This window comes from Lethenteron reissneri, chromosome 31 (assembly GCF_015708825.2).
Source record: "Lethenteron reissneri isolate LAM-NWPU_2019-01 chromosome 31, ASM1570882v1, whole genome shotgun sequence".
NCBI lineage: Eukaryota > Metazoa > Chordata > Hyperoartia > Petromyzontiformes > Petromyzontidae > Lethenteron > Lethenteron reissneri.
The window spans coordinates 10280568-10424746 of record NC_083809.1 but is presented as its reverse complement, the minus strand read 5'-3'; the positions used below and the strand labels follow the sequence as shown (position 1 = coordinate 10424746).

At 48.5% G+C, this 144179-nt stretch overlaps 1 protein-coding gene across 2 annotated transcripts; it reads left to right on the top strand.

Moving 5' to 3' along the window:
* Window positions 1-59831: 59831 nt before the first annotated feature.
* Window positions 59832-143908, top strand: LOC133349778 (histone deacetylase 4-like). 2 transcript variants are annotated; one of them, XM_061563507.1, is made up of 26 exons: window positions 59832-60059; window positions 74843-74997; window positions 105954-106183; window positions 106410-106539; window positions 106885-106939; window positions 108209-108321; window positions 108716-108850; window positions 111130-111245; window positions 112959-113069; window positions 114497-114695; window positions 119001-119239; window positions 120069-120323; window positions 121506-121650; window positions 123730-123863; window positions 125419-125539; window positions 126170-126216; window positions 128900-129007; window positions 129501-129556; window positions 130389-130476; window positions 131311-131430; window positions 131575-131672; window positions 132389-132507; window positions 134108-134241; window positions 135253-135337; window positions 135915-136068; window positions 136633-143908. In XM_061563507.1, the coding sequence occupies exons 2-26, from the start codon at window positions 74976-74978 to the stop codon at window positions 136664-136666; spliced, it is 3048 nt and encodes a 1015-aa protein (XP_061419491.1). In that variant the 5' UTR covers window positions 59832-60059; window positions 74843-74975; the 3' UTR covers window positions 136667-143908. The 2 variants fall into 2 exon arrangements, with proteins under 2 accessions (XP_061419491.1, XP_061419492.1); XM_061563508.1 differs by lacking the exons at window positions 59832-60059; window positions 74843-74997 and adding an exon at window positions 92056-92287.
* Window positions 143909-144179: the final 271 nt, after the last annotated feature.

The window sequence follows — 144179 nt, the reverse complement described above, 5'->3', positions numbered from 1 at the left end:
TGGGCTCCGCGATGTGTTGATTTGTCGGCGCGATGTCCGACGTTCCGTCCTTCGTTCCACTTGTTGAGAGCTTCTTCAAACTGGTGCACGTTTCTTAATTTACTTTCAGTAGTTTACAATAAAAAAAACATGTATGAACAATTATTTAATTATATGCACCCGTGATTCCTAATCAGAGACAAAGCAAACCCCCCCCCCCTCCCCCCAAGCATAGAAGTTAAACTCCACCTATGGGGAACTTCCCCTGGTAGCTGAATGATTCAGTTCCCGAAGAAGCGACAGCGCTAAACCGTCGGACATTCTGATGAGCAAAGTTTGACACCCGAGGAGGCTTTCGCGACCAACATTACGATTCGCTGTTGATTCTTTTTTTATTTGGGGGGGGTTAGGGGTCAGAGGTCAGATCGCGTGAGCAAAACGTGTGCCTGTAAACCCTCCTCCACCCGACACAGCCGACTCGTGAAGTTGTCACGCGACTCTCAGATGCCAATCTGCCGCTGCTTCAGAGAACTCTCAGCGTTGGACAATTTCAGACGCGGCCGTGTCGCTCGTGGTCGCAACCGGCATCGTCGGGCCCCTGCCAGAATCGTGACAATTGTGTTCATGAATTAACCGTGTGGGGCTGAGGAGGCGGTGGAGGCAGGGGGGTTACGACACGCGTGTCATTACTTACGTGACCCGCCGTGCCGCTGATCAATGTGTGCCGCACGACCCCGGACTCAGAACTCCGGCGAGGTGAGAAACCCGGCGCAGGAGCGTGGTTCAACGCGCTTCAGCCCCCCGTAGCGAGGCCTTGCCGCACGGTTGGCGCTTTCATGGCCCTGGGTCGGCAAGGGCCCTCGTCGAGTCGGGCCCCGGTGAGGGCGAGGGTGACCGCACCGCCACGGGAGGAGGACACGTGGTCCCAGAGAGAAAGAACGTCCGCCGCGGAGATGGAGTGACGAAAGGCCCTTGGCGGATTTTTGTTTGTTACATCACAGGACGCCGAAGCGGGCTGCGACTGCTCGCAGAAAGCCTTCGTCCATCCAGTAGTAGATTGATCCTGCCGACGACGATGATGATGATGATACACATCACGACATACCAATTGAAATGAAGCCCTGTTGCCAGTGGCGTAAAATCCCTTACCTGATACCACTCCCACTTTTAAAGCCGTATTGCTCTCAAGAATGTATGTTGAACTTCTTTCGCACCGCACCGTTCTAAACGACGGTGCGCGCGTGTCACGCAAACGTCCATTTCGCTTCGCCTCGCTAAAGTCCAAAGACAGCAGCAGCAGCAGAGAACCGGTAGCGCAGAGAGGGCGCGGAACGGCGAGAGGAGGAAGGGGGCTCTGTGGCAGGCAATGCGGCGAGCCTCGCCAGCGCGCACGACGCAGACGCAGCAAGCGGGGGGGGGGGGGGGAGTGCGGGAGGCAGAGCGCAGCGCTGGCCAGAGGCTGCACGCACGCGGCACCCCTCGCCGGGCTCGCGGGCGACAATCGAGACAAATCGGTTCGCCGCTCGTTATTGCGCGCCGCCTCGAGATGGCAAGCACGCGCCATGCAACGTTGCCATTATTCAGCTTGAGAATTAATCACGTTCACCGCGGGGGGTTGTTTACGTTAATTATATAAACAAGACAAATGATGCGCGCGCTCTTCGGTGGCGATGGGCACCGCTGCGAGTGGTAAGTGGCACCGCTGCTAGTGGTCAGTGGTCAGTGGCGTTGCTGCTAGTGGCGAGCGGCGAGTGGCACCGCCGTTAGTGGTCAGTGGCACCGCTGCGAGTGGCGAGCGACGAGTGGCACCGCTGCTAATAGTCAGTGGCACCGCTGCTAGTGGCGAGTGGTAAGTGGCACCGCTGCTAGTGGTCAGTGGCACCGCTGCGAGTGGCGAGCGACGAGTGGCACCGCTGCTAATGGTCAGTGGCACCGCTGCTAGTGGCGAGTGGCGAGTGGCACCGCTGCTAGTGGTAAGTGGCACCGCTGCGAGTGGCGAGTGGCGAGTGGCACCGCTGCTAGTGGTCAGTGGCACCGCTGCGAGTGGCGAGCGACGAGTGGCACCGCTGCTAATGGTCAGTGGCACCGCTGCTAGTGGCGAGTGGTAAGTGGCACCGCTGCTAGTGGTCAGTGGCACCGCTGCGAGTGGCGAGTGGTAAGTGGCACCGCTGCTAGTGGTAAGTGGCACCGCTGCGAGTGGCGAGTGGCACCGCTGCAAGTGGTCAGTGGCACCGCTGCGAGTGGCGAGTGGCACCGCTGCAAGTGGTCAGTGGCATCGCTGCGAGTGGCGAGTGGCGAGTGGCACCGCTGCAAGTGGTCAGTGGCACCGCTGCTAGTGGCGAGTGGCGAGTGGCACCGCTGCAAGTGGTCAGTGGCACCGCTGCGAGTGGCGAGTGGCGAGTGGCACCGCTGCAAGTGGTCAGTGGCACCGCTGCGAGTGGCGAGTGGCGAGTGGCACCGCTGCAAGTGGTCAGTGGCATCGCTGCGAGTGGCGAGTGGCACTGCCGCTAACGTGCCCGCGTGCCGGGCGGCAGCTGCGGCGCGGGCTCAGCAGCGTCGCGCGGTCGCCGAGTTGATCAGATCACGTTCCAATCTTCTTTGAGTGATTGTCATCATAATAATAATAATATAAACAATAATAATAAGTGTCGTACGTGTTAGGAAATCCGGCGAAAGGCTCTCGCGGAGGGGGGTCCTGCTGTGTTTGCTTGCGAGGAGGAAATTGGGGACGCCTGTCAAAGGGTGAGGACCGGAGTTTCCATTTCAAGTTAAATATGTGAGGAGGGGGAGGCAACGCGACTTCATTTTGTGAATGAAATTAACGACGGCCGTTTCGCCGAGATGACACGAACACGGCCAACAGGTGAGAAGGCGACCGTCTCCTACCCGAAGATCGCCACCTCCTGATGTTTTACATTCCTCCTCCTTCTCAAGGACGCCGATGTATCACCATTGACTGCATCGGAACATCGACAGCCCGATGCTGCACCACATCTCCTTCATAAATGGGAAATCAAAGACAAGCCAGAGTCGTGCAATTTTGGGCAGGCAACCCAAACTATCGACTGGAGAGTAAAACCTCAACAGAACGGAGGAGAAAAAACAAAACAACATGAACTCCATTGGAACCTCCTTTGCCAGTAGCAAAATATGTGCGCCTTTTGGCGTCATCTGGTCCAACACCATGTGAGACTAGGCTCTAATGAAAGCTGTCTCGGGTGTGGACAAATCAATTTCAAGGACAGTGCACACAATATCAAAGTTGCGTATTTTTTTGCATTCCGACCACAGGTATTGTGGTCGGAATGCAACATGACTCCTTGTAAAAAGGCGTCAGTTTTGTTGCCAGATAAAAGGGTAAAAAACTATTATCACGACATGAACTCTCTGAAATCCTCTCATCGTGGCCAGAAGACCTCGACATTGGCATCTTGATCCTGAACACGTTACTGCTTTCATACGCAGGGGAAGAACGTTGCAATTTACTTGACGATTCTCATGCACAGCGGACTTGACGAGAAAAAAATGCGTGCACTGTCAAATCATGGCCAACATTCCAGCTCCAAACCTACAACGCCTCGCATAAGCCCGAGTGGCTTTGGTGGTGCTGGCCAGCCACCCCTCGTGCGGTCCATGCCGGCCTTCATAGGTGCTCGCTAACAGCACTTGCCATTCTAGATTTGAAGCTTTCGTGACTGCAAGGATTCATACTCTTAGGTTTTTTCGGTAAAATCACGTAGGTAAAAATAAATAATAAAAGTAAAAATAATAGAAATAAATTTTCTTAATTATATTAGCACTTGCCATAACCGTCTATTACAGGCTACACGGTGGATCTTTGTCTTTTCTTGTGATGGGGCGGTGGTGTAGCAGTTCGCGCGCTGCGCTACCAAACGGAGACCGAAGTTCGATTCCCGCTCACGGCTAGCGCCAGTCACGATTATTTGCACCGGTCCTGGGCCCTTCCCCTAGGTCGACTCAGCCTCGAACGAATACCCGGTGCGGTGTGTGAAAGCATCGCCACTGCGGGAGACAAAGGCGATCGGGCGCGGTGCTGACCACCCACACCCCTCCCGTGTGCCGTGCCGGCCCTCGCACGCACCGCTAGCCCCCCCCCCCCCCCCCCCCAAACATTGTGTTTGTGTGCCAGTGCAGCTGGCGCGGTTCTGGAGAGCCCGAGTGGCTTTTTGCGAGGCATCGCAAGTACCCGCCGGGCTCAACCCCGCTTAGCTTTCCTCTCGGGCGATTCGGTCGGAAGGGCGACGTGGCCGTGGGGTGTTTTTTGCTCTCGTGAGAAAGTAAAAAACCACGGCGGAAATGCGTCTCGCGTCTCCAAATAACCACCGCAGGTCGGCCCACGGCACCGCGGGCCTACCGCTGTAGCGGCCGGTCGGTCCATCACGTGGGTCCTCGTGGTCGTTATGTCCGCCGTCAGAAAAGGCGTTGCGTCAGCCGCACTTGTGCGCGTACGCCGGTGCAATGCCTCGGATGGGATGACACCCACGCGTTGCTTTGCGTGTCATTTAAATGCTAATGGTCGCACGGGACAATGGGGACAGAGACGGCTTTGGTGTGGCGCGCTGCGGATCGAGTCACGTTCGCCGAGACGGCGACGACGTCACGGGTCAGCGAGTTGTTGATGGGCGGCTCTTCCGGCATCTATTCAGAGCCCAGGCTCGCCGTGTAGGCGCGGTGCCGACAGGGAACGCAGCAGCGTTCGTGGATGTGTCTTGAGACAGATGTAATCGCTCCCTGTTTCACGGGGCGATAGAGCCCCCGCGCGCGCCGCTTTCGTATACCACGTGAGCCTCGTTGTGTTTTCCATCGTTCTGTTTGTGACCGGTGACAATTACAGAGCGCCGCCTTCGTTTGATTCACTGCGCAAGAACACACAATACAGAACGCTCGCGTGCATTGTGGGATCGTGTGAATTATTAATACGATAATAATTACGAATACGATCGAGTGTTTTGGACACAGTTAATGGAAATTCCGGGGAATTGTCGCCTTGCTCCGCCTGTTATTTTCAACCGCAGTATGTGTGACGTCCGATACAGATGTCTGACCGAGCCAGAATCTGCCGATAGCTCTCGGCCGGGATGCCCATCGCACGAAGCGTGACCACTGCGGTCCACGCTCATCCGAAAGGGAGAGAAAGAACCACGTGGGATTAGCCGACGGCGCGCTCCAACGGGGAGCGAATGTTGCAGCGCCTACGAGAGATGTATCACTCCTCTAATATGCGCTCCGCGGGTCTCATCGAATCTCGGAAGCCAGGGAGAGTTAAGCCTGCGGTGGTGCTCGGTGCGAGAGACGAGGTGGTTATGCGTGGAGCTGCGACGTGGTTAGGCGACGGGAGAACAGCACTGAATTCAGTAAACATACAGACTGGAACTATTTGGGTCCGTGAGCGGATTGAATTTATTTATGCGGAGCTTTTGATAGGACTCAGTCGTATGGGTTCGGCTTTCTATTGGCACCGCAGTTTTGTCCCACATGCCAAACAGCAATTCATGACATTGGCCACACCTTTCAACGCAGGACCCTGCTGAAAACGAGTAAAATGAGTCTATTACGATAAAATGTTGTCTTGAGTGCAGATTTCGTGGGTAAATGAATGGCGTTATTATCATTGCAAAACGATTGCGACCAGAGGGGTATGATGCCTGGGTCGAGTGAGACAAAGCAGCAGAGGTGCGTATGGAGGAGGATCTCACGCAGGGCAGATTTGGAGCAAGCTGCTCCAGCAGCCAGATTAATGCACCCAGTGTCAGCACCTACAGGCAACCTCAGGTCATGTCCAGGTCGCATCAGACGGCCAGCAGAGGCAACGTTCTCACTCACACACACACAGGTCATTCACGTTCTAGCAACGTTCACATACAGGTCACTCACGTTCAGACAATGTACACACAACGTTCACACAACGTTCACACAACGTTGACACACAGGTCAATCGGCTCATGTGGCGCTAATCACAAACACTGAAAAATCTCCCTGTAACTGCGAACCGGGCGGTGATATGCTGCCATCCATCTGCAAATTTAAAGTCATAAAAAAAAAAAAACAACAGCAAAAAAAACAATGCATCACAGCCGAGGCAGCCAACAGCATCAGACAAAATGAATGTTAGTTTAACACGTAGCTTTCGCGACCAATATTATTATTAATAAAGGTTGTTTGGGTTAGATCGCGTAAGTATATTATTACAATACCCCCCCTCCTCCGCCTCTGATCTCTGCACCTGATTGGGTTCAGTGATGACTGCTGCTCTATTTAAGACGGGAAGCAGGTGGATGGCTTCACTGTTCTGGCAAATCGCCCGATGATGCTGGCTGATGTAATTACCAGCGAAACGTCGTAAGACTCAAATTGTCAATGTTGTGGATTTACTCTCCAACACACCGGTGGGCTGAAGTAGTAACTAATTGGCGTTTTGTTTACGTGACAAATCCCTTACTAATTGGCTGCGTCGGGTGGTGGAGGGGTACGACACAATCATACTTACGCGATCTAAACCAACATTTTTTTAATGAAAATTAATGTTCTCATCCGAGCGGCGACGCGGGATGAGTGTGCGGCCCGTGCCGCTTCTCCTCGACGGCACGTGGAGACTCGCGACTCCCCTCCCTCTCCAGCGAGACGATCACAGCGCGCTTCGATGACCTGGCCCATCGCCTGGAGCCGGAGAGCGCGAGTGCGGTCAGCCGTCGTCGCTTTCGAACGTGCGGGAGTTTGCGGGCCGCGTGGTCCCCCGGGGGTAACGAGGCTGCAACGATATTTAGACGGGGGGGGGGGGGGGAGCAATTCTATCCCCTCGCACCAGGGCCAAAGCCCTTAGCAAGCAAGGCCACCGAGCGAGCGTTGCTCCCGTGCCGTTCGTCTCCAGTGGCACGCTCCCCACCACCCCCCACCCACCCAGTGCCGGATTCTCTTATTAACAAACGTAGCTACGAATGCTACGGGCCCCGCACTTTCAAGGGCCCCGCGCTAATTTATTTCAAGCTATCAATTCCGGTTCAGTGATTCTGCACTTGCTCTATTACTGTAGTGCTATACTGCCTTCAACTTTTGTGAACGACTGGGTGTTTAAGGTTAGCGATTTGTCGTATTATCTGGCTGTATAGCAAATGAAAACATACAATTACTTTACTGTGCAAGTTAAACATTTACGTCTTTTAATATTTACGTGTTTTATTTATTCAAATATGCCACAGGCCCCGTACTAGCTATAATCCGGCACTGCTCCCCACTCGACTTTCCCACCAGGCGATGCCCACCGCGATCTACCCCGACAAACCGGAGCCGCGCGGAGCGAGATGCCTCACTTTGCCGAACTTCTCACGAACGGCTCCATGCAGTGGAGAGTCGAGTTGGGGGGGGGGGCGGGGGGGGGGCACTGGTAGTCACTGGCTGTGACCTAAGCATCCAGAATGCACCCAATCTCAAAGGACATTTAAAAAGTTAAGCAGGTCTGAGCCTGGATAGTGATTGGATGGTTGACCGCGTGCATAAACTCCATATGGCTTGCGGGCCTGCATTGCGGGAAGCAGAGGGGCAGTCCAGAAAATAGAATTACTGTAGTGTCTTTCCATGATTTCACGTCCATACACCGCACCATTGCCAGCGGGCACTGGCCACTGTGGGCAAGTAGGTACAGTCAAACAACCCTGACAATCCCCGCAGCTCTAGGGAGAGGCCCCCAATCCAGCGGTGGGTCGACCCAACGGGCTGTACATCGCGACGCGTCGGGCCAGGGTGCGGGGGATGGGGCGTGGTGGGCGCCCCGCGGCGGACGCCGTCTCGTCACCGGGGTTCCCGGCAGGGCCCCGGGGCTCCCAAGCGCGGGGCGCCGTCACTCACAATCGTCGGATGTCCGACTGCGGCGCGGGTCGCCCGCCCGCCCGAGCTTCAGTTTCCTGTGGCGTGGACGCGCCGCTTCCAAAACAAGCGGTGTGGAGGGGCGAACGTTCGCGAGGATAAACAGCCCTGACACGCGTTCTGTCGACGCGCGGTGTTTCTAGCCTCCCCCCACCACCACCATCCTCCCCCCGCTTTCTCACAGATCGGCAAACCTGACTCGCCGTACCCGCAGAGGGCCCCCGAATCCTGCAGGCGGATCACTGCCCCCCCCCCCCCCCGTGTCACGGATCCACCAGAGCCCCACATTGAACTGGCTTACAGACATGCGCCACGGTAGCCGGCCCCGTTAAAGACACAAACACACGAGCAGCAGCCACTTCTTGATGAAGTGGGTACCTGAATAAAGCGCGCACACACACACATACTGAGTGGATATCACTCAAACATTGCTGAGCCCACTCGCTATACCGTCTACCACCACCTCCTGGCCACTTCAATCTGCGTCATCCACAAGTCCTTACCCCCTCAAAGTGTTGGCTGCCAAGGCGTGCACTACAGCCGGATTATACAGCCGCCGCTTAGATTCGATTTGAACCGCAGCGCTTGATTTGCACCCAGTGACATCTCCGTGGCACGGGCTCCCTCTCACAACAACAAAAAACAACAACAATGGCACAGGAGAGCATGGTGCAGACTGCGCCCTGTGTATACAGCGATGTTGGCCAGTGCACACTCACGTCCAACGTGACCTGAGTCAATGCGTGGTGTGCACACGGCCACAGAGCACCAGTGCCCTCTCGTCATTATTGGCACAAAACGCACGATGAAATCGTTTATTTATATGAATAAGTAAGAAGGGTGCAGGTGCAGCCCTGCAATTGCTTGTTCATGCCATGGCTGGCAGAAGGGCCTCCACTAGACGGAGCTCCAAAACCCCATACAGAGGGTGTTTTAGCCTACTCCTCCTTCCATTAATCTAGGCTGCATTATGGGGACCTCATTTGCCAGTAAAAATATGATAATTGGTTCTTTACCCTTCTATCTGGCAACAAAACTGACACCTTTTTACAAGGAGTCATGTTTGCATAGACCGCAATACCTGCAGTCATAAATACAAACAAAAGACATAATTCTGATAATGTGCACGGTCTATGCAAACATGACTCCTTGTAAAAAGGTGTCAGTTTTGTTGCCAGATAGAAGGGTAAAAAACCAATTATCACTAGGCTGCATTCTCAAAGAATGTGACACAAGAGGCAAGTCATGTTGCAAGCAGGCGACATGTATTTTATTCAGGGTATTTAGACTCGGTTGATCACGAAAAAATGTGGTTGCCAAGCTGAAGTTTTAATCTGAAGTTCAGAATTCAAGATGGCGAACGCAATTGCTGGCAAATCTATGGAAAAAAATGATGGTTTAGATCAGCTAGGCTTGACATTTTTAAACCGTTTCAATTATCTTTTGAGGTCTAGAAATTCAATGGAATGTCTTTTGAAAGTGTAGGAATGTCTGAAATTTCACTTAACAAAACATCGGGAAGGAAACGATAAAAAGTCGATCACTGAGCTATACTGCTATTTTCGCAAGCGACCTGGCCACAAATGATAGCTGAACAAAGTGGCTTATCACGTGGAAATTTAGAGGAGCCAAATATTCTGAACGCGTGTTGAGGGACAACCTGGAGAAAAATCCACGCAACCACGGGGAGACCATGCAAACTCCAAATATATAACAGGCGACCTCCTGCATGCCGGGCGAGGGAGATAAAATCTCGCCACCGCGGCGCCACGCCAGGAGATCGAACTGCCGTGGCAGGAGATCGAACCGACTACCTCTGGATTGCAAGTGCACTGAGCGCCAAGCCATTGCACGGTGGGAGCATTTTAATTTTCAAAAAAGACGTTTATTTAGAGATTTTGAACTTACAACCCCCCATCACTTTAGAGAAGAGACTGATTATGCGCGACTGGACGCAGCATTTAAATGTTGTGGACGAGCTGCTCACAATTTAGAGCGATTACAATCACATTTGATGGCAAATTGATCCCGAGCACCAAAGGAACAAAGTTGACGCTTGGGAAGCAAGCCGGCAGCGAGACCTTCAACCCCAGACACACATTTGCAAAGCGAGTTCATCGTGAGCCCCAATCGACCCAGTGCTCCGTCCCTGAGATGTAATAATCAATGCGATAACGCTATGATGTTACCGCGTTTAATAGAGCGGGTTAACGCGACCAATATTCGCAGCCCACGTTGGTTTTAATATCACAATGGTCGTGGAAGTGCCCCAACAACCCCCAGGCACACCATCATGGCGTGGCTTCGCGAACGAAGATCTAGGAAGGACATCCACGTCTTCTGCAGGCACGCTGATGGCTGAAGAGGCCTATGTGGGACAAGCAGGTCCTGCCACAACAGCTGCAAGTATAGGTCTGATCTGGGATGGGTGCTGAGGGGTCATGGTTCTTCCTCCTTCTCCTTTTGCCCTCCATGGCACACACACAACCGGCATCCACCCCTCCCCAAACCACCCCTCCACCGTCCGCCAATTCCACCACCTAGTACAAAGAAACCTCCTTTAAGGCATGAATGTTACATTTTAGGAAGCAGTCTACAGCGACGTTACCCTTTTTCCATTTTGATTGAGGGGGCACGGGCAGGGAGGGGGCTGGCGCTGTAAGTGGATTCTATTATCTTCAAAAAACTGTTAGCCGCAGAATTACCCCGTGAATAAAGATGAACAATGATGTGAAATTTTCCTCGTTAGATGAATATTCCACACGACTCGCAAAAAAACGTGGATGACAGGGTTGAATTCATTGCTTACGGATGATTGCTTACACTCGACTGCTATCCATTGGAACACTGTAGACAGAGTAGATTTATCTTCATATGATACCCCTATAAGATGAACTCTTATCCATAAAAGCTGCATGCAGGATTCATTCAGTACATAACTCCTATCCGAGAAAAAGTGCGAAGCGGTAGAATGATGATTCGCGGATAACAAACGCTGACATGGATCGAAGCGAGGTCACGCTCAAAATGTCAACATTTGCATTTTAGGAAAAGTTCATCAATTCGCACAGATACAACCTTTGTCCGTAAAGGTTGTATCTGTGCGAATTCACAGTTGCTGGAATGAAAGACGGCTCTATATAAGAACGGGAGACACAGCAGAGCCTCACCATTCTGGCGAATTGCCCGATGATGCTGGATGCAATTACCAGCGAAACGTCGTACTCAAATTGTAAATGTTGTGGCTTCAACACACCGGTGGGCTAAAGCAGTGAACTATTTGTCTTTGTCAACGTGACACATTTTTTACTGATTGGCCGTGTCGGGTGGTGGAGGGTTACGACAGATTTATAAATAACGCGATCTAAACCCAAAAACGTTGATTATGAATAACATTGGTCGCGAAAGCCTACGAGTTAAACTGAAAGACGGCAGCCTTCACGTGGCCCACTCTGTTAGAAGTGAGAAATCGCGACCAATGACATCATCGACCCTTGCGACCGAATGTGGATAAGCGATCTCCCCCAGCGTCTCCAGAGCAAACAAACTCGTGAGTTGCAATCGCAGCTCCACAGGTGTCAAAGGCACAGTTGGACGTGAACGCTGCGTCTGCGTTGGGTGTGCGTTCCCTCTCATGCGTCCTCTCCCGAACGCTCCTTCACGCGCTCTCCAGCGCGCCACCCCTCACACCCTCGTGCGCTCCATCACGCGCTCTCTCATGCGCGCTCTTCACCGCTCCAACGCAGCCGGCGTGAATCTTCCAAAGACGGAACTCCACTGCGCCCACCGTCCATCAGAACTCGGCCTCCAATCGCAAGTGCTCACGTGCCCGTGTTTTATCGTCTCCATTCAATACCCACTCTATTGGATTTTAACAACCTATTACAAAGCCCATTATTATTTTAATGGTGCCACTGAAAACTTGGTTTATTTATAAACTCCTCCAATTCAAACTCATTGCTGTTAGTGGCCGGCAGGGTGCCACAGCGGAGGCACTGGACACTCGAGCCTCGTCGCAAGTAGGACCTGGGTTTCATTCCCGATTCGGGTGCCTTTCTGCGGAGGAGTGTCTATGTTCACCCCCTGTCTCGCGTGCCTTTCCTCCGGGTTCCCTGGATTTCTCCCATAGCAGAAAAAACAACAACTATGTAAATGCTAGTAATTGGTTTTTACCCTTTTATCTGGTACAAAAATTGACACCTTTATACAAGGGATCATGTTTGCAATAACCACAACACAAGCAGTCGAAATGCAAACAAAAATAAACAACTCTGATAATGATGATATGCACTGTCCTACATTATCATTATCAGAGTTGTTTCTTTTTGTTTGCATTTTGACTGCTTGTGTTGTCGTTATTACAAACAGGATCCCTTGTATAAATGTGTCAGAGTTTGTACCAGATAAAAGGATAAATACCTATTACTATATTTTGCTACTGGTAAAGGAGGTCTCATAGTGTAGTATGTAAATGATATTGGCGAAATATCCCAATGCTGAAAATATACCAGCAAATGACTCAATCTAGATAATAAAAACTTGGTAGGACCCTCCTGAATGTGAGTATTGAGATTCAGTGTGGCTTTCCTGGACAAACAAGTTTAGAGACATATTTTAGAAATATTGCCTGTTGGGATCCCAAAACAAAATTGCATGCTTCTTTTTCTGATTGTTGTTCTTTGATTCTGCCGTTACAAATGTGCCTCAGCGTATGACCAAATCGCCATGAATGCACCCGGTCTCATGAGGTCCAAGCAGCTCAGCCAAGGCTCGGCATCCAGAACAACAAGAAGACACTTTGTTTTCGCATTCAGTAAAACACTCAATATTTCAAGAGCCGCAATGCAATGTGATGAATGCCAGACGGTGGTCATTAATACATTACGTCACGAAGCAGTGCTTAAAGAGCCGCATGCTGCTACGGAGCCGCAGGTTGCCAACGCCTGCCCGTGGTAACCTGGACTTCCATGGTAAAATGGCCTTTCATGGTAAACTGGATTTCCATGGTAAACTGGACTCCCATGGTAAAATGGCCTTTCATGGCAAACTGGATTTCCATGGTAAACTGGACTTCCATGGTAAACTGGATTTCCATGGTAAACTGAACTTCCATGGTTAACTGGATTTCCATGGTAAACTGGACTTCCATGGTAAAATGGCCTTTCATGGTAAACTGGATTTCCATGGTAAACTAGACTTCCATGGTAAACTGGATTTCCATGGTAAACTGGACTTCCATGGTAAAATGGCCTTTCATGGTAAACTGGATTTCCATGGTAAACTAGACTTCCATGGTTAACTGGATTTCCATGGTAAACTGGACTTCCATGGTAAAATGACCTTTCATGGTAAACTGGATTCCCATGGTAAACTGGACTCCCATGGTAAACTGGATTTCCATGGTAAACTGGACTTCCATGGTAAATTGGATTTCATGGTAAACTGGATTTCCATGGTAAACTGGACTTCCATGGTAAACTGGATTTCCATGATAAACTAGACTCCCATGGTAAAATGGCCTTCAATGCTAAACTGTATTTCCATGGTAAACTGGATTTCCATGCTAAACTGGATTTCCATGGTAAACTGGACTCCCTTTGTAAACTGGACTCCCATGGTCAGCGGTGGGCAACCAAAAATAACAAGAAAACCCCTCAATATTTCAAGAGCCACAATGCAGTCCTTAAAGAGCCGCATGGCTTCCGACCCCTGAGCTAAGCAGAAGTCGAGTCTGGCCAGGACTTGGACAAGAGGCGGGGGGGGGCTGCCAATCAACGCCACGCGTTGTAGGCTGGGACTGCGAGGATGGCCAAGAGATCGCAGAAGTGTCACCCTCTCATACGAGTGTAATAAAGGACTCGATCACTGTGTCTGTCTTCGTTGTCCTTTATTCGGGTTCTTTACGCTTGTCCCACACGGCTCTCTCTCAGAGACTCTCCGCTTGGCAAGCTCGATGCTGCCGTCGCTCCCATAGCCTCTCACTCCACTCCGATGCAGCTCCGCAGCTGATATCCTCGTGCAGGCCTCCGGCTGCCCTCACTGCAGCCGCACCGCTGCTCCCCGTTCCTCCGTGCTCGGTCACCGCTGGCCGACGGTGCCGAGTCTCTCTGTGTGTGTGGCGATCTCGCCACCTCCCAACCTCCGCCCTGCTTGGCCTCACTCTATCCCTGTCTCCAACTCTCTCCCTTCTCTTCCGGTTTCTCCCCCTTAAGACTTGATCCCTCTCTCCCACGTGACCTAACTCCTCCCCCCGTGACGTCATATCCGCGAGGCCGTTTACGCCCGCATTACACCAGCATCACAGCTTCCTCCCTCACGAGGACCAAAACGAATCCGTGGAATTGGCCCAACATTCCAACGCTTAGATCCTCATTACGATCAATCTTGAGCCTCGGTGAGGCTTGTGCGGATACACAATGGACACCAATCATTATTGTACCTTGAAAAAAACCCACAACAGCTGCTCTTCCACGGATATTTGTTTTAAATATATCCTTTAAAATAATTGCGCAAACACTCTGTTGGTCTGAGAGCGTCAATCCATTATTGACCTTCCTGGCTTGAAGGATATGTCAAAAATAAAAATAAAAATGGGCTCAAGACGGCTTCCTGATGCACCTGGCACCAAGGCAATAAGCGTGCCGTCCTTCCCACGAACGCATCTTGATTCGATGTCAGCAGAAGGGGTCAGGTTGGAGGTTTTTGTTATGGGGGTTGTGTGGGCGTGGTGGTGTTGGGGAAGGGTTGTAGTGGCTTTTTGCACAAGCGTCAGCCAGATCGACGCGGAAACAGCGCGGCTACGGGAGATAAAGCACTGAGAGCGCTCTCCGGATTCAAACGGTCAATTGTGCCGATCACGGAGCACGCGAGAGCTTCCCATGAGGTGTGGGGGGAGTGGTGGAAAGTGCGGGGGGTGGGCGAGGAGGGGGAGGGGGGACGACCCGTGGAACCCGCGTGCGGTGCTACGATGGGGAATGATCCCACGGCTTTCCCAAAATCCCCGCTGCACCCGCGCCTGCAGCTGCTGCAGACGCGGGCCGGAAGGCAGCCGCGGCCTCGTGTGAGTCGCGGGCAATTGATTTCCAATTCCAACTCGACGCGTAGGGATGCAACTGCGTCCGGCAGCAAGCCCCGCTCGGCTCGTGCCGGGGATGCGCGTAGGCGTGGAGCAGTGGCATCGCCGGGCGCGGAGTCATTGCCGGCTCCGCACGTCTGCGCAGGGGATTTCGCGCGTTGCCATACGGCGAGTTTGGTTGCAGTTGCGACGAGACACTTCCCCGTGTCTCGTTGCATAACGCCGTGCAAGGCGGAGGACGTGTGCATTCAAATGCAATTGTGGGGGAGATGAGGGTGGTTTATTTATGTTTTACGCGAAGGTAGACACGGGGGTGTGCAATGTAAGAAAAAGAGACATTATATTTCCTGTACTCGGCCCTGGAACTATCTTCTCCTGGAATTATCTTCTCCCAGCCATCGGTGCTGTAGATCTCCTGCATATGACCGACTGACCATCTCTCTCTCTCTGTTTAGAAAAAATATGCTCCTCGTTGTGTACAATGGGGTCACATTGAGACGCGCTATCCAAATACAGCACGTGACGTACGGTGATGGACACGGCGAGTCGCAGCAGAAGAAGAAGAAGAGAGGTCTCGAGTCTGGAATTGAACAGAAGGGCGGAAACGGTGCGGGGAGATGGGGGAGTTCTCAACAGTTGGGGCAGTAGCGGCGAAGGAGCCAATCTCCCAAGAGGGGCGCAGCAAGAAGAACCTGGGCTCTACTCCTGACTCGGGTGCATTTCTGCGTGGGGTTCGTATGATCCTCCACTGCTCTGCCTCGTTTCCTGCAAGTTCTCCATTGTCCTCCCATAGCCAAACACGACGTGACTGGTATTGGCCAAACATCCCCAATGGCGAAGAATGTCCTGCAAATTATTCAATTGAGAGCGTGCATAGTAGCATCGCTCTCCTACTGTGAAATTAATGGCGAAACCCTCCTTAAAAAGAGTCTTAAGATTCAGCGAAACTGTCCTGGGTACACAAGCGTAATCATAATTATGAAACATCATATTTATAATATTTTACTCACGTGCTGGAGGGGGGGGGGGGCGGAGGGTGGGGGGGGGTCATCCAACATCACGTGTGTTTTTTAAATTGACGTACGGATATGTGCATGGACGCTGTTAGTTGGCCTCAAATGTCCTCGGCTATTTTCGGTGTTCAGGGCGCGCGGGCTGCGGCCCAAAATAAACGCTCGTGCGCGTGTGGGGGAATTAATGGCAGGGGTGGACTTTGGGAATAAATCAATTGGCATGCAAATTAGGCACAAGGGCATATTGAATTATGTATAATGGATCGCATAATGTCATTACTCGCTCGGCTAATGAGCCCGGGTGACCAGATAGAGTATTGGTGCAGATGCCCACTTTGGCTTTGACATGGACCATAGCTGCTTAGCGATGTAGAGGACAGTAGTTTCTCTTTTATTCTGATTGTTAACGTCCAAAACATCGGGCCTCCCGCGCTACATCAGCCCCTCGGTGGATGACGTGACGCACTCCAGATACCTAGTATCACACCAAAGTCCTGCCCAAAACGAGGATTGCCGTGGTGTTCATCTACGCCCTGAGCTAGTGGTCGTAATTCCACATTCCTATGACAGGGGCGAATCTTTCTAAAGGACAACTGCTGACTTTCCCACACATTTGTATCTCGTTTCATCGACCCGGGAGGGATGATGAGCCGAGTCAACCCCCACCGCCATCCGAGCCAGGACTTGAACTCGCAACGTTCAGATCTGTGAGCTGCTCGCAACGGCCGACGAACTCACACCTCGTGCCGATCGAAGGCCTTCCTTTGTTATCTGCTCGTGGAACCATAACTCAGGGCGCCACGCGATCTTGTTAAGTTGTATTCGCAATCAAATCCAGAGCAACAATTTAAAATCAACCGAGCATTTTTCCACTCCCCTGGGGCTTTCATTACGAGTCGCGTTGAGGCGAGCGCGCAATGCACCCCATCCGTCTGTGCCACCCGAAGCTCTGCCTCTATAAATCACCTTCGCCAAGGCAGCAGCGGCGGCATCGGCAGCCCCCTGCACAGGCGGAGGTGGAGCCGGCATCGCGGAGTTGTGCCGTAGGGAGGGACGAGCCCCTGCGAGATTCATTGCCGGAGGCACCGGGGGGGGGGGGGGGGGGTCGCAGGCCATTCGTCAAACGCGCGTGTGTGTGTGTGAGAGCCCCCCACGTACAGCTCAACTCGGGGTGAAAGGAACAGGCTGAGCGAGGAGAGTGGTGGACGGCTGTGGAGACACCGGTGAGAGTTTGGGCACTGGCGCTGGGTGACACGATCGCCCTTGATGATCGTTCTACAAATATAAAATATAAACAACACGACCTGGACTCACTCAGTGTTGCTGGTGGCGTGTGAGAGCGATGGCGCAGCGGTTAGCGCGCTGCGGTGTCATACCAGGCGACCCCGAGTTCGATTCCCGCTCACGGCCAACACCAGCGACGATTATCTGAACCGGTCGTGGGCCTCCCCTAGGTCTACTCAGCCTCAAATGAGTACCTTGTGCGATGTGTGAACATCGCCACTGGAGGAGACAAAGGCGGCCGGGCGCGGTGCTGGCCCACCCACATACTCGTGTGCCGTGCCGGCCTTTATAGGTGCTGCTCGCTAACAGCACTTGCACCAAATAGTCGGTTACAGGCTACACGGGGGTCGTTGTCATTGTGTATGTGTGTGTGAGAGAGAGGAGATCATTATTCAGGCAAGTGAGGACGATTTGGTTGAGCGTGACTTTGTGTTAAAATACGCCAGGGGAGGTTGTGTGTGATTGTGGCCGCGTGGGTAATATGGGTTACTCCTTACAAGATTTCATACGTCTAGCCGAAGAGGCATTGTGTTGTAATATTTCGTCCAATTTTAAGGCACTTTTCTTCTGTTTCACCGCCACATTTGTGCTCGGTCCCTCTGGCAAGCTTTGATGACATTTGATGTCTCCTCCTTCTCCTCCACCATTGTTTTGCTTTAAATAATTGCTGCCGCGCAGCATCCAGAGATGCTTATACTAAAATATTAAAATCCTGTATGTATCCAAATGAGTTCTATCATTGTACAAACGCACAGCATAGGTGAGAACGCCAACGAGTAATTTCCATTCCGATTTAAAGCTTTCGTGACTGCAGGGATTCATCTTCTTGGTTCTTTCGGTAAAGTCACGTAGAATGGAAATAATAAAATAATAAAATAAAACATAATAAAATTATTCTCACGACGTTTCGGCCACAACGCAAGTAGCCGTCCTCAGGTGGAGAACAGGTCTGTCGAGGAGACAGAGTCTGAAAGACAAGCCCCAGGCTTGGAGCGACTATTTAAGCTGGGATGGAGGGGGGAAGAGCGCCTTGACAAAAAAAATTGCATATCAAGAGGAATTTAGCATATTTATGGGAAATGCAGATATGCGATTAGTACTACTTGTGAAATGCGTAGGAGGTTTGGCGAGGGGAGTAATTTCCATCCTGAGCCCGTGCAGTTCCTTCACCCCCTCCCCCTCCTCGCGCGTTAGATTACAGGGCGCTGTGTAAACAACATCCACGGATTGTCAATAACGCTCTAGAAAATGATCTAATTTGCGTGTTCTAATTCACCATAGATTTTTTTTCTACCTTTCTTCTCGAGTAACATTGTTTTTTATCAGGATCACATCACGGGGGATTTTATGACAATGGAACACCGAGTGCCCGGTCTCCCTCGATACGCGCAACATTTTCTGCTCAGAATCTAATTATCGTATCGCAGTGCAGCGAGAGGTGATTAATGGAATTTAAACGTTCCGTGCATATGCTACGCACGCGGGTAAATCACATCGTGCGCCATGTGCTGCAAGTAGCAACTGTTCGATTGTCCGCGCACGGGATATCGTATCTTGGCGAGAATCCATAATTAACGCTTCGATTCCGCTCCACACTCGAGCAGCCGTTCGAACTTCCAACGGCCGAGCTCAACCCACACGCCACAGGGGGTAACCCGCACAAGGCACCACCTGGGTGCGCACAGGGCACCACGTGGGTACGCACAGGGCACCACGTGGGTGCGCGTCATAACGCGACAAGAGACCAGGGCCCCACCGCGACGATGCACTGCCCCGTTCCGAACGGGGATTTTTCTTTTCCTTGCGGTACATTGCAAAAAAAGATCAACGTCTGTCCAAATGTTTGTCATGAACAAAAAAAACACGCATCGTCAAAAAAAACACCGACACTCTGTGCTTACGCCGGACGCCACTCACAGCCATGGTTCCTTGACCGTTTCTGTTGGGGATGAGATACGTCTGGGGTTTTGAAGGTTCGTTTTGCCATCGTGTGCGATTAAATTCACGCAAACCCAAAGCCCCCACGCTTCGAGGGGGGGGGGGGGGTGGCGCTGGCTCAAGGTGGAGACGGCTCGCGGCCACGCTTCCCTTTTACTTGAGCCGGCTGGCTCCAAACGTGGTCCCAGCCGCGCTCCAGATTCCAATGAGCAGAGCCTGAGCCAGACCACGGCTGAACCTCTCAAGGGTATTTGAAAGCGTGATTCGAACCGTGATGAACCACATGGCAGTCGAGTGCTCATGTTATGAATCGTAAAAAATAAATATCCCTTTATAGAGGAGCTGCATTCTTCGGTGATCGTTTCTGTGGTTTAATGCCGAGTAGCAAACGGACCCCTCTTAAAGACCCCTTAGCTCTGTCTGCCGAGGTGTGATGCACACCTTCACGTCTGTCAATTGCTGGCCCAGGTAAGATTTTGTAAAAGACTCTCAATGTGTCAAATGTTACGCACAAAATGGAATGCAAATGCTCGGTAAGTCCCCGTTTGTGGTGGGTACAACCCAAGGGTAAGTGGGCGGAACTAGGGATGGAATGTGCAAGTAAATGTAATCGCAGAGATAGAGGGTTGGGGTGAGTGTCGGCTAATCCGAGGAGGGGGGAGGGGGGAGCTGTCGCAACGGGTGAAATTTACAGAGGGAAAAAGTTGATAGAGAGAACAGAAAAAAGATAGCAAACTTAGAAATGGAATGCAACTCAGAGAGTCGGCCAATACAACAGTTAACACTATACCTGGTTGATCAACATCCTTCCAAAGATTGCTACATTTTGCATCCATCTGCTCGGTTGAAGTCGTGTCTGAGTTGTGTGAATATCCTCCCCGTAGAGGTGGTTCAATCTTGATTTTAAGCTTTCGTGACCGCTGGAATTTATACTCTTTGGTTCTTTCGGTAAAGTCACATAGATTAGAAAAAATAACTAATAAATCACGACGTTTCGATAGCAACACAAGCCATCGTCTTCTACTATAATCACCCGAAAATGTCTGTCCGTCCCGCGCGTGACGTCACTCCACATTAAGGCCCACCCCCCCCCCCTCATTAATATTCATGAGTGGGTGTATTTTTACACTAACGCAGAGAAAGGTCAAGCTTCAAATATAGTATGACGTTTCTTTACAGAAAGTGACGGTAAAAAATAAATATATGCAGCACAATGCTACATCCGTGCGTGACGTCACTGCAAAAGAGCCCCCCCCCCCCCCTTCATTAATATTCATGCCCGCAGGTAAATTTACACTCGCGCACTCCACATGCTGCACCCCTCCCCTCATTAATAATCATGAACGGGTGACGTCACTCCACATGCCGCACCCCTCCACAATAACCATGAGGGGGTGACGTCACTCCACATGCCGCACCCCTCCCCAATAACTATTAGCGGGTGACGTCACTCCACATGGTGTAACCCCCCTCCCCCTTATTAAAAGCATGAGCTGAACAATTTTTCTATTGAATATTTCAGATTTACTGCAATATACACTCGTCCTTGACGGGCAAAAAAGCTGGTATTGTTATATTTTCATACTGGCAAGGTAGGTCCCATGATGTAGCTGCTCACCCCGATCTCTCAATGTTCTGATAGTGCATTTTGTTTGTGCTTTTCGCCTTTTAGCGTCATCTGGTCTGACACTTTTTGAGATTGGGCTTTAAAAAAGCTGTCTCTAGTGTGGACCAATCAGGTTCAAAGACAATGCATATACTACCAGAGCATGCGTCTTTTTGTCTGAATGTTCACCACAAGTGTATGTGTTTAATGCAGACACGATTACTTGCAAAAAGGTTTCAGTTTGGTGTTTTAACATCTGAACACAACTGTTTTATTGCCAGAAAAGGGTAAAACGTATTCTCATATTTTTGTTTATACTGGCAAGGGAGGTCCGATGAAGCAGTAAGGTAGTCAGTGACAACACAAGTTTCGTGGCCAACCGTAACATTGCGCCAGGGATGTCTCAAAGCGGAGCCTCCCCCAGCAGTTCATTGCCTCGATGCGCGTGGCTGCGTCGCTTCGTGACGGCGGATTCGCGGTGCCGCACGGCCAAAGGTCGCAAACGGGGTTTGATTCCTTACCCGTACCCGGCAGCACCAGGGTCGCAAATGGGTACCCGTCAGGGGCGGTTTCTTCATTAGGGCGATTGGGCGACGCACCACCAATGTCATTCAACCACAGTCACGCTAGCCGTCACTGTCAGCCTCTGGATATAGTCCAATCAGCGTCATGTCACGTTCTGTGGAGTACCGCCTCTTTTGGGGCGCTTTCACTCCGGCTGAGAATCGCCCCGAGTGGCCCCATAGACTTACATTGAAAGATGTTTTTTTTCGAACGGGGGCGCTCCAATGCATTCTCTATGGCTTCCGGGAGGGCAAGCCCTAACGTGCTTACGTCATCATACGTGCTAACGTCATCATACGTTAGCACGTTTCATCCAACAATATAATTTATCGCTACCTAGTGGAATCTTTAATAAAATAAACTTGAGTGTTTTTTTTAATAGTGAGTATATAAACAAACAAGATGTATTGTAAGAGTCACTTTATTTTTCATTAATATTAAAGAAGTGAAGTTGCCTTTACATGCTTAAGCTGTTAATTTATCCATTACATGGGTGGACCTTATCCTTAGCAATCATCCAGACATTTGCCCCCCCTGAGAGATTTTGCAGGAGCCGCCACTGGTACCCGTACCCGTACCGAGTAGGGTACGGGTATCGGGTACCCGGTTGCGACCTCTGCGCACGGCCCTGCACGCGGCCCCGTCAATGCAGCACTGTCGGAGGCAGCGGCACGGGTTCGGAGGATCACCGCACGAATGGCAACACGTTGCGAGACCCCCCCCCCCACAACTTCCCGTGGGCGACGAGGTGCAATGCCCTGGCTTGACCAGCAGGATGCGGCACGCCAACGTGAGGACTCGTGATCGAGGTTAAAAAAATTTTGGGGGGGGGGTGAGATCGCGTCAATATGAATGTGTCGTTAAATCCGGCACCGTCCGACACAGCCAATTAGTAAAGGTTTCAAAACATGCCAGGCGACAGCCTGATGATGATGATGCGAGTTGTCATTACTGGCTGCACGTCATTGTCAATGTTGTGGGTTTACTCTCCAACACACCCGTGTGCTGAACTAATAACGAATTGGCGTGTTTGTTCACGTGACAAACCTTGCTAATTTGGCTGTGTCGGGTGGTGGCGGGTTTAACGACACATTTATATTGACGCGATCTAACCCATAAACCTCTGGACTGATGTCATCGTGTCCCTTCTGCACGGGGATAGAGAGCGTTGCCGCCACCGCATGTGTAGCTTTTGTTCCGGGAACGCCGGTGTCCCCCCACGTATATTAATAAGACTAATTAATTTGGCTGAAAACATCTTAAAACACAGAGAACTGCAGAACGATTATCGGTGCCGGCTCCGCCAACACGGCAGGCAGTCTTCATAGCTTGTCTGGAGATCCACGGCGATTGCGAGATGTAATTTGCACTAACGATTTTATGCAAAATTAATCATTAGAATGTCAAAAAAAATAGATTAGAATGTGGGGCAAATCCATTCGTTCTCTCAATGGGCCTCTCAAGCGCTGCGACAGAGCGCTGTGAATTAAGGGATGCTGACACGCGTTGCCATGGCAAAAGCTGAAGAAGAATAAGAAAAAAAGGCAGCGATCATCTGGGTCAATGTATTCCGGTTGTATTTTTAGTTTCTCTGCAACGGGAGGCTGGGAACGTGCACGCTTCGCGGTGCCCGGCCAGGCGCACCACTCGGCAGCAACGAGTGCCTCTGCTGCAAGCAACTAACGCGCACCGTGAACGCAGCGCACAGACACACCTCGTGAGCGCGTGGCCCACGCAGTTGAGACGGCGTGGAGGCACTCAGCTTAGGCACTGCGAATGTGGAATTCAGCCACCTGTAAGCCAGGTTTGCAAGTAGAATGTTGTGTTCTCGGGCCAGCTTTAACAATGGACTCAACTGCACACTAAAAAAGTGTACTCAATTCAGCTCACTTCTATTACTAAGAATTACATGCATTTGTTTCATTGGTACCAGATAAAATAACAATTGGCGATGCACCATCATTGCACCGCGCAGCACTACAAACTCCAGGGTTGCGTAGAGGACTGCACGGTGCACAATACAGCGCAGCGTTTGTGCCGGCAAGGGGCAGCATTGCACGAGCGCAGGCTTGCTGCTCTTCCACCCCACAAGCCGACGAATCCAGCCGGGCAGCCCCAATCTGCCCAGCGCTGACCGCCGCGTGCGCTGCAGAACGGGCAGAGCGAGAGTCTCCAAGCGCGCTCCTCTCGCCGATTGCTCTTGCAAGTAGGGGCCGTTCAGGCGCAACGGGCATCTTCAGGACTCTATTGATAACGTTACGACCGCTACTATTTGATTTGATTTGACCAGGTTATTTTGTAGGGCCCAACTGAGTAATGTGGCTCTTTTTCGGAAGCGAGCTGGCCACGAATGATGGCTCAACCTCAACGCAGTGGCTTCTTGCGTGGACATTTCTAACAGCCAAATAACTCGGAACGCATGTTTCTAAATGTGGAGGGGAAAATAAAAGGACCCGGAGACAAGTCCACGCGACCACGGAGAGAACGTGCAAACTCCAAATATACAGGCGGCAAGGTCGGGATCGAACCCACGACCAGGCGAGGGAGTTAACATCTCACCACAGTCGATCTCCCACAATGGGCTGATTGTCAGAACATGGGATCGAACCCACGACCTCCTGTATACCAGGCGAGGGAGTTAACATCTCACCACAGTCGATCTCCCACAATGGGCTGATTGTCAGAACATGGGATCGAACCCACGACCTCCTGTATACCAGGCGAGGGAGTTAACATCTCACCACAGTCGATCTCCCACAACGGGCTGATTGTCAGAACATGGGATCGAACCCACGACCTCCTGTATACCAGGCGAGGGAGTTAACATCTCACCACAGTCGATCTACCACAACGGGATGATTGTCAGAACATGGGATCGAACCCACGACCTCCTGTATACCAGGCGAGAGAGTTAACATCTCACCACAGTCGATCTCCCACAACGGGCTGATTGTCAGAACATGGGATCGAACCCATGTCCTCCTGTATACCAGGCGAGAGAGTTAACATCTCACCACAGTCGATCTCCCACAACGGACTGATTGTCAGAACATGGGATCGAACCCACGACCTCCTGTATACCAGGCGAGAGAGTTAACATCTCACCACAGTCGATCTCCCACAACGGGCTGATTGTCAGAACATGGGATCGAACCCATGTCCTCCTGTATACCAGGCGAGAGAGTTAACATCTCACCACAGTCGATCTCCCACAACGGGCTGATTGTTAGAACATTTTCAAACCTGCCCCAGTGCTCGTACCCCTCCATAAGAGCCGTGTGTGTGTGTGCGTGCGTGCTCGCTATTCACAGCACTTGCCCCTAAAGCATATTAAGGCTACACGGGGAACATTTGTCTTTGTATAACCGCAAACCCCGTGGCTAGGGTTCCCAGGCAGACCGTACGTCCCCAGTGAATCTCGAGGATTGCCCGATTGGCCGGTTTTGTTGTCATAGCAAAGTTAAGCGGCTAATGTAAGAGGGAGGAAAACACGTGCGTGCAATTTTGTATTGTTGTTTGTCCGTTGATTATGTTACATTGTACACTCGTCCGTTTACGAAAACATTCTTCACGTCTCAGATCTCGCATGGGGCACACGCATGCCTCTCTCACTTGCGAAAATATATAAGTAATGTAAGTAAAACACACGACACAATGTATAATTTAAATCTGCAAATTAAGAATGTGACCGATTACAAAAGAGCACAGAGGAGAAATCCGGGTATTAATGAAACTGTAATGCTGTGCAGATTATTCAATGTTTCCATTTTATAGAAATAATCGTGATGTGTGTGTGGGTGGGGGGAGCCCCATTGTTAATGCATGCGCTCGGCAAAATGGCAAACACATAAATATCAACACACGTCTCCGTGTAAGAAATGATGTTTCAACGACTCGTCGAAACAACACAAATGTGAAAACGTATTTACTCGAGAGCGCCTACATCGGCATTCCAATCGAACGTTTCGCTATCGAGAGCGATGCGTCTCAATTCCGTCGACAGCCGGAGGGTCACGTGGAGGATGACGGTGCCGGGTGACTTCGCGTTCGCGTGCATCGATGGGACTGAGCGAAGATGGGAAGCGCCTTCCAAGTGGCAGGCGAACACGAGCAGCAGGGCAACGGGGACTCGAACGCAACCACCGCCGACTGATGTCGAGTCATAGCCACTGCCTAGACTCCAGTCATTGCCTCGTCTACAGCGACTGCCTCGTCTACAGTCATAGCCACTGCCTAGACTCCAGTCATTGCCTCGTCTACAGTCATAGTCACTGCCTCGTCTACAGTCATAGCCTCTGCCTAGACTCCAGTCATTGCCTCGTCTACAGCCACTGCCTCGTCTACAGTCATAGCCACTGCCTCGTCTACAGTCATAGCCACTGCCTCGTCTACAGTCATAGCCACTGCCTAGTCTACAGTCATAGCCACTGCCTAGACTCCAGTCATTGCCTCGTCTACGGCCACTGCCTCGTCTACAGTCATAGCCACTGCCTCGTCTACAGTCATAGCCAGTGCCTAGACTCCAGTCATTGCCTCGTCTACAGTCATAGTCACTGCCTAATCTCCAGCCATAACCACCGCATGCCGTGCTTTCAGTAATTGCATAAAGATGCAGCGATTCATATGGATGACCAAAGTTCACGGTGAATGGTCAATCGGCCGATAGATGAAAGCCTCTCTGAGCCACGTCAGTCACTCATGGGGAGTTGTTTGGCCATACTTCACCGCACGAAGAGAGCAATACCTCGCTGATCCCGTCAAGGAGCATAAACCATCATCACGCGAACTCCGGTGGTCATCCTCGCAGCAGCAGCAGCGGCGGCTTTTGGCTAAGCCACCAAACAAAGACGGCGGTCACCGCTGCATCGCTCGCTTTCAAATGCGCTTCTGCGGCAGTCCGGAACTTTTTTCCTTCCGATATTAGGAAGCCACAAGAGCAATACCCTTTTTAAATCTAGATTGAAAACTAATTTCTTTAGAACTTATTTTTGTGTTTAGTTTGTTGTCCTTCCCCTGCACCTCCGATTATCACGGTTGGCTATGTACGGTGCGAAAGAAATTCAACAGACATGCATACTACTGATCTAGGCTGGTGGCCAGGAATAAAACTCGGGCCACGTGGCGCATAGCGCAGTGCACAAGTCACTGCACCACCATTGCATCCAAAGCTCATGATGCATGTAATGATAATAGGCTTTATATGTACTGTGTAGCACTTATTGCAAAACAAAAAAGCACTTAACATCCGGAGTTGCATTTAAACCAGGGAAGTAATATTACAGATACAACTCTTTATTGGAAAATACACATCAATTATTAACAAACAAAAATATTAAGCACAGAAATTAAAATCATATGTTAAGGAAGATGTTATGAAAACATTTTATTTAGACAACTGAATGGCATGTTGAGGAATCAATGTTTTTTGTTTCTAGATCACACGTGCCATATCTGACGGGTTCAAGCGGCACCACCAACTCACAACTAGGAATTGGTCGATTCGCAACCGTTTCCTCGAACTGCCCAGAGTCTGGGGATAGCGTGACGGTAATCGGTGTCACACCTCGCGCTCTCAGTCACGGAGACCGTTGCAAGCAAACGAGACCCCGCGGCAAAAGCCCCCATCGGGTTACGCGAGGACAATTTACCCAAAGGGCAGCCGCGGCCCTACTTGGGCAACTCTGCGCGACCCACGTGCGCCACCACGCAATTTACTTTGATTGAGGGTTTGCAATAACGGGAGACCCTCATCGTTACCGAGGACCGCTCGCCGCTCGCCGCTCGCTCGGGTAATCCGAGAGATTTCTCTCGCCCGATAACAAACGCAATTCACTCTCCCCGCATGGAGAATCGCAGGCGGGGGTTGCCTGGAACACCCTTTCTTGCAAGAGCGGTGCGATGCCAAAGACTGAAAACGGTGGTTCTTGCCGAGACTTAAAACAGCGGTTCTCAATCGGGGCAACGCAGTATCCCTAGGGGGTACCACGTGGCAATGTCCCAGCGGTGGGAGGAGGGGGGGGGGTACGTGCGGTGATATATGAACGTGCGAAATTATATCATTACGTGAGAGTCGTTGGTGAATAATCACGTGTGAATCTGCCAATATAAAATTACTACGTAAAAAATTTCATCTCTATGCTAAGCTAGAGCGATGTAAAATACCTTTCTAACCTCGTTGATCGAAAACAACGCGGGTTTCCAAGAGTAACCGGCGAGCAAATGACGGCATGCACGGTAGAGCGTCCCGTTGAATTGTTTTTATTACCGGCTGGCTAGGACACATCGCAAAATGGACAATTGGTTACAATATTGATGATCGTTCATTCGTACATGTATTTCTCGGAACCATGTTTGGGTCAGGCAAGGGGGCACTCGGTTGAAGCAATATTCAGCAAGGGGTAGTACAGTAGCAACAAGACGTTTGAGAACCAACGGACTTCAAGTGGCCCCACGTGTGTGAAGCAATCTTCACCAGGGCAACGATGTGCAAGAGGTGGCACCACTACAACGATTGTTTTTTTTCGTCTTGGAGGAACGCGATTGTTCGTTACTTAACGTTTCCAAAACATTCTAAATGGATTCTTGTAAGCCCAATTCGATGGCTATCAATAATCCAGACTTTCACAGAATCGACGAATGGATTGAAACACTGAGAAACAGCACAACTCATTATATAAGCAGACAAAGAATCCTTCACATATCAATTCTCTCCAGAAATAGAAAGTATTTTTACGCAACAAATTGACCCCACGGCCTACATTCTGGGTGTGCAGAATTTCAGCAGCATTGGTTCAGTACATATAGACACTCTCTGGACCCGTTGCGACATGCAGTGTCTCATCGGCAGACTTGCCTGAACACGATACAACATAATCTTGTCGCTCAATTATCCAATTCATCGCATTGCCTTTGTGTACGCACACTGTGGCGTCGCCTGGAAAAAAGAAAAAAAACAACAACAGCAGCATATGCAGCTGCAGCCCATGGCGGTCAGTCCAAGAGGCAGCCACCTCGTCCATGCCCACACACGGAACGCGCCCTCGGCCACGTCTTCAAAGTCACGTCGCCGCCCACATTCAGACCCGATTCAAGGAACGGTCTAAAAATAACAAGCACACCGATCCGTGCAGAGGCTGCCCTCTGCTGGACCACCATGGGCCACATCGCCGCGTAGCGCCGCTGTCGCAAATGCAAACATGGATGCCGCGGTGGCGAGATGTTAACTACCTCGCCTGGTATGAAAGAGATCGTGGGTTCTATCCCGACGCCTGTATATTTTGAGTTTGCGTCTCTCTCTCTCTCTTTTGTGGTCGCGTGGATTAATCTCCGTGTCCGTCGGCTTTTCTCACCAGATTTAGAAACACGCGCTTCGAGTATTTGGCTGCTATACATTCCCACATGATAAGCCACTTCGTTGAGCTATCGTTTGTGGCCAGGTCACTTCTGAAAAAGAGCTAAGTAGCTCAGTGGGCCTAACCTGGTAAAATAAAAAATAGTTAGTTTAACGCGTAGGCTTTCGCGAGCAATATTATTCATAAAGGTTTTTCGTTAGATCGCGTCAGTATAAATGTATCGTAACTCTCCACCACCCGACACAGCCAATTCGTAAGGGAATTTGTCACGTAAACAAAACGCCAATTAGTTACTACTTCAGCCCACCGGTGTGTTGGAGAGTAAATCCACAACATTAACAATTTGAGTATAGTACGACGTGTCGCTGGTAATTATATAAATACATCCAGCATCATCGGTCAATTTGCCAGAATAGCGAAGCCATCCACCTGCTTCCCGTCTTAAATAGTTGCAGCAATATGTGGAGGTCTTCTCGCCCCGACGGGAGGGCTCCAGGAAAGAGTTTCGTGGAGTGTTGCTCTTCCCCCTCCGTTGAAGGAACGCGGACTGCAGACCGTGTGTGGGACCGCACATCTCAGCACGACGTTGTTGAGCGATTACGCTGGTGGTTGTTGGAAAGTAGAGTTGAAATTGTAAGAGTTCTACCAGTCAGCAATTTGCATTGTGCACACATAGCAGCCGGCGCACGTGTATTTACGCCGTCAGATTCAGCGCAGCAAGTCGGTTACTTGCAAACAATTGCGAGGGTTGTGGGCAGTGGCGTGCAAATACAAATCACAATCATCAGCTCCACCACCACCACCACAGTCCTCATCAACACAGCCCAAACAAGAGAAACAATAGAATAGGCCGATGATGAGTCAGGCCCCACTGCTCTTAATGACCGAGTGAGGATGCGTCACTATTTTATAGAGCAGCGGTCGCCAACCTTTTTGGCACCAGGGACCGGTTTCGTGGAAGACAATTTTTCCACGGACCGGGGGGGGAGGGGGGGCCATCATTGGGTCTTTCCCCCTTTTCAAAAAAGCACTCCAGCGACGTTTGTTTTTGACTCAATTTGGCTAGGGGTTAGCAGCTTGTGGGCTTACCAACACTGTGACTGAGACAAGTGCGCGGTGTGGGAAAGACGCGTGGACGGAAGTGGTCAATGAAATAACGGGGGCGGGCCACGCGCGGACTCACCGCTCTCACCTCCTGCTGTGCGGCCCGGTTCCTAACAGAGTATATATATAAAATGCAAGGCCGTAATTATAATATATATTGGGGGGGACACATCCCCCCAATAATCAAATATGTTCAAATTTGTTCAAAATGCCCCCCCCCCCAATATATTGCTATAAAAATATAAAAAAAATTGCGATGCTATGTAAATTAAAACAACAATTTGCTAAACCTTGGCCACAATATCTGGACTTGTCTTCATATAACAATGCATACATTTATGTCAATATGATTGCGGTTATGGTTGTAATGTATCAATCCCTAATCTCTGCCGTTACATACAATGAAACAAGAAATGGTAAAAAAGTTAAAACAGAGCAATGTAATACAATACACACTATTATCCACGACCACCCGTCCCTGCCAACGAGCAACATGTAGCCACTGCCCAGTCACAACGCCTCCCCAGCAACCAGCGCAGCTTCGCCAGAAGCCCAGGCCAGGGAGATCTGTGGGGCTTATATAATTGAATAATGTTTTAAATATCTTGATTTGAAGCTTTTGCCCCCTACAGGAATCCATACTCTTTGGTTCTTTCGGTAAAAGTCACGCAGGTATAAAAGAAAAATAAAGCACGACGTTTCGGGCGCAACACAAGCGTCCATCAAAAGCATGCTTTTATTTTATTTTATACATACGTGACTTTTCATCTGCTTGGTTCTCTCGGTAAAGTCACGTAGAAGGGAAATAATAAAATAATAAAAATAAAACATAATAAAATAATTCTCACGACGTTTCGGCCACAACGCAAGCAGCCGTCCTCAGGTGAAGAACAGGTCTGTCGGAAAGACAGCGCCTGAATGAACACCACCAGGCTTGGCAGCGTATATTTAATGGATGGTGACTTTACCGAAAGAACCAAGGAGTCATGTTTTAATACTGAGTGACTTGCTTACATTTTTCTCTATTTTGCACTCCAATAGTTGGTTTGTGTATGATGTTGTTGTTGTAACTTGCTGGACATTTGTGAAAAAGAGCTTCATAGCTCATCGGATTCCTCCAGCGGTCTCAAATAAAGATTCTGATTGTGATCTCCGGCTGAGTGGACACTTGGTGCACCTTCGACAAGTCTTCCACGCGGTGGTGAGGGCGGCTGGTCGGACGGAGGAATGAAGAGGCTTTGCAGGAGTTTCAGAATCAAAATATTTGACTGGTGTTGGCCACGTATTACAATTGTAGCGGCTAAAAGTCATGCCACCTTCCAGTGGTGCCGACAATTGATATATCTGGCGCTGGGCTCATGGACGAAGCTGTGTCCGTCGCGTTCACATCGTTGCCAGTGTGTGATGGCGTGTTCTAAGATGTTTAGCAGCCAGAGGGAGCTCATTCACTTGTATAGATCCGCCCGAGTCGTTCGAAACCTAAATCCTACGTCGCTAACACTGACAGTTCTCGTCTCTAATAACCTCTAACACTCACCGACATGATTTTATTGATTTGTCTAGGGAAACGTTGCTGCGTCTCAAAACATTTTCAGGAGAGGCCTGCATTGGGATGTGTGGCCAGTTCGGCTGAGTGGTTTGTCTTGTGGGAGGAAATAGGCAGTACCGAGAGAAAACCCATCCAAATGACGGGGATAACAAAGATAAAGATACCCTGTACAGCCTTTACAGCCTGTTAGGGCAAGTGTTGTTAGCGAGCACCTATGAAGACCGGCACAGCACATCATGGGATGGGTGGCCAGCACCACGCCCCAGCCGCCTTCGTCTCCCAAGTGGCGATTTTTACTCTTTTGACACTGAGTCGACCAAGGAGAGGCCCAAGACCAGTTCAGATAATCGTTACTTTTGGCCGTGAAAGGGTATCGAACTCGTGACTTGTGTGGACTTGTGCTGCCATGTATGTGGACTTGTACTCCCACGTGTGAAGACTTGTACTGCCACGTGTGTGGACTTGTACTGCCACGTGTGAATACTTGTACTGCCACGTGTGTGTTGACTTGTACTGCCACGTGTGTGTTGACTTGTACTGCCACGTGTGTGGACTTGTACTGCCACGTGTGTGGACTTGTACTGCCACGTGTGTTTACTTGCACTGCCACGTGTGTGGACTTGTACTACCACGTGTGAAGACTTGTACTGCCACGTGTGTGTTGACTTGTACTCCCACGTGTGAAGACTTGTACTGCCACGTGTGTGGACTTGTACTGCCACGTGTGTTGACTTGTACTGCCACGTGTGTGGACTTGTACTGCCATGTGTGTTGACTTGTACTGCCACGTGTGCGGACTTGTACTCCCACGTGTGTTGATTTGTACTGCCACGTGTGTTGACTTGTACTGCCACGTGTGTGTTGACTTGTACTGCCACGTGTGTTGACTTGTACTGCCACGTGCGTGAACTTGTACTGCCACGTGTGCGGACTTGTACTCCCACGTGTGTTGATTTGTACTGCCACGTGTGTTGACTTGTACTGCCACGTGTGTGTTGACTTGTACTGCCACGTGTGTTGACTTGTACTGCCACGTGCGTGAACTTGTACTGCCACGTGTGCGGACTTGTACTCCCACGTGTGTTGATTTGTACTGCCACGTGTGTTGACTTGTACTGCCACGTGTGCGAACTTGTACTGCCACGTGTGTGGACTTGTACTGCCACGTGTGTTGACTTGTACACCCACGTGTGTTGACTTGTACTGCCACGTGTGTGGACTTGTACACCCACGTGTGTGGACTTGTACTGCCACGTGTGTTGATTTGTACAACCACGTGTGTTGACTTGTACTCCCACGTGTGTTGACTTGTACTGCCACGTGTGTGGAATTGTACTGCCACGTGTGTTGACTTTTACTGCCACGTGTGTGAACTTGTACTGCCACGTGCGTGGAGCTTCAGACTCACCGACTAATTCATGTACGTGTGTGAAAATCACATTTTTCTTCGAGATTTAATGCGACTCGCCTTGTTTGCCGGAGAACAAGTCCGTCTGGAAATCGTCTATTTTTAGCGTTCAGCAGCCCCCCCAAAAAAATACAAGTGTAACAAAAAGCCTGTGAGTCATAAACATTCGTGAATACGTTCTGAGAAGACACTTGTTGTATACCCAGCACTACCGTGAAGCTTTACTAGCACATTCCCACTTCGCCTTTAGAATCACGAGATGCTACTTTTAGAGTCAGTAGGTACTACTATACAGTCACTAGATTATACTGACCGTATTGAATGTAGGGTGTGTCGGTATATGTGCCTACGAAATAAAAATTGGGTGGTGAGGGGGGGGTAAAAAGATCAACCATTTACCCCCCGCCCCCTCCCCACTTTCTATAACTTTTTGATTCAGGACTTCTGAATGGCTCTTATCATTTGGTTGACGGACAAATGGACAAACAAACGGAACGCCAGGCTATCACAATAGCTTAGTATTTGTGTATGTATATGTTGTGTTCTTTAAGAGAAGACAAGTTTCGAAATATATATTTTCCCCCGGGGATAAAGCCGGTTACTTCCTGCTAGTTTACTATAATCTAACGTCACAATTTTTACGAAAAAATCTAATTCTCGATGTCGGGGGTGGGGGGTTGGGGATCCCCATGCTGCGCAGGTCGTGTGCGAGTTTATTTGACCATACTTCACCACGCTGGTCAGTGCGGGTTGGTGAAGGAGAGAACCAATATTGTTGGAGCACAGTAGAGTACAACTATGGGGTTCAGCTGCACAGCCTCCTGTTGACAACGCAGCATCTGCAATGGATATTCGTTGAACTTTGCTTGAATTGAGAAAACGACTCAGAGGCGCGAAGAGGAGGAATCTCAGACGAGCGGGGAGGCGGCAGCAGCAGTCACGTGATGAGCCAGGCCATATTTCCCCACAAAGCTCTGCGGTTCTCTACATATGAAGGTGTGATTGTCCAGCTCAACGAGCGTTTACGCGTGGGCTGGTAACTTCAGCACCCGGATGGGATGGGGCACAGCACTCGATCCCGTACAGATGGACGAGATGGCGTTTACATGTTTGCTATTCCGCCTCCTGGCACGCCGGGGTATTGCCACCTCCCTTACGCCGACGGGAAGAGAGTTTAACAACATGTTTTTGTGATCCATCAGCCCTCGCCTTGTACACAGAGCTGGATCGGCGGCGTGCGTCATCGCCGCCCGGCAAACATTGCTGTTTATCACTTGCATAGTATCACTGGTTAAACCACAACGGTTGTTGCGGCAAGCGTTGCAATTTGATATGATCGGTGAGTAAAATTGTGTATGAACAACAATCACTTTAACTTTTTTGAAAATTAAACAACGGAAGTAGTTTTATATTTTTGTTTTCGTGTTTCAAAATGCACGATTTTCCCACGAATGCCCGCATCCAACCTGAAGAGTTCTGAAGAGGCGAGCTTAATCTTTTACGATGCATCGCACTGCATGCTGCTTGACTCCGAAAGGCAAACATGATGTTTGTTAAAACGTCGCAGCCTGATTGCATCAACCTTTAACCTCCAGCCGGTGAAACGTCCTCCGTCGCTGAGATAATATAATTGGGCGCGCGTGGGCCTCATTACTCTGAAAAAAATTCAAAATGCCACTTTTTCCTTCACCTGTTATTGGTATTCCTCCTTTTGAACAGCGGCAAAAGCACACACACACACACAAACCTGTGATCCGCTGTCGTCAAGTGCTCGCCTCTGTAGAATTATTTTTTTCAAATGTTACATATATATGTATGTCTTGTTTATTTTAAATGTCAGGTTTTTTTTTAATGAAGGAAGGCATTCGTTTGTTTTTGTAGGTCAGGTTTGTCAGAGGTTTATATTTAGAACGTAGCCAAAGCAAATGGTTGCACCGTCTGTCATCGCGCACGATCGATGCGAGCGGATTGTCATCGCTACCCTGCAATTTGTGTTTCTGCTGCGCGCGAGTGAATCGAGTGTCAATGGCTCCGTGCTCGACAAAGTTCAGGCCTGCCGTCAGAAACTCCGCGTTGATGCGTTCATCTCCAATAGGAAGCTCTGTCAGTCAGGAACGTTGCACTCTTCATTTTTTTGCCGAGTTGCAAGAAGAATAAGAGATGGACATAAAATTGTAACCACGGAGTGCACAAAAGACGAAATCAAAGGGTTCGAACACCACTGCCGATCAGAAGCAAGTGAAGAAGGGAGGGATGGGAACACACAATACATGGGGGAGGCCTTTGCCCAGCAGTAGGAAGATACTGCCTGACAACAACATCAAAAACAACAACACGAACTAAACGACAACAACAACACAAGGATGACGTCAGGCCTGGAGTCAGAAGCATCAAACGCTATGCCCACGGCTGTTCCGACAGCGGTGACACTTCAGGGGCAAGGAGCAGCCGGGCGAAAGGGGAAACTCCCTCCACCGAGAAACAACACACTGCGATTGCACCTGAAACTGATTAATAAACAGCCGATGTGCCGTAATTACGCAAAGCCGCTGAGGCTCAAAGGTATTTTTTCAGGACCGTGCTGCATTTACGATATGAGGACCGCCGCTGGAGCAATGCACTTCTAAATCGAGATTGAAAACGCGTTTCTTTACAACTGTTGTTCGTCTTCAGTTTGTTGTCCTTCCCCGCACCTCCGATACAGCGCGGTTGGCTGCGTACGGTGCTAAAGAAGTTCAACACATTAGGATTACTACTATGAGACATCTCCTTAAAATGCTTACCCCGAGCTCTCAATACTCTGATAGTGCGCTGTTTTTTTGAGTTGTACGCCTTTTGGCGTCATCTGGTCCAACACCAATGGAGACTAGGCTCTAAGAAAAGCTGTCTCGGGTGTGGACCAATCAACTTCAAGGACAGTGCATATCATTATCAGAGTTGTTAATTTTTGTTTGCATTTTGACTGCTTGTGTTGTGGTTATTGCAAACATGATGCCTTGTATAAAGGTGTCAGTTTTGTACCAGTTGAAAGGGTAAAAACCTATGACTACACATTAGGATGTTTGGCCAGTTCCATGCGGAAGGCTGCACTTCATAGAAGAACGAAGCTACCCTGTACAAAAAAAAATTCAACGAAACGGAGCAACAGACGAGAGGACACGGAGACTGCCGTGAGCATGCGGGGTAGGATCGCTGCTCGTCGTCAATGACTGGTTTTCCTGCTTCTTCTCCTTCTTCTCTGTGGCTGCTGCTGCTGCTGCTCGGCTGATTCGGAGCGAACAGGTAAACAGGAGGATGTGCAATAGAACGGGACGTGCACCGCCAGGGAAAATAAGGCGGCATTTATAGGTAAAGATAAATGCTATTGTACGTGTGTATGTTGAACTTCTTTCGCGAAGTACGTAGCCAACAGTGCTAATGCGGAGGTATTGAGAGGAAGCCGGCCAGACGTACGCAGATAATGGTCTTGAGCCTGAACTGGGGATAACAGGGATGTGGGAAGGTCAGGGAACAGTCGTCTACAGAGCAACTCCGTTCCACTGCTGGCTTGGTGGGTGTTCCGCTGTCGCCACCCAGGGGAAGTGTGCGCTGGCGCTGGCGCCGGCTTATTATTGTGGCCTCCGGAGTTCAAAGCGTTCCTCTCGCTTTAAAGCCAGCATGGCCACTTTGTGAATAGCAGTCCATCTATTCGGGGGGGGGGGGGGGGCACACTTCAGCAGCCGCACGTAAAGGTTACGACGACGGAGTTTTTTCTTAATCCATTATTAACTAAGGCAGAAAATAGCGGGCATGTTGCACGCGAGCGCAAACCTGTCCCCCCCCCCATTCGAGAAGCGTGTCTGCCCTGTACGTTAACCCGACATAAAATACACACTCGGAGCAAAGCCACGGTGGGTTTTGTTTATATATATATTTTCAAAAACGAACGACTATTTGCGAGAGACGTTTCGCTTGATGGAGCGTTGCTTTGTACTTCGCATTAGACGGCGGTTGAGGTCCGTTTGCGTTCGTCGAATTCCCAAAGACAACAACGACATCATCATCATCATCGCCGCCGCGCGAAACGCCATGCAGAGCCCCCACATCGTCCAGGTCAAGAGCGCCTTTCAGTCCATTGTCCGTCACCCGGTTGACGAGGCCGTCTCCTACACCGCCTGACAGTTCATAACAATAGGCCACGAGTGCGACTGTGGTCACCAATCTCAAACCGTGAAGCACGCAGACACACCACTGCCCGCTTCGGTCGTTCGCTGGCAGCGTTCCACATTCACGAGGTGTGTGTGTAGGTGTACGTGTGCGCGTCTCAACATTGGTAACGAATATCTGAACCGGTCCTGTTCCTCCCCCTAGGTCTAGAACCGCGAATCCTGCAAGATTGTTACGTGCGATCAGATGTGTATGTATATGAGTGGTGAATATCTGAACCGGTCCTGGGCCTCTCTTAGGTCGACTCAGCCTCAAATGAGTACCTGGTGCGGTGTGTGTCACCACTAGGGAGACAAATGCGGCCGGGCGTGGTGCTGGCCACCCACGAACTCGTGTGCCGTGCCGGCCCTCACAGGTGCTCGCTAACAGCACTTGCCCCAACAGTATGTTAAGGCTATCCAGGGGATCTTTGTCTTTGTAGCTCTCCGTAAGTCTATTCACCAGGCTCCCCTGAAAGCCCTCCACTGGCTCACTCACCGACCTCGACACGAACATACACGCGCTGTGATCAACTCCCCGCCGCACGAAATAACAAGGAAATTTGTTATAGATTTTTAGTTTGAACGTAAAACTTCGCTAAACTTCAGGGATTGTATCGACCGCGACAGTGCTGTTTAGTCATTACAGACACGGTTCGCGAGCCCGCGTGCTCCCGGCGAGTGAATGCAATTTACCGATCTCCAGTCGAGACTGGGCAGCCATGCAAACAATGTGCTTCTAAAAATAAAGAGAGGCCAAGCGTGAGAAAAGGCCTGTTTGTGCACGTGGAATGCAAAATAAACGCCACTGCAGCCCCCAGTCTGTCTGTCTGCCCGCTGTGGCACCAATGTCCGAGGAGCAGAATGATGCCCTTTGATTGGGTTCTGGGATCGTGCGAGTGCTCCCAGTATCTTGAGACGCGGGTTCGCACATTTTTTACGAAACGCCACGACCAAGACGCAAGGATCTCTCCTCTCGGTGGAGTTATAGAGATTAAACTAGTGCATGGCCTGTAGCGTACGTTATAAAGGGGCCGTATATGAAAAAAAAACATTAATATAAAAAAAATGTTTTTTACTTGTATAGTAAAGTAATTGTATTTTTCCATTTGCTATACAGCCAGATAATACGACAAATCGCTAACATTAAACACGCAGTCGTTCATAAAAGTTGAAGGCGGTATAGTACTATAGTAATAGAGCAAGTACAGAATCACTGAACCGGAATTAATAGCTTGAAAGCATTTAGCGCGGGGTCCTTGACAGTGCGGGACCCGTAGCATTTGCTACTTTTTCTACTAGGATAATCCGGCACAGGGTATGAGTACAAAATACAGAGATACCCCGTATAGCCTGAACAGACTGTTGGGGCAAGTGCTGTTAGCAAGCAGCACCTATCTAGGCCGGCACGGTGCACAATGGGGGTGGGTGTCCAGCACCACGCCCGACCGTTTTTGTCTCCCCAGTGGCGATGTTTACACACCGCACCAGGTACTCATTTTAGGCTGAGTCGATGTAGAGGAGGCCCAGGACCCCGGTTCAAATAATCGTCACTGGTGTTGGTGGCCGTGAGCGGGAATCGAACTCGGGTGGTCGGGTTCATAGCGCAGTGCTCTAACCAGAGGTGGGACAAAGTCATTGTTATGCAAGTCCAAGTCGAGTCTGAAGTCATCAAATTCATGACTCGAGTCTGACTCGAGTCCAAGTCACATGACTCGAGTCCACACCTCAGAGGTGGGACAAAGTCATTGTTATGCAAGTCCAAGTCGAGTCTGAAGTCATCAAATTCATGACTCGAGTCTGACTCGAGTCCAAGTCACATGACTCGAGTCCACACCTCAGAGGTGGGACAAAGTCATTGTTATGCAAGTCCAAGTCGAGTCTGAAGTCATCAAATTCATGACTCGAGTCTGACTCGAGTCCAAGTCACATGACTCGAGTCCACACCTCAGAGGTGGGACAAAGTCATTGTTATGCAAGTCCAAGTCGAGTCTGAAGTCATCAAATTCATGACTCGAGTCTGACTCGAGTCCAAGTCACATGACTCGAGTCCACACCTCAGAGGTGGGACAAAGTCATTGTTATGCAAGTCCAAGTCGAGTCTGAAGTCATCAAATTCATGACTCGAGTCTGACTCGAGTCCAAGTCACATGACTCGAGTCCACACCTCAGAGGTGGGACAAAGTCATTGTTATGCAAGTCCAAGTCGAGTCTGAAGTCATCAAATTCATGACTCGAGTCTGACTCGAGTCCAAGTCACATGACTCGAGTCCACACCTCAGAGGTGGGACAAAGTCATTGTTATGCAAGTCCAAGTCGAGTCTGAAGTCATCAAATTCATGACTCGAGTCTGACTCGAGTCCAAGTCACATGACTCGAGTCCACACCTCAGAGGTGGGACAAAGTCATTGTTATGCAAGTCCAAGTCGAGTCTGAAGTCATCAAATTCATGACTCGAGTCTGACTCGAGTCCAAGTCACATGACTCGAGTCCACACCAGCTCAGAGGTGGGACAAAGTCATTGTTATGCAAGTCCAAGTCGAGTCTGAAGTCATCAAATTCATGACTCGAGTCTGACTCGAGTCCAAGTCACATGACTCGAGTCCACACCTCAGAGGTGGGACAAAGTCATTGTTATGCAAGTCCAAGTCGAGTCTGAAGTCATCAAATTCATGACTCGAGTCTGACTCGAGTCCAAGTCACATGACTCGAGTCCACACCTCAGAGGTGGGACAAAGTCATTGTTATGCAAGTCCAAGTCGAGTCTGAAGTCATCAAATTCATGACTCGAGTCTGACTCGAGTCCAAGTCACATGACTCGAGTCCACACCTCAGAGGTGGGACAAAGTCATTGTTATGCAAGTCCAAGTCGAGTCTGAAGTCATCAAATTCATGACTCGAGTCTGACTCGAGTCCAAGTCACATGACTCGAGTCCACACCTCAGAGGTGGGACAAAGTCATTGTTATGCAAGTCCAAGTCGAGTCTGAAGTCATCAAATTCATGACTCGAGTCTGACTCGAGTCCAAGTCACATGACTCGAGTCCACACCTCAGAGGTGGGACAAAGTCATTGTTATGCAAGTCCAAGTCGAGTCTGAAGTCATCAAATTCATGACTCGAGTCTGACTCGAGTCCAAGTCACATGACTCGAGTCCACACCAGCTCAGAGGTGGGACAAAGTCATTGTTATGCAAGTCCAAGTCGAGTCTGAAGTCATCAAATTCATGACTCGAGTCTGACTCGAGTCCAAGTCACATGACTCGAGTCCACACCTCAGAGGTGGGACAAAGTCATTGTTATGCAAGTCCAAGTCGAGTCTGAAGTCATCAAATTCATGACTCGAGTCTGACTCGAGTCCAAGTCACATGACTCGAGTCCACACCTCAGAGGTGGGACAAAGTCATTGTTATGCAAGTCCAAGTCGAGTCTGAAGTCATCAAATTCATGACTCGAGTCTGACTCGAGTCCAAGTCACATGACTCGAGTCCACACCTCAGAGGTGGGACAAAGTCATTGTTATGCAAGTCCAAGTCGAGTCTGAAGTCATCAAATTCATGACTCGAGTCTGACTCGAGTCCAAGTCACATGACTCGAGTCCACACCTCAGAGGTGGGACAAAGTCATTGTTATGCAAGTCCAAGTCGAGTCTGAAGTCATCAAATTCATGACTCGAGTCTGACTCGAGTCCAAGTCACATGACTCGAGTCCACACCTCAGAGGTGGGACAAAGTCATTGTTATGCAAGTCCAAGTCGAGTCTGAAGTCATCAAATTCATGACTCGAGTCTGACTCGAGTCCAAGTCACATGACTCGAGTCCACACCTCAGAGGTGGGACAAAGTCATTGTTATGCAAGTCCAAGTCGAGTCTGAAGTCATCAAATTCATGACTCGAGTCTGACTCGAGTCCAAGTCACATGACTCGAGTCCACACCTCAGAGGTGGGACAAAGTCATTGTTATGCAAGTCCAAGTCGAGTCTGAAGTCATCAAATTCATGACTCGAGTCTGACTCGAGTCCAAGTCACATGACTCGAGTCCACACCTCAGAGGTGGGACAAAGTCATTGTTATGCAAGTCCAAGTCGAGTCTGAAGTCATCAAATTCATGACTCGAGTCTGACTCGAGTCCAAGTCACATGACTCGAGTCCACACCTCAGAGGTGGGACAAAGTCATTGTTATGCAAGTCCAAGTCGAGTCTGAAGTCATCAAATTCATGACTCGAGTCTGACTCGAGTCCAAGTCACATGACTCGAGTCCACACCTCAGAGGTGGGACAAAGTCATTGTTATGCAAGTCCAAGTCGAGTCTGAAGTCATCAAATTCATGACTCGAGTCTGACTCGAGTCCAAGTCACATGACTCGAGTCCACACCTCAGAGGTGGGACAAAGTCATTGTTATGCAAGTCCAAGTCGAGTCTGAAGTCATCAAATTCATGACTCGAGTCTGACTCGAGTCCAAGTCACATGACTCGAGTCCACACCTCAGAGGTGGGACAAAGTCATTGTTATGCAAGTCCAAGTCGAGTCTGAAGTCATCAAATTCATGACTCGAGTCTGACTCGAGTCCAAGTCACATGACTCGAGTCCACACCTCAGAGGTGGGACAAAGTCATTGTTATGCAAGTCCAAGTCGAGTCTGAAGTCATCAAATTCATGACTCGAGTCTGACTCGAGTCCAAGTCACATGACTCGAGTCCACACCTCAGAGGTGGGACAAAGTCATTGTTATGCAAGTCCAAGTCGAGTCTGAAGTCATCAAATTCATGACTCGAGTCTGACTCGAGTCCAAGTCACATGACTCGAGTCCACACCTCAGAGGTGGGACAAAGTCATTGTTATGCAAGTCCAAGTCGAGTCTGAAGTCATCAAATTCATGACTCGAGTCTGACTCGAGTCCAAGTCACATGACTCGAGTCCACACCTCAGAGGTGGGACAAAGTCATTGTTATGCAAGTCCAAGTCGAGTCTGAAGTCATCAAATTCATGACTCGAGTCTGACTCGAGTCCAAGTCACATGACTCGAGTCCACACCTCAGAGGTGGGACAAAGTCATTGTTATGCAAGTCCAAGTCGAGTCTGAAGTCATCAAATTCATGACTCGAGTCTGACTCGAGTCCAAGTCACATGACTCGAGTCCACACCTCAGAGGTGGGACAAAGTCATTGTTATGCAAGTCCAAGTCGAGTCTGAAGTCATCAAATTCATGACTCGAGTCTGACTCGAGTCCAAGTCACATGACTCGAGTCCACACCTCAGAGGTGGGACAAAGTCATTGTTATGCAAGTCCAAGTCGAGTCTGAAGTCATCAAATTCATGACTCGAGTCTGACTCGAGTCCAAGTCACATGACTCGAGTCCACACCTCAGAGGTGGGACAAAGTCATTGTTATGCAAGTCCAAGTCGAGTCTGAAGTCATCAAATTCATGACTCGAGTCTGACTCGAGTCCAAGTCACATGACTCGAGTCCACACCTCAGAGGTGGGACAAAGTCATTGTTATGCAAGTCCAAGTCGAGTCTGAAGTCATCAAATTCATGACTCGAGTCTGACTCGAGTCCAAGTCACATGACTCGAGTCCACACCTCAGAGGTGGGACAAAGTCATTGTTATGCAAGTCCAAGTCGAGTCTGAAGTCATCAAATTCATGACTCGAGTCTGACTCGAGTCCAAGTCACATGACTCGAGTCCACACCTCAGAGGTGGGACAAAGTCATTGTTATGCAAGTCCAAGTCGAGTCTGAAGTCATCAAATTCATGACTCGAGTCTGACTCGAGTCCAAGTCACATGACTCGAGTCCACACCTCAGAGGTGGGACAAAGTCATTGTTATGCAAGTCCAAGTCGAGTCTGAAGTCATCAAATTCATGACTCGAGTCTGACTCGAGTCCAAGTCACATGACTCGAGTCCACACCTCAGAGGTGGGACAAAGTCATTGTTATGCAAGTCCAAGTCGAGTCTGAAGTCATCAAATTCATGACTCGAGTCTGACTCGAGTCCAAGTCACATGACTCGAGTCCACACCTCAGAGGTGGGACAAAGTCATTGTTATGCAAGTCCAAGTCGAGTCTGAAGTCATCAAATTCATGACTCGAGTCTGACTCGAGTCCAAGTCACATGACTCGAGTCCACACCTCAGAGGTGGGACAAAGTCATTGTTATGCAAGTCCAAGTCGAGTCTGAAGTCATCAAATTCATGACTCGAGTCTGACTCGAGTCCAAGTCACATGACTCGAGTCCACACCTCAGAGGTGGGACAAAGTCATTGTTATGCAAGTCCAAGTCGAGTCTGAAGTCATCAAATTCATGACTCGAGTCTGACTCGAGTCCAAGTCACATGACTCGAGTCCACACCTCAGAGGTGGGACAAAGTCATTGTTATGCAAGTCCAAGTCGAGTCTGAAGTCATCAAATTCATGACTCGAGTCTGACTCGAGTCCAAGTCACATGACTCGAGTCCACACCAGCTCAGAGGTGGGACAAAGTCATTGTTATGCAAGTCCAAGTCGAGTCTGAAGTCATCAAATTCATGACTCGAGTCTGACTCGAGTCCAAGTCACATGACTCGAGTCCACACCAGCTCAGAGGTGGGACAAAGTCATTGTTATGCAAGTCCAAGTCGAGTCTGAAGTCATCAAATTCATGACTCGAGTCTGACTCGAGTCCAAGTCACATGACTCGAGTCCACACCTCAGAGGTGGGACAAAGTCATTGTTATGCAAGTCCAAGTCGAGTCTGAAGTCATCAAATTCATGACTCGAGTCTGACTCGAGTCCAAGTCACATGACTCGAGTCCACACCTCAGAGGTGGGACAAAGTCATTGTTATGCAAGTCCAAGTCGAGTCTGAAGTCATCAAATTCATGACTCGAGTCTGACTCGAGTCCAAGTCACATGACTCGAGTCCACACCTCAGAGGTGGGACAAAGTCATTGTTATGCAAGTCCAAGTCGAGTCTGAAGTCATCAAATTCATGACTCGAGTCTGACTCGAGTCCAAGTCACATGACTCGAGTCCACACCTCAGAGGTGGGACAAAGTCATTGTTATGCAAGTCCAAGTCGAGTCTGAAGTCATCAAATTCATGACTCGAGTCTGACTCGAGTCCAAGTCACATGACTCGAGTCCACACCTCAGAGGTGGGACAAAGTCATTGTTATGCAAGTCCAAGTCGAGTCTGAAGTCATCAAATTCATGACTCGAGTCTGACTCGAGTCCAAGTCACATGACTCGAGTCCACACCTCAGAGGTGGGACAAAGTCATTGTTATGCAAGTCCAAGTCGAGTCTGAAGTCATCAAATTCATGACTCGAGTCTGACTCGAGTCCAAGTCACATGACTCGAGTCCACACCTCAGAGGTGGGACAAAGTCATTGTTATGCAAGTCCAAGTCGAGTCTGAAGTCATCAAATTCATGACTCGAGTCTGACTCGAGTCCAAGTCACATGACTCGAGTCCACACCTCAGAGGTGGGACAAAGTCATTGTTATGCAAGTCCAAGTCGAGTCTGAAGTCATCAAATTCATGACTCGAGTCTGACTCGAGTCCAAGTCACATGACTCGAGTCCACACCTCAGAGGTGGGACAAAGTCATTGTTATGCAAGTCCAAGTCGAGTCTGAAGTCATCAAATTCATGACTCGAGTCTGACTCGAGTCCAAGTCACATGACTCGAGTCCACACCTCTGATGGATAAACCACACTCTACGACACCACATGTTGTGACCTGTACATTTGGTGACCCGGATCACCCTTGCCATTGAGGCAATGATTGGTTTCTTGAGGTCTCAACTGGTTAAACATAATAACCTTGACTTGATTTACCGATCGACTAACTATGGTGAACCCATTTTATACATGCTGGGTGGACAGGCAGGAGAGGTATAAGGACCTTGCCTCCATTAACTGAAATTCCCAAAGGCAATGTTTGTACTTTTTTAAATATAATTTAATAGCGGTACGAGTATTCATATTTTTACAAACAAAAACATATAAAATAAACTACAGTATTGCATCAACAGTGTAGAGGCCAGTGGCTTAATTGTCGAGTGTGCAGGCGGTGCAACTGCGGGGGGGGGCGGAATTAAACTAAAACGATTAAACTAGTTTCATCCACGCACCAGCACCCGTGACAAACCATGCCACTGACAGAGGTTAATATACATACTGTATTTTGGAATGTGGACTGCATGCTTTTGTGTTGTTTAATCTGTGGACAATCGCATGTATGTACTTGAAATAGCTCATCGGCGATGTGCAGAACATCACCATGTTGACACCACACAGGGGGCATATGCGATAATTACTCAGCAAGGAAGTGATCGATAGAGTTGGGGGGGAGGGGAATCTGGACACAGGAGCGGGCCATCGCGTTTTGGTTTAGCAGGTTTTGGCCGCTCTGAGTAACCACTGGCCCCGTGCAATAGTCTAAAAGCAGAAGGCAATTGCGCAAATGACCGCGTTATCACAGCGACGGACGTCAGAGCCTTCGTTTGGTTCTGTCGTTCCATTCTTCCCGTTCGCTTCTCACATCCGCAATCCACCTAATGCGCGACGCGTGGCACGGCGAGCCGTGTGTGGCAACACGGGCCCCGCTCGGGTTTCACACGCTGTGTCTACATCGTCTACTCCTCCTCCTTCTAGCAAACTATCAGAATCGGAATATGTATTTACACTGGAGGAATCCGATGAGCTGTAAAGCTCTTTTTCACACATGTCCAGTAGGGGCGGGTAAGAACGTCACAACAGCAAACAATACAAAAATACGGCAGTGGTGCAAAGTACACGAGAGGTAAACAGATCACCCAAACACATACGAATCAAACTAAACCATCCCCATCCTACCAGTAAAAACCCACTGAGGTGTTCACTTATTTTTCAGAAGCGACCTGCCCACAAATGACAGCTCAATAAAGTGGTTCATCATTTAGGACATTTCTCGCCAGCGAAATAATCTAAATAATCGTCGTCACGATTGCCCCCCTCTATTAAATATAAAACATTCACGTGGTCTTGTTTTTTGTGAATATAAAATGTACGTATTTCGTTTTCGGCGTTGTATTTGCATAAACGCTGTAATTAAATGCTCTGATTAAGTGCTCGGATTACGCTGCATTAGTCCTTTATTTAATCAGGAAAATGCCCACTGACTTTCAAGACCTTTCATGAGAGTCCTGCTTTGTAGCTTGGCCATGCTTTATGGAGTAGTTTTGTTAGTGTGTGAATATACATTTTAAAAATATACTCGCACAACGGTGCCGTGGGGTTCAATGCAAATCTAAGAATTGTACAGCAGCGACAAAAAAAACAACCCCGATGGTTGAAATCCGTGGCCAATTGATGAGCTGCTTCACTCGGTGAGTTGCGGACACTGGAGTGTTCTGTGCGAGGGAGGAAAAACAACTTTTTTTAAAAATATATATAAAGATGAAGTCTACGTCGTGCTCCCAGCTGGGAGAGCGGAGAAGGCGTCATGGGGAGGAGGAGGAGGGGGCCGTGCACGTTGATCCATTGGCACAGGAAGACTGTCCGTCACGGGCGCGCACGCCGATGACTCCGCGAGACCTGCGTCACAGTACACACCGCAAACCACGTGTCACCCGCTTGTCATTCATTTATTTTACATCTGGCAGGCGGGCGGAGGGGGACCGTGCCGGGGCGTGTGGGGGTGGGGCCATTGAGCATAACGCCTGTGCGCTGCATAATGTCACTTTTTGTTTTGTTAAACCAACAACTACAACTGTGTGCATCACCGCAGCCACTGGTGTTGGCCACGTGCACTGTATGTGCCATGGGCAAATACAAGGGGAGGTCATCATTTTTTGAGAGAGATGGGATATGAACATTCGACGATGGCCTTATTTTAAGGATTGTGAACATCATCGTTGATGTACTATTCATGACATGAGGTTAATCCATTTTTTTGCGACTTCTAATACTATAACACGAAAAGCCCCATACAACATTGGGACGCAAATATCTCAGCGACCTCGGAAATAAAAATGGCTTTGCTGTGAGCGAAGTTGTGACGCGATTTGATGTTTGTGCTCTTCCTGTAGCTAATGCGTTTCACAAGAAGCCGTCTGTCAAAAATGCTCAATCATTACACAAGCGACTCAACCCTTTAGTTATCTATTCATTCCTCTTGCAGACAACATTTGCGACCGTGTGTGCACCGGAACCCAAGGCAGTGACTAATCGAGACGGGTGGGACATTGCCCGGCTTTGGGTCGCGGCCGCATTAATGCTGCTGCTGTTGCTGCTCCTACTGCTGCTCGCTCTACTGGTCGAGCAGGTGAGTAAGTGGTGCGTCACACACGCCCGCGTGTCGGATCAATCACACAACACAGGAAACGCTTTGCTCTACCCCACGCATTAAAACAACGCCACATCGATTGGGGCACGTGTACGTGCGTGGTCACATAATGAAGACTTCTCGGACATATTTGAGAGTCGATGTTACCGGTGATTAATTTCAACTTCAGTTCCCGGGGCTGAGCTCTAGAAAATATGTATCTGTCCTCCCCCCTCCCCACACCTCCGGCTAGGGTGTAATTAGTGGATCTTGATGCAATTCACCCCCCACCCGCCCCTTGTCCAATGTCAGCCCCTCTTCGTGGTCCGACGTCTGTGCCTCGGTTGCAATTACACCGCCTGCACACTCGATAGCAACGCCACCGATGTGACTGCCGGCACCGAAATTACGTGTCAAGGAATTGTTCAGGGCCTGAAGTGGAAGAAAGAAAGAACAAAATCGCAAAGAGCAATGCTGCTGGCTACGAATAAACACAAAGTGGAAAAGACCCCTGCTGATATCACTCGTGATTGTCTCCAAGTAATCGACATGCTGGCACTTGTATTATTATTATGAACAACACGTTGTGACCACAGGTGTCACAAATACGTACAGAGAAGCGCGTCATCTGGCGTGGGCTCGAGCTGGAAAACGTGTGGATCATTTACTAAGCGGTGCCCACGTTGTCAGGATGCCTGTGTGGGCGGATCGAGCCAGCTACGTTGAGTGTGTGACGGTGGGCACTGTATTATTGAGTTGTTGCTATTTTTGTTGTATTATTTCGCTTGTTAGGCCAGGAAAGTGTCACCGAGTCTCAAGAATATTTTGCAGGAACATCCTGCCAGGTTGTTCACAGCAGGGAACCATGTTGCCATATCTAATCCCAGTTGAGTAATTCGCAGCTGTTTTTTTAGCATTCGAATGCCTGTACGTATGTTGAACTTCTTTCGCACCGTACGTAGCCAACCGTGCTAATCGTAGGTGCGAAAGGACAGGGGGAAAGTAGTGCATATATGGGATTAGTAGGATGTCCTATCGCGTGGGCTTACTGTTACGCAACACCACGTTGCACTAGCAAAGATCATGCCGGATAATCTCAAAATATCAACAATTCTGCCGTGGAAATCGTGAAGTCATGGAATGTGTCCGGACGGAAAATGATTTGCAGCTTATGGCAAGAATTTGATTTATTTAAATAGCCACGCTATTTACTTTGCAATTACCTGACTCTGTGTTCCACCGTTCTCCTGTGTAAACATTCGCGTTTGAAGTAGACACCGTTCCTGACCAGACAAATGCGATGCTGTATATTAATTCGCCTCATTTGCAGAGCTCAACAGAGTCCCGCTGTGCTGCCAGCATGGCTATGTCACATGCCTCTGGTCCCGGCCAGCTGGCATCGATCCAACATTCTACAGGAAAAAAAAGATTGTCATTACCGTTAGGTTACAACAAAAATATATGGCGAGGGGGAGTTTTGTTTATTTAAAAAAAAGAAGGCTTTCATTAGCCTCCAAAAGATGGAATTCATGTTCTTTGGGTCTTTCGGTAAAGTCATGTAGATAGGTTCAAAGAAAATAACAAAAGAAAATTAACTATGACGTTTCGATCGCAACACAACGTTCGTCATCAGGAAGAAACAATCAACTGACTTTTTCTTCCTGATGACGAACGCTTGTGTTGCGATCGTGTTGTTATTTTTTTTGTTATTTTCTTTGAACCTATCTACGTGATTTGGAGCTTTCGTGACTGCAGGCATTTATTTTTGGTTCTTTCGGTAAAGTCACGTAGAAAGAGACAACACGGAGACACAGATAGAGAGACACAGTGGCGTTGTTTGTGTCTCTCTCTGTGTGTCTCTGTGTTGTCTCTCTCTGCTTATGTGTCTGTCTATGTGTCTCCTTGTCTGTGTTTTGTCTCTCTCTCAAATTTAGCACTCTTTGGAAGAACGAAATCAGCCAGGTAGAGTGTTGACTGTTATGTTAGCCGACTCTCTGTGTTGTATTGTATTATATTTCTAAGTTTATTAGGTTTCAATTTGGGATTTCACACCTGATGATTATTGCTTGTGTTGCAGTCGAAAAGTCGTGAGAATTGTATTGTTTTAAATTTTCATTATTTTATTGTTTCCCTTCTACGTGACTTTACCGAAAAAAAACAATAATATGTATTAGGTTTGTTTTTGCTCATTCATTTGTACCTGATGATGATTGCTTGTGTTGCAATCGAAACGTTGTATTCTATTGTATAATTCATTTTATTCCTACGTGACTTTACCGAAAGAACCCAAAAATATGAATTCCTGCAGTCACGAAAGCTTTAAGTCAATGTTTAAGATGGTATTCATTTCTTGTGGCAAAATAAGCAGAGAAAGGCAGAGGAAGAGATGCGAGACAAGACCAGGGGTTAAGAGGTCACGGCTAGGCAAGAGCAACTCAGAAAAGTGAGGAATACAAGAACATTGGGGGAGGCCTTTGCCCAACAATAAGTTACCAGCCGCCAACAACGATCACATGCATTACTGTGCAGTGTTTTAATTACATTTTCATACAACGCGTACACGTTTAAACGTATGCGTCGTGTCTCCTGTCCAACCTCTATGGATCTTTCCCAACATTCTGCACAGGCCACCACGAGCTTGTGGTGTTCGTTTCGCCAAATCTCGAGGAGTGCATTGTGGCGCTGCAGGGCATCAACATGTTCATTCAAACGTGAACACGTTACCCGTTCACCTTTAATGAACACGTCGTTACGCGCACGGGCCCCTTAGACGATGTCAATCCACTGCTGAATAAATATTCTTGGTTTTCAAAACAAAATCCAAATGCCCACACCTTAGCTTGTGACCTCACCGCTGCTGTTTTGAGACTCCCTGCGATTCACCCGCGTGTCCTAACCCTTGGGGAATCTGCGCCCCCCCCCCCTCCTCCCCTATGCATTGCACCACACCCCGATGTAATTACCGACATAGCAACGTGACAGCCCCTCCACAAAAAAAATGCAGACACCGCCACCTCTGCAGTGCCGGGCGTTGCCTCCCGCTCGGCGCGAACGAAAACTGGCACACCGCGCGCACCGGCCGGCGTGCCCGCAGCTACGGCCAAGATATTGTTGCTCGACGTTACCTATGTGCCGTAAAAGGTCACGTCTGAAAATACCCTGGATTTTTGTGACACTGTAACATGCCAGGGACACTGAGTGCAAGTGCTGGTGGTGGTCGTGTGTGTGTGTGTTATGTGGGGAGTGGTGGTGTAGCGGTTAGCGCGCTGTGCTACAAACCTGGCGACCCGGGTTTGATTCCTGCTTACGGCCAACACACAGTGACGATTATCTGAACCGGTCCTGGGCCTCCCCTAGATCGACTCAGCCTCAAATACGTACCTGGTACGGTGTGTAAACATCGCCACCTACATAAGTGCTCGCTAACACTTGCCCCAACAGTATGTCAAGGCTATGCGGGGGATCTTTATATTTGTTTTTGGTTGTCACGATCCCCATCTTCGATGCGATCAGAGCTGGATTCCACTTGCATGAGACCTTAATGAGGCGGGGGGCTCCAAAGGGCTTTTAGTGGGCATGTGTTGCGACGTGGCCTCCTGAAAAGTTGCTTGAGTTAATATCACAGCCTTATTAGCTTAGTGCGGGACAGCAGTGGTGCTGTGGTTTGTGCACTGCTCTCTGTATGTGTGTGTATATATACTGTATATGAACACGGCCACGGTTAACATCAGTGTCGAGATAGATCAGATGCCCCGTCCTGTACCACTCTGCTCTTCACTAGCGTGCACTGCCCAGCGAGTATCGTCAAACAACCACTAACACTGGCATGTCATGGGGGCCAGCATCCAGCAGTGAATTGACAAAGGCCTGTAAATTATGAATAACAATGTAACAAGTGATCACTATACAATGTTCAGTATAAACCTATCTCATTAACGTGTCATTTTGTGCAAAGATAAGCAATAAGAAGAATATAAATCGTTGAAACCATCAACATGACGATGGTGGTGATTATGATGTTGAGGATGTTGTGAATATTGGGTCATGGGTGCAGCACTTAACTCTCTCTCTCTCTCTGTCAACATTCCCCATCTACCCGAATCCAACACGAACTTGGACGTAAATGGCTCAAGTGTTCTATTTGGGCCACTCAATTCCAATTATGGCACTGTATAAATAGTAAGAATTGCACTTACTTGGGCATAGCACAGAACAAATGCATAATTTAAACATTACCGCAACATTGTTATGAAGGACGCTGAATGGTGCTTAAATCACCCAGCAGCGCGGACACATTTATGCACACACACACGAACATCATTCAGCGGTGTCCGGTAAATAAACAAGGAGCGTCCGCACGTTCATTCGCTCGCGTGCCGTTTCAACCGAAAAGTCTGTTCCTGCCAGGAGAAATGCACAGGACAATTGGAGATTTTCTTAGACGTTTACTTTTGCGAACGCGACGTTGCTCAGTGCCGCGTGCGCGCTCTTGCCGTAGGGCACTGGCGCAAGGAATCAGGACGAGCCCTCGGTCCAATTTTCCATTCTCGTCGTGGGTCCACGTGCAGTTGCACCGCCTGCACCCTCGGCAGTTAAGCCGTCGCATTCCGGACCTTGTGTTGATAGCGCTGAGCATCACCACCAACCACGTCCAAGGTTGCGAGCTCTGCAGTCAGTGAGGGCAGTGTTTTTTCGTTACAGGTGAACAGTGGTGGCACCTCTGACAATGAACACGCCAGCTCAAATTAGCGATGGCACAGCAGCACTCACTCCGGTGCTGGGTCTGAGCCAATGGTGCAAATTTTCACATTCCCATAGCAGGGGGTCAGGCTTTGCTTTGCACACAATTTTGTGCATTTTTTGTTTTTGTTACCCGACGGTATTTTTTCGACGGTAATAAAGTGAGTTGGAACGTTTCATCGCTGTTTTCCTGAAAATTTCCATTGTGAACGTGGGGTTTCTATGCTGCCTGGGAATAACCACGTCATGGACTTGGGCTGGCTGCGTGGCCGACATTAGAAGGCGGTAGAGCAATGGATTATTATACTCATCTCTGCAGAACTCAAAGGTGCGTGCATGTGTTTACTGTTGACTGTGGATGCTCTGATTTCCTCCCACATCCAATACAACCATTAATACAAATGAACCAAAACATCCTTAGGCAAGTGCCCTTCTGAAAAAGTCTTGAGACTCAGTGAGATTTTCGTAGGTAAAATAAACGACGTTATTATTACGAGATCCACAAGCACTACAGCATCACTAACCAGCTCACACGATGCCCCGTCATCGACTGTTCCACCCGCAAGTGCACTGTGCTCAATGGGTTTCCCCCCATTGCATTCATCAAGGGCCCCTTATAATAATTGTGTTACCACTGCCTGGTCTTCACCGAGGAATAAGTGCTCTTTACTCACCGCTATAGGATAATACATTCGACCAGCTATCCCGTTACACTTTCAAGCAAACTCGCAAGACTGTGGTATTAGCAGTCAGCTACCATGACTAATTTGCTACGGCTGCTTGTATATTTACTTCGTGTTCACTATTTGCACAAAAACTTTACCTTGAATATTAAATCGCTATGGGACTCGTTTCAGAGTATTGTTTTTTTGTTGTTAAATTATTAATGCGGTCACGCGTGTGCCTTGGTGGGTTTCATTTAGCTGGGTTTTATGGATGGTCAAGCCCTTCATTTTTAATGCCAAGAAGTAGCGTTGGAATATTGAGTTCGGTATTCATAACGGAGTCTCGGTGGGGCTTCATGGAGGATGAGGGAGCAAAGGATATTCTGTCTGCTTTCAAACCTACGTGCATTCCTCCGGGCAAAACGAATCCCATTTTGGAATATCTGTGGTCGGTTTCGGCTTTCAATTACGCGGGCGCTCACTGGGCGAATGCAGTGGCCCCGTTATTCGACAGGGTGGTACGTTTAGAGAAAGTTTTGCACCACAGATAATAACCATTAGCGTCATGACACTGGTACATCGCAGAACATATTGTTCCACATCAGTAAACACATTTGTGCTGTAAACCTTATTCTGAATATTTGTTTAGTTTTACATCGAATACTCCATGAACTGATACTAGTAGCGTCGCGTTTTTGGCACGGGTGCTGGCGTTCCTCCAAGCCCCGTCGTTGGCCGCTGTGCAGTTGCACCGCCTGTGCACTCGATAAATCCACGCCACGGGACTGATACAGTGGTTGTTGAGTGCGCCAAATGCGATGGAAAGAAAACACGGGGCCGGTCTTCCTGAGCGGGTGGTCAGGGTGCGCAGCCCAGGGGGGCCGTAAGCGACCACACAGAGCGTCTTGTTTTATTTGCAAATGTTAACGTGAGCGCGCCTGGCCCAAAACCACACCGACACTTGGCACTGCCGTTTCCTCCAGCCTGCTCGGGCAGGCGAGGGCTGTCTGTTTGTGCACATGCGCATGCGTGTGCCATGACAACGATAGCAGTCGTATACGCGTACGCATATATGTTGAACGTCTTTCGCACCGTACTTAGCCAACCGTGCTAATTGGAAGGTGCGGGGAGGTGTCACATGCTGGAGGTGTCACCATGCGCAAATTAATTGATTGTTATTGATGGGATATACACCGTTGCTAAACCCGGCTTGCTTGCGTAATCAGTTGGACCTCTCAAATGTACATTCTTCTGTTGCCAGTCATCTTCATGAACAATTTAAATGCAAGCGATAGGCAGCGAATGTGTCTCTCAGCCTTCACTTTTTTTGTACAGAATAAGGGTTGACGCAACCTTTCACGATTGAGGTATTTTACTGGTAGGAACCTCCTGGTTACACCAGCCCACAGGGGATTATTGTGTCCGTCCGTCGTGCATCCAAAAATGGGAGGGGTGGGGCTGGGTGGAGAGGGAGGGTGTGGAGGGGCTGGGTGGGGAGGGGAGGGTGGGGAGGGGCTGGGTGGGGAGGTTGGGGCTGGATGGGCGGTGGGAGGGGTGGGGCTGGGTGGGGAGGGGCTGGTCACCCCGTGGTGCCCTTATAAAACTCAACGTTTAACCTACTCACGCCGGCTTGTGCCCGCCCTCACAGTCGGCCATATTTGCGGAATACACCACGCCGCCGTTGACCCTGGCCATTGACCGAGCAACCCAGCGTTCCTACCAGCTCACTCCGCAGGAATGTATTCATTTATGTGTAAAGTATGAACTTGGCGGGAGACGACTTCACGGGTTGCACACCTCTTTATTAACATCAACTTCTCCTTACACGGGTGGCTAAGTACAGCCTGACACACAGGGCTCCCTTGGCTACACCCTCACGGGCTCTTACGCCCCGTAGCTCTCGGAACCCACCCAACCGGGGTATCCGTCTCGACTCTGGGTCCCACAGCCTCGTCCCACATGGACGTCAGACCACGGGTCCCACAGCCTCGCCTCCGAACCACACAGCGTCCTGGCCCTTATAAGGACCGCGGGACCAGGGGTTTCGGAGCCCTATCTCTTCAGCTTCGTCTTCGATCTTCAACTGGTTATCAACTCCCCGAGTGCTCACTCGCGTCCTCCTTTATAGCCCTAAATGCGGACGTCGCTGAGAGCACCCACCCCAGTTGGCCAATCACTGCGTACTGCCTACGATCCTCTTTCCCACATGGTGTCAGCGCGCACAACCACGCACCTCGCGCCGCCCCGTGATCCATCACCGTCGGCGCGTGTCAACACCAACCCTCTTGACGTAGCCACGCCCGGCGCGCTCACACGCACGCCGCCCCTTTTGTCAGCACGTACCACCACTACATATGTATAATCATTTAGGAAAGAGGTCGAATATGTTTTTTTCCTCCAACAACTGGTTCTGATTCTTTCATGTCCACAGCGATATCATCATATTCAGGAGATCGTGCCTTTGTATTACTTTGCAGAGCAGTGTTAAAATGATAACCCGGAGGGGCAAAGATTGCACCGTGACACACGATAGCGATGGGATCATACAATTAGTAGAGGCACTTGAAGCGGGTATCTGTGCAGAAAGTAATAATTTGGGAGGTGTAATGTTGACGTGGCTTTTTTCATCTCAAGTCAACTTGTAGACAAGAAATGTTTCTCTCATCAGCTCTCTTCTTGTTTCTTTCGGTAAAGTCACGTAGAAGGGAAGTAATAAAATAATAAAAATAAAACATAATAAAACAATTCTCACGACGTTTCGGCTACAACGCAAGCAGCCGTCTTCAGGTGAAGAATGAGACACTACCAAACTAGGAGCTTATATATAAGCTGCATTGGGGGTTGAAGAGCGCCTTAACAAAAAGAATGTGCATGTGAAGAGGGATTTAGCATATTCATGGAAAATGCGTAGGCGTTGGGCGGGGGGGTGTCAAAGTCATATTATGCCCATGCATTATGCAGGATCAGCAGCAACCAAGGGGGGTGCAGGGATTAGCAGTAACAAAGGAAAGGAATGTTAATGATATGTAGCTGCAGTTACTCAACAACACGTAGAAAACTAAAGTATAAACTACATAAAAAACTAAAGTATAAACTGCATCGCACCATCAGTATACTTACTATACTCTATAATAAGCTGAGTTACTAACAGCAAGTAATACATTACAATTTTACCTCGTAAAAATTCTATAATATGCTTCCATCTAAACCTTATTCTCTTACATCACACGAGCATATACCGTACTATATACTGCCATAGATAAACCCAACATTAAATTATATACTGTATTGCTGTAAACCAACCTATATCTTATATATAGGTTGGTTTACAGCAATACAGTATATAATTTAATGTTGGGTTTATCTATGGCAGTATATAGTACGGTATATGCTCGTGTGATGTAAGAGAATAAGGTTTAGATGGAAGCATATTATAGAATTTTTACGAGGTAAAATTGTAATGTATTACTTGCTGTTAGTAACTCAGCTTATTATAGAGTATAGTAAGTATACTGATGGTGCGATGCAGTTTATACTTTAGTTTTTTATGTAGTTTATACTTTAGTTTTCTACGTGTTGTTGAGTAACTGCAGCTACATATCATTAACATTCCTTTCCTTTGTTACTGCTAATCCCTGCACCCCCCTTGGTTGCTGCTGATCCTGCATAATGCATGGGCATAATATGACTTTGACACCCCCCCGCCCAACGCCTACGCATTTTCCATGAATATGCTAAATCCCTCTTCACATGCACATTCTTTTTGTTAAGGCGCTCTTCAACCCCCAATGCAGCTTATATATAAGCTCCTAGTTTGGTAGTGTCTCATTCTTCACCTGAAGACGGCTGCTTGCGTTGTAGCCGAAACGTCGTGAGAATTGTTTTATTATGTTTTATTTTTATTATTTTATTACTTCCCTTCTACGTGACTTTACCGAAAGAAACAAGAAGATGAATCCCTGCAGTCACGAAAGCTTTAAATCATCAGCTCTCGTTTAAAAGGATGGTTGGCTACGTATGGTGCGAAAGAAGTTCAACATATATACTGGACAAAGTGACACCATAACATCCTTGTCTTACGCCTATACCCCACTATCCATGCTGTCAGAAAAGTCCAATAACAACACTCGAAAACGCTTTGCATGAATTACTAAAAAAACTAAACTATTTATTATTTCAGAAGCAACCTGGCCACAAATGATAGCTCAACGACGTGGCTTAGCGTGTGAAATTTATATCAGCCAAATACTCTCAACGCATGTTTCTAAATGTGGAGAGAAAAACAGGAAGATCCAGAGAAAAATCCACGTGACCACGGGGAGAGACGTGCCAACTCCAAATATACAGCAGGCGTCAGGGTTAGGATCAAATCCACAATCTCCAGTATACCAAGCGAGCTACTGTAGTTAACAATTCGCTACCGTGGCGCCCAAATAGTAAACACATTAACGGCTTTAGCTATAGTATTAGACTCTTCCTGGGAGCAGTGCAATTGTTACAGTACAGTGCAATTGTTATGCTGTGACATGGCCAAGCGGTAGCGCATTCACCGCTCGTTTCAGAGGTTCCCGGTTTGAATCCAGCGGCCGTCCTGGTTATCACTGCGGCTTTATTAACAATGCGAAATAAGCGCCTGTCTGCTTTACAGTTGGACGTTAAAGACCCCCTGTTATTCGAAATGAGTTGGCCATTGTTTCCCGGGCGTTATGGTACCAAATTTTTAACTTACCCGCAAGTTACTCAATTGGAATCCACACAGCAATCATCGCCCACCCCCCTCTCCCCTTCTCCTCCACCGGAAACTTGGCAGGACCCTCCTGGGGAAGGGTCTGGAGACTCGGTGATGCCTTACAGGGTAAAACAAGTAGACATACAGCAACACCCCGATGTCCGTACCGATTCGTTACATATTTCATGACTCTGTTTGTCACTGGCCGTCTTGGCACTTTGGGCCTCTGGGCCTGTGTTCAGAAAGTGTGATTACAGAAGAAGAAGAAAAACATCCCTCCGATGTATTGCATTCACATACAGTGCCAGTATTTTCCAACAGCAGCATTGGTTTAAGCGATTTTCGACCTACACTGACCAGCGCTGTGAAGTATGGTCAAACAACACGGCGTGGGGAGACCTTATTCAATCATTGGATTGCACATTGCTGTAAGATACAGGGGGATTTAGGTCTGAACAATGGGGAGGGGGGGGGGTCTGTGAATGTGTACATCAATTCTAGATTTGAAACTTTCGTGACTGCAAGGATTCATATTCTTAGGTTTTTTTCGATAAAGTCACGTAGGTAAAAAAAATTAAAATCAAAATTTATAAAAGTTAAATAAAAAATAAAATTAAATCACGACGTTTCGGAGGCAACACAAGCTTCCGTCTTCAGGTAGAACCGTCACAGCACGACTGCTGCATCAAGTAAGAGAAATTCCAAGAAAACTTAACTTTAATTTTTTTACCTACGTGACTTTACCGAAAAAACCCTAAGAATATGTACATAAATTCCCAGATTTAAGTCGTTCCGCAATACGTCGTCACTTCATCATTAACACCGCCACCTGATTCAACCGCCACGCTCACGTCGCTGTCAGCGTCATCGCCGTCCGTCCCTTCCTCGTCATCCGTCGCCTCTCAGCCGTCGCCTCCACCACCCACCACGACCAAGCCTGTAAACGCCGCTTGGGTCTCACCTCGTTTCGATATTCGTCGTCGCACCTTTACAGGAACGCATCCCCGACGTAAGCCGGGCTTTTACCGCAATCGTAATAAATAATCATACGGTATTCATAATCGTGATGTTAGCAGCAACGCTCGTGGTAACGACTACGCGTGTAAACTGGTGGTGATTGTGCCATTGGTAGTGATTGCAGCAGCAGTAGCAATAGCAGCGTGTTCAGCCACGCAGCTCAAAGTTGGCAGTGGCAGTAGCGGCTGCAGCCTCGCTGATCACTCCCTGCAGCAAGTGTCTACAGCCCTACTGATGAGTCCCAGCAAGTGGCTACAGCCTCACTGATGAGTCCCAGCAAGTGGCTACAGCCCCGCTGATGAGTCCCAGCAAGTGGCTACAGCCTCACTGATGAGTCCCAGCAAGTGGCTACAGCCTCACTGATGAGTCCCAGCAAGTGGCTACAGCCCCACTGATGAGTTCCAGCAAGTGGCTACAGCCTCACTGATGAGTTCCAGCAAGTGGCTACAGTCTCGCTGATGAGTCCCAGGAAGTGGCTACAGCCTCACTGATGAGTTCCAGCAAGTGGCTACAGCCCCACTGATGAGTCCCAGCAAGTGGCTACAGCCTCACTGATGAGTTCCAGCAAGTGGCTACAGCCTCGCTGATGAGTCCCACTAAGTGGCTACAGCCCCACTGATGAGTCCCAGCAAGTGGCTACAGCTCCACTGATGAGTTCCAGCAAGTGGCTACAGCCTCACTGATGAGTCCCACTAAGTGGCTACAGCCCCGCTGATGAGTCCCACTAAGTGGCTACAGCCCCACTGATGAGTCCCACTAAGTGGCTACAGCCCCACTGATGAGTCCCAGCAAGTGGCTACAGCCCCGCTGATGAGTCCCAGCAAGTGGCTACAGCCTCGCTGATGAGTCCCATCAAGCGGCTACAGCCCCACTGATGAGTCCCAGCAAGTGGCTACAGCCCCGCTGATGAGTCCCAGCAAGTGGCTACAGCCCCACTGATGAGTTCCAGCAAGTGGCTACAGCCCCACTGATGAGTTCCAGCAAGTGGCTACAGCCCCGCTGATGAGTCCCAGCAAGTGGCTACAGCCTCACTGATCACTCCCAGGAGGGGGGGGGGGGGGCGCCACCCTCGCGCCTACGTCACTCCGTCGCAGGCCCGCCTATTGGCCGCGCGCGCGTCACGTGCGCCAAACATTCCAGCTCGGCGTCGCGGCGACCACGAAGGCGAACAGGGTGGAGAGCGGAGAGAGACGCGGGGAGAGACACGGGGGGAGAGACACAGGGAGACGCGGGGAGAGACACGGGGGGAGAGACACAGGGAGACGCGGGGAGAGACACGGGGGGAGAGACACAGGGAGACGCGGGGAGAGACACGGGGAGAGAGAGAGAGACACGGGCAGAGACACGGGGGGAGAGACACAGGGAGACGCGGGGGGAGACACGGGGAGAGACGCGGAGAGAGACACGGGGAGAGAGAGAGACACGGGGAGAGACGCGGGGAGAGAGACACACGGGGAGAGAGACACGGGGAGAGACGCGGAGAGACACACGGGGAGAGAGAGACACGGGGAGAGAAAGACACGGGGAGAGAGACGCGGGGAGAGACACACGGGGGAGACGCACGGGGGAGACCGAGACGTGGATAGACGAGAGACGGAGCGACACGCCGGGGCCACTGGAGAAGACGCCGCCGCCGACGCCGCGGAGCAGGAGGAGTGAGCGCCGAGCCCGCGCCGCAGACGTGAGTAGAGTAGAGAGTAGACGAGAGAGAGGAGAGAGTGGAGGAGAGAGTGGAGAGTGTAGAGTGGAGTAGAGGAGAGTGTTGAGTAGATTAGAGAGAGGAGAGTAGATAGTAGAGTGGAGAGGAGAGAGATCGGAGCGGCGAGCAGGGGGGTCGAGAAGCGATACTGGCCCTGTCACTAGCCCTGTCACTCTGTCACTAACACTGTCACTACTAGCCCTGTCACTCTGTCACTAACACTGTCACTACTAGCCCTGTCACTCTGCCACTAGCACTGTCACTACTAGCACTGTCACTCTGTCACTAGCACTGTCACTACTAGCACTGTCACTAGCCCTGTCTGTCACTCTGTCACTAGCACTGCCACTAGCACTGCCACTAGGCCTGTCACTAACACTGTCACTAGCCCTGTCACTAACACTGTCACTAACACTGTCACTAGCCCTGTCACTAACACTGTCACTAACACTGTCACTACTAGCCCTGTCACTCTGTCACTAGCACTGTCACTACTAGCACTGTCACTCTGTCACTAGCACTGTCACTACTAGCACTGTCACTAGCCCTGTCTGTCACTCTGTCACTAGCCCTGTCACTAGCACTGCCACTAGCCCTGTCACTAACACTGTCACTAGCACTGTCACTAACACTGTCACTAACACTGTCACTAACACTGTCACTAGCACTGTCACTCTGTCACTAGCACTGTCACTAACTCTGTCACTAGCACTGTCACTCTGTCACTAACACTGTCACTAACACTGTCACTAACACTGTCACTAACACTGTCACTAGCACTGTCACTAGCACTGTCACTCTGTCACTAACACTGTCACTAACACTGTCACTAGCACTGTCACTAGCACTGTCACTAACACTGTCACTAGCACTGTCACTAGCACTGTCACTCTGTCACTAGCACTGTCACTAGCACTGTCACTAGCACTGTCACTCTGTCACTAGCACTGTCACTAGCACTGTCACTAACACTGTCACTAGCACTGTCACTAGCACTGTCACTAGCCCTGTCACTCTGTCACTAGCACTGTCACTAGCCCTGTCACTCTGTCACTAGCACTGTCACTAGCACTGTCACTAGCCCTGTCACTCTGTCACTAGCCCTGTCACTCTGTCACTAACACTGTCGCTAGCCCTGTCACTCTGTCACTAGCCCTGTCACTCTGTCACTAGCCCTGTCACTCTGTCACTAGCACTGGCACTCTGTCACTAGCCCTGTCACTAACACTGTCACTAACACTGTCACTAGCACTGTCACTAACACTGTCACTAACACTGCCACTAGCACTGTCACTAACACTGTCACAAGCACTGTCACTAACACTAACAATGACACGAGCACTGATACTACCCTGAAAGTAACACTTGCAATAAACCACCATTAAAACCAAGGCGAACACTAACCCTGACGCTAGCATTGTCACTGATATCATTAGCCTTGACACTAGCCTCGATAACGACACTTGCCCTGACACCAGCCCTAGAACTAGCACGACCAGTATTGCTCTTATCTTTACCCCTAACACAACATCAGCAATAACCCAAGCCCTGAACTCTACCATAACCACACATATAGCCCTGCCCGTAACTACCATTTTGCCCTACTTGACCCCATAACTCCAGCCATAGGAACACTTCTGACACTAATCTTAACCTTAGCTGTCGCAGTAGTTCTAGCTGTAACCCTCATCACAGCCCTACTGACACCTCCAACTGGCTTCTCTGGCTCTATTAACCCAAACCCCCTTAAACCCTTTAACCCTTTTGCTTCATCAAACCCTGGTTCAGCTTTTCCCTCCCCCCATAATCTCGATTTCTGGTTGTCACCGCTGACGGCTGCATGGACCGTGTCGTGGATTTGCAGCAGCCGGAAGCTGTTTGCTGGTGGCAGCGGTGGCGATTTAGTGTTTTGGCTGCTGCTGCTGTTCACGGTGTTTGCTGCTGCTGCTGTTGTGGTGTTGAGGTTGCTGACGGCTTCTTCTCGTTTGTTTGTGGCCATGTGGTGGGTCAGCAACAGGTTGGCCAACGACCGAATTCTTGAAGTTCAATGCCCCACCTTTTTATTGTTCACGGATTACGATTTAATGTACGTGTGTGTGTATGTGCTATTTTTGTTCATGTATATGAGAGTGTGGGATTGGGTGGACCGGCTAGGTGCTGGCCATCCCACACCCTCTCGTGTGCCGCGTCGGCCTTCGTAGGTGCTCGCTAACAGCACTTGACCCAACATTTTGTTAAGGCTATACGGGGGATCTTTGTCTTTGCTATTGGTGCAGCAGCTAAGCCAAGCATAGGTGAGATCTTCTCCAGAGCACTGTGCTAGTTTTTAAAAATAGTGTCTCTCGACTCTGGAGATTATCTTATTAATGAATGCAATTTAGCTTCTCATTAGGCAACATATCCGTAAAAGGAGCACCCTTTCGGCAGATATTTTACCGTTAATTATCAACAACCTTATGATCGTTCACCTTTAGTGCGTGTATTGTTAAACCCGTGATAAATGCATTGACGTGACCTTCACGGTAATATTGCTCTCGCACTACACATTTTGGTGCGAACACCGACCAGACTCTGCTAATGACCCATTAACCGTGACACATCAACTCCTACTTATCGTCGGTAAACGCTCACACCCATTGCGACACACTCCGGTTATGTGCATTGATTGGATCGTTCCCACTTCTCTTGCGTATCGTGATCGATCACGGCACGCATCGTTTGGGTTGTGCTCATCTCTGCACATGAACAGCTCGCTTGCGCCATTGTCACTTTTACACAGCGGACCGCTTGGCATAAACCATCTGCGATACCACGTGGAATATTAGCAATGAGGTTATTGCCGTAAACAGTATGAGTTGATATGTACTCCACTGTTGTGCTGTCCTGAGCTTTTCCCTGTTCCTCATACCTAACGTTGTTTTATGAGACATTAGTAATCGCTGAAACAACATGTTATCATCACCAGCGATGGTCCATCTACCGCTGGATGAAGGCTTCCCCAAGCCGTCACCATCTCTCATGATCCTGCTACGCAGTAATCTCGTGAGCGCCTGCGCACGAGCTGATTTCATCGCGAAGTCTCCTCCTGTTCCCAAATTTGGCTCAAAATGTCTTTCCAACTGCGCACCTCACCGTGCTTATTTGGCTCTTTACTAGTTTTAGATTCTTTTGAATCACCTATTCTATCCTTGCATGTGGAAATGTGCTCAGGAGTTAAATGCCAAATGTCCAGCTCTGCTTGACACGAGAGGGGCTTCAGGAGAGAGTTGGGGGTGTCATTCTGCTATTCCTCCTCCCTTCAAGGTGTGTAGACTACACAGTAGTGGTTTACTACGTAGTCCATAGTTTGGGTTCCGTGGCCACAATCGCACTGTAGATGTGTCTTTAATTTCCACTTCATGAAGGAGATGTGGACATCGGCCTGTTGATGATGATGCTCTGATGCGGTCAATCGTTGCACCGGTGTCATCGAGGAATGTCAAAATCCAGGAGGAGTGATGTGGAGTGTGGGGAAACCTCCAGGGCCCTTTGGAAGGAGACCTGTGCATTAGTCGTTCGACCCCTGTACCTTCAAGGATTCCAATCCTCCTGTGTAGCGTAACTGCTTCAGTATGAATGTTGTCCGAATGAGCAAAGTGGGTACGTTTAAAATTATCAACTAGTCTACTTACAAAATAAATAAATATTCACAGAATCATTTTCATGTTAAATAATTGCAGTTATTAGCAGTGGCTGTAAGCCAAATCAATTTGTATGCACTCTGCTCTCAGAATAATTGCATAATCAGCAATTTCAGAATTTAAAATGTCCAGCAGTTGTTGCTTATACACGCTCGTCTTTTTACTATAGTTTGTTTTTCCGAGCACAACCATTTTGCACGAAACTGTAATTCATTTATACCAGGAATACAGTATTAATAAATTGGAAATGGAACACGTGTTTTGAGTAATGCGTATAACAGTATTTTAACTGAATACTAGATCTTATCACAGCATATTGCGTTTTCAGGATTATATGGTTCCATCTAAATTTGTTATAATTATAAATTAACTTTGATGAAAAAGACATCGTGTGTGCAATGTTTAAGCTGATTAGTCATCTTTGGCAATGCATTACCACTCCACTTTCACTTGTTGTTGTTCTCAGGTTGAGAGAGACAGTTGATTGGGTAGCCTGCCTCCCCGCTAATGTACCTTGATGCATTTTCACAACCCACTCATCAAAGTGCCCTCTCGAGTGTAGCAGACTGTTGTGCTGCTTCGTTAAGCATTCATTCAGTCTGCGTTTGTAAGAGGCGGCAAAAGCCTCGTTGACACGAGCCTTCTGTGTACCAAGATGTCACAAAATTATGCATAGTCGTGTGTTTTACTGCCTCCAGAACACGGTTTGGATCGCCTAATGCAAGCAATCAGACATGTTTTCAAATATCCATTGGCTATGAAAGTGCCGGCAGACCATTGCAATGTTGAGAGCACAGTGTTTTGATTTCCACCAGACCAGCTAATGCAATGCTCAGCACACCCCGAATTTAATGTAAAACATGAACGCACGGACGGAAAGCCCCGTGCATTGCAATGAAGAACATCATGGTGGTAGCTGGCGTGGTCGTGGTTGGTTTGTTGGGAACGATTTTGACTATTCAAGGCGATGAGGCTATACATTTTGTCCCATCACTACTTTTATTTGATAATCTACAAATGTGAACCTCATTTTTCAATCGGTGCAACTGCCTTGCACGAAGAGCTCATATTTAAAGGCATTGTTTTTAAAAATATATATTAATTAATTTCAGTGAGTTACCATCTCATTTTTTTATATTGACAAACATTTGTATTGCCTTATGTTGAATTTAAAGTAGGTCCAATGCTCACGTATTTAATTAGCACTAGCCGCATTAGGTCAATGTGTGTTATACAGGTAGGAACAACAGTTCCACACTGCCCACCAGGGATTATTTGTCTGTCGTGCATAGGATTGGTTGAAGTGCATCACGTGACTGCGAGCTTTCTGTCGTGCACGAATGCGCTGTCCAACCAAGTTCCTACCTGCCCACTCCGAAGGAACGTGTTTTGAAGGGCTGGTTTAATATATCGTTTGCTGCTAATGTTGGTTGACAATGTTGCGTGGATGTGGCAATCACTTTACTCGTCACGGATCTACAGAATTGGCGGGGTGGGGTATTCGTCTTGTGGCTGCTATAGCTGCGTCGGCACTAGGGAGCCACTCTTAATTTAGGTTCATCTTTGGAAAAAAATGAACTGTATGAAAGGACCCGACTTTATTTCATGACACCAGAGTACAATTGCGAGCGCACAGGGACCGTTGTTTGAATGCCGAGTGAAAACGCTGCATAGCACCATACATTTTTTCGTGAGTTTGCGAAGTCACAAGTTTCTAAGTAAATTGTAATTTCTTGAACATGTTTTCATTGTGTCTTGGCTTTAAAAAAATTATGTTTGGAGAAAGGTCTATTTTTTCGTGACTGCAGGGATTCATATTCTTGGTTCTTTTGGTAAAGTCACGTAGAAGGGAAATAATATTTGTTATTATTTATTGTTTCCCTTCTACGTGATTTTACCGAAAGAACCAATAATATAAAGGTCTAATTGTTACACAAATTATGAGAATTGTAACAAGAAATGGCTGTACACTCGCTATCTGATGGCAGTGGCATGTGATAGTCGTTATATTTCAATCAAGAGTTGGCTATCAGTGCTCTCCACTCCTTGCGCCTATTCCACTGAAAACTCAAGACCTTCTACCCTATGACTGACTGCTTGCTATCTAAAAAAGAAACATGCGTGCAGCTTCTGTACAGCGCCTTGACATGCAGTCACATGCAGATGCTATATAAATCTAAATTATACTGGATTGTATTTTTGCCACAAGTACGTTTGGCCCGCAGGTGCAAAACGTTTTATTCGCAGGGCATCTAGATTTTACACTGTGCCTTTTCACAAATCACAGCGATGCTGTTGCATGTTTGTTGGGATGACGATGTTGCTCGCTTCTAGGCTGCGTTCAATTACACCTAATGCTGATCATGCCCCTAATGGCGTTTGCGCTGCACGGCGTTTGCAAGGAGGGAAGCCGAGGACAGAAAGGAAAACGGGCATTACTTTCCCTCCACCTGTGGCCGATTAAGAACAATTTTTTTGTTACATTTGCACCGTAACGACGTACAGTGTTTGCCGATTTTCTCCCAAAAACTATAAGCGATCGGCTTCGCTCTGAACGTTTTACTCCAGAATACGCAGTTTTCGTTGCACATCACAATGGCGTATTCAGTTCATTAGCATGCAACCTGGGCCTTCGGCTGTTTTGCCAGGTGGCTATTAGAGCAGGCTGTCGAGGTGTTCACCCACGAGCGCTGTCACTAAACGGGAAGTGCTTCTGTGCGAGCCAGGAGGAGGCCGAATCGGCCGCACGCTGCACCTTTTGTAGGCAGCTCTGGGCTTGGATGCTCGCTGGGAGGCGTTGACCTTTACGCTCGTGGTTCGTGCGCTGAGCGACTTGGTGATGGCCGTCAAAGCTAATCCTCTGACAAACAAAAATAACATTTCAGGAACCCTGCCAGGGGGGACCTACAGGCCAGGAGCATCGGCACAAACACTCTGAGGGTTCTCCTTTTGTTAATTAATAAAATGGCGATGGTTACTGGAGTGCTAAATAGTATAATTTATTTGATTGTTATTATTGTGTTTGTGTTAATGCTTCATTGCGTTAACTTGAGCACACTTCATGTGCTTATTATGATTACGATGTCGATAAGGACTGTTGTAAATACAGAATATGCCCCTGGTATTTCTATTCTCAGTCTGCGGTGGCTGCATCTTAATAGTTTTCTGACATTTATTTCTGAGTTACGTTAAGATAACGTCATGCCCTTTAAGGAAATATGCCTATGCTAATATTGGATTTGTTTCTCAACCAATAATAAATCGTAAGCTGCTGATTTATTAAGCATTGATATATATCATCACAGCTGCTTGTCCAAGCCAAATATTTTATTAAAATGTAATTAAATAAATGTGACCCACATAAGTGTGTTTAAGCCTTTCATATATTTACCTAAAATATGCCGGTCAAAAAATCATTTTGACTTTTCACAATCTCCTGTGAGCTTGGGTTGAGATTGATGGCAGTTGGCAGGGTTTAATGTTGAAATTCCTAAGATGTTTAAGTCCCTTGCTTAGCTCTGACATTTAAGGTTAGGTACCGAATTTATTTCGGTATATATTGAGTCACGGAAAACATCCATGTATGAATATTCATTGCCCTAGTGATGGTCAAAATGCCAGGGTTCCTACATTGTTAAAAGGTCAAATGCAGATAAATGAGACAATTGTTTACATGCAATCTTAGATCTGCGTGTAGAGCACTTCAACACATCATAGATGTATTCATAATCATCTCTTAATTATGACAGGTTTTGTACAAAATACAATTTTGGAAAAGCTTTTTTTTATCGACATGGGTCATGTTTAAATTGTCAATACATGCATTATTCACATAGTTCTGAAGTCGTTACGTGGGTTAAGGAAAGCAAACTTGATTTCTGGTCCTGAGTTCTCATCCTCTTGCCACATATCTCAGCTCTGCAGGACCTCATACCTGCATCTTTTCAACATCTCTTGTGTCCGCCATTTCCTTACCCTAGCTGATGCCGTGACCATCATGCATACCTTCATCTTCATCCAATCTTGACTGCTGCAACTCTCTCCCTCGCCAATCCCTTTGTCTGCTAACTCCAGGCGATCCAAAATGCCGCTGCCAGACTTCTCACCCACACCTGCAGTAGACGACACACATCACCCCTATAACTCCACTGCCTCACCGTCCATTCCCAGATCAGATTTCAAGATCACCATCTTCAAGATCCTCCATGGACATGCCCTCTTACCTTTTCCCACGAATATGACTATTCCTTTCCACTCACTCTCTGCTCAGGCAACTAAGGTTTTCTGTCAAAGCCTCGCAGACAAGTTTCAGTGGAAGGCCACCTATTTCAGTCTCCTACCCTCATAGTCCAGAATTCCCGTTCCCCAGCCAACCTTGCTGTCGACTGTGTTCATTTGTAGGCTCAAAACGATTGTTTTTTTCCCTCTCTGACTGACTGGCTCTTTAAAATAAACATTCACGCTGTTTTTGAACACCATCATGAGATAGTCACAGTTCGATCCTACGTTAATCCAAATTGTTTTGTATTTCATAACCTTTTAACGTGCAGTAGAATGTGTTGTCTCGCTGCTTCGCACCCTACCACCCCTTAAACACCGTAAGTCAAGCGGCAATTTCATTCATTTCTGTGTTGTATGCGCCAAGGCAGATGAATCAACAAAAAATAATAATACCCGGTTAACAGTGGAGCCGAGTTGCGCTGTGACAAACACAAAAACAAAACTATGACATCATCCTCTTCGCTCGACTTGAACAAGTTGAGAGCACGAGCGTGAAGCAGCAGCAGCACCACCAGCACCACCAGCTCAAGTTCGGCGAGAGTGGCGTGGCTTTGGGGGGGGGGAAGCGAGCGTAATTGCCTCCCCCTGGCAGGAGGGCCTGGGGGCCCGACAAGGGAGGTCTCAGGAAGTGAGGCGGTGTTGCCCCCCTCCTCTCCCTCCACCGTCGCCCCCGACCCAAACGTGCGCGTGGGGTAAGGACGGGCCGAAGGGGGTGAGCAATGGTCGCCGCCCAGGGCTGCCACCATTATAAACGAAACTTTTCTCTGTTACCAGGTAAGCTGAGCTCGATATGTATGGATCTTTTTCAGAAGCTACCTGGCTTTCACAAATGAGAGCTCGACGAAGTGGCTTGTCATCATCACGTGGAACATTTACAGCGGCAGCCAAAGACTCTAAACGCGTGGATGTTGATTCGAAATGTGTCTGTGAAAACCGGAGAAAAATCCACGTGACCACGGGGAGAACATGCAAACTCCAAATACACAGGCGTCAGGGTCGAGGTGGAACCCACGACCTCTTGTGTGGCAGGCGAGGCAGTTAACATCTCGCCACCGCGACGCCCTTCCTTGCCACGGTGTCCCCCGGTTTCGGGGCTCCCTCGCGTGTGCCGTGTCAGGGGCGAGACCTCGGCTTCTTGCCTGCAAGGCTGCTGCCAAGGTCAAAGACGTATAAAAGAAAATAAAAAGTACCGAGCGTGGCCTTTATAGTTGCTGCAGTGCAATAGATTTACGTCTGTTTGCGTTTGATATGCGTCATCCTTAAAAGAGACCAGGAGTTGCCCAGAAACATGGCCCCGGGTGGATTTTAGCGCGGAGACGCCGAAAACTAGGGGTGTAACTATTGAACCTCTCTACTGCTGCCCTAATACGGTGATTTGATGAATCGTCTTGATTCAGGGCTGCAGTTTCATTAAATAGTAGAAATTTTGTAACTTTTCTACAGTTTTCTTCACTCTATTAGCCGAAATGTAACATTTGCAAATAATGTGCATAGATATGAAAGCGTCTGTTCTTGCAAACGCGATCAAATACATTAACCCATGCATCGTGCACCTGAATCAATGTAACTCAATTAATCAATGCTTTGTTATCGTCCTCGTGAAATGCCTACACCGTTGTGTGCCAGCAGCACCTTAAAAAACCCAGTGCACTGATTCTGGCTGGGCTGCCGAGGTCAATAACAATTCATTACCAGCACAGTGGAACTTTATTAACGGGGATGGGATTGAATATGGCCAGACAACTCAGTTAAGCTCCATTAGACTGACACGTTCAACATGAACACAGTCTGTATGTTATTGTTTGTTCGGGTCTTCCTGCAAGGTAACACCAGAGGCAAACATGATCAAATATTATCAGCATCGTCAGCCATGTTCTATCCACTGCTATATGAAGACCTCCCCTACCCCATCACTGTCTCTTTCGCAGTCCTTGTTGTCCCACAATTCTTTTCACTCCTGCAAATGAGCTCATCACCCTGGTCTGTCTTCAATAACTGCCATAGGCACTGTGTGTGTGTGTGTATGTTGAACTTTTTGCGTATCGTACGTAGCCAACCGTTGTACCCCTTTGCGTGTTCCAGCAATTACTTCCTTTTGTTCAGCAAAATTGTTGTACGTGACGTTTTTTTTTAAATCTCGTTAAGTTCTTCATTTGCTGGAGTTCAAGTGTTATATTAATGGCTATGCAATATGCAACTTTGGGATGGTTACTACTTTCACCATTTATATTGATGCCTTTTATATCAGTTTTTCTCAAAACACATTCCTGCGGAGGGAGCTGGTAGGAACGTTGGGTTGCTCGGTCAAGGGCCAGGGTCAACGGCGGCGTGGTGTATTCCGCAAATATGCCCGACTGTGAGGGCAGGCACAAGCCGGCGTGAGTAGGTTAAACGTTGAGTTTGATAAGGGCACCACGGGGTGACCAGCCCCTCCCCACCCAGCCCCACCCCTCCCACCCCTCACCCAGCCCCACCCTCCCCACCAAGCCCCTCCCCACCCAGCCCCTCCCCACCCTCCCCACCCAGCCCCACCCTCCCCACCCAGCCCCTCCCCACCCTCCCCTCCCCACCCAGCCCCTCCCTGCACGACGGACGGACACAATAATCCCCAGGAGGTTCCTACCAGTAATATCTTCTGTTCTAACATTGTAGAGAGAATATCTTCTTACTTGGCTATTCGTCTGATTTGTACTTTGTTACTTTGTTATGCAGTCTCAATAGTCATGATAGGTAGTTTTTTTTATAGTTGTTTATTAAGTGTCGGTTTGTGGATGAATAAATAGTTTCTGCTCAATTGGTTGTCTTTACATAATCTACAAAAAGCCACGCAAAGTGTGACTTGATATTCTTGATATGTTTATCTGTCTCTAATGGAATCTCGTTGATATCATGCCTTGAGTGGTAGTATACACATTTTATAAAACCAGCTATATCCGTCTGTTTAGAATTCCTCCGAGTGATGATGCCTCTATTATATATATCGTGGTTCCATCTTGCTTAGCTAGCACTTATATTCGATGTTAACCAATCATCGACTTTCTTTTGACTGCTTTCATGCTCCCACTGGTTGTTATGACATGTTCAATCATGTCTGTGGTATGTTCTCAAAATTTTTTCCTAAGTTTTTGTCGAATGTTTTTACAGAGTTTTCGTTTGACATTTTTTTTATCCCCTCTCCTATCTGATTTTCATCGATGTGCATTTTGCGGCTTCAGAGATGTCTTCTCTTCTGGTGTTTTATATATTTTGCCCTCTGATTTGAGTCCACTGTCCACTACAGTGTTAGTTATCTCATTAATTTAAAAAGTTGTGATATTCATTCACTGACTTTGCTTACTCATTTTGCTCCTATAGTGAGGACTGAGAGAGGAGAATTATTATTTGAGTTCACGGACATCACTGACATGAAGTTTAACGAGTCTACAGAATGGACATGAGGAGTCTAAGTGGATCAATGACAAATCATATTGGCTTGTTTCTCACGGACGAACCCAAGATTGTCAGAGATCGCTTTGTCCTCAGCAACTCTAGAGCAGGAAGTAATCACGGGCTGGTGCAATACAAGTTACATTTCAAACATTGGCAAAGAGAGGACGGAACTAATTGCAGCTAATTACCAAGACGGCTAACATCAAAACCGGGTTCAGGAAGTGGCCTAGTTTGGACTGGTTATAAGCAACAGATTCCAATCCCTGTACACAAACAGGGTACAGTAAAATAAATTCCAATACAAGAAATGTATAGGTTTGCTTTTACTTAAACATCTGCAAGGAAAACATCTGCACAGAAAATGAATGCCAAAACATATTTCCATATCGTTTACGTTACGTCTAAATGCAACTGGACACCAAGCAGCTGTACAGAAACTGGCTTACGTGTATCATGAAGAGCAAAAGGAAGGAGTCTATATATTTTTAAAGCAAAGTGCAACTGAAAACACATACGTAGAGGAGAATAGGAATGTCTTGAGCCTGGAATTTAACAGTGGCAGGGAGTCAGTAGCACGCCTTTCGTTTTTGTTGTACTCTTATAACTTTTTGGCGTGCCCCCGACTGGACGTCTGTGAAAAAGAGCTTCATAGCTCATAGGATTTCTCTAGGATAAATAAAAGTTCCAGATCATGCAGCCAGCAACAGCAAAGGGGAGTGACCTCCCATGGACTGGAGAGTTATTAAAGGTTTTGCCAAAAGGCCTTGGTGGCTGGAGTGGAGTCTTAATAATATATGCGGTATAATTATCAAGTCCTAAGCATATGAGTCATTTTACAACATGAACTTGTGATGGTGAGAGCACATGTACTATCAAAGTTAAACTCCGGCCTTGTGGCCGACGAAACGACCTGTGACTGTGAATGCTATTGAACCAGTTTGCACCGAGCAATCAGAGTGCCAACACTGCCTGATAATTTCTAAACTAAACTATGAACTTTTTTTTATTCAACCAGGTAAGCTCTTTTTCAGAAGCGACATGGCCACAAATGATAGTTCAACAAAGTGGCTTATGTGGAAATTTATAACAGCTAAATACTCTTATGCGCATTTTTTGAAAAGTGGAGGGAAAAACCGGAGAACCCGGAGAAAAATACACGCAATCACGGGGAGAACATGCAAGTCCACAGGTGTTAGCGTCGAGATCCAACCCACAACCTCCTGTATAGCAGGCGAAGTAGTTAACATCTCGCCACCCTGGCGTCACCTAACTATGCCATCTGGTGTTGAAATCGCCGAAGACCGTGTCAGACCACCATGGCACCTGATGCCAGCTGATGACATCCGCGCTGCACACAGACATTGAGCTTAATATGCATCCTTCCGCACCGCTCTGCACGTGCTGCATTTCCAATTCCCCATCACTTAGAATTCACGGCACACTTGTGCGTGCTTCACCGGGCGCACGGTGCTCTGTAACCAGAGCAGGTGGAGCTACGTTGTCATTGTGGTATTGGTGAAAAGGTGAAATGGAAAGCCGCAATTTAAAAATATAAACATTGTGGGTTGCAAGCAGTCACACCGTGAACACAACCGAATGTCGTGTATGTTTAACGTCTTGGCATAGGCAGTGTTGTACTAAGTGATATATACAACACTTACTGTTTTTAAAAGCATATCAAATGTAGGCAAGAAGTTTGTTTTTATTTATATTACCCATTAATCATGAGTAAAAGGTGGAAGGAATAGATGTAGCCTTGCAATTGCCTGCTCATGCCCCTGTGTGTGGAAAGGTGTCCACTAGGGGCAGCTCTAGAGTAGCCACTCTTAGAGGATGTTTGGCCTACGCTTCCGCACTGGCTAGACATCCTGGAAGAGGTGGGGGTACCCACACTTTACCACACCACACGTGACCTGCAGAATCATTAACTGCGGTGTGACCCATTTCTACTGCTGGCTTACAGAAGCTGGGGATGGGGGAGGGGGCGGGGGAATAGGACAACTTGCCCGAACCATAGGTAATGTGTTGTAAGTGGATTAAGTCTCATGTTACGCTGAAAAGATGAAATACCTGCACTACTGTGCATATGTAATACTTTCCCTATTGTGTGGTGCTAATGGTGGTAGTGGTCTTGACTTGCCTGTCCCCTTGGCCAGGAGCAGTCTGTGGTGTGTGCAATAATACGCCCAAGTGCGGGGCGTGGGATATGCGTGTGCCTGCGCGATAGAATCACGTCCAGCACAGGAATGTGATCACCTGCGGTTCTTCCTGCCTCACGTTGGCCCGCGGCCTGAGCGTTGCAGTCTGCGTCCATGTCGATGTTGTGAATACCGAGGGGGTTAAATGTGATCCTGCTGCTCGGGCTGCTGTGCATTGCAACGGAGACATTTTATGCACCGTGATTGACACTGTCATTTTTTATCGTTTGCAACAATATGTCGGTCGTGTTCTGATTCGAAAGTGTATATTACACACAAGCGTGTGACCAAATCGACCGGGATGTACCCGAGCTTTATCAGATCTCGGAATCATGGATGGGTGACCATGATGCATTAAAACACGAAACTAAAACTAGATATTTTTACCAGGTAAGGCCCCACTGAGCTATCTAGCTCAGAAGCGAGCTGGTCACAAATGATAGCCCAATGAAGTGGCTTATCATGTGCAAATGAATTGAAGCCAAATCCTCTAATCGCATGTTTCTAAATGTCGAGGGGAAAAAAACCGGTCGGACCCAGGGAAACATCCACACGACCACGGGGACAACATGCAAACGCCACAATGCAGGTGTCAGGGTCGGGATCCAACCCACGACCTCCTGTATACCAGGCAAGGTGGTTAATATATCGTCACCGCGGCGAGATGTTAGCAAGTGTCATAGACTGATACGGTCATACAGGGATATGTCAGCAGAGGGCAGTGCCGCGGAAGCCAATGTTTTACTGTACCATATTCCAACATCTATGCTTCCCACCTTCATCAGTTCACACGGAGCAGTGTGTTGTTCAAGATGTGCTCGTATATATTCGAAATTATTTAACACGTTCCTTCGGGGTGGGCAGGTAGGAACTTGGTTGGACAGCGCATTCGTGCACGACAGAAAGCTCGCGATCACGTGACTCACTTCAACCAATCCGGGAGCGTTTGGGAGGGGCTATGCACGACAGACAAATAATCCCTGGTGTTGTTCCTACCTGTAAAAACCACACGTACATTGAGATTGATGTGTTGTCTTAAAAAAATAAGGGATTTACGCTGTATTGCCCTTGCATGGAAATGAGTGCTTGAAATACATTGTAACTGCTTATTATTTCCTATCTTCTGCATAACTTATCTTATTTCTATCACATGTTGTCATCGATGGTCTCCATATAGATTGACGGACGTCACAATGGCATGACGGCAAAGGCATCAGAAGCCCTCAGGCCTCGGCGCACTATTGCTCAAGACAATTGTGCCTGGAGACGCGGATAAATCCATACCACATCGGTGTCCCACGGAGAGCGTCATGAACTCCCACAGCCAGCCAGGTGAGAGCCCGTGCTCCAGCCGCTCGGTACCGTTGTACCGTCTCGTCTTTCTTGGTATTAGCTTGGGTGTCTAAATTGTGTGCGTTCTGAGAAAGCTTCACTTTTATTGTGCTTGCAGTTCTCACGAGAGCCAGAGCATTCCATTGAGGTGTAATCACAGGTCCAGGCGCCCTGGCTGCTTGTGTAAGAGTTGTGCACATTTTTAGTAAATTGGCATTTTCAACGTTGTCCCCCCTCAGCACTCCTACCCATATTTACTTATATCGCTAATCTGTTATGTTTAACTTTTGACATTTCTCCCAACGTTTTTCCACAGCCAACTGGTTCCGTTTCCAATCCGCACAGCCATGCCACGGTTGCAGCTTGTTCTAGCTTCACTTGGAGTAAACAAGTTGAAAAAATGCAGTGTTTTTATGTCAATGCTAAAGAAATGTGGCTTGCATTAAGAGAAAATGTGGCACATTTATCAGGGCGTATATCATCGGAGAGTAAAACTCACGAGTGACCTGAATTTAACGACGTGAGATTTTTATGGCCAAAATGTAACTTCTCCATCTCTTCAACGACAGGTCACAAGTTGTCACATCATTTCCACTGCTTCACCCACCACCACACACTCTCATTGCTGGACCTCAATAAAACACAGATATTCAAAACATCTGTTTTAAAGAGAGAGTCTTATTAAAGGGTTTGGCTTATAAAAAGCAACTTTTGTTTCAGATATAGGAATTAAAGATGAAAATATAATATTCCATGGCATCTGTTCACCTTCTGCATGATGTAAAGACATAATTGCTTTGTGTCAGATGCTATACAGAGGTTCTTTGTTTAGTCCACAGTGAATCATTGTAATTTGTAAGCACAACATTTAGGGGTACTTAAGAAAATATTTTAACATATCTTAATTTACAGATACACTGCTACATTCGTGCTTATCGCTTCAAATTCGCATGCGCAATTGATACAGTATTCAAAGCCAAAGGGAAACTCACAGAGAGGTCTGGTTACAATTTAAACGTTAGGCCAATCATTTGTTAATATTCATGGCCACAGTCTTGCAAACGTCCTTATTATTTTGTCTACTGGTTTTCATTGTGGACTTTGGGAGCACCTAAATTAACTCAGAGGCAGATACGGTTTCTTGATTTCTAAAAATTATTTGGTGTTTAAATTTCTTTATCTAAACGCCAGGCTATTGCCACCAGAATGTTTAAACAATTAAGGACGTGCAGTGCACAGGTATACAGTGAGGGAAAAAAGTATTTGATCCCCTGCTGATTTTGTGCGTTTGCCCACTGACAAAGATATGATCAGTCTTTAATTTTTTTATGATAGGTTTATTTGAACAGTGAGAGACAGAATAACAACAAAAAAAATGCAGAAAAACGCATGTCAAAAATGTTATAAATTGATTTGCATTTTAATGAGGGAAATAAGTATTTGACCCCTCTGCAAAACATGACTTAGTACTTAGTGGCAAAACCCTTGTTCTTGGTTCTTTCGGTAAAGTCACGTAGAAGGGAAGTAATAAAATAATAAAAATAAAACATAATAAAATAAAATAATTCTCACGACGTTTCGGCTACAACGCAAGCAGCTGAAGACGGCTGCTTGCGTTGTAGCCGAAACGTCGTGAGAATTATTTTATTTTATTATGTTTTATTTTTATTATTTTATTACTTCCCTTCTACGTGACTTTACCGAAAGAACCAAGAAGATGGATCCCTGCAGTCACGAAAGCTTTAAATCGAAAAATAAAACCCTTGTTGGCAATCACAGAGGTCAGACGTTTCTTGTAGTTGGCCACCAGGGTTGCATACATCTCAGGAGGGATTTTGTCCCACTCCTCTTTGCAGATCTTCTCCAGGTCATTAAGGTTTCGAGGCTGACGTTTGGAAACTCGAACCTTCTGCTCCCTCCACAGATTTTCTATGGGATTAAGGTCTGGAGACTGGCTAGGCCACTCCAGAACCTTAATGTGCTTCTTCTTGAGCCACTCCTTTGTTGCCTTGGCTGTGTGTTTAGGGCATTGTCATGCTGGAATACCCATCCACGACCCATTTTCAATGCCCTGACTGAGGGAAGGAGGTTCTCACTCAAGATTTGACGGTACATGGCCCCGTCCATCGTCCCTTTGATGCGGTGAAGTTGTCCTGTCCCCTTAGCAGAAAAACACCCCCAAAGCATAATGTTTCCACCTCCATGTTTGACGGTGGGGATGGTGTTCTTGGGGTCACAGGCAGCATTCCTCCTCCTCCAAACACGGCGAGTTGAGTTGATGCCAAAGAGCAAAATTTTTGTCTCATCTGACCACAACACTTTCACCCAGTTGTCCTCTGAATCATTCAGATGTTCATTGGCAAACTTCAGACGGGCATGTATATGTGCTTTCTTGAGCAGGGGGACCTTGCGGGCGCTGCAGGATTTCAGTCCTTCACGGCGTAGTGTGTTACCAACTGTTTTCTTGGTGACTATGGTCCCAGCTGCCTTGAGATCATTGACAAGATCCTCCCGTGTAGTTCTGGGCTGATTCCTCACCGTTCTCATGATCATTGCAACTCCACGAGGTGAGATCTTGCATGGAGCCCCATGCCGAGGGAGATTGACAGTTATTTTGTGTTTCTTCCATTTGCGAATAATCGCACCAACTGTTGTCACCTTATCGCCAAGCTGATTGGCGATGGTCTTGTAGCCCATCCCAGCCTTGTGTAGGTCTACAATCTTGTCCCTAACATCCTTGGAGAGCTCTTTGGTCTTGGCCATGGTGGAGAGTTTGGAATCTGATTGATTGATTGCTTCTGTGAACAGGTGTCTTTTATACAGGCAACAAGCTGAGATTAGGAGCACTCCCTTTAAGAGTGTGCTCCTAATCTTTGCTCGTTACCTGTATAAAAGACACCTGGGAGCCAGAAATCTTTCTGATTGAGAGGGGGTCAAATACTGATTTCTCTCATTAAAATGCAAATCAATTTATAATATTTTTGACGTGCGTTTTTCTGGATTTTGTTGTTGTTATTCTGTCTCTCACTGTTCAAATAAACCTACCATTAAAATAATATACTGATCATTTCTTTGTCAGTGGGCAAACGTACAAAATCAGCAGGGGATCAAATACTCTTTTCCCTCACTGTAACCTCTGAGCTTGGCTGGTCGCTGCTTGATTAGGCATTGGCCAGCGAGGGTCTCTGTGGTGTGTGTCGTATTATTTTAGTAAGTCGCATGCCACGTGTGCCTTCGTGGCCCACTCCAAGAGGCTGCTGGTGTCAGATGGCCGAGGATTTTTCATTCAGCTAATTTAGTGTTAGGTAAATCAATGGCACGAGCAAATCACTTTCCATTGAATCCAGGGCACCAGTGACCAGCGTATGCAGCTTTGCGGCTCGGCTTGCTGTGGAAAGGAACTTGGTAAAATGCTAATCGTGCAATTAAGAAACATTTGTTTGAATACGCTGGACTGTGCTGCATATTAGCATTTAGAAATAACCATAATTTTTTCATGTGCTGGCCATGATGTGCCCCGCAATTATTCAGTTTTACAGTGCGTCGCATTTCAGTGGGTATGTAAAACAGGACCTGTGGTGCAGGGGGAATAATCTGTGTTGGTCCACACAGCTATCACCCCCATTAACCCGACTTCAGGCACTGGGCAGGAAATTTAAGGTATGTTGTTGAAACCCTGGGGAGAAAAATGAGAAAGAGTATTCACTTTCTCTGGTCTTTGCACATTCGCAAGAACAATACGTTTTATTGTGCCCCCTTTGGGTTACCAGTAGCAATGTAATGGTTAATTTTTACTTTTGGCACAGTGTTTTTCATCTTTGAGAATATCAGTTATGGCACAAGATGGAGGCGAAATACGTGGGTGCGTCGTTTGGAATGGAATGCCTGTGGGATTGCAAGTGCTATCGAGGCTCATAGACGCAATACGACTCGTGATTCCTGGAAGCATTGTAGTAAGAGTTGTCTGTGTAAGCCTTGTGCCGTTGCCAGCAGCTCCTAGAAGGGAGAACATCTTCGTTCTGTTTTTTTTTTTCCCCTGGCGTAAATTAATTGGGGCAAATTAGCAATGTTTAAAAACAGCCGATGTATATATTTTTGACGAAACTACTGAAACCATTCGCCCGTGCCATTAGCCCTTTTCCAGCGCGTGCGCGCGTATCCTATGCGATGGGTGCACGAGGCTAACACCGCAACTCCAATGATGACACGATGCTGTGACATTTGAAATTTGGCAGGAGTTGCTATTAACACCCCAATAAAACAAGTATTATTACAGTGCACCCGGCTATATTTGCTGCAGTGCCGAGCATTGCTCGGCGATTCCCACGTGGCACGTCGAAAGCGGGTTTCTTACCGCATAGATAAGAACATTTGTTATTGCGCACTCTTATGAGTTCAGTCCATATTGAATGCACATCGATGACACAGTGAAGTAGGCTCTCTGAAACAACACTGTTTAGAGTCTGTTGCAGAACTGGCTCATACTTAGGGATGGATCCCGAACATGAGCTGGTAGCGTGTTCTAGGTCTTTGGGCCGGAGACCCCAGAAATTGCGCTGACCGTATCGTGCGCGGTTTACACGTGGGTACAGCAGGTCGCCGCGAGCCACGGTTCGTAGTCGGTTAAATTTGTGTTTACTTTAACCCGCATGTCTCGACGTAAGGCTGTACAATTAAATTAACACGCAAACAAACATGCGCTGTGTTTTTTTTCCTGCAGCTATCATGTGCTTTCTGTGTATTTGACTAACTCGGCTGTGCATCTTGGCCCCCCCGTGTCACATTATCCTGACCAGTCGCTGCGAATATATATTTTGTCACACCGTTCGAAGCATTCATATTCTGTGCCGCATTAAGCATCTGTTAGGAAATGTTCGAAATTCTGCCGGCCGAGGGCAATTACATCTGTTGTTTATCAAACCCACTCCTTTGTGCGCCTGGATGGATAAAACAAAAAGCTGCACCTGGCTGATGATGGTCAGCATTGAACTGTGTGTTTAGTAGACATGGGCTAGTACAGTTCTGGATGGTTGCTTGTCAGTGGGAAAGGGCGGCGTGCACTGTATCATTGCGTAATGGACAGTTGAATACTAGTGGGGGGGGGTGGGATGGATGGTCTGGGCACTGTATCCATTTTGCCTAAGTGCTTCATCAGCGGCCAGGGATTATTTCTATAACCACAGGTGTGATATCGCATGTACGTTTGTGACAACGGAACTATTGGTGAAAAATGTGCAAAGAAGCACCGCTTGAAATTGCGCCAGGAGGCAAGAGAGTGGCACACGTGGATCAGAGAAGGAACGCTTTGTTCATTCGAACGCATGCTGCTTGCGTAGAGCTTAGCCAGTCCCAATCGCGACGTCCGTCGGCTCGGTGTAAAAGTGCGAGACGCCGTGTCAGTGTTGACAGCATGTGGCACAAGCCTCGCAAAAGTGAAATGGACGGTAAATTGAAGTGGTCTAAACAGTTGTTGAATTTTGATCGGTGGAAGAACCATTTTGATATTAGAGCCACTATTGATGAGTAGAAAAGTGGAAATGGAGCGAGCAGTAGGCGCTGGGTTTGCGGAGCCTTGCGACTCGTAGAGCATGGGAACCGATGCACCAGATGCTCTTGCTGATCCTGGCCCAAAACTGGGTCACTCTTGGTCTATCAGAGTTGGTTCCAAGCGGTTATGAAATGAAGCCTGTGTGTGTATATACAGGGAATTTCAAAAAGATTGACCCGATTTGAAATCGCTATATCTCTGCAACCACGAACCGCCCATGAATGAAACTCTTACCACTTGAAAGGGCGGGGCATAAAGTTGCAAATGATTACCGCTAGATGCCTCTCCCAGCGCACAAACAGCCCCTCGCCTCAGTCATTCGCAAGACACTCTGACTCAACGTTGGATAGACTCGGCGCTACACTCTTGGCCCCCAAGATCCCCAGACATCACACCCTGCGACTTTTTCTTGTGGGGATACGTCAAAGACCGTGTTTTTCTGCCACCATTAGCGACTAATCTGGATGACCTCAAAAACAGAATCACGGCAGCGGTGACTTCAGTGGAAGAAGACACTTTGAGAGGCGTTTGGGACGAATTCAACTATCATCTCGATGTTGTCCGTACAGCAGGTGGAGGGCACATCGACCAGTTATAAAATGGTTAGAAAAATTTGATAACTTCTTAAACCGTTTGTAACTTTTTGTGTAATTGTAACATGTTGCCATCGTGAAATATACTGCTTTGAAATTGGGTCCATCTTTTTAAACACCCTGTATTTGGAGAGCGGTAGTGTAGTGGTATGCGTGCTACGCTACAAAACCGGCGACCTGAGTTCGATTCCCGCTTACGACCACTAACACCAGTGATGAATATTTGAACTGAACTGGTCTTGGGCCTCCCCTAGGTCGTCTCAGCCTCAAATGAGTATCTGGCGTGGTGTGTAAGTATCGCCACCGGGGAGACAAACGTGGTCGGGTGTGGTGCTGGCCACCTATACCCTCGTGTACCGTGCCGGCCTTTATAGGTGCTCACTAACAGTACTTGCCCCGAAAGTCTGTTAAGGCTATACGGGGGATGTTTTTCTTCATATGTATGGGTTCAATTCCTAACCACGGCTTACATTAGTGGCGAGTAGCAGCAGAATCGGTCCTAGGCCTACCCAAGATCAACACAAAATTAAATGATTGCCTGGTGCAATGTAAAAACATTAGCACGGGGGAGACAAAGGCTGCTGTGCAGGCTTCTCGTCACACCGCCTCCTTGTGTGCCACGTGGACGTTAGCAGCACTTGGCCCAACAGTCAACAGGGCCAGAGAGAAGATCTTTGTTATGTTTTATACTGCATTTACATTTACACGTACATTATATTAGTATGCGTTTGGAGCATGCAGTGGGTCATATTAAGGTTGTGTGAGCACGTGTCAGTTACATGCTCACGAGTGGTCATCTTGCAACACAGCAGTATTTACCTAATAGGCTTGGCTGCTGATGAGACCCCGAAGGTCAAAATTGGTCCAGTTTGCCTGTTTAAACAAACACGGCTGTAAAACAAATGTCCAAAGGGCCAACAGACCAATGAACAAAAAAGTATTTTTATTTTTTAATATGCCGCGTAACGGCTTTGTGGATTCTGCCACAATGCGATGCTTTGTGTACACGTGTAAGAGTGTCGTTTGTCCGGCGAGTAAGTATGGGAAAAAAAAAATATTAAGCTGTTTCATTTCATTGTAATTGCACACAACCTCAGTATGTTTTCAAAGTCTTTTTCTGTCCCGCGTTTATGTTGTACCAGAGCCATGCATTCTTGTTTTTCTTCAGCCTACCGAGGCAAAGCGACGTGTTATTGCAGTGGGCACTCACCTGGTTTAAATAAAGAATCTGACGCACGCGTAATACCCGTTCTCTCGCTGCAAGGTCACTTGCACATATCGCGTACAGTGCTGTACATCAATGCAGAGGGATTGGTTTTGAAACGTTACGTCCAATCAATGTGTGTGGAACTTGTGAAAAAAAACGTGACCTGTGAAACGCGGCGAGCGAATTTCCATCGACAGTGGGATTGTTGTTTGTAACGCGTTTTGCGGCGCTAAATGTGTCCTCGCCGCGCACGGCGTCTTTTTGCATGTGGCTGCAGCAACGTTGGTCTGTGCTTGTTGTAAGGCTGAACGATTAATCGATTTCAAATCGAAATCGCAATTTGAAACAATGCTATTAGCAAATTGCAAAGGCTGCGATTTTTTGCGATTTTAAAAGTCCTATTACATTTTTATTGGAATTAGCTCATTATTTATTATTATAACTTTATTTATTTAACTTAACAATTGTTCTATGTTTGATTGTTCTATTTCAATTACAATATTTTAATAAGTACATGTTGGAAGCAATTCATATATTTTAAGTTCTCATCCTCGCAGTAGAATATATATAGCAGTTAATATTTTGATGGTATCACATGGTAATGCTCCATCACATGTTTTAAATCTATTACACAGTGAATATTAAATGAAGCTTGACTTTTAAAAATGTAATCGCACATCAAATCGCAATCGCAATATCTGTCAGAAATATCGCAATGAAATATTTTCCCCAAATCGTTCATCCCCAGCTTGTTGTAGCCCATGCCAAGCGGAGCAGTGAAATCGTGGCAGTGTTGACTCTGAGCTTGCTGGCAACGGAAGCTGTTCGGTAACCAACCATCTCTAGTGCAGGGTGTTTGTATAAATTTCAGCCACAGTGTATTATGTATTTCATGTTTATTACCGGCGAATATATATAGTTCAATCAATTGCTGCAAAGGGTAGTACGTGTAGAAGTTTACGATGAATGGTTATACAGCCGTTTGATGACACGTGCACTCATTTATAACACAAAACTATCATGAGCATCGTTTTGGAGACTATAAGTAGCAATATAAATAAGCAAAACTATGCCACCATCACAGATTTGTTCCTCAATGTGAAAAAAATAAACGTATTTTTACGTTGTATAATTTTTTTTAAGACTGAGAAAATGTAAGTCTTCTTTAAAAAGAAAAATAACTGCCACGAAGGGTAGTACATATTGCGTCCATGAAGGACCGTATTTGTGAAGGGGGCGTAATGTCTGCTTATATTATGCAATAATTGTTACATGCCCCTGACAGTTCAGGATAAGAGTGGAGTCGTGGTGAATGGGCTGGGTGGGCTTGGGGCTGATTACAGGTTGAACGTGCGACTGGATTATAGGCCGGAGCTTCGCCATCCAAAACATGAAATTAAACCAAAAAAACACGTGTTTGCCTTCATTGAAAATGCACTTTGTATACCGCAGGTTATGGTGATCTTAGCGCAGTTGTGGCTTCTGGCGCTGTTGTCAAGCTGTGATGGTTCTGGCGCAATCTTAGCTTGACAAAATTGGTACCCACACTTATAATACCACACAAATAGCGACGTGAAGCAGAAGAGCAGAAATGGACAGCTGATCCAGGCGATGGGAAATTTAGGGAGTTGGGGGTCACGGAGGTCGCTGATGTGCAAGTGGGAACTTTAATGCGATCGCTGAGTGTGGATGTTGACTCAGCGGGAGGGGGGAGTCGGTGACCATGTCTCCAAACGGAGGATTAAAATGAGGTTTTCTGTTTTTAACCGGTTATATGTGCGAGTGGTGAAATAGCAAAAACAGTGTCCATATCTGTTTGCCAAATACACTGGATGCGCTGTACTCGCAATATTGGCCACTTTTTTGAAAAGCGGTGATTATTTTAATTATTCAGGAAATCACCAAGTGTGGTAGAGCTGACGGCTTCCCATCGACGACATGTGCTCACAATTTAGAATTTCGTGCAACAGATGGTATTATACACTGTGTTTTACTTCCCCCTTTGACAAAAAAGTCGGGAAAAGAAAGAGACGCTTTCACGTCAGGCCTTTCTGCGAGGAGCCTCCTAAAACATCAGGACCTCATTGCGAAACCTAATTGAGCCTCGAGCAGCACGGACAGGTCACCGAGGAGTCGCAGTGACGCAAAGCCGCAAGTTTTCCCAGCCGGGCCCCCGGTGTGGCCTGGCAGCGCACCGCCCCAGCCAATGCTGAATTGACAGTTGCACTCTTCTGCAGCGATTCGCGCAGAATCGCGAGTGATCATGTTGGGTGCCGTTAAGTATTTCGGTCTTATAGGTGTTTCGTACGTGAGGCCCTTTACATTGGCAGGCATCAGTCGTGTGCAGCAGAGCTGTCTGAATATACACACCCAACAGAGCATATAGCTACAGATATAAAACGTAAAAAAAAAGTAAAATCTTCTAATTTAAGGAAATATATAATGAACGTCCACGGTTTTCTAGACAGCCTCCCACCCCGCTTCCCGTCCGCTTAGAGTCCATTAATGCAAAGCTTGACACGCAAGGGAGAGTTTGCTCCCTAGCAGGGTCCTATCCAGAGGCATTCGTAAGAGCAGGTGCGGAGGAAAGCTCATGAGGCCTGAAGGACGACGGAGCGAGCGGCTGTGCCGGGGAGAGGGCATACGTGCGAGTACGGCCTGGCACGTTCGCACCCGCTTAGCAGCCGCAGTGTAGCCGGCCACGTGGGGCCCATTTGAATGAACAGAGAGCGATGCTGTATAAGTACGTATGTTGAATTTATTTCACGCCATTCTTGCCTGTGATGCACGCATGTTACCACCGCGCTACCACCACCCCTGCCGCTCATCGTTATGATTATTATTGTATGTATGTGTAATGTAGCTCTCGGAGACACCGTCTTGTTCTTTATGTGTATTTATTATGAATACATTTCGCTGACAACGAGTAACAGCGAGTGACTAAAAACACTTGGGTCATTAAACAACTCTATTCTGAGACAACATAACCTTAGCCTCAAGACTACTCGAAGACGATGGAAACGACCCGTTCCAAGGCGACGACGGCAACGGCGATTCCCCACAACAACAGCCCCCAGGTCCAGTTCGCGCCGGCCACGCCCCTATTGCCGAACTCTCGCTCACCGCACTTGGCCCTGTCAATCTCCGCCCTTATTACACTTTACCGCTGTTGGGTCCCGTGCTTCCCCTCACGTGACCCTGTCAACGCTTGTCCCATCAATCATCCTTAGCAGTCAACTAGTACCCATGTTCCCGTGGAACCATACTGTCCCTCTATTGCCCCGTACTGTCCTTTCATCACCCACCCCCCCTCTCTTAAAAACATAGCCGTCCCCGGCTAACACGATTTTAAACCAACTTATCTTAGGCCGAACCAAACATTTAACACAATGCAACGTATAACCAATGTTCTAGGACCGAAAAAGAACAACTTACCCCTTAGAAGAACAATGCTGGTCACCAAAACAACAACAATGCCACAATCCGAACAACGTACGCAACGCAACCCCCACGATCATTACTACCACTCGGGCCCGACAGTGGGTCATATACTACAGACATCTCCTTGTAGGCATCTTGAAGCGTAGCCCTCTCCTCCTCAGGGATGGCCCAGAAACACTGCGAGGCCATCATCGTCAAGAGCCATAGGTAAAGCTCTTAACGCCTCCTCTTCCATCCAGCTGACAGACCGGTACGCTGCTCCAAACCGACGGGTGAAGGCACTCCAATCCCCCTCCACCACCGTAAATTATCTGATCAAGGGCAACCTTCATGGTTGCTCGGCGGCCCTTCGCCTCGCCGCCGGAGTTGACACCGCCTCCGCAGCCTCCTGCGCATGCTCCAAAATGGCGGCCGTCGATCGTGTCGCTTCCCGCGAAATGGCGGCCCCCGACCACGCGGTCTCCAGCACGGGAACTCCGACTGTAGGCGGCCGCTCCACCATCCTTGCGCGAATTTGCGGCTCGTCCCCGGCTGCGCCGGCTCTTGAAGTCGCCGCTCTCTTCGTCGCCACCAACTCAGCGACGGTCAAACATAGCCGATCCGCCTCCGCCACCAGGTCTTGCCACTCTTCCGTCGCAGGTGCCGCTTTCTCTGCACCCTCGGACTTCGTCACCGGGCTCCCGGCTCCCGGGGCTGCTGGGGGGACTTCTTGGTCGTCTTTCTTCTCCGTCTCTGAAGATGCTACAGGTGGGTTCTTACTCTTTCCTTTCTTCGGCATTTTACAATAGCCACTTCTGACACCACTGTAATGTAGCTCTCAGAAACACGATCTTGTTTTTTATGTATATTTATTATGAATAAATTACGCTGACAACTTAACGAGTAACCGCGAGTGACTATATACACTTGGGTCATTAAACAACTCAATTCTGAGACTACATAACCTTAGCCTCAAGACTACTCCAAGACGATGGAGACGACCTGTTCCAAGGCAACGACGGCAACGGCGATTCCCCACAAAAACAGCCCCCAGGTCCAGTTCGCGCCGGCTCTTATCCCTCGCACGACCCGGCCACGCCCCTATTCCCGAACTCTCGCTCACCGCACCTGGCCCTGTCAATCTCCGCCCTTATTACACTTTACCTCACGTGACCCTGTCAACGCTTGTCCCATCAATCATCATTAGCCCGTCAATTAGTAACCATGGTCCCGGGGAACCATACTGTCCCTCTATGCCCCGAACTGTCCTTACATATGTATGTTGAACTTAATTTCGCATCTTACGTAGCCAACCGTGCTAATCGGGGGTGCGGTGGAAGGACAACAAACTAAACACACAAAGCAGATCTCAAGAAATTAGTTTTCAATCTAGATTTGAAAGTGCATAGCTCCAGTTGCTTCCTAATATCGGAAGGGAGGGCATTCCAGACGACCGCAGAAGCGCATATGAAATCATGTGATGTGGTTCGATAGCTAGCTATTCATGGGGGACGGACACAAGCCTTGCATTCTTTCTCTGCATTTCGCAACTGCATCAAGATTCCAAAATGTCTTACGGCTCTGAGTTTCATACCATAGAGTTGTATGTGTGCATGCTGTATGAATACCTGCATTTGCAAATCTTGCATTTTGTTAGGTGGTTAAAGATGCTTTGATCCGTCATTTAGAAATGATTCAATACGTGCTTTGAATCATGTGCGTAATCTTGGTTTCAACTCCTGGTTGGAGGTTGCCTCAGTGCTTGAGAAAATGTAGTTATGTTTTTATTTATTTCATAATGAGAATATTTATACTGGAGGAATCCGATGAGCTATCAAGCTCTTTTTACAGATGTCCAGTAGATGTCATACCTCTGGGGCAGTTGAAATTAGTTCTACTTTGTGGGGAAGTCAGTTGTGGTTGTCCTCTGAGTAGAATGTCAATACTCAGCTCAGGACTGTAAACTTTGTAAAACTGGTAAACTCAACTAATGATTAAACAATGTGCACCTTGAAAGTCTTTTTGTTTTCCTTTCTCCTGGTGTATCCCTCCAGTACAACCACCACACCTAAGTTTTTACTGGCATCCATAAACGCATAAAACTACTTTAGTCTTAATGCGGATTTTTCAGATGCTTCACTTTCGAAATAGTATTTCAATAATGAAGCAGTGTGCTAAGGTCATGCCATATTGTGTAACCCATATTTTTTATGTTTTTATAAGAACTTTGTCCACATCAAACGTGCCTCATTTTCGCCATATTAATCACCTCCTGGAGCTGTATGTTGCCACATGAAAGCTTACGGATTGGAGTAACCAAGGGTGTTCTGAAGATCAATACAGTATTTTCTTTTGGGATTTGTGCTCTATTTTTGATATCCTATTCCATATAAGCAATCCCATTGCAACATCAAAACAAGCTTCAATGAGTGTAGCAACAACAACAACATAAAAAGATGAAATCAGAAGTGCTACTTGGGGGAAAATACAGCCTCTAAAAGTGCATCAATACAGGGCACTTATTGGGTAGAAGGGCCCTCTCAAAAACGAATGTAACTTGCACAGGAAGGCTGAGCTGATAGTTTTGTGGGCAATTCTATGACTTTAAGCAAATCCGAATGGACTGTGCACTTTGGAATCTGAACCTTTAAGTCCATTATCATGTATAACTGCGGTGCTAACTTTAATCCTGAATTCTCCAAAGCGAGTGAAAACACGGGCTCTTGCCATTGAGTTTTGAAAGAGCAAAAACGCGCATCTCGATTCAAATAAAAGCATAGATTTTTTTGAGAAATGCAATATAACGATTGTTTCTGATTATATTTTTTACTCGCCTTTTGTCCGTCCAAGGACGGGTGTATTTCAGTAAATCTGAAACTTGCAAGCGAACGCAGACCGCGACGTGATATTCATTGCATCAATTCGCGTGCAATTTTTAAGGCCGTGGTGACACAGACTTATTTCATGTTAAGGTTATAATCCTTTGTTCATCATGATGTCTTTTTTACTTCTATGTCTCAACAGCGTTACAGAGATTGCTTGACGTGAGGGTTCTGCCTTTGTAGTGAGGGTTGTAAGTTGACGCTGAGGAGGGGGGAGGAGGCGCTTCGTGACCCCCCCCCCCCATGTGGAGTGAAGTCACCTGCTCATGATTATTAATGAGGGGGGATCCATGTTGAGGACGTCACCTGTTCACGATTATTAATGAGGGGGGGCTGGCCGACGTGGAGTGATGTCACACACGGGACATATACATTATTGGCTCATTATAGTAGTAAATGCTTGGTTCTGAGACGTGTTTTAAATCCTGGATTTAGTGTTTTGGGCTCAGTAGACTTTGCACGCTGAGCACTCCGCTCCGCTGTCTGTAAGGGAGTGTGACGGCTTCAAGCAGTGGCTTTGTGCAGCTAAACTTAGAGAAATATAATTTTACCAAAGAGGGCGCCACGGTGGCAAGATGTTACGACCTCGCCCGGTATACAGGAGATCTTGGGTTCGATTCCGACCCTGGCGCCTGTATATTTGGAGTCTGTGTGTTCTCCCCATTGTCGTGTGGATTTTTCTCCGGGTCCTCCGGTTTTTCCTTCCACATTTACAATCAACATCACGCCTTTAGAGTATGTGGCTGCTATACAGGTCCACATGATAAGCCACTTCGTTGAGCTATAATTTGTGGCCAGGTCACTTTTGAAAAAAAATCAATATAGCTTGGTGGGATTAGATTCACCAATCTATTTTTGTTGTTGTCTCATTCTTGCCGTCTCATTCGTATAACGTTATCTCATAAGTTTGTTTGCTTCATCTGGATCATTACCACACAAATTAAGACTGTGTATAATTTGCATGAATCATAAACAGTGTGTTAATGAATGTAAGTGATTTTCTGCGCAACTGAGCATTTGGGAGGTACACTCATCTCCCTGTTCCCAAAGGCATACGTATTTATGTGCAGGTCTTTTTACGTGTCACAAAACCCATTTACGACTGCCAATGGCATTATGTAACAATGAAACTATGTAACGTGGGATGCTACAACAGTCTTACGATTGAATTGTGCAAGTTCTCCTGAAGGAGCAGGCACTGTTTAATTTATTGCCGTCCGCCCGTTCACCTGGCCATTACAGTCGAAAAAAGAGAGGTGTTTTTAATGGACCTCGCTCAGCCACTTTGCTCCGTTTTTGCCGTGAACTCTGGTCACTCGCCAGGGGGAAGAGCGAAAGGGGGTCCCTTGAGCATACCCCAGGCACCCCGGTGGCCCCTAGTAGGTGCCCATGGAAACCCGCAGAGGCTTTGCATCATTGTGCACTACCACCTCCCATTCTTTCGTAAGAATTGCACTTGGTGAATTGCCGGCAATGCAGTGGCCTCGTTTATCCATCTTTACACCTAAGTGTACCTACCGCTTGCGCTGACCTTTGCGCTTGCATCCTCCATCCACTGTTTGTCTTTGTTGCCGCACCAGCAACCTGTGATATTTAATTTGGATCGCGTTTCAATTCCTACCGCTCGACTTCTACCTTTGCCTTGTAATCCATTGAAAGCTTTTTGCTTGGCCATTCATCTTAGGCAGCGGGAATTTGCAGAAGCAAAACTTTGTCTGACAAGTTTTCTGCTCCGTTTTGAGCAGAGTCATTCCATAAATTGTGCAAGAGGAAATGTTACATGTCACAGCTGAAACATAATCTGCCAGGTTAGTTTTATTTCATAATAAAGAAATGACTGGAGTCTCATTGAAGGCGGTTCAGAGTTTTCCTAAGTTGCTTTTGGGCCAGCCCATAGTTTAGCTTTTTCTGGGTAATTTCCCCTCTTCAAAAAATACACTACTGCAGAACATGGCTATACACTTATTAAATAGCCACATTTTAATAGTTAACCTTACTTTAACAGGCACACAATCATGATAGAACGAAGCATTCGAAGCATAAAAAAAAACAAGTTTAAAGGGGAAAAAACGTAAATCTTATCATGGTTAATACGGCTGTGTGCTGGCCAATTGTATAATCTGAATCTATAAATGTTTTAAGATGTTGGAAGTGTAGCATTGTTTATTTTTATGACAGCACCCGAGCGTGAGACTGTCACAAGCCTCTTGCGGTCCGTTTCCCGGATGAGGCGCTTGCAACACGCTCACCCAGGGGCGTTCACTTGAGTAACTCTCATTGAGAAGTATTATTATTAGCAGTGAAGGCAACAAGACGGTGTTGCAGCTGGTGATCTCTCGTTCTGCTCGGTGATTCGTGAGTTATGAACCGCTAAACGGTTGCCTGTCAAACAGCATGTTCTGGCCCCCTGACGGATTTGTGTCTTATGAACGTTATGGCAACCTTAGCTTTTTGTGTCGATGATTTGTACATGTATGCCTTGTTTGTAAGTATACATCAAGAATTAACATTTCTCAGCATGTGGGAATGCTATTAAATTACAGTTTTTTTTTGCTAAATATAATTAACCAATAATTGCAAACATAGAAAAAAACTAGACTTGAAAATGTACACATAATTAAAGCAAATTCACGTCCCAAGTTTACAAATGCGGCGGGCACCATACATTCATTCATAGGCAAGAAGGCAACTATGCTTTGTGTGCACTCCTATGCTTTAAAACATTTTTATTTCCGCTCTCGTAAAAGAGCTAGAAACCTAATTGTGCAACCGCGCATGAATGGGTCACCCGCAGCCATTTACCAGAATTCACGAGATTTCGTAATCTGCTCACCGATCTACACGACTGCCATGCCCCCACCAGCATTGCTTAAAACATTCTAAATCCACGTCGGGGTTACGGGCTTTGCAGTGTGAATATGGGATAAGAATGTGAACCGGTAGGCGGAGAATAATCGGCATTAATGTTTTTTTTTTGCCCGAGTGTGGGTTTTTTTCTCTCCCTCCTCTGGAAGCCTCTTTTGGTTGACTTGCGCTGATCTGAGTCGAGTCGCGTCACAGGATTGTTTGAGTGCGAGGTGGCGGGCGATGGGGGGGGAAGAAAATCGTGACATTATAGGCACCCGCCGCCGGTATAAATAGAGGAGGAGGGAGGGGGGGGCAGTGTTTAAATGTTTTGATGTGTGTGCAAGAAAATGTGCGCAGCGGGGGTTGTGCGATTTGCATTGACGTAAGGAGGCAGCTTTGGCGTGTAGGCGGGGGCCTCTCCTCCTCCTCCTCTCCTCTCTCTCTTCGGCGCCGGGGCTTGTTGCGAGGGGCGATCTCGCCACGGACCTGGGCCGCGAGTAAAATCAACAACAAGAAAGCAGCGGCGATGTTTGGAGGAGAAGGCGTGGGGGGGTGGTGGTGTTCGTGAGTGGGGGGGGGGTTTTTAGTTATCGCGGCGAGGCCAGAGCCGTTTTTGGGGGTTTTTTTTCCGCCGTCAAAAAAGATCGGCGATGAGCGGGGATAGATTGAGGCGAGGATTAAAAGACGAAGACGAAGAAAAAACAGCGCGTTGAAAGAGCGAAGCGAAGCCAAGCATCAGCGTCTCGTTGACTTTGGCGTACAAAGGGAAATCGCCTTGAAACGCCGTCGCTTGGTATGTACTGCGTGCGTGGAATTCTTATTTATTTATATAAAAAGCAATACATTCCGCGTCGTGCTATATTTAAACTTCGCAAATGGTCTACAGTTGTAAAAAGGGGTTTCCAACGTCCAGATGAATTTTAATACGAGCCATTGGGTTTTATTAAACGACAATAACAACACCACCACCACCACTCCCCGTCGCCTCGTGCGTCCGCGCGCTTCCTCGACGGCGCGGAGCGCACAGCGCGACGGTCGCTTCGCTCGGCTCCGTGGGGGGGGGGGCAGTGCAGGCTGCTCACAGCTCTCATCACCCGAGCCCCCCACGGTGTGTGTGTGGGGGGGGGGGGGCAGTGCAGGCAGCTCACAGCTCTCATCACCCGAGCCCCCCACGGTGTGTGTAGTGGGGGGGGGGCAGTGCAGGCTGCTCACAGCGCTCATCAGCCGAGCCCCCCACGGTGTGTGTAGTGGGGGGGGGGGCAGTGCAGGCTGCTCACAGCGCTCATCAGCCGAGCCCCCCACGGTGTGTGTAGGGGGGGGGGGGCAGTGCAGGCTGCTCACAGCGCTCATCACCCGAGCCCCCCACGGTGTGTGTAGTGGAGGGGTAGCACAGTGCAGGCTGCTCACAGCTCTCATCACCCGAGCCCCCCACGGTGTGTGTGTGGGGGGGGGCAGTGCAGGCTGCTCACAGCGCTCATCACCCGAGCCCCCCACAGGGTGTAGGGGGGGGTAGCGAGCACACAGTGCAGGCTGCTCACAGCGCTCATCAGCCGAGCCCCCCACGGTGTGTGTAGGGGGGGTAGTGCAGGCTGCTCGCAGCTCTCATCAGCCGAGCCCCCCACGGTGTGTGTGTAGGGGGGGGGCACCGCCGAGCCACATTCGCACCTCATTGGCCCGCCGCACCTCACCCTCGCTCGGTGTTGTGCCCCCCCCCCCGCCAGCGTGTTGGGGTAACACGCTTAACTCGCTGGGGGTGACGGGAGGGGGGGTTACGCGGTTTATTTTGGCTCTGCGGCAAACTCTGGGGAGCGGTGGTGGTGGGGGGGGTGCAGCGGTGGTGGTGGGGGGGGGGCAGGGGTGGTGGGGGCGGGGCTGGTGGGGGGGGCAGGGATGGTGGTGGGGGGGCAGGGGTGGTGGGGGGGGGCAGGGATGGTGGTGGGGGGCAGGGGTGGTGGGGGGGCAGGGGTGGTGGGGGGGCAGGGGTGGTGGGGGGGGGCAGCGTTGGCCCCGCTCGCGCCGGTCCCCAGCCCATTTCTCGGGGCAGATTCGGGTCATCACGGTGGGTCTCGTTCGCCACGTGCGCGCTCGAACCACCCTAATTCCGTGTGTTTTCTGATTTTACATTTTTTTTAAATGCGGCCGGGCCACGTATCTCCATCGTGTGGAATCGTCGATGCCTATAACCTATCTACCTACCTCGCTACCTCGTCGCCACAATGCAGACGTTACTTTTGCGGCGAAACGGCTCCTTCCGCCTGCCACGTAACACCGCTGCATCTCCATGTCTGTAAATACGCAAAGCCTGTTCTTCTCAAGGCCAGCGTATGTATGCGAGCTCGGGAACGTGGGCTTCATATGCAATGACCCTTATGCCGTCTACTTTAAGATCTTCTCCACTGAAATTATCCAAGTGACTGAACAGTTTAAACCGTGTGCACGACTGTGCATTATCCCGGGTTTTGAGTTGCGCTGGATGTAACAATACTTTCGCTGGATATAACAATACTGAACTTATCCGCGTGCCGTTCATTGCAAACACGTGCAATTAATGAATGTAAAAACCCCAAAACATTGGGGGCAGATATACGTAATGCGCGCGTTGCAGGTAATGAATGGCTTTAGCAAATAACGCGTGTGTGTTCTTTTAAACGTATGCACATGCCACGAAACGGCCACTTGGGACCATTTTCATGTTGGCGCAATAAATCCCGTCGGGCAGCTTGTACAGTTCACACAGCAACTCGGCATCAGGCAAGACGTGTGTTTTGACATCCGTGAAAATCAGTAGCTTAGCAGACGAAGTCTACGTGCTTTGTCAGGTTCGCAGGTTTCAATTGGGCTCGATTTATATTTTGTGTGAATTATTCAAAAATGGTATTGTTGATGAAAAAGCAATTACAGCAACCAATGGAAAGGGACTGCAGGAAATGATAGAATCACTTAATAAAGAAGGCTGCGAGGTCGGGCTTGAGATAAATACTGTATAAAACAAAGAAATAGTCTCAGACATAAAGTTAACCAAACAATTTAAGGTATCTATTGGACGGACACAGCTGGAAGACCAGGATCAACATTCTCAAAGAGACACGAGAGCACGTTGGATTTCCTTTGCAAAATTGAGCTTTTAATAATGAAAAGCAACGTAGCCATTATGCTTCAGGAGGGACGTTTTAACCATTGTACATTGCCTGCTTATGACCGTGTGGATCAGAAACGTTGACAACGAAAACGGAACAAAGGTTGAAAAGTCTGCAAGGAAGAATGGGGAGATGCATGCAGGGAGCACGTGGCATCTAGAATACAAACGAGTTGAAAATGTCACACTAAAGCAGAGTCGGTGGGCTTGAGCCGGACACATCTCAGCGGTCGAGACGAATAATGGAATGGCAGCCAAAGGGTGAAACATGTCTGAGGGTATGTTCTTTGTGGAGATGGAGCAATGAAATCAGCTCGCATGCAACGGCTAAATGGATTTTTGCATTATGGGCCTGTGGGAGATGGTGGTGTTTTGTGTGTGAGGGGGGGGGGGGGGGTGGAGGCCTTCATCTACCAGTGGATAGATCACGGCTGATCGTGAAGATGATGCTCAAATCTTTCTTACTCCTTCACACACACGTGCATCGTCAGCCTTTGCCAATCTTCTTCTGACTTACTGCAGGAGGTGTTTCTCGCAAACAGTCGCTCTACTGGTGCCTTAACGAGCAGCCAATAACCAAGAGACATTCTTTCTCGGCTGATATAAAATAGCAATGCTGAACTATGAGCACGAAGCAAATCTACACATGTGCCTCCAAGCTCGTGTTGGCGGTGTTTAAAATTAATGTAATTGATTGGTAGATTAACTTGAAACGTGACAATATCTGTTTGACTTTGGAACTGCACGCTGGGTGAAAAGCACACCATATTTATCTTAATTGGTATTACGAATGTGTGCCTGCACATGATAAAAAAAGATATACTTAGATTGTGAGTGCATGGAAATGATAATTATGTGTGTAAGGTACCCTAGAAACCGCAGCACACTAAATGAAGGCATTCACATTAATTTGGCGGTCATACTTGCATGTGTATGCCGGTAGACACATGTATGTATGTTGAACTTCTTTCGCACCGTACATAGTCAACCGTGCTAATCGGAGGTGTGGGGGAAGGCCAACAAACTAAACACAAAGCAGAATAACTGTAGTTGCCCTCTGTGCTGATTGATCTTAAGGGCAAGTTATGCATTTTTACAATTTTCACCCAAGTTTTAATGCCCACCTTGAGATTTCCTTCACTTTGCTTTTCCATTCGCAAAAAACATTGGCGCTGCTCATGCAATTTCTGCAGTGTACAGATGGTGACTCGCCGCTTTTATTTGAGCTGCGTGCTCTTAAAATTATAATTATTTGAGTGCATTTTTCTCCAATGCTTGTTAGATGTTTAATTATTTAAACCGTATATGTATACAGCTCCAGAGGAAGGTTAAAAAAGTACATGGATAAAAGCAATTCTTACTTGGAGATGTCAGTCTGTTCCTTGCTCGATTATTAGTGTTATGTTTTTCCCCTAAATAAATTACACTTGGGTCAATTGACAAAAGCTGTAATCTATATATATAAAATCGTTCATGTCTGTCTGTCTGTGTGTGTGTGTATTTCGGCCCATACGCACTTTCATTGGACGGCGGTTGCCCCTGGCAACGGCTAGCCACGCCTTTGCCGCTTTCATTGGACCTGGCAACGGCTAGCGACGCCTTCGCCAAGGGCTGCAGTTTCATTGGACGGCGGTTGCCCCTGCCAACGGCTAGCCACGCCTTCGCCACTTTCATAAGCTCCGTATTTAATTAAATAATAGCCATTACACAGTATTGTTGGAGCGCTGAGGGGGGGGGGGAAGGAACGCCACCCGTACCCTGCCTCTTCCAAGCCGACAATTTTAGGCGAGGCCGCAGGCTTTGCACGCTACTAGGCCTCGACACCCACCACGCCACTCTGAGGTAAATTCATCAAAGTTTTTCCTACTCTTCACTACACCCCCACCACAATGTGTGCTATTAATATTACTTTTAAACCCAACGCGCCAACAATCGATTACTTTAATGTTCACTGTACAAATACTCATTAAGCTGGGTGAGCGTACTGCCAGTCTATCATGTACACTGTAGCCTGCTTATTAAGCTCGGTGAGCGTACTGGCACTCTATCATGTACACTCTAGCCTGCTTATGAAGCTGACTGCGTGTACTGGCAGTCTATAATGTGGACTGTAGCCTGGTTATTATAATCGATTCTTTATATGTTCTTTGTACAAACAGTCATTAAGCTGCTTGAGCGACCCCAGTTCGATTCCAACTCACGCCCACCACCGCTGACGATTATTTGAAACGGACCTGGCCCTCCCCTAGGTCCACTCAGCCTCAAACGCGTAACTGCTGTCGTGTGTGAACATCGTCACTGGGGAGACAAAGGCGGCGGGGCATCGTGGATCCAAGTCCCGGGCGAAGCCGGGTCATGTGTATGTGTGTTTGTGTTTATGTGTATGTCTGTGTGTCTCTATGTATGTGTGTATGTATGTGTATGTATGTGTTTGTGTGTATGTGTGTGTGTATGTATGTGGGTTTTTTTTATGTCTTTATGTGTATGTCTGCGTGTCTCTATGTATGTGTGTATGTACGTGTGTGCATGTGTTTGTGTGTATGTATGTGTGTGTCTATGTATGTGTGTGTATGTGTTTTTGTGTATGTATGTGTGTGTATGTATGTGTGTTATGTGTCTGTCTGTGTCTGCATGTATGTGTGTGTGTATTGTGTATGTGTTTGTGTGCATGTATGTGTGTGTTTGTGTGTATGTGTATGTCTGTGTGTATGTGTTTGTGTGTATGTGTGTGTATGTGTTTGTATGTGTTTGTGTGTTTACGCTCGCATTACACAAATGTGTTGCTGGTCTAAGGCGTTCCTCGCACAGCATTGCCGCTTTATTATTTCAGTCGTTTACTGCCTTACGCACCCTGAAAGTCGTGTGTGTCTGCAGCAAGCGCGTGTATGTGTACCTATGGACGCGCGCGCGTGTGTTGTGTAGGGGGAACGGTAGTGTAGTGCTTAGCGTGCTGTCTGTGTCTGTATGTGTGTGTGTGTCTGTCTGTGTCTGTCTGTGTGTGTCTGCGTGTGTCTGTGTGTGTGTCTGTGTGTGTGCGTGTGTGGTGTGTGGGGAGCGGTAGTGTAGTGCTTAGCGTGCTGTCTGTGTGTGTGTGTGTCTGTCTGTGTCTGTCTGTGTGTGTCTGCGTGTGTCTGTGTGTGTGTCTGTGCGTGTGTGGTGTGTGAGGAGCGGTGGGTGTAGTGCTTAACGCTACGCTGCGCTACCAACCCGGCGAACCCAGTTCCATTCCCGCTCACGGCCACCACCGGTGACGATTATTTGAACCTCCCCTAGGTCCACTCAGCCTCAAACGAGTAACTGGTGTGGCGTATTAACATCGGCACTTGGGAGACAAAGGCGGCTGGGCGTGGTAGATCCAAGTCCCAGGCGAAGCCGGGTCATGTGTATGTGTTTATGTGTATGTCTGTGTGTCTGTATGCATGTGTGTTTGTATGTGTGTGTATGTGTTTGTGTGTATGTCTGTGTGTGTATGTATGTCGGTTTTGCCGCCGTGGTGGATCCAAGTCCCGGGCGAAGCCGGGTCATGTGTATGTGTTTATGTGTATGTCTGTGTGTCTGTATGCATGTGTGTATGTATGTGTGTGTATGTGTTTGTGTGTATGTCTGTGTGTGTATGTATGTCGGTTTTGCCGCCGTGGTGGATCCAAGTCCCGGGCGAAGCCGGGTCATGTGTATGTGTGTATGTGTTTATGTGTATGTCTGTGTGTCTGTATGCATGTGTGTATGTATGTGTGTGCATGTGTTTGTGTGTATGTATGTGTGTGTGTATGTATGTGGGTTTTTTTGTATGTGTTTATGTGTATGTCTGCGTGCCTGTATGTATGTGTGTATGTACGTCTGTGGATGTGTTCGTGTGTATGTATGTGTGTGTCTATGTATGTGTGTGTATGTGTTTCTGTGTTTGTATGTGTGTGTATGTATGTGTGTTATGTGTCTGTCTGTGTGTCTGCATGTATGTGTGTGTGTATTGTGTATGTGTTTGTGTGTGTTTGTGTGTTTACGCTCGCATTACACAAATGTATAATGCGGGTCTAAGGCATTCCTTACACAGCATTGCCGCTTTATTATTTCAGTCGTTTACTGCCGTATGCACCCTGAAAGTCGTGTGTGTCTGCAGCAAGCGCGTGTATGTGTACCTATGGACGCGCGCGCGTGTGTTGTGTAGGGGGAACGGTAGTGTAGTGCTTAGCGTGCTGCCTGTGTGTGTGTGTCTGTGTGTGTGTGTCTGTGTGTGTGTCTGTGTGTGTGTCTGTGTGTGTGCGTGTGTGGTGTGTGGGGAGCGGTAGTGTAGTGGTTAGCGTGCTGTCTGTGTGTGTGTTTCTGTCTGTGTGTGTCTGCGTGTGTCTGTGTGTGTGTCTGTGTGTGTGTCTGTGCGTGTGTGGTGTGTGAAGAGCGGTGGGTGTAGTGCTTAACGCTACGCTGCGCTACCAACCCGGCAAACCCAGTTCGATTCCCGCTCACGGCCACCACCGGTGACGATTATTTGAACCTCCCCTAGGTCGACTCTGCCTCAAACGAGTAACTTAACTACTGTAGCGTATTAACATCGCCACTGGGGAGACAAAGGCGGCCGGCCGTGGTAGATACAAGTCCCGGGCGAAGCCGGGTAGTACAGCTAGTCTATATATATAAAATCGTTCATGTCTGTCTGTCTGTGTGTGTGTGTGTGTATTTCGGCCCATACGCACTTTCATTGGACGGCGGTTGCCCCTGGCAACGGCTAGCCACGCCTTCGCCGCTTTCATTGGACCTGGCAACGGCTAGCGACGCCTTCGCCAAGGGCTGCAGTTTCATTGGACGGCGGTTGCCCCTGCCAACGGCTAGCCACGCCTTCGCCACTTTCATAAGCTCCGTATTTAATTAAATAATAGCCATTACACAGTATTGTTGGAGCGCTGAGGGGGGGGGAAGGAACGCCACCCGTACCCTGCCTCTTCCAAGCCGACAATTTTAGGCGAGGCCGCAGGCTTTGCACGCTACTAGGCCTCGACACCCACCACGCCACTCTGAGGTAAATTCATCAAAGTTTTTCCTACTCTTCACTACACCCCCACCACAATGTGTGCTATTAATATTACTTTTAAACCCAACGCGCCAACAATCGATTACTTTAATGTTCACTGTACAAATACTCATTAAGCTGGGTGAGCGTACTGCCAGTCTATCATGTACACTGTAGCCTGCTTATTAAGCTCGGTGAGCGTACTGGCACTCTATCATGTACACTCTAGCCTGCTTATGAAGCTGACTGCGTGTACTGGCAGTCTATAATGTGGACTGTAGCCTGGTTATTATAATCGATTCTTTATATGTTCTTTGTACAAACAGTCATTAAGCTGCTTGAGCGACCCCAGTTCGATTCCAACTCACGCCCACCACCGCTGACGATTATTTGAAACGGACCTGGCCCTCCCCTAGGTCCACTCAGCCTCAAACGCGTAACTGCTGTCGTGTGTGAACATCGTCACTGGGGAGACAAAGGCGGCGGGGCATCGTGGATCCAAGTCCCGGGCGAAGCCGGGTCATGTGTATGTGTGTTTGTGTTTATGTGTATGTCTGTGTGTCTCTATGTATGTGTGTATGTATGTGTATGTATGTGTTTGTGTGTATGTGTGTGTGTATGTATGTGGGTTTTTTTTATGTCTTTATGTGTATGTCTGCGTGTCTCTATGTATGTGTGTATGTACGTGTGTGCATGTGTTTGTGTGTATGTATGTGTGTGTCTATGTATGTGTGTGTATGTGTTTTTGTGTATGTATGTGTGTGTATGTATGTGTGTTATGTGTCTGTCTGTGTCTGCATGTATGTGTGTGTGTATTGTGTATGTGTTTGTGTGCATGTATGTGTGTGTTTGTGTGTATGTGTATGTCTGTGTGTATGTGTTTGTGTGTATGTGTGTGTATGTGTTTGTATGTGTTTGTGTGTTTACGCTCGCATTACACAAATGTGTTGCTGGTCTAAGGCGTTCCTCGCACAGCATTGCCGCTTTATTATTTCAGTCGTTTACTGCCTTACGCACCCTGAAAGTCGTGTGTGTCTGCAGCAAGCGCGTGTATGTGTACCTATGGACGCGCGCGCGTGTGTTGTGTAGGGGGAACGGTAGTGTAGTGCTTAGCGTGCTGTCTGTGTCTGTATGTGTGTGTGTGTCTGTCTGTGTCTGTCTGTGTGTGTCTGCGTGTGTCTGTGTGTGTGTCTGTGTGTGTGCGTGTGTGGTGTGTGGGGAGCGGTAGTGTAGTGCTTAGCGTGCTGTCTGTGTGTGTGTGTGTCTGTCTGTGTCTGTCTGTGTGTGTCTGCGTGTGTCTGTGTGTGTGTCTGTGCGTGTGTGGTGTGTGAGGAGCGGTGGGTGTAGTGCTTAACGCTACGCTGCGCTACCAACCCGGCGAACCCAGTTCCATTCCCGCTCACGGCCACCACCGGTGACGATTATTTGAACCTCCCCTAGGTCCACTCAGCCTCAAACGAGTAACTGGTGTGGCGTATTAACATCGGCACTTGGGAGACAAAGGCGGCTGGGCGTGGTAGATCCAAGTCCCAGGCGAAGCCGGGTCATGTGTATGTGTTTATGTGTATGTCTGTGTGTCTGTATGCATGTGTGTTTGTATGTGTGTGTATGTGTTTGTGTGTATGTCTGTGTGTGTATGTATGTCGGTTTTGCCGCCGTGGTGGATCCAAGTCCCGGGCGAAGCCGGGTCATGTGTATGTGTTTATGTGTATGTCTGTGTGTCTGTATGCATGTGTGTATGTATGTGTGTGTATGTGTTTGTGTGTATGTCTGTGTGTGTATGTATGTCGGTTTTGCCGCCGTGGTGGATCCAAGTCCCGGGCGAAGCCGGGTCATGTGTATGTGTGTATGTGTTTATGTGTATGTCTGTGTGTCTGTATGCATGTGTGTATGTATGTGTGTGCATGTGTTTGTGTGTATGTATGTGTGTGTGTATGTATGTGGGTTTTTTTGTATGTGTTTATGTGTATGTCTGCGTGCCTGTATGTATGTGTGTATGTACGTCTGTGGATGTGTTCGTGTGTATGTATGTGTGTGTCTATGTATGTGTGTGTATGTGTTTCTGTGTTTGTATGTGTGTGTATGTATGTGTGTTATGTGTCTGTCTGTGTGTCTGCATGTATGTGTGTGTGTATTGTGTATGTGTTTGTGTGTGTTTGTGTGTTTACGCTCGCATTACACAAATGTATAATGCGGGTCTAAGGCGTTCCTTACACAGCATTGCCGCTTTATTATTTCAGTCGTTTACTGCCGTATGCACCCTGAAAGTCGTGTGTGTCTGCAGCAAGCGCGTGTATGTGTACCTATGGACGCGCGCGCGTGTGTTGTGTAGGGGGAACGGTAGTGTAGTGCTTAGCGTGCTGCCTGTGTGTGTGTGTCTGTGTGTGTGTGTCTGTGTGTGTGTCTGTGTGTGTGCGTGTGTGGTGTGTGGGGAGCGGTAGTGTAGTGGTTAGCGTGCTGTCTGTGTGTGTGTTTCTGTCTGTGTGTGTCTGCGTGTGTCTGTGTGTGTGTCTGTGTGTGTGTCTGTGCGTGTGTGGTGTGTGAGGAGCGGTGGGTGTAGTGCTTAACGCTACGCTGCGCTACCAACCCGGCAAACCCAGTTCGATTCCCGCTCACGGCCACCACCGGTGACGATTATTTGAACCTCCCCTAGGTCGACTCTGCCTCAAACGAGTAACTTAACTACTGTAGCGTATTAACATCGCCACTGGGGAGACAAAGGCGGCCGGCCGTGGTAGATACAAGTCCCGGGCGAAGCCGGGTAGTACAGCTAGTATGCTTTTAAAGATGTTGAATCCTACCCCACAGTCAGATCTCTGTTGCAACGGTATTAGGATACAATCTGCCAGCACATGGGTCACCATCATCAGCCATGCTGGCCACAATCGCACTGTGGCCTGTCTTTTAATTTTCCATTTATGAAGCTATGGACCATATAGCAAACCGCTCTAGTCTGCACTCCTTCAATGGAAAAATAGCAAGACGACACGAACTCTCTCCTGAAGCCGTCTGGTGGCTAGCAGACCTTGACATTGGCATTTACAGCCTGAATATATTGCCATGCGCAAGAATATAATAATCAGTTATGATCAACTCACTACTGGATGAAGGCTTCCCCAATGCACGGCCATCGCTCATGGTTCTGTGGTGTGAGAATCCCCCCAGCACCTGCACACGAACTATAAATTCATCATTCCATCTCTGGCGTGGACGCTCCTCTCGAGCGAGTCCCATCCGTTGCCACGTGGCTATTCCCGGAGATTTGCAGCTTTAAACATCAATACCTAAGGTTACCCAGGCAGCGACACTTGCACAAAAATTCCTGTCGACCGTAAGTTGAACTAGTACAGTGTTCTTCATTGCAAGGCCCGCGGGCCGCTGGCGGTCCCTGGTGGTCTTTAGTGCAGCTCCTAACGTGCGGCTCCCGACAATACAAAAATGTGAAAACAACTCATTGCAGTGTGGTGGCCCCACACTGATCTCTTATCGGCGAAAGTGGCCCCCCTCTGAAAATTAGTGAAGAACACTGAACTCGTGGATGCGGTTGTTGTTGAGCTTTGTGTTAAGCCTTAGGATAATAAATTTGATGCTGGGAAGAGATGGTTTCGGTACGTTCCTGCATAAACAGTGGCATAGAGCTCTCAATGTTATAGAAGGTTGTACTGTGATTGTTATTGAAAAGTGCAGGTTTAATTGTGACGTAACAAGTCCCTGTGTAACAAAATGAGTAACGTTGAGTCATGCAGAGTTCCTGTATCGCAGTGTGTCCAAAAGTTGTAACACTGCGTTTGTATAAAAACTTCACTATACCCACGTAACTGTATTTAATGTAGTTGCCATAGTAGGGTAAACTTGTTCCCTCTGTTTCAGGGAGTGGGGACAACAGCCAAGTGAATGCATCCAATTTCAAACAAATTCTTAACAGTTGGGAGGCGTGGCATAATAGGAAATAATTTTAAATGTACAATCGGTGGCAGGCAAATGGTTTAGCCTTTGCTCACGTGTGTACATATGCCACCTCTGAAGGATCTCAAAATATACAGCTGCAACATTTGGACAGGAAAGCAGGCCTTGCGTGTGCTCGACTGAATGACTGCGCCCTAATCTCACGTTCATTTTGACTCGCATGGATCAATCGACAACCACATGTTCAACCTCCCTCCACCTGCGCTTTACAAATACTAATTCGTGTGCACACCTGCGGACGGGTGTCTGGAATACTCTTTGAGTCCTTCGTCATATTATAAACTTGAGCTGTGCACATAACTGTCCATGGTGTTGAGTGGTGGCACAGTGGTTAGTTACGCATTGCACGATGACCACAGAAAGCAAATCTGAACAGGCCTGGGCTTGGCCCGCTTCACCAACCTGTCCTGACCAGTGTAGTGAAGTATGGTCAAACTACCCTGGCATGGAGAGGCATTCATTCTGCAGTGGATTGACAAAAGGGCTGTAATTTTTTTGTTTTAAATATACCATCTACCCTCTTGCTCAATATGCTCAGTGGGCTCTGTTTCTGTTTAGAGGCATGTATTGACGCTGGGAACATTTCACAATGAATGCCGTAGTCGAAATGTATCTCATCTGTTAAATCAGAGGCTGCTGCTTTTGGCCTCAACTTGTTGCCTCGAGAATGCATATCCCTATAGCTGCGTTGAGTATAATCCCATGGCACCTTGGATTTATAAACCAGAAGGGGAAAAAAAAACCCCACAGAGCTGAAGTGAATGCGTCATCATCACCCCTTCGCTCTGCTCCGGGTGGCAGGCTACTGGGCAAACGCAGCTTGTGCACTGCTCCGGGTACATTTGTGAGCAAGCATGGACCGAAAGGAACAGAATGAATCGCATACTAATAATAACGTTAATCATACTGGCTATTTCATCAAGTGCATTACGCTGGTTTTAGCAGGTGATATCAGTTTATTAAATCATTCTCATGTGGCGTTAGCACAAGGAGTACAAGCAGACGTGACATTATGAACCTATTCTGCCGATGTCTCGTTGCTTTTTATTTATGATGGAGATGGCTATGCATCACACGCTGTGTGTGTAGATGTTAGGAGTTTCCTTCCGTGAACACATCTGCTACAAATTAGAGAGAGGTTGAATGTCACTGCTTCACGTAATATCCCCCATCACAGTCTTTAAACGCCAGCTATTAACATGTAAAACATGTTTCACATTGCTTGGAGATCTGTACGGGTTTCTGAGCTACTAATGATTGAGGATTTGAAGAAAGCAAGCCTTGTTCAGCTCGTAGGTTAAAAGGCTGGCCTGTTTTTTTTGTTAATCCAATAAAATACCTAAATGAAAAGTAACATAATTGGGAAAATGTTGTTCCCTATTTTTCCATCTTACCGAGAGCAAAATGCTCTTGCTGTTTTCTGTAAGAGTAACCGCTAACTCAAGTGGACAGCCTTCGAGTATTTTTAGACGCATACTAAATGTTCCGTAGCTTTTTATTGCTCTTTTGCTCTTGTTTTTTTCATTAAAGGCCAACAAAAGCCCTACGTGAGCAGCATGCTAGACATACGCGGCGCACACCAGCCACCCCTCTGGCACCCGTCACTTATTGACGAATAAATAAAATTAGGTTTCTGTTCTAAAGGGCGCTTGCATTGATATTTGGATTTTTATTTTTGGTCGCTCCGTTTATTTACGCGTGCGACGTGTGAATACGAAATCGTTTCTGCTCTTGTCGGTTGATTAAATTCATCCTCGTCGAGAAAGGGTCCGGTTGGAAGAATGAGGGAATCGATTATTTGATCGCCTGGTTAACATAGCGAAATCAAGGGTATGTTGCGTAAGTTGACAATTAAGCTGTATTGATATCGAGAGCAGGTTGGAATGCATTTGGGAAGCTGAACTTGTGAAACCGTGCCAATGTGTCTAAAGATAGACGTGTTTACTCAGTGTTTAGTACCTGCACTGACATGGTTCACAAAAACATGAAAATTCACGAAGAACATGGGACAAGAGCTGAAAAGTGCACTAAGATTCATGGAGAGATGCACGCTTGGTATTACCCCGAGAGACAGAATTGTCAACATGGATATAGCCAAGAGAGTGGAATATATCTCAGATGTGATGTCGCTGTGAAGTCAGGTCGTTTGCAGGCCCAAGTTGGAATGTTCGATTCCATGATCGTGTAAATGGTGGTGACGACTTGGGGGGGGGCGGGGGGGGGGGGAGCGACTTTCATCCAGCAGTGTTTTGATAACCTTTGACGACGTCGTCGAGCTTAGCTGCTCGTCGCTTGCCCTCGGTGGCGTGCCGCGTGGCGTGCGAGAACCCCGAGCTGGCCGTGTTTGCCCCTCAGGCGCCCTGCCCTCGAGCGTGCGGCCCGAGCTGGAGGCGGTATTCCGGGGGGCCCCCCTGGAGCAGCGGGGCCCCGACCTGCGCTCCTCGCTGCACCAGCAGCTCAGCATGGACATGGAGATGCTGCGCCGGAACCACCAGTTGCAGCAGCAGCTGCTGCTCGCCGAGTTCCAGCGCAAGTACCAGGAGATGAACCAGCAGCATCAGTCCGAGCTGCAGGACCGCCTGCAGGTATATACCGCGAGGCCCAGCATGGCGCTCGTCTGCTCGTCCGATGATGAACCTTTACGAATCGAGCGATTCGCTGTCCAGCGTGTGCAGTGTCTCGGTGCATTGTAGGGGCACGACCCTCCAATAATTAAACAATGAGGACTTGGTGAAGTGCCTTTGTGATGCACCGTAACCCAACTGCTTTGACACACAGCGGCTGTTTGTGACTACGTTTGCTTGCTTTAAGGTGCTGGCGCTGCGGCAGCAGCAGGAGTTGTTGGAGAGGCAGTTGATGCAGGAGCAGGAGAGAGATCGGCTGAGGAAAATGCAGCAGCTGGAGCTCAACGCTATAAAACGCAAGGACAAGGACCAGAACAGTACGTCTCTTTGCAAATACACCCACGCATAACCTTGTTCGCATCCACCTGGGCTTATTAAACTCGTGCCACAGTGCAATGTTTTTTGTTTTCCCTCTGAGCAAAAACATGTTTTGGCATTAACTGCAAATAACGTGAAGTGTTTTTTGGTGTGCCCTTACGATTATTATTGCAGCATAAGAGGGGGAAACAATGTCCCACCTTACAAACATGTCGGTGGTTTCATCTCCAGTGGTTGTTATTTTGCACAGATACAGCTGCGGGACCCTCCGCCAGTTCGCACTCACATTTGGCATTGGTGGGCGAGAAAACTCTGCATCCTAACAAACGCTGTTCGCTTTTCAGGTGCCGTGGCCAGTCCTGCCGTCAGGAAACACCTCCAGCAGTTTGTCAAGAGCAGGTGAATGCCAGAAATATTTCCAAATGTGTATTTATCATTCACTTTGAATGCACTGGGCATTGATGCAAGTCACACCTTCTTGTTTTTTTACTTTTTAACAAGAATTGCATAGAGATGAAGTCACCTGGATTGCATCCAATCTCATTAGGCCTCAGAAGCTAAGCAGGTTTGAGCCCGATTGGGGCTTGTATGGGCAACCACCATGCATAAAAAGGTGGTTAGTTTAACACGTAGGCTTTCGCGACCAATATCATCCACAATAGAGGTTTTTGGGTTCGATCGCGTGAATTTATAAATGTGTCGTTAAAACCCGCCACCCCCCGACACAACAATACAGTACTCAGATTGTAAATGTTGTGGCTTGGCTCTCCAACACACCGGTGTGCTGTTATAGTGACGAATTGGCCACGTTCTGTTTATGTGACAACCATTACTAGTTGGCTGTGTCGGGTGGTAACGGGTTTTAACGACACATTTATAGATTTACGCGATCTAACTGAAAAACCTCTATTAAATAGGCGGTTATTTGCTGCTTCGGGGGTTACTTTGTGGGCAGTGGAGGGCAACGCAGAAAACTCCACAATTGTACCGCATGTCCTCACGTCTATTGCTCCCCGCCTTCACCAACTCACACTGACCGCCGTGGTGACGTGCACGGCATTGGGAAGAGGTCCTCATCCACCAGTGGGCTGGCAAAAGATCCCTTGCATATACACGTACGACAAGAATCGCTTCTTGCTTGTGTTATCACCTTTGTTGGGAACTGCAGTGAGAATCGACATTACAAACGTCCATCCGTTTCCACGTCCGCAGGACAGGTTAACCTTGTGTGGTCTAAACACTAAACACTTTTTTTATTTTAACAGGTAAAGCCCACTGAGCTGTATAGCTCTTTTTCAGAAGCGGCCGCAAATCATAGCTCAACGAAAGTGGCTTATCGTGTGGAAATTTACAGCTGCCAAATACTCTAAACGCGTGTTTCTAAATGTGGGGGGAAAAACTGGAGGACCCTGAGAAAAATGTACGCGACCACAGGGAAAGAGAACATGCAAACTCCAAATATACAGCAGGCGTCAAGGTCAGGATCGAACAGACGACCTCCTAACGTGGATCGAACCCACGTCTATATAAACCCCCCCCCCCCACCGCTGTGCTCTATCAACGGTCATCCTACAGCAAATGCCTTGTAAAGTGTGCGCTGGGTTCCTCTGGCCCACGTGGCCAGGGGGTTGCGCTACCACGTCTGATGACGCCACCGTCTCATTGCAGGCAGCCCCGTGAGTCTGGCACGACCATCTCACAGGGCAATGGATCAGGCCCCACGGCACTAGGAGGACCCAGCACGTCCGAGGGCAGAGGCAACTACCCCCTCCGCAGAATAGGTACGGCGAACCCGATCACGCTGCTTTGGTTGTCACGCTGTTGTTAATGCGTCGTTCTTATTTTTGCCGGCGTTTTTTATGGGTGTTAAAATCATTTTATAGCGCAATTATAATTACAATAACGTACTTTCAATTCTTCGGTGGTCTATATTGAATTTTGACTTTGACAGGCGCAAGTCTAAATTGCCCTCATTGCCAGCAGCAAGTAATGTTCGAAGGCTGTATTTAAATAATTAATCCATTCAGTGTAATATTAATCAATTGGCGAATCAGTCACACAATTGTGCCACTGCCAACTCCTTTAAGCAATTAATTTCTCTCTTGTCATTGCTTTAATTTCTCCTCCCGACTTGCAATTCACCCGCTGACGTATGCCTTTGGTGCGCGATGCCAGCCTCGGAACCCATCCTCAAGGTGCGCTCCAAGCTGAGACAGCGCGTAATCGAGATGCGCTACACCCCGCTCCCACTGAACTCCAAGCCTCTGTGTGACGCGTCCGCGGGGAGGAAGCCTGCAGAAGGGGGGCTGGGTACGTCCGCTCACCCTCACAAGTGCACAGATGCGGCTTTCATTCACCCGACGGTCACGCTCCCCAGTCCTGCGACCACCACCCAGAGGCGGAAGGGCGGCCGCGTGTGTGTGTTTACGTCCGTGTGAGAAAAACCGATGGCTGACTCCTCCTCAGAACATTGGTTGTGAAGTTTGGGTCAGTCTGTCTGCGGAACTCTTATTACACTGGTCAACAAAAAAAAAAACAATTTTTTCTGGCCTGGACTTTTGCAGCTGTTTTAGACTAATTTCAGCGTGCTGATTCCAAATCTGATTTGCTCTATCACATCTCATTTTTATGCTATCGGCATACCCCATTTTCATTGATTTTACCCGAAATTAATTCTGTCACTTATGATTGCAAGTTGTTGCGAGTCAGTGACTGCTTTAGTGTTAAAATATGGTGCTGTATTTTTAGGATAGTGTGTTTTATAATATCATTTTATGTAGATATCCACGTTTATTTAATATTTTTTTTCTGCAGTTTTTATTGAAAATGCAATATTTGATATCTCAAAAACCTGATATGATAGACAAAAACTGATGCCAGATTTGGAATCAGCACCCCAAATTTACCTTAAAACCGTTGGAATACCTTATGCCAGAAAAAGTGTGTTGACCAGTGTTATCGGCCCATGTGTGTATGGCTATTCACTGTTGCTTCTTCAGGACACTTTGAGCTGTCCCGGGGTAAGTGTTCTTGCAATTTCCAGCTCTTTGCAGCGCCTCGTGGAACAATAATCCTCAAAACCAGCTTAGAATTCCATGTCTAAGCCAGCAGAGAAATCTCTCCGTTCATTAACATTCAATAGCTTCATTAAAGCAAACAAACACACGTCAGGGATTGTTTTTTAATGCCCCCTCAATGGAAATGGACTCAATCAAACTAATCCTGATTGAAATAAAAGATGTGAAATGTTTTTTTAATCGTCTCTGTGTGCACACAGGCTGGTCTGTCTGCCATCGTTGGCACCAGTGTGCTCATGTGAATGAAACTATCTATTTACAATTCTTCCTCTGTTTTAATGCATTCGATAATTGTTTCCCAATACACTTAGAAGTAATACAGAGTAATTGTAGTGCAAAATCATATCCCCTAATTAGCCCACAGTGTAGAAGTGCTGAGACGTAGATTAATTACCATCCCCATATGACGCTGTTTTAAACCCTCCATATGAATATTAAGCGGCAAGTGCCTAGCTTTTCCAGTGTGTATTGTCCAAACAAATTGGTCTTATGATTATTTATGACCTGTACCTTAAGCTGCCAGCTCAAAAGACAGCGCTATAAAATAGAAGATTAACACTCCGATAGATACCGTGAGGCTCCGCTCAGCACGTTGGAAAATACTGCTATTTGTATTGCATTTCCGGGAAGGGTTGCTTCTTATCATAATCAGCTCATTGCAGGCTTCAGTCGGCTCTGCCCCCTCCCCCCCTTACTGCTGGGCTGGCAGTGTTTTCCTTTTACAGTAAATGTATAAGTAGAGAATGTTAAGTAACCTTTTAGCCTCTGGTCGTTGAGAGCAAATATTCAAAAAACCAGTTGCATGGGGTTAGGATTTCATGTGTTTAATCGCTAGAACAGTGTTTTGCCATAGTGGTAAAAGAATACCCTATTTTATGTATATTTGTGAGCGCTGTGTTTGTCAATCTTGAGAACTAAGGTCTCGCTTGTCAGCGTGTTGCTCATCGAAGAGGAGTGGTAGTGTTAGAGGTTAGCGCACTTGAGTTCGTTTTTCTACTCCGCTCGTGTGCCGTGCCGGCCTACATAGGCGCTCCCTAACAGCACTTGCCCCCAGCAGTCTGTTAAAGCCTATACGGGGAATCTTTATCGATGGATTTGTTCACCATGGGACGTATTAATCGCCACCTTTACTCTGACAGGCAGGGACCAGTGCAGAGTGTTGCGTGAATTTCACCCAGCGAATATGCCCCAGCTCTGGAACTTACAGTGGTCACCTTAGCCACTTGAATCACCAAGCTGCGGTTATCTATAAAATAACTTCGCAGACAGTGCAACAGAGACGGTAGAAACGGTCCCAAATACAGTGCCACCGTCGTAGGAAACTGCTTCTTTCCAGATGTAAATAAAAATGCTGTTGCAAATTAACAGGTGTAAACTCCGAGGAAATCAGATAACGCGGTGCATGGTGTGAAGTGATATTGCGTGATAGCTCAGCAGTTGGGCGTAGGCCTCCACGTCCATGAGGTGGGACGGACATAGAGACAAAGTGCGTGCGTCTCTCCTCCCGTGTAGATGCTCTGCCGTCCGACAGCGCCCCGGGCTCTGAGCAGAGTTCACCCAACAGCAGCTACAGCAACATCGTGAAGCTGAACGGCACTACAGGATCTGTACCCAACATCCACGGAGAGGTCTGCACACCCACACACCTCCTCCGCACTTCACGTATCCCATTGTGTTCTCATACTGCTGCTGCTGCTAGCGTGCGATGGGCCTTCTACCCATTACGTTTGTGAGACCGCGTTCGCCTGCTTTCCCCGGCCTCTCGGCTACTCCCATGCACGCTACGAGGCATTGAATCACTATATCTTTGTGCGTGTTTATTAGGCAGCAGCAGACATTCATCGTGGATTGGCGTGCGACTTTTCACAGAGCCACTCGATGCTCACAGTAGTGCATGGGGCAAAAAACTCGAGAGAAAAAATGCTCGCCGCGTGGCGAAACCCGGAATCATCACGCTTCACTGTCCAAATTAATTAGCTCTTTTGACACACTGATTGTGTTATTCATTGGAAGGCCCCACTTGGGGTACCTGGTTGAAAAGAGCACATCTTAAAAACGAATGTTTCCGTGGTCAGTGACTACAGCGTAATTTTCCATACAGCCCTCATTTCTAGTGTTGTGGCATGACACCGGACTCCTGCCACGTTTTTTTTTACCACCCTTTGCGACCACATGGTTTTTTGCTAATTCTCAGCCAAATACAATGTTTAAGTTATAATGAAAAAGGCAATGCGTTTGTTTTGATCTCATCAGAATAAGCAGTCAATCCATGGTACAAACAGAATGTTATTTCAATACCGTTTTGCAATAAATCCAATATTTACATTGACAAGTTCCGGGTATTTCACCCAGCATCCTTTTGAATAGTTACCTTATGTTTGTCCAATATTAAACAGGGTTTGCAGAACGACTGCCAAAAGAGAGGTTAGTCATTGTTGTCAGCAGGCTATTTTTACTCGCTTTTGTTTGCCCAGCAACTGTAGACCATTGTCGGCTTGGCAATTCCACTTATTGTGCTGTTTACGTGCATAACTGTGAAAGCAAGCGCTCCATTATTTCTATTATCACTCAAAGCGAGGCACAGCACGCCTCTCGGAGCTCAACGCCGGCGGCCTCCTCTGTATTCTCGGCTCGCGTTGTGCCCCATGCTTGGGCAGCACGGTTCTGCGGTCAGGGCTGGACAGCACCGACAGCAGCCGTGCTGCCGTTGTGCAGGAGGAGTAGGCGCACTGGGCTTGTGTACGCGCTGCGCGAGCTGCTAGTACCCCCCCCCAGCCCCCTCCTCTGCCCCCCTTCTCTTTTACCCCCCCCCCCCCACCATGCATAGTTGCCTGCCAAATTCACACTGAGCGTGCCAAGCACACGGAGAATGGCTTCATCTTTAAGCATCTTCAGAGCTCGTGATGTTCAGAAATATATTGTTTTGGAGTAAAAAGTGTCGTCGTTTTTTTTACACAATTTTAAGTCGATTTACTCCCCAACTCTCATTATTTCCTCCTTTGCACTTACAGTTAAGAGAACCGTAAGTTCAATAACGTGATGTATAATGGCCCTGAAGCACCTACTCAGTAACTTTAATATAAATAAAGTTGATCCATGCCATGCACAGCGTCATGAAAAACTTTCGGTGAATGTGCCCAAGTAAGCCATCATTGAAACATTTATCAAAATAATCTCCCTAACAACTTGCACTCTCCGCCTATTACATCTTACACGCTTTGAGAAATACGATTTAAAGGAAGCGCTTCAACAAATGCAGTGCTGTGGTTCGGTTAACAGAGAAGTGCCTATGAAAACTGTGACTGGCCTCAGTGTATAACGCCTGCTGTTCTTCCCCGCAGCACGCATTGGCGTTGGCAATAAACCGGGAGCAGTCCGTGAGTCACCCCAACCTCTTCACATCTCCATCCCTTCCGAACATCTCTCTGGGCCTCCCGCAGTCCGCATCGCAGGTACGAGTGACATCGGCCATGCGTGTGTATGTGTTTACTTCCAAAGGCGACCGGGCGTGGTGCTGGCCACCCACCCCCTCGTGTGCCGTGCCGGCCTTCATAGGTGCTCGCTACCAGCACTTGCCCCAACAGTCTGTTCAGGCTATACGGGGGATCTTTGTCTTTGCTATTGGTGCAGCAGCTAAGCCAGACATAGGTGAGATCTTCTCCAGAACATTGTGCTCGTTTTAAAATAGTGTCTCTAGACTCGAGAGATTATCTTATTAATGAATGCAACTTAGCTTCTCATTAGGCAACTTATCCATAAAAAGGAGCACCCTTTTGGCAGATATTTTACCGTTAATTATTGGCAGCCTTATGTTCGTTCACCTTTAGTGCATGTATTGTTAAACCTGTGCTACTTTGTGTTTAGTTGCGCGTTCTGTGTAAATGAAAGTCTGGGTTGAGTGTGAGCTCGCCTGGACAATCGGACCGCTGGAGAAAGAGCGTCGCCGGCATGTGGTGCGAGCACACTTCGAGTGCCTGCATGGCTGGTGTTACGAATGATGGCGGGGTTTAATTAGACAGCACTAAAAATATCTCTCACAGTGTAGTATCGATTGAGGACGCACACCCATTAGAAGCTCCTGAGACGATGGGAAGAAGGGAGATTGCTTCCCGATTGAGTGGAGGATGCTCTTTACGTCTTGTTTAAAGGCCCAATTATTGGCAGTTTTTATCTCTTTGCGTATAAAACATGAGCGTCTCAAGTGCATTTTCTGCTATGTTTTTATTACTACACCAAAAACACTCCTCCAATAAATTTCACAACTTACATTTTACGCTGGACAGCAAGTCGTGCAAAAATGTCACAGCCCACACCAAGAATTGTTAACGCCCAGCAAATTGTGACGTAGCGTCATCACCATTCATGCACACCCCGCGTGAGGAAGTGCAAGCCACACATCTTGCAGCAGAGCTCACGTGTGAACGGTACACAAAGTTAAATGGGTTCTTCCGTGGTCTCCAGACGGCCTCACGTGGCCTCTATCTGTGTCTTGGGTGTGTAGACCTCACCGCCTTTATCTCGCGCGACGACTCGTGCACATGGTGACATTGTGCGTCTCGCTATGTTGCACGGTTTTGGTTCTCCGCCTGGCGGAACGTTCCACGATCATGAATTAATAGGGCTGTCACATCGATCCGCGGCTTGAATACGCAAAGGGGTAGTAATGTTGCTTACATGTGCTTATTGTACATTTAAATCAACTCAAATTTAAAATGGCCAATGAGCATGAAATGTTTCACCTGCTCCACCTTCCTCCAATGCCGCTGTTTTGCATTTCGTTTTCCCTCCGATGTCTTCAAATGTTAATCGCGGAGGGAAGCTCCCTCGGGTGCGATGCGCCTTGGCTGAGTGTTGACCGCGGGGCGCTGTGCCTGTCCAGGGTGCTTCGGTGCTCAGCACGCAGCAGGAGGCGGAGAGGCAGGCCATCCTGGCTGTGCGCCAGGGCGGCGCCCTCACCGGCCAGTTCCTTGCCAGCACGCCACTGCCCACGCAGCTGCCTCTCGCCGGGCCCGAGCCCGATGGCCAGCACAACCTCATGTACCCCTACTTCACGCAGTCGACGGCCACTCCACCTAAAGGCAAGACGCGTGTGTGTGTAGCGGGGAGCAGTCGTGTTGCGGTTAGCGCGCTGTGTTACAAACCCGGCCGCCCGAGTTCAATTCCCACTCACGGCCAAACACCAGTGACGACTATGTGAACCAGTCCTAGCCTTACAAGGCAATGGCAGCTAGGCGTGGTTCTGGCCGCCGACCGCTTCGTGTGCTGTCCTGTCCTTCGTTGGTGCTAGCTAACAGCACTTGCCCCAAGTAGCTGTTAAGGCTATACGGGGGATCTTTGTCTTTGTGTGTGGAATGATTGCGAACAGCGCTTGGCACAACAGCAGTGTATGTAACCTGCATGGGGATCTTTGTTATGTGGTGGAAAAAAGTGGATGGTGCTATGGTGATCTGTCTCAAACAAGTGGGCACACTGGGATTTCATTGTCTGTCAGCATCCTTCCCGTATAGCAATGCGTATTATTGTATGATGTTGCATTAATTCATTCAAATTTTCCATGTGGTCCTCACATTTGCATTTTGGGTATCTTGTCCCATGTAGCCTTATATTACTGTCAGTTAAACTCATCGCACTGACATTAAGTGAATGGTAATTTAACGTTAGTGACTTTTAATTTCCATTGCCATCACACCTAGCATCACCACAATCGCCACCAACACGTCCATCGCGATCGCGACCACCACCATCAACGCCAACATCACCACCATCACAATCAATGGCACCACACCATCACCATGATCAAAGCTCCCATCATCATTGCTATTAATGCTGCCACATTTCCTGCCATCACCGCCAACTAGCCTGGTCCAGCCCCCGCAACATTTTTGACGTTTGTCAACTCAGGTTGAAAGTATTGATGTGCAATCTCCGCCCATCTGTAGATGGGTCGTGGCATGGTAACTGATAACGATAATCCAGAAAGAACTGATTTCTCGTGTAGTGGGTTACACGAAGACACACACCTGACTTTAGAGGCTACACGTTTATTCTAACACCCCAACAGGGTACGGGATAACGACATAGGTGGCAACAACCACGGGTAACTAGACCCCAACGGTATAACTACATAACCGGGCCAGGTCGGTAACATACTGCCTCACCCACGATGCCAAACGTGACGACCGAAGGTCGAAGAGACGTAGCACGGCGGGTTACATTCCAGAAGACAGCCCTGATTGGCTCTCGGGAACTCTCTTCTGCCCCTGAGCGTGGCCTGGCTCCGCCCTCGGCCACACCCACTTCTGGATCCTTCTAGAAGGTTCTGGGCCATGCACCACGTGTCCCTCTCGCCACCTTTTGGCCCCCCTCGCTACCCTGTCCTGGTCACGTGCCCTCTCGGGTTCACCCAGACTGTCACGTCCTTAACTGACCTCTCTCTGACTGTCACCAGAACCATGCCCCCTAGGGCCCCCTTCCATGCCATACATACTCTGGTGCCAGAGAGAGGCTCTAACACGCACAGCTCTGTTCTTGTATCAGTAGCTGGCGCTAAATGCCATAGTGACTCAATATACGTCAATACACTAGTACCAAGTTGTTGCAATTCGGGACTTGCCCTAATAGAGAACAAACCACATTGACCAAAGGGTTACCCAAAACTTGGCAATAAAAGTCACCGCTAGAAGGATTACCCTTGTCGCTCAAGATGATTATGTTACACGTCACACACGCGCCTCACCTCCCCATGTCGTCATCGTGCGAGGTTATCCGAGGGTCGCGGTGACACAGCCCAACTAAAAGCGCATTCCCCGCTCGGTGCAAAGGAACACTATTCGAATCCAGCGGCCTCCCTGGTTAATACTGCAGTGTATTTACAACAATGATACTAACTTTCTGTCTGCTTCATAGCGGACGTTAAAGATCCCGTGATGTAATTCGCAAGAGTAGGCCATCGTATGCCAGTGACAGGGTCAAGATTTGCCAAATAAAAAACAATTGCCCGTAAATTGCTCGCATTGGGATTGTGCATCGCAATCGTCGCCCCCGACTGGGCAGAATCATGCCCCAGGTCACTCTCGCAAATGAGACTCATGCTGGTCGCTTGAGTTCTCACCTGGTTAAACAAAATAAACTCGAACTGTTTGAGCAATATACACTGCCTTTTATTTTTAAACTACTGCAGTTTACAAAGCAAGTCTCCTGCAGGTCGAGCAGAATCTATATATATCGTATATTCTGTACAGTGTTTATCTGAATTAAGCGGGAAACCACGTTGGAAACTCCTTTTAAAGAGCTGCCCACATGGAGAATGCCGGGAACAGGGCACACTGGCCAGTGGCCTTTACTGGAAATACTGAGGCAGAGCAGTGGAAAACCACGGGCCGTGGTCTCAGTAGGGCACGCACGGCTCTCATATCTGTAACAGACTGCCGTATCTCTAGCGTGTGGTTCCGATGGCATTCCAGCCACTGACTCTATGCATTTGTTCACATTTCACGCCTATGTGGGTCTGATGGCAATTAACAGAATCCCTTAGTAGTGCTCTAAGCAGTAATTATATATTAGTTTTTTTACATCTAAACATGTTTTATTACTTGGCTTTTCCTCTTAAAAGTATTAATCTCTTTTTTACGTTGAATCGTAGAAAATATGATACATTCTCCCTTCCTGTGCTTGATATCCAAGAATAATATTTTTATAGAGAAATGTGGCACAAAAGGCCTCTAACATTACACAACGTGAGTAATCACATAACCAGAAATTTAATTGCTTATGCAGTGGTAGGAGTCACCACCATCATCAGCCATTATCATTCCACTGCTGGACAAAGGCCTCCCCCAGGGCATCCGAGTGCAGAGCATAAAAAATAAATGTGCGACGTTTGCGTCATCCCTCGGGGACAATCTCCACCCGATCTGGCCAACCGCATCTCCACGTGGTAAGAAAGATCGCTAATTCTCCTCCACTGTGGCAAGTAGTTTATTGTAACCCAGTTGACGCTGCAGCTGCCGTTGCCGCTGCTTCACGCCCTCGGTCCACGTGCATACGAGTGGCCCTCTGGCCTGCACGCTCGGCCGCACACGCTGTGCCGTACGGCGTGTGCAGCTGAGGCTGGCGCGGCTGAGTGTTTGCCCTCTCCACAGTGCACCCAACTTGAGAGAGAGAGCACCGTTTCATCGGCCGGGCACACGGTGTCACCTATTGAGCTCTCTGAGGAGGCACTCTAAACTAAAACTAAAAAAACGCATTTTTATTTTACAATGTAAGGCACGCTGAGCTATATAGCTCTATTTCAGAAGCAACCTTAGTTCTTTCGGTAAAGTCACGTAGGTAAAAAAATGAAATGAAAATTAATAAAAAATAAAATAATAAAAAATAAAATCACCAAATTGACATTTGGCCTAACTCGTGTTCAGGTGTGGGAGTTAAAATCAGCTGCACTTGCAGTAATTTACAGCGTGGTATTGTAAATGTTATTGAAGATTTACATTTAAGTAAAATATAAACTGTGTGCTTACATTGAATTTGACGTTAATGAATAAAAGCGAGTGACAGACGGAAGTGACCAGTTCACTCGGGTAACAGCGCGGAGTCGGCACCATTGAGATCCTGGGTTCGAATCTCGATTTCGGTTGCCTGTGGTTTTATTGAGTTCTCAGCTGTAGTCAGCTGATGGTCTTCACTTAATTTGGTTTATTTCCGTTTCTCAGATTTTTTTTGTTTACAAATATCAGTTTTACTGCCACGTGATGAACATTGCTCTGGAACATAGCAGCCCCAAATAGGTATTTAAATGAAAAGGATCACTTGGAGGGATCTCTGAAGCAGTTCTGTGATATCTGCTTCAGTGGGTCGTTCAATAACACACGGTATCTTCACTCCACTGTGGGCCTTACAAATAGATACTTCATCTCATAACAAGGGCACTCATTTTACAGTTTGAATAAAATCAGGAAAATGTAAAAAAAGGGAGTGAGTGATTGAGCAGGTAAATAGATAACTGAGTGAATGAGTGAGCAAGTGAGTAGCTAAGCTATTGAGTGGTTGAGTGAGTGGGTGAGTGTGTGGTAGCGCTGCGCTACGAACCCAACGACCCAAGTTCGATTCCCGCTCACGGCCAACACTAGTGATGATTCTTTTAACCGGTCCTGTTCCTTCGCTACGTCGACTCAGCCTCAAATGAGTACCTGGTCGGTGTGTAAACATCACCACTAGGGAAACAAAGGCGGACGGGCGTGGTATTGGTCACCCACCCATCTCGTGTGCCATGCCGGCATTCGTAGGTGCTCACTAACAGCATTTGCCCCAACAGTCTAAGGCAACACGGGGGATCTTTGTCTTTGTGAGCTGAGACCTGAGTGTGGCTGTGTCCGTGTGTGGTGCAGGGCTCGTGGGCTGCGTGGTGCCCGGTGTGGCCGTCGCCCCCCAGGCCGGCCTGCGCGCGGCTCCCACCCACCGCACTGTTAGCCGGACACACTCGGCGCCGCTGCCCCAGGCCCCCCAGGGCCTCCAGCACATGGTTCTCATGCAGAGGCACCAGCAGTTCCTGCGACGCCAGCAGCATCTTCAACAGCAGCAGCTGCAGCAGCAGCAGATGCAGCAGCAGCAGCGACAGCAGCTGCAGGTTGGCACGAGCGGGGTCATGGAATGTCAGAGGCTTCGCACTTAGGGCAGCATTGGAAAGTACAAGATAAATACTCTTTGGTTTTTTCGGTAAAATCACGTAGGTGAAAATAAAAATAATAATACAATTGAAAATAAAAATGAAAATAACTAAATTAAATCACGCCGGCGATTGTTTTTTGCTGTGGTTGTCCCCACCTGATGACAGACGCTTGTGTTGCGCCCGAAACGTCGTGATTTCATTTAGTTATTTTTATTTTAAATTTTATTATCATTTTTATTTTCACCAACGTGACTTTACCGAAAGAACCAAAGAGTATGGATCCTTGCAGTCACGAAAACTTCAAATCTAGAATTACAAGATAAATGTGCAGCCCAGCAATTGCTTGCTGACGCCACTGCTGGTAGAAGGGCCTGCACTTGACAGAGTTTTAGGGTGTCGTTCTTCAGGGTAATTTAACCTCCTCTTCGACACTGGCCATACGGCCAAAATCCTGGAAACCTGGGTTTAATTCTCAACTGTGAATAACATTAGTGGCAGTTGGTATCTGAATGGGTCCTTGTCCTCCCGTAGGTCGATTCAGCCTTAAATGAAGATCTGGTGTGGTGGGTTAACACCATCACTGGGGAGACAGAGGTGGTTGGGTGTGGTTCCGGCCACCCGGCACTGGACGTGGTGCTGGCCACACTACCCCCTCGAGCGCCTTGCTGTCCTGAATAGGTGCTTGCTGACAGCACTTGCCTGAAAAGTCTGTTAAGGCTACACGGGGAGGGTCTTTGTGTTACGGTATGAGTGTGTGTACATGTGCACGTGTCTGTGTGCCTCCTAGAACTACGACCATCCGCGGCTGGCGCACATGGAGGACGAGCTGAGCCCGCTGCGGCCTGCCTTCGGTCCCGGCGGCGTGACCGGGGTCACGCACCTGCCGGCGACGGTGGTGAGCGGCGGCCCCGGCCCCTCTTCGCCTCCCCAGATGGTCGCCATAAAGCAGGAACCCCGGGAAGAGGAGGGGCAGCTGGGCGAGCGGGTGGACGAGAGGGAGCGGCAGGCGGAGGAGCAGCAGCAGGTGTTGCACACCAGACAGGTGAGCTGCAGCAGGGAGCAGCGTGCGGGGGCGTTCGGTATTTGCGGAGCTTGAACTGGGACGGTTAACCGATTTTAAGTAGGTCAATTTGGATGGGATTATAATTGGCTACTTTTTCTGTGGTCAATTATTTGGGCCCGTTTAAAAATGGCGGCCGCCACTACGTCCTGCTTTCGCAAAGTCACACCGAGCGTGACGCGAATGACGATACAAATGATGTCACCGAGGCCGCCCATCAGCTCCCGTCCAGTGTTACATATGGGAACAGAGGTGAGACATTTTAAAAACATTTTCACGTTATCTGATCAATCAAATAAATGCACCGATAATGTGTGTTAAACTTCTTTCGCACCGTACGTAGCCAACTGCAAATCGGAGGTGTGGGGGAAGGACAACAAACTTAATACAAAAGGGGTTCTCAAGAAAATATTTGTAGATCTAGATAAGTGCATAGTTGCAGTGGCTTCTTAATATCGGAATGAAGAGCATTCTAGATGGGCATGGAAGCTCTTCTGGTAGAGTAGTCAATTACTTAGTCCAGCTATAGGCGGAACAATGCATCGATACATCGAATAATACCGATTTACAAGTCAATGATAAATGCAGCGAAATGGTATGTGTGAAGATCTATGTTTTTTGATGCAATACATTGTATATAATTGGTTTGTTTCACCTCGCAGCCACTAGAGGCACTACTACTCTCCATAAAGTAAGAGAAAAATAATTGGTCCTTGAATCTATAACGACCTTGAATCACCACGGCCCATCATATTGTCAGGAGAGTTATTGTTCCAGACCGACCATTTTGCTGATGGCGGCAGCAGCGTCACTGATGAACGGCACAAGGAAGGGGAGGCGGTGTTGGCCTGTAACGACGTCACTGCCCACGCCCCGCTCGCAGCCCGGAGCGGTTCATGATATAATGAATCGCTCCGGGCTGCGAGCGCCAACTTCCAATTTGCTAACATCCCCGACCTAACAATCAGCCGGCAGTTTATCGGCGGTGATTAATATGCCAGCGCTCGATTCAGAGCAGCACCCTTACGGCCATGCTCTACGTGCCAAGTGCAGTTTATGTTAAAATAAATTAAAGAACTGTTCGAGTGACGTTTATACCCTTACAGTTTCTGCTGCCCAGGATTTAAATTATTTTTTTATTTGAAGCTTAACTTTTTTTTTTAGCAACGGCACTTGCAGTCACTGATGGAGCAGCAGGAGACGCCGTGGGGCCTGGGCGCGCACCTCCCGCTGACGCGTGCACGCTCTTCGCCGGCGCACTACCCCTCTCCCCTGCCTCCTGAGCCCAACCGGCCGTCCTTCTCCACTGGCACGTAGTGGCACACGCCGCTTAACCAGCACACACGCTTTCTACAAATTCATGGTGGCGAGATGTCTACTGGGCGTACGTGAAAAACTGGACATCTGCGAGAAAGAGCTTTATAGCGCATCGGATTCCTCCAGTATAAATAATCATTCCGATTCAGACCTCGCCCGGTGTATAGGAAGACGTGGGTTCGATCCCGTCCCTGACGCCTTGTCTATATTTGCAGTTTGCATGTCTCTGTCCCCATTATTTCCCGTGGATTTTTCTCCGGGTCCTCCGATTTTTCACTCCACCTTTAGAAACACGCATTTAGAGTATTTGGCTGCTATACATTTCCACGTGATAAGCCACTTCGTTGAGCTATCATTTATAGCCTGGTCGCTTCTGAACAAATTCTATTTAACTCGGTGGACCTTACTTGGTAAAATAAAAAATAGTTAATAGTTAATTTAACACGTAGGCTTTCGCGACCAATATTATTCATAATATAGGTTTTTGGGTCAGATAGCGTTATTTATAAATGTGTTGTAACCCTCCACCACCCGACACGGCCAAACAGTAAAAAATGTGTTACGTTTTTCAAAGGACAAAATTATTCACATCTTTAGCCCACCGGTGTGTTGGAAGAGAGAATCAGCAGCATTTTAAAATTTGAGTAGCACGACGCTTCGCTGGTAATTACAATCAGCTTCATCGGGCAAGAATGGTGAAGCTCTTCTGTTGCTCCCGGACTTAAATAGAGCAGCAGCAGGGTGACATCATCATTTAATTCAATCTGGTGCAGTGATTCGAGGCAAGGAGGGGGGGGGGGTATTGTAATTATATAGATTGGTAATCATTCAATTGTTATTCATTGGTATTTGTTTCCCATAAGGAATTGTAATTGTATTTATTTAATAATACTCTTCCAGGCTGCACTAAGCCTGTAGCTGTCAGAGCGATTGAAGTTATTTCTGTTTCTCTCAATTTCAATGGATTCTGTAATTAGTCTTGGCCAGTAATAATTAGTTTTACATAATACTTCAACGTTATCAAAATCAATTGAGTGTCCTTGTTGACAAGCATGCTTTACCACTGCCAACAGTTGTGTTTGAGATAATTTAATGTTTCTTTGGTGTTCTTTTAGTCTTACGCTGATGCTGCGTCCCGTCTGTCCAATATAGCATCTGCCACATAAACAGTTAATCCGATATACACCTTCTGTTGATAAAAACGTGACACATTTTTTACTGTTTTGCCATGTCGGGTGGTGGAGGGTTACGACACATTTATAAATAACGCGATCTGACCCAAAAACCTATATTATGAGTTCATAGCTAATATAGTTACGTATGTGCATGCACTTGTGTGCATGCGTGTGGTGTAATGATCAACGCTCAGCTTGAGGCATGTCAGAACTTTTCTTGGCCTTCTCCCTTAGGTTGACTCAACCATAAATGAGTTTCCGGTGCCACGTGTGATCGTGAGTGCTCGGGAGAAAAAAGTGGTGGGGCATTGTTTCTGGTCACAACACCCTGCCATGTACCGTTCCGGCTCGAATATGTTCTCTGTAACGGAACTTTTTCGAAGGGTTCAAATCGATATGCGTGGGATCTTTGTTATTTTTGCATATATTTGTGCGTGTGATGCATTCTCAAAAGTGCACAGAGTCTGGATCACACGCATTGTGGTGCTATCACTGCAACTTAGTGGTGAATGTTGAATGAATGTTGCACGTAGGAGTGGGCATTTACAGGATTATCATGCATTTGTACAGCTCTTTGCCAATCCACTGCTCGATGCGGCCCTCTATATACAGCATGTGGGTTATTTAACCACCAGTGTGGGTTGGTGATGTGGGAGCGTAGGACCGTACAACAAAGGATTTTGGTGCACCGACCTCTTTGCACACAATGTAGCCCTGCTGTAGCATAGTATTACGCGTGATGGTTGCCCATCCAATTCCTCTTCATGCTCGAACCCACTTGGCTTTTGTGATACAACAAGATGGGATGCGTTCCGGTTGACGTGCTTACACGCACGAGTGCAGTCCAATCGATCACCCTTGGTGCCGTTCACCAAGTGACACCGTGTGCGGTGCAGGCGTCGTGTACGACACCCTGATGGTGCGGCACCAGTGCAGCTGCGGCGACGACAGCAACCACCCCGAGCACGCGGGGCGCATAATGGCGATCTGGGCGCGCCTGCAGCAGACGGGGCTGCTCAGCAAGTGCGAGGTGAGACCCCCCCCCCCGCGCCACTGGCAGGATGGCTCTTGTAGTCTCCGCACCCCCCACCCCCGTGATCCAAGCCTGACCCCCGAATCGGGGGAGCCATTTTCTCGGCACAGGAGTTTCGTTCTGCGTTGTCCCCATTCAACTGCGTTGTCCCCGTGTCGATCCACGCGCTAACCACCTCTCGCCGCATGTTAACCCTTTCCCATTCCGGTGACGTACGTCTACGTCATCAAAACAAAACCGGAATAAAAATAAAATTATTTGTTTTGGTACCGAGGCTCCCACAAAGCCATGCGGGAGGGCGTGTGGCACAGTTTAGCGCCAGCTGTCACAGAGTGCGGTCGTGTCGCTACGGTTTTCTGCGGTGAGTACAGTCGAATGTCTTTAAAAACAGCAGCGCTAGGCATCTAAATAAAATTAACGCTAACCGTTTGCGAGTGCCGTGATTCAGCAGTCAACGGGACCCAACTTTCAACTTGCAGAGGTCTCAGAACGGAAAAGGGTGAATATGGGCTTTGTGCTTTGGGCAAAAAATGTCCTAATATGATCGGGCGATTGTCGTGCTGCGTTGTTTATTTGGTGTTTATTACGTGTGTGATGGTGCATCTCTTCACCGGGTAAGATGTGTTAATTAACTGACGATGTATGCATTAAATCGTGCATGTAACCATCGATTGTGTGCAAATGTGTGCATTTTATATGCTGATGTTACAATCAGTGTAAAAGTACAGACAATACTCTAAATGGGAAATAGCATAGGAAAACAGGCAAAGCGACCAAAAATAAACGATACAAAATGAGATGGTGAGATCAATATGAAAAAAAAATACATGATTGAATCACTATGTGGATTAAGTGTTACATGCTAGGCACTTATATGGTCAAATTATGTGCTTAAGTGCCTTTGTAATGGTGCTATCCCTACTATGTGCCAAGAGTCCCCTTGTAATGAACATGAATATGTTTCACTGTGGTTATAAATAGAGGTAATGATGAGTGAAGGAGAGCTAGGAGCTGGTTGGTGCTGGTTCACAGCGCTGTCTGGCAGCGTCCCTTAGTCTGTGTCTCTGTGGGGCATGATCCTGTGCTTGGCTGTAGCCCTATAATTACGTCATCGAGACAACTGAGTGTGGGGCTGAGTCCCCATTGCAGAGTTGGGCACCCTGTGGCGCGTTTGCCAGACTCAGCACTCGACTTCATGTGCCCGTTATTTAATTTTATTCGGCGCGTGACCACCTTAGCCCTATCACTACGAAGCCGCCCGCACTATATTTATTCGTCTTGGCAAGCTTCTTAGCCGCACGAATCGGATACTAGAGGGCAATATATTTGACCTGAGAACAACACTGTTTTCTCATTTTAGCATGCCAAGTCACTGTCTGTCACTGCAAGGGTCCCTAGCAGAGACAGAAAGGACCGGATGTGTGTGTCTGCGCAAATGTGCGGCCTGCCGTAGGCATTTTAAAAGTCCTATTCGGGGGCTCAGAAATAAGGCTCCCAACGTCCATCCCGTGCGGATCCACGGCCGTCATCAACGGCCGGTGTGCGCGTGCAGGTGATCGCGGGGCGCAAGGCCTCGCTCAAGGACATCCAGACGGTGCACTCGGAGCTCCACGTGCTGCGTTACGGCACCAACCCCCTCAACCGCCAGAAACTGGACACGCAGGGGCTGCTCGGTAACGTAACGAGGAGGGGGGGGGGGGGCTCTCGGGCGCCGGTCCCCGCCGCCACCGGCTACCAGAGCACACGCAGGGGACGCCCCACAGCTTCTTCTTCTCGTTTCTCCCGTGGAAAGGAGTCAAATTATACAGCGGCCAACCAACGTCTGTCCCCGTTAGCCAAGCGAGCCACTTATAAAGAAAGGATGTCCATGGAGCTTCCTAAAATAATCTGGGCAGTCGGCTTGACAGAGTGTGTGGTATGAGGCCGATAACGATTAACTTTGCCTCATCGTTCACGCTCTGTACTGCAAGACTCGAGAGCTCAAAATCCACCCTTCCCGTTCCACCCGATTCCGAATTTCTGGTGTGTTTTTTGTTATTAAATCTAATGTCGAATGCTCACCACTAACTTATTGGCATTCCTGATGGGGATTAGGGTTACATTAAGTCTGAACGTCTTGTCATTAGCCTTCGATTAAATATAAAACGAGAGAAGTGATCTGCCACCGTTGTTCTTAATGCCCCAGGGCTCTCGCCATTCGGGGAAAAAGCGACGTCTTGGCCCCGACGTGTCGCGCTTGGCAAGAGCTGTGGCGGTGATCCCCCGTGTGATGGGAGCGCGCGTGTGTGTGCATTGTGTTACAGACGCTCAGCCGACACAGCTCATGCTGCTGCGGTGCGGGGGCGTTGGGGTGAGTGGTGAAGTGCACTGCAGGAGGAGCGCTTCACGCGGGACTCGCTCACCTGCTGCACGCTCTGTTCTCACCCCGAGTGTCGATGCCATCGGATAAAATGCACTTAACCCTTGCAACACGCTTTGTGATAAGTATTATGTAATTGTATTCACGGAGATAAACGTTTCATATTTTTTTTACACTTATAGGTTACAAACAGAAGGTAGCATACACAGAACTATGCACATGTGTATGTTGAACTTCTTTCGCATCGTACGTAGCCAACCGTGCTGATTGAAGGTGCGTAGGGAAGGACAATAAGCTAAACACAAAGAGCAGTTCTGAAGATATTAATTTTCTATTTAGAAAACAAATATTTTTAAGTTTATGTAAAGCCGTTATGAGACAATAATGAGACGAGAAATTAGGGAACACAAAAAAAAAACGTATTGAAGATGTCATCGTGAGCAATGATGGGGCCATTGATTGTTACTTCACGAAGAGTAGCCCCCAGAGCAGCGCTTCTCAAACTGTTTCACTCCACGGCACGCTTCCGAGCTCGCTCGAGCTTCGCCGCACGCCGATCCATAAAACCACCGTGGGCCTGGGTTGGTGGGTGGGGGTGGTGGGGTATGGTGGGTGGGTTGGGGTGTGGTGGGTGGGTTGGGGTGGGTGAGTTGGGGTGTGGTGGGTGGGTTGGGGTGTGGTGGGTGGGTTGGGGTGTGGTGGGTGGGTGGGTTGGGGTGTGGTGGGTGGGTGGGTTGGGGTGTGGTGGGTGGGTGGATTGGGGTGTGATGGGTGGGTGGGTTGGCATGTGGTGGGTGGGTGGGTGGATGGGGCGGGGTGTGGTGGGTGGGGTTATGGGGTTGGTGGGGTGGGATGGGGTGAAGTGGGGTGGGCGTCCAAGGGTGGGGGCCAACGGCTGGCAGGCATAATGCGCCAATGAAGAGGGGAGGGTGGCAGGTGGGGGTGGTGAGCAGGCGTGGATTGGTCACTGAACGGCAAGGAGGAGCGTTCGTCTGTCTCGCGTTTGCGAACAGTGAGGATGTTTCGTAGAATTCCGAAAATACCACGGCACACCTGGGATTCTTGCGAAGCGCTGCCCTGAGGTGAGGGCAGCCGCCACAGTAGAGATGTATCCACAATTCTAGTATGGTGGAGGAATCCTGTGCAGATCTCTCTCACTAAATAACATCATATAACCCAGCGGTCCCCAACCTTTTTGGCACCAGGGACCGGTTTCGTGGAAGACAATTTTTTCACGGATGGTGGGGGGGGGGGTCATCATTGGGTCTTTCTCCCTTTTCAAAGAAGCTCTCCAGCGACGTTTGGTTTTCACTAATTTTGGCTCTGGTTAACTTGTGGGCTGACCAACACTGTGACTGAGACTAGTGCGCAGTGTGGGAAAGAGGCACGGACGGAAGTGCTAAATAATAAAATAATGGGACGGTCCACGCGCGGACTCACCGCTCTCACCTCCTGCTGCTGTGCGGCCCGGTTCCTAACGGGCCGCAGACCGGTACCGGTCCGCGGCCCGGGGGTTGGGGACCCCTGATATAACCCAGGAAATAAATAGTATCTCAAATGAGCACGACGATGTTTCAGAGCTCGCACCTAATGTGGGTAACCACTGCCCTTAGCAGTAGGAAAGATGGCAACGCTCCCAGCACAGATGGTATAATTTAGAGGCCAATAAACCATGCAACTGAGCTGAAATTTGTTTTCTACCATTGGCCATATACATACATACCAGCTAATAGATTCTCAAATGAATATATCAAACACCACTCATTATGTACTCAGGTTGTAAATGTTCTGGATTTGCTCTCCAACACACCGGTTTGCTGTACTCGTAACGAATTGGCATGTTCTCTTTATGTGACAAATCTTACTAATTGGCTGTATCGGGTGGTGGCGGGTTTAACGACGCATTTATATTTACGCGACCTAAACCAAAAATCCTATATTATGGGACCACTCGCTATGCCTAGCTTTTGTGGACTATGAAAATGCATTTGATTCAGTAGAGACTGGTGCATTCAATCAGAGTCTTAATAAAATATATAAATCTAGAAATTATCAAAACCATATATAAAGTTGGCACAGCTACGCTGAGGTCACTTGGAGTTGCAGCCAACAGGAGGGATCAAGCCCAAGTGGATGATCACTTGTGTGAGTGCACGATGATGGATCGTGGCAACGCGGGACCACACAGAGTGGGGCTGACATTGGGAGGGGGAGGCCTTCACTCCTGCAATTGGCTCGAGCAGTGGGTCCCCAACCTTTTAGAAATGCGCGTTTGGCTGCTATGAATGTCCACGTGATGATACGCCACTTTGTTAAGCTATCATTTGTGATAGCCAGGTCGCTTCTGAAAAAGAGCTATATAGCTCAGTGGGCCTTACCTGGTGAAATAGTTTCTGAGGCTCACTGTAAAACCTAAAAACTCTTTTTCCGGGCCATCTTGCACCATCAATATTTTTGTTTGTTAATTAAAACTACTCTAAATCGTAGTCACTGCAATCATTCCATTGGCCACATTCCCCCAGGTCCTTGCAGATCGTCAGTGTTTTGTGGATCTGGGCTAGAAAATGTCTTGGCACACAGCTCACGACGACTGTCAAGAGTCTTGGCACACAGCTCACGATGACTGTCAAAAGTCTTGGCACACAGCTCACCCGTACGTGGACGTACCTTGCAGGTCGACAGCGACACGTACTGGAGCGACGCTCATTCGGGCAGCGCAGCACGCATGGCGGCCGGCTCCGTCACCACGCTCGCCTTCCACGTCGCGTCGGGGCAACTCAAGGTGCCGGCCAGCGCCTCTAGACAAGCAACTGTGGCACTCCTCTAATTTGACCGCAGTGTGCAAGATGCCTTCTTCGTTCAGCGGTGTTGACAAAGGGATAAAAAAATAAGGCACCGTTAACGTTCAGTTTTTTTTTTATAAATCGTAGGAGTAAGGAATGGTACAAAAGTGTTAAGTGGTTTTGTTCTCGAAGCCTGAGTTTGGGAGTGAATTAATGACGAGGTCTAACCGGTTATCATACAGTAGAGTTCCTCTACCTGGAGGTGAAATCACCATAATGATTTGGCATCAGAAGAGAAGAACAGCTCAACTGGAGAGAAAGCAAAAGTGATTGGATAATATTTAATTTTGTTGTCATGCCCCCTGTCATTCGCCTGCAATCCGATTGGACCTGTTGGTTAATACATTATTGAAATAGTAAAAATAATAATAATTGCGTAACGTTCCAACAAACGACTGTGTTGTAACAGCAGGTGTCTCTTGTGTCCTCTAGAATGGCTTTGCAATTGTCCGCCCGCCCGGCCATCACGCCGAGGAGTCTGCCGTGATGTGAGTTGCAGTGCACATGCCAGATGGTTAAGAGCCAGTGGCGTGGTTTGGTCATTGTTTTTGTTGTTATTAGTAAAATCGGTATTATGCCTGTTCGCTTCGGTAAAGCCTCACTCAAGACTATTTTTGAGGAAGGTCCTGCCATGCGTGTGCGATAGGGTCCAATGCTACGATATGTCATCCCAATTGAGTAATTTATAGATACATTTTCAGCATTATGTTTTGGCTAATACTAGTTACAATGTTTTTAGAAAGTTACGTGTGTATGACTAAATCACCCAGAATGCACCCAATCTCATGATGAACTAAGCTAGGCAGGTTTGATAATTTTTTGTTTTTTGAAGAGGTGACAACCTCACACGAAACATGTTCTTTGGCTCTGGAGCTACATGGTGGACAGCAGAGGGCAGTGGAGCATAATCCATTGTTGTACAATACTCCTATACCCCCACATCTATGCTCCCTGCATTCACCAACACACACTGACCACCAGGACCTACGCGGTGTTGTGAGGCCCGTCAGGGTATTGACAAAGGGCTGTACGTGTGCAATCGACGGAGTGTGCTTGCAGCACATGCCATTCCTAGACAATTTCAATGTGTCATCCCAATTGACAGTTGCAATCGACAAAGACAACAGTCCCTGCTGTAGCTGGCACTCTTGGTCACCTAACCACAGACGCCTCCTGCGTTGTATGCTCGTGCGAGTCGGTGAATGCTTGCTGGTGAGATTGAGGAGGGTGTGTGTGGTCGGCAGGGTGGTGCACTTGTGCAGGCCGTGTGTCTCTGGAGCTGAGCGTGTGCGCTCCCTCGCTCCCCACCCTACGCTCTAGGGGTTTCTGCGTCTTCAATTCGGTGGCGATCGCAGCAAAGTTGCTCCAGCAGGAGCTGCATGTGCGCAGGATCCTCATCGTCGATCTGGTGAGCTTGCCTTGCGGCCGCACTTTCTAGCTGCATGCTGGATTTTTTTTGTTTCCTATGGATGTTTATTGCATTCCACTTTATATCCCGATTGTGCCATCAGCTTTCACGTGATGAGTTGAACATGTGGGAGCTCTCGCACAGAAGTGTGCAACCCTTCGTGTTAGAGAACGGCTCGCGGATGTGGATATCACAGCTACCTCTGAGATCCCTTCAAGTAACCTCCTGACCTTGCAATAGTGGGCAGCGCTTTCTCACCTGCTCTGCCACTGAGAGAAATGTTGGATGTTTTCAATTCTCAGCACTCGAATTTTGCCGAATTAGGTGCAGAACCAATTAAGTGTGACTGGTGACCAGGATGAAATAATCAACTCGCTACGCTTGAGAATCTGGTATAATCACCGCACTCGAAGGCAAGATCTTCTGGCCACCTTGCATGGTCTTCTCGTTAACCTCCCTTGATAATTGCTTTGAGGTCACTGCATTGATCGGTTAAAGCATACTCTTAATGGTCTTGCCAATGGATCTTTATTGTCTGCAGTTGAATTGGACATCGGTCTGACCAGACAAGACAGTGGAGCAGAATGCCATTTTATATTCTGCCTTTCACGCAGTACTGAAGCCAATATTTCATGGAAGTCTGGTGCATTAAGACAGCCCGTTTCTTATTAACACAAACACGAAACAAAAACACATGCACGTTCTAGCTGTTCGTGGACCTCTCACTGTAACCGAGCATTTGTCCGTTCGGTTCACGTTGCGAGGACATACTGAGCCATGTCCTGCCTCCCCCCCCCGCCGCCGCCATGCCGTGCGCTGTGTTTGGCTTCACAGGATGTGCACCATGGTAACGGCACACAGCAGGCGTTCTACAACGACCCCAGGGTCCTCTATCTTTCCCTCCATCGCTATGACAACGGAAACTTCTTCCCCGGCAGCGGGGCGTCCAGCGAGGTGAGGGCGGACCGCCACACTGCCCGCTGCACGACGCGTTCGATTGGTCGGCGTGGGTTGAAACCCTGTTGGTGGATTCGCCGCGGTCCAGCTGGGCCCCGCTGATCGAGGGGTGGGGGCTGTGGTCACCGCGTGCGCGTGCAGGTGGGCGTGGGGCCGGGGGAGGGGTTCACAGTGAACGTGCCGTGGACCGGTGGGCTGGACCCCCCTATGGGCGACGCCGACTACCTCGCCGCCTTCCGGTGCGTCGCCGCGCAACTCTCTCCCTGCTGCCTCCTGCTGGTGCAATCGAGGCCATAAAACAATCCTACTGCTGCTGCTGCTGCTTAGGTTTTTTTTTTCGATCGAGCTGTGTAAGGCACTCCCAAGTATTTCGTGTTTAGCGCCGCATGTCGCTCGGTTCGACCGTCCTCCGTTTCACTGCACGTGTCGAGAGCTTCGTGAGGATGCCGAACTACTCCGCGCACTACCCGAAAATTGCATCGTAGGGCTACACGGCACAGTTGCGAAAAACTTACGCAGTGGTTTAGTTCTCACACTTGTTGTCAATTATGAGACAGTAATTGGTATTATGCAGACGTAACGCGGTAAAAGCCTGGGTAGCCGAATTCCGGCTAGCCATATTTGGCATTAAGCCTTCCAATAAAATTATTCTGGCGCAGCCTCCACGCAGTCTCCGCCCCCCTCCCCTCCACCACCTCCCCCCCGCCCCAGAAGCATGTGGCATATGGAAGCAGTCCCCGCGCCCCCCTCCCCAACTGTGCTTGACACAGATTTTAGCGTGTCGTACCTCCCTTACCACTCCACGTTAAACGAGAGCGTTAGAATGTAAAGCTCTGCTTTGTTTTCGCTCTTGACTCAGGCCTTAGGGAGACAGGAGGGCGCTCCGTGGGCACAGTTTGGCCCTGCCTAAAGGAAGCGGTAGCAGCCCCCGGTGTTCGTGTCGGTTCCTGTGCAGGACGGTGGTGATGCCCATCGCGGTGGAGTTTGAGCCGGACGTGGTGCTGGTCTCGGCCGGGTTCGATGCGCTGGATGGACACCCGCCGCAGCTCGGTGGTTACAAGCTCACCGCCTCCTGTGAGTAGCGCCTCCTCGCCACTCGGCGGGGAGCCGCGGCTCTCGGCGTCAACGTCGCGCAGCGAGCAAGACGTTCCACGATTGCACATCTTCCGTGCACACCGCCCCTTTCGTCGTCGATGCGCTACTGGATGAGGGCTCTCGGGAGTCGGGGAGGTTTATTTCGACATACTTGACCCCCGCTGGTCGGTGGCACGTTGGTGAAGGTGGAGAGCGTAGACGCTGGAGCGGAGCACAATGTAACGAGGGGCACCACGGTGGTGTAACGTGATCTTCCTCGCCTGGTATGCAGGAGGTCGTGGGTTCGATCCCGACCCTCACGCCTCTCTATATTTGAAATTTGCGCGTTCTCCCCGTGGTTGCGTGGATTTTTTTTCTTCCGAGTCCTCCGGTTTTTCCCTCCACATTTAGAAACATGCATTGAGATAATTTTGATTATTTTGCTACTATAAATGTCCAAACGATAAGCCACTTTGTTGTCGCTTCTGAAAAAAAAGTGAATACCTCGGTGGGCTTTGCCTGGTAGGATGGGGATGGTTTAGTTTTATTTGTATGCATTTGGGTGATCTGTTTACCTTTCTTGTACTGGGCACTGCTATCCTCCGCCCCTACAGCTTTATAGCTCATCGGATTCTTCCAGTATAAATAGATATTCTAATTCAATGTGTTTTGCTGCACCGCCCTCTCCTGATGACAACATAGTCCCGCAGCAGCCTATAGCACCTGTTGCATGCATGGCGGTTTTTCATCAAAGCACTATCCAGGCTCAACACTCTACTGAGCTTCCGAGATCTGACAATATCCAGGCACATTGCGTACTATTTCATCCTAGGCTTTTTACATGAATACGTAATGCAAATCAGAAGCAGCTATGCGATTCTATAAGGAGGCACCAACTCTGTACATCCTGGGCTGAAGATTTTCTTTAGAGAGACAGCAAAAGCATTTTCCCCCATGACCCATACAGCAAGGAGAGGCTCTTATCCAGCAGTGGATTGACAATGCATTCCATTAATAGTTATAATATGTATGCCGCCTCGTGTATGCAATGTGGACCCACATTAATGTCTGAAATACTTTTGAATCCTAAGACTAAGAAACCAACTCCAACATACGATTTTGGAAACCGTCTAGAATCGCTAATCCTGTGAGATTGTTGAGTGTGATCAGATGTGTATGTATATGAGTGATGAATATCTGAACCGTTCCTGGGCCTCTCTTAGGTCGATTCAGCCTCAAATGAGTACCTGGTGCGGTGTGTAAACGTCGCCACTGGGGAGACAAAGGTGGTCGGGCATGGTGATGGCCACCCACCCTCTCATGTGCCATGCCAGCCTTCATAGGTGCTCGCTAACAGCCCTTGCCCCAACAGTCTGTTCAGGCTATACAGGGGGATCTTTGTGTTGTGTATGTATTGGTATGTGAGTGGGCTTCTGCTAGGTCAACTCGGCCTTAAATAAACACCTTGTGCAGTGTGTAAACATCACCACTGGGGAGATTAAGGTGGCTGGGTGTGTGTATATATGGAATAGACGCTAAAAGCTCCTGACAGAAGTCTGTATGTCTACACGGGGAATTGTCGTGTGTGTTTATGGAACAGGCTTTGGGCATCTGGTTCGCCAGCTCATGAGCGTGGCCAACGGGCGGGTGGTGCTCTCCCTGGAAGGGGGCCACGAGTTGGGTGCGCTGTGCGACGGCACCGAGGCTTGCCTGCACGCCCTGCTGGGCGACCAGGTAACCTCCACCGCATCAGGCGCACGTCCGGGGACGCCTCTTTCGTACGGATACGGATTGAGAAGTGACCGCATAAATCGAAGTCCCAAGTCGCAAATCCAGCCAACGATGGCTTAAAGAGACTCAAATTGCGCACTTCAGGCGGTCAGTGTTCGAAGTGAACTACGACCTCTCAAAGGAATGGCGCCGCCCCCCGTGGTTCCCCCCCCCCCCCCCCCCGCCTGTGATCCGTGGATCAAACTAATCATTTGAGGCACCGGTGTATGGCAGCAAGAGCAATTTATGCGAATGCACTCGCAAGAGGTCACAGGTTTGGAACAACGGTGCTTCGCTGACTATGCGCGCTGATGAATGAGCGAATGCTTTAGAGGACAGCGAGTGTGGACCACTCGTGCACTCGGAGGTCGCTTGCAGTGGACACGAGTTCACACACAGACCTACAGACTCGCACAGAGACCCATAGACTCAGTCCTCAGACTAGCAGATGAACTCACAACGTGGGGCGCCGCAGTAGTGAGATGTTAACTACTTCGCTTGGTATACAGGAGGTCGTGGGTTCCATCCCGACCCTGACACCTTTGGAGTTTGCATGTTCCTCCCTGTGGTTTTCTCTCCGGGTCCTCTGGTTTTTCCCTCCACATTTAGAAACACACCATCAGCCACTTTGTTGAGCTGTCATTTGTGGCCAGGTCGCTTCTGAAAAAAAGCTACATAGCTCAGTGGGCCTTACGTGGTAAAATAAAGATAGTTTTAGTCGTTACTGTTTTCTGAGGTGTGCGGCAGTCGTATTTGGATGATCCTTTTAATTTTCCAGTTGTGGAATGGGTGGTTCCACCCTCTGTGGCCAACGCAGACACAATCTAGACGTCCACTCATTGCAGCACGGCGCTGCTCTGCAGTACGGAGCTCACCTCGCACACGCGTCGCTTTGTGTAACGCGTTGAATATTTTTGCTGTTGTTGTGGGAGACATTGTGGAAGCGACGATGGTAATGGAATTATTCCATTGCAGCTGGATCCCCTCCCAAAGGATGTTTTGGATCAGAGGCCTAATCAAAATGCGGCGGAGACTCTGGAGAAGGTCATCAACATTCAGGGTGAGTCAGTCTCGCGTCACAGCATTAGTGGCATCGCGGTTCTCGCCCAAGCGTGCATAAATACGAGACATGCGATGATTCACTCCCCGGTGTTTCGATTTATGTGTGTACGTATGTTGAACTTCTTTCGTAGCCAAGCGCACTAAAAAGATTCAGGGTTAATGATTCGGTTCAACGATCGATTTCTTCTGTTTTGTCTGTTTCTCATTATTTTGTCTTCTTTGTGCAGTTGTGTTGCTCCATTCGTGTGCAGCCCTTTTGTCAATCCACTGCTGGATACTGGCCCGCCCCACGCCATGTGGGTTATTGTACTCTCCTTCACCATGCTGCTCGGTGTGAGTTAGTGAAGGTGTGGAGTGTAGTCGCAGGAGCACAGAAGTGCAGTACAACAATGGATTTTGCTGCACTGCCTTCTGCTATGACCTCGCACAGCTTGTGCGTACTACTCGATTGTTGCACGCAAACGACTCGACAGCAAAAAGGCTTAATTGCAGCCTCGTCACCGAGCCCAGCCGTATCTGAGACGTCAGCGTCGCGTAACCCACGGGGGGTCCTCGCTGTGCCGTCCACTGCGCAGGCAAGTACTGGGCGAGCCTGCGGCGTGGCGTGAGCACCGTGCGCCTCTCGGCGCTCGAAGCTCAGCGCAGGGAGCGCGAGGAGGTGGAGACCGTGTCCGCCATGGCCTCCCTATCGGTCGCCGTGCGCAGCGACAACGGCACGCCGGAACGGAGGTGACCGCCGCCGGCACACAGACACACGCGGCGCGCACTCCTGGGATTAGGGGGACGTGCGACTCCCCCCCCCTCCACCCCGCAGGTCGCCCGATTCTGTTCTCCGTCAGCGCCGTACTGCACACCCCTCCCCCGGACGCGGCTGACTCTTACGTCGGTGGCGTTGGAACAGCCACAGGAATGTTTTTTTTTTCCTTCGCTAAAATGTAAAGAGGAAGAGGTCGGCCAACAAACCGGCTGGATAATGAACACCAGTGTCTCGGGAGAGAGATCGGCAATGGGCGTCTTGCAGGTCGTAAAAAAACGTCGCAGGACGCGGAGAGAGATAATTGCCAAAGCGTGGCTGGTGTCCCCACGACCTTGACGGTTAAGGGAGGGATGGCGCCGGTGATGGATTTTCGGAACACACTGTTCCTTCACCTAATTTATTTTTCCCATAATTGCATCATGACCTGAATCATGCATCAGCTTATTCAATGAGTAATTGCAAATCTAATGGGAGGAATTGTGCTTAAGCAGTTGCAAGGACAACTAATTCACCATCGTTGCTCGTTTACTCTCCAGATCCCTGGAGCCTATGGAAGAGGAGGCCGACTGAACGAGTTCCCCACAGGGGTGACGGCGCGTCGCGCGACGTCTCCGCGCCTCGCAGCACCGAACCCGGGTGGCTCGCAACTCCTAACCCGCCGCTCTCGCCAGCGGCTGTCCGAGGTCGACTACGATAACGGAACACTGCCGATGACGCACGTTTCAATGGGAAACGGGTCCCCTAAACACGTTCTTTCTGCGGTCGCCGCTCTCGACTGTGGTCTGCCCGTAGTCACGGCCTCGTGCGCGCGTGTGTGTGTCCGTGGGACAACCCGGCCAGCTCGCTGAGCCCAGAGCTGTTTAAACAACTTCGAGGTTGACTACAATAACGGAACACCGCCAATGACGCACGTTTAAATGGGAAATGGGTCCCATAAGCGGTACTCTCTGCGGTCGTCACTCTCGACCGTGGTCTGCCCGTAGTCACGGCCTCAGGCGCGCGTGCGTGTGTCCGTGGGACACCCGGCCAGTTCGCCGAGCCCAGAGCTGGAAAACCACCGCTGTGACCGTGACCGGCTGGGACCCGCGTGCCAGCCCTGGTGACGGCCGTCCGCTCCTCGGCATTCCCCGAGCGAAAGACGTTCGAAGGTCACCCTCGTCTTGAAGCCATCGCTAAAAGAAATCCAGCAATTTATGTTGTACATAGACGTGAAAATTTACATGATATATATTTTTAACGTTACTCTAAAATTATATTTCATATAAAGAACATAAACGCCAAATGTCGGACGTAAAGCACTAACGTGTGTATGCACGCGTAAATGCATATTCGCAGAGCGTCGACGTAGAAATCTCGATGATTCGTAGAGTCGTGAAATGGGTTGTTAGTGGGAGCCGTCGTCTATCGCTTATCGATGATGCTGGGGTCATGTCAGTCATTCGTCCGCTTGTAAATCCGTCGGCACATTTGCAAGGTGACGCTTTGGTACTCGTGCGCATTCAAATCGGACGTGGCCGGCTTTAACACGTGTCGTTAGCCAGCCAATCGTTGTATCTACCTGTGAGTGACAGCCAATCACACAAGTGAGCCTGCAGGAGACAGCCAACCAGTCGACTCCCAGGCGACGTGAACGTTCAAACGCTCGCCTCCCCCCCCACCCCCCGTTTTTTAGACCAGGTCTCAAGTGTCGCCGTATCGTCACCGCGACACTGCCAATGGGCTGTGGGGTCATGGGAGCGAGGATCCGCTTTGTTGTTTGGTTACCTTTATAGTATTGGCCTTCGTTCACGATGTTTTTCTGGGCCCTTGCGGTGGATTTACGGTGGAGTCCACCGTGCTGCTGTTTGAAGAGAAGCGGGCGAGCCATCGAATCGCACTCGTTGCCGGGTAAGCGTCGCGTGCGTGGCATCCACTTGAGGGTTGCCCTGCCCTAAACGCTTGCTCCTTTTATTTTTTTCCACATTTGCCTTGGCAGCACTTAAAGACTTTGCCGTTTTGTGTAGAGGTGCCTCTGAACGCAAATTAATCGCCGCGTTGCGGAGTCGCGAAACCGCTACACGGCACATGAGACAGTCGGGACCAGTAATCTGAAAAGCGCCGGTTTGTCGTTGACTCGTGCAGGATAGCGATGCAAGAAATAGCCACAAGATGCAGTTATTTTTCAAAATACTTCCCTGCCAATGGAGGTAGACTTCAAATCGGGAAATTAACGCGTGGACTTTCAATGTATGCACTAATCTAGGCAGTCCACGGCACACCTGCAAACAAGGCGATTTGTAAATTGTCTAGGAACGGGAAAGTGTGGCAATGTTCACAGGAAGTGATATTTTCAGCCGAGACAGACACGACAATTTCCATTGGCTGGGATTCAGTGCACACCGGTGCATCCATGGGGGCAGGTGGCTTCATAGCAGGCAGTGCGGAAAAAATACGTTTTACGTCCTTTTCCTGCGATTTGAATTGCGCTCGCAAGAGTTTGGAATCTTGAGAAATACCTGTGTCCCGTACGTCCTCGCCCTGCCGTCTGTGTGTGTGTTTGCTTGTGTACATAGACGGCGGCGCGTTGGAGTGTAAATAGGCGTGCCAGTGTATCCTGTAAGAGAGCCTCGGTTCACCATCGCGACTCCGTAGACATTGGGACCAGTGGCATCATAAATAATGACACTTTACGTACTTTACACCGGTGCTCCCACAGACAGGTGACTTGCCCAGGAGTATGACAAAGCACTAAACATACTTATTTCGTTGCCAAATTTGAAATGGCCTTTTGCGCCAAAAGATCCATTACAGGTTTTTAAGTGAACATGTCAATAGACTCTGCCAGACACCTGCTGGACATTAGCCGTGGCCATTTTTTTTTGGTTGTTTGAAGCCACATTCACTTGGCAAACAAGTTTAGTGCGGCTGTTTTCTTTGCGTATTCCTCATTCTTACACACACTGCTCACAGTTGGGGATGACCTGCCTGAAAAATGCTAACATTGTACAGGGAGGAGGGGAAAAAAAAGACTGGAGTTTTTGGTGCAGACGTGTTTTTTTCTTTGGAAGAGAAATATTCGGGAGAGTGTACGTGCGCCAGTCTCTTGCAAGCCCCCCCCCCCCCCGGACCCCCCTCCCCCCCGTCTAAACACGCGCAACACAGCTGCCAAACTCCGCAGAGTGCTGAGCACCCAGCGTTCAATATTGCCCGAGGGCGGACCCTTATCGGTTTGTGAAGTTCGTGTCAGTTTTCGGTTCTGTACGTGTGTGGCTAAGGTTAATTCGTTGCCTATGGTGAATGGGGAAAGATCTCGGGCTGTACGTGTGCGGAATGAAAATGCAGCCCTGGGTGGTGCGCGGTCCGACCGAATTACCCCGGCGTGTCGATTCACGAACAACGGAATGATGTACAGTTTTGTCTTACTTTTCATAATATATATTTTCATCGAATATGTAAACTAATATATTTTACGTAGAATACCTATATGGGAGAGACCTGGTTAATCCGCATTTTAGAGACATTTTTGATACGTGAACAGTGCAGATTGCAAATTCCAGATGCATGCTGTTGCTGTAACTCTGCCAAGCACGGAGCCAGGTGGATTTGTCGGCGCACGGCGATGGAATTCGTTGCCGCGCAAAAGCGGCGGCGACGGCGGCTAGAGCAGCAGCAGCGCCGCTGTTCAGCGCGTGGCCCCGATTACCATGCCGGCCGGTCCCTTCCTCGTTCTGTTGCGTCGCTTTCATGCCACTTGGCGGGCGGGCCGTGTGCGTTACGGCCGCCCGAGAGTGGCCCCCGATGCCTTTTGCTTTGATGAAGCAGAAAGGCGAAGCCCGCGTTAAGAGCGCCGAGCATCTGCGGATCGGTTGCCGAACGCGCGCTCGCCCGTTCAGCTTCCCCGGCGGGGTGGACAATGGACATCGGCGTGGAGGTTGGCCATACGCTCCGCAAATCGATCGCGTTCGGGCGACTTTGCCGACGTCTTATGGCCACAACCGGGAAGAGCCTGGCATGGTGCGCTTGTGCGCTGCCACTGTGTTTACTTTATCCGCGAGTGCATAATTTTTTGTTAAAGAAACTAACACATTCCATTGAACCATGTTTTGTTTTTCCATCGTATGGAAATATATCTAGAGAGGCCACGAGCGTTTACTCGGATCGTACGTCGGCACTTTGTAACCGTTAGAATCACATATCTGGGATTGGTGTGCTTCATGATAAGGCTTCAGTGTGGGTAATGTCCTCTAACGTGATGTAAGTCAATGCATTGTAAAGTCCCTACGAGGTGACCTTTATATTAAATGATTGTTAGCAGAGTTGATATAATATATCTGTCATTTAGATGAATGTGAAAAAGGTTATAAATTACACAGCCACATTTGCACATGTAATGAATATGTCCTGCACTACAGGAACATGTAACAGCATATCAGTGGAGCCAGTTATCGTTTGTTTGTTTTATATTTAACATACAAGTGTACGAGCCATAAAAGACTATCTTGTCTGCTTATTGAGAGAAATCGACCCCCAGAACCATACACGGCAGTGGCCATCAGCAGCAGCAGCGGAGTTGGAGCATGCAGTGTTGCTGTGCCTCTGGTTACCGCCACCATTCATCGATGCTCTTATAGGACACGCAGACACGCGTCTGCGAGGGTCATTCAAAACGTTCTTGTGCCGTCAATTTAGTCGAGTGGTCGGGAGGATTCGGCGTCAGATTATTTTCTTTTTGCCAGGCTAATCCACCCTGTTCCCTGCCCCCGCCCCCCCACGGCCTCATTCATAGCTCCATGTCGACCAGTCGCGTGTTACGGGAGTGATGTGCATTAGCTAAATGAAACGTGAATGTAGTGCGATTGGCGGACGAGGAACTCGTTTCGAGGTGGCGCGCTGTGGCCAGCAGTTTGGGGTGTGCTTCCGTGCAGAATCGTGGTACTTGAGACGATGACAAAATCCTCTATCCCTTCCTTACAAGGTTTTCGGCTTTTGAATGACCCTCGAGGATGCGTTGCGCGTGCGTCCCGTGCCTGTGCCTACGCTCGTGCATCCAGACGCAGCGTTTGGTCCCCCGCGTGGTGAACTCGAGCCAGTGAGGAATTTTCCGAGTACCGATGTGATGCGCGCGCGCTCGCGTGTGTGTGTGTGTGCGTGTGTGCGTGTGTGTGTGCGTGCGTGTGTGTGCGTGTGCGCCGTGCTGGTACCCGGTGAGCTGAATGTAATTTTAATCGAACAACTTTGTGGGCCACACGCGATGCCTCGCCGGCCTCATTTTCATCGGCGACACGTCGACTTAGAGCCAGTCCTGTGCGTAGTTAGACGATGATGTACTGACAGTGCAGATTGTTGGGTTTTTTTTTCTTCTCAATTGCTGTTCTGTGGTGAAAAGCATTGTGCTTTCTTAAGGGTCCATCGTTTTATTTCTTGGTAGGTTTTATTTTTCCCACGATACTGTACTGTTGTTTATTCGTGCGTTTCGGTAAGCGTGATGCTGTGATTAAAGATCTCTAGCTGTGCATTCATCTTAAGGTGGAACCATCGGGGCATTTGTATACACACACTTTTCTACTCTCGATGTCGATGAACATTTACAATGTATACTGTCGTGACGTTGTTTTACGAATGCAAATGTTTCGTTATGTTCGGGCAAGTACTGTTTTCTGATTGTTATTTTTTTCGCTCATGAAAACTCCGTACTTTTTTTTATACACATATATATAAAACGTAAACTTAACAGCAACGAAAAGCCTTTTTCAGCACATCACATCGTAGCCTTGTGCCGTCGCGCGATACACAGCTCCTGTGACAATGCTCTCCGCCTATTTATTTCCAAGATCAACTGTTTTCATCGTACGCGTTTGTTACACTGAGCGGGCGCAGAGGAGGGAGCCGGGTGGTCTCTCTCGTGTCTTGGCGCACAGCATTCCTTCGCGGCGCATTCCAGCGGGCTTCGCTCCTCCACAAAGCCCGTGCTTTATTGGGTTGTTGAAATGCTTACACATATCTGTGCGCCGCACACCGCAATGAAAACGTTACCGCTCCTCTGTAAAAGCAGTGCTGCCGCCACGTTAGCACCGCGGGGGTTTTTTTTTATTTTGGGGGAAGAGGAGGGAAAGGTGGGGTGGACGCGTTAATCGGTGCTTTGTTCATGGGCACGTTTATACCGGTCGCCGCTGCACGCACGAAGGGGAAGGAGTGAGCATGTGGGATAACGTCGGGGTTGTGGGATCGAGTCGGGACTACCGGATTTAGCCTCAGCACAACTTTTTTTTCGGAGCAGCGACGTTTCGCGCTGCCCCCCCTCCCCTACCCCTACCCCCGCGGTGTCAATTCCGAAAAGCCGACTTCACGGTTCAGGTGTTTCACACCATAGCCTTTCAGCTGTGCGTATACTTCCAGCGACATGCCACGAGTTCGTCGTGCAAATTCTAACGCCTGGAAACGAAAGGCAAAAAAGCACGTTCTTCAAATGAAGTGAACTCGCATCGATTACACTAACATCGGCGGTTTCGTTTGGCGAGGGCGCGAGCTCACATCGCAGACAGCAACGAGGTCCATTGGGGCCCATCTTTTGTCGAGGAGAAATGGCTTTGAAATATTTTTCTAACATCTCGTACTTATTTTTGTCATTTACGCCGGTGATGTGTGCGTTTTAATATTCGCGTCTTTTGCCGGGATTTCTTCGAGTAGCATACCTCCTTTGAACGTGAGCGGCATAGAATGGATCGAAGAGGCTTCAAATTGGGCGATGACGAAAACTACCTTGGGCCAGGTGGCGTTTGCGGTTGAGCGTCGTGTGACGGCCACTCGTTCCGCGCGCGGGGTCCTGTCACTCGACCCCGAGTCGCGAGGGATCCAGGATTTTGCGCGGAGCCTCGGTGCCGGGTGTTTGCAGCTGTGAGAGTGACTGTTAGAGGGCTGGTGGGGGGGGGGGTGCAGTTGTCCACCACTTTTTCACTCTAGTTGTGCCCGCATTGCTGTGCCAGAAGACCCCGGAGTTGCTTATCCCCCAACCGTGATTTTTGGCTGGAGGTTGTGCAGCTTGGAAGCGAGTGTGTGAGAGTGAGTATATTTAGAACGAGTGTGGGGGGGGGGGGGGAGTGGTGGCGTGGCGGTTAGCGCACTGCGCTACGAACCCAGCGGCCACCTGGGTTCAATTCCCGCTCACGGTCGACCCCAGTGACGATTATCTGAACCGGTCTTGGGCCTCGCCTAGGTCGACTCGGCCTCTAATGAGTACCTGGTGCGGTGTGTAGACATCGCCACTGGGGAGACGAAGGCGGCCGGGCGTGGTGCTGGCCACCCACCCCCTCGTGTGCCGTGCCGGCCTTCATAGGTGCTCGCTAGCAGCACTTGCCCCAACAGTCTGTTCAGGCAATGCGGGGGATCGTTGTCTTTGTTGTGTACGAGTGAGGGAGAGTGCATGCGTGAGTGACTGAGTTAGCGAACGAGTGTCCGATTGGTCGCCCCCCCCCCCCCCCTTGCTGTTACGATTCGTGGGGAGCTGGAGGTCGTCGGTGGTTGTTCGAGGACACGGAGAGGCGCGCGCGCGCGTGCGGACCCGGCCTCCTCGCCCGATCACTCAACGAATCCCACCGGCGCTCCCTTGGCGTGCGGCACGCAGTGCGGGCACTGAGTGGGGGCATCATCGGCGGCGGCGGCGAGAGGGCCCTGCGGTCACCGCCGCCGCGTGCCACTTGGCGTGGGTTTCATGTCCTTGTACGAGCGTCGTGTTCGAACACGTGCGCGTACACACACACACACGAACACAATACTAAATGAACAAGTTAGATATTTTATACTTACAGTTCTAAATAAAATAAATATATATCTGTGCTGTAACTCTCTGTCATGATTTGTGGATCGCGTTTTGCTGGTTTAGGTCAACGCAACAATTGATTTGTGTGGTGTTGGGCGAGCCCCTCGCGCCTGAAGCAGGCCTCTGACCCGGAGCGTTGTTTCACCGGCTGCCGGGTCGCGATGGAGAGGGTCGTGAGCGAAGGATCGAGGTGAAGGCCACTGACAGGGGCGCAGTAATTACATCGTTATCAGCTCTCGGGGGGTGCGGCAAATTCTCTGGTGGGGCACCAATATTTGATTAGCCTCG

Coding starts and splice junctions, on each gene's coding strand:
- LOC133349778 (XM_061563507.1), top strand. CDS start 74,976: ATGAACTCCCACAGCCAGCCAG. Junction 74,998..105,953: donor GAACTCCCACAGCCAGCCAG/GTGAGAGCCCGT, acceptor TTTGCCCCTCAG/GCGCCCTGCCCTCGAGCGTG. Junction 106,540..106,884: donor CAAGGACAAGGACCAGAACA/GTACGTCTCTTT, acceptor TTCGCTTTTCAG/GTGCCGTGGCCAGTCCTGCC.